The following is a 144179-nucleotide window of genomic DNA, read 5'->3' as shown; positions in this document are numbered from 1 at the left end:
AGTTATATTTTATATTCCTAGATTCAGATCCAAGAATGATACATTCATACAAATAGAATTAATACACTCAATAGATTATAAGCTTTGTAATGTTACCTTACAAGAGACCTTTTGCATGAAGCATATTCCAGTTACATTATATCCACACTCATTAGCATATTTTCATAAAATCATATGGCGTGCAACATCACAGGGGGGGTTGACAAGATACTATGACATAGAGGGGGCTGGTGGTACGCAGGGAGCTCTTGTGGGGATGCAAAGAGCCCTGGCATGTGCAATGAGCTTGGCTGACAGAAGCAATAAAGTGTGAGGCCGCATGGCCTATAGCCAGTTACAGAGGTGGTTGAAGCTCTGGCTCTGTTATCCAGATGCCCGGATTCTCTGTGTCCTCCATTTCCGCCTTTCTGTTTTTTCTGACGTTCACCAAAATCAACAGGGTTCTGGCCACTGCAGTCTAGAACATTCCCTGACATTTTGGATGTGGCGTTCAAGTTGTGTTACAGACAGGCAGACAGACAACTGCCATGGGGCTAAGTGTAAGGCCTCACTTCACTTGACCAATTACATACATTACGGTAGCAGCCAGAGGCTCCAGCCAGGCTCAGGGCCTCATTGCACTAGGTGCTGTACAGGTGCACCAGGAGATTGTCCCTACCCTGAAGAGCTCAGAGTCTCGTTTAAGACAATGGGGAGTAACAAGCAGTGTGAAGGACCAGAGAGGATGGAGGAGGCTGATGGTGCTTTCTGTGGCTCGGGGGATAACATGCACCCTTCTCTGTACCATGGTCCTCCACTGATGGAAATCGGCACTAACTCCAGTGGACTTGCACCAGCTGAGAAGCTGGCCTTGCCTGCTTATTCTCTCTCGATACCTTTCCAGTGCTATGGTCCTCAGCAGTGTAGATCGGTTCCATCTGGCGGCACTGTGATTCCTGGCAGTTTCAAAGAATCGTGAATGGTATACATGGCCGTCGGGTCTGAGAGCTATCATTAACAATCACTTGACTAGATAACTAATAACTATTAGTCTGTCTGGTCCTAAAATCAGGCACTGTCAGCCTGTTCCTCCTCCATGGCAACCAAAATCACAGCTAAACACTGCTGTACCTTTTCCAAACTCTAGACAATGAGGGATCAACATCCATAGCCCCACAGGTGAGACACCCTGTCTCAGAAGCTCCAGATGACAGAGGCTGGAGCCACTGTTCCTCCAGGAATGGGAAAAGGGTACTTAGGAAAACGCTCCAAGCTACTGTTGCTTCCTTAGGCAGGACCTTTCAGGATTTTCATGTGATCAGAGCTGCCTTGCCCACCCCCGGGGGCTGGCAAACAAAGAGTAACGCCTTGTTTTTCTGTGCAGTGTGCACCACTGGGCTGTTGTGTCCTGGGAAGGTATTAAGTGCCAGAGATGGGGGAAGGGGAATGGTGAGTCTGATAAACTGTTTAGGAATAGCTTGCTGTGAGACCCAGAAAACTACGCTTTACACAGATCAAACCTCCTGATACCACAAGAAGCCCCATACAGCTTTCACCCCAAATTAGAAACGATTTGCATGCCTTATGACCCAGATACACATCTCTCTGTATGCGGATAACAGTACTGCCAATGTCAAGAGACCAAAAAGCATGAGTCAGACCCCCCCAAATCCCGACATTTTTAAAAGAGATGACGTTGCGTTTTTTGGCCAGTCTCTTGATGTTTGAGCTCCCCTGGCCCATCCCCAGGGTGTGGGCATGTGACATTAGTGTCGCCCACTCTGCCACATGTACTGGGTAAGGGGATTTTGGCCCCTCCTGCAGGAGCTCTCACCCCCACATCTCCCCATCTCCTGCCCAGCAATTCATCCTGTCCCCCATCAGTTCTGACCCCACCCAACCCCTCTCAATTCAGACCCCCTCAGTTCAACTCACCTACCCCGTCGACCAACACTGCTCTCAGTTCACCCTCCCAGCACTCAGCCCATCTCCTCAGCACCCACCACCCATACAGCTCCCCCACCCCCCGCAATTCAGACCCCCTGACACTCCTAGGCCATAGTTCCCTCCCAGTCTCACCTCTACTCCTTAGGGTTCTTCACCCTCCACAGACCTGGGGGGGGCTGCAGATTGAGTTAAACCCACCCTAGAATAGCCCAGTAGTTAGGGCGTTCATTGTAGATGTGGGAGACCTAAATACAAATCCCTTCTCCAAACCAGGCAGAGTGGGGTCTTGAACCCACAGCACAACATCCCAGGAGTTCCCTACCACACAGACTATACGGTCGGGGTGGGGCGGGGCAGACACTACCTTTTCCTTGAATGGCGCATAAGTCCCCTTGTGAATGGAGTCCTGAAAGGAAAAAAATTGCCCAACACTATTCACAAATTCATGTCGAATTTGCCATTTCAGCTAACCCAAAACTGATGTCCAAAAACATTAATTATTTGTTCAAAAAATTGCCCTCCACTAATTAAATAGAAGAAGAAATCTTGGGGATTTGTGTCACTTCTGGTATAACTGCTTGGCCTCAATGCTGTTTATGTCCCTCACTTGCAATACAGTCTGTTGTATTCAGCACATGCCAAGAACCTCTGATATCAAAATTGAATCTATAAAACTATTGATTATAAAACTATTGATTATAGATTATTATGTCGTTCCTGGTGAAATAACAGACTGGTGATTGGCTAAGAACAACTAAGTGTGCTGATGTGAAAAGTACCGTCCAAGGTCAAAGTAGACTCAAAAAGAACCTAGAGTTCAAATTAGTGAACTAACGCTGCCTGAACTCAGTAAAAGGGGTTGGGTTATTCAATTCCAGTCAAATATCACCTGGAACGTTTATCACCTGGGCATGTCCAGGGTGTGAGATTTCAGCTTTTAAAGCTAACTGGAACCTTGGCAAATTCAGACAATTGCCCCCTTCACACTGACATGGGGGCACAGTTACCCACATGCCTCACCTCATTCCCACCTGGGTCTGCAGCATGGACACCAGCCAACCCGTGAGGTCAGAATTAGCAGTGCTGCGGGCTTCAAGAATCACTGCTGTGTCGGATAGCAAAGGGATGTCTGGGGGGTAGGGAGTGGCACAACAGGAGGGAGGGGAGCCACCCCCACCCCCTGCAGCCATGACAGAAGCTAAAAATTTTGGCCCAGCTGCCCCTGGGCCCCCACCTCAGCAGTCCTTCTGGTGGCCATGGGCACCGGGCACCCTCAGCCCCTGAGGAGAAGTGGAGCAGGGGACACCAGTGACTCCCAGTCCCCAGGAGGGTGGGAGGGCTGGATCCAGGCTTTTTGTGCTTCCTGGGGAAGCAGAGACACAGAAAGAAGACAGGGCCTGAGGCTCGCAGAACTTCCCGGCCCCTGGTGGGGACAATGCTCCTCAGCCTGACCACCTCGCTGGGTCTGAACTCAGAACTGGGTATGGGGGAGCAGCAAGGGGAGAAGTCAGACTGGGTGTGGGGGTAGCGTGTGGGGCCAGGTGCAGGGGAGGGGCAGGCCCCCTCCTGAGGAACATTCTGATTGGGCCCCTGCAGGAAGCTGCATAGGCTCAGCTGACGACATGCATCATCCCCTTGCTGAGACATGAGCTGCAGCCTCAAAGTTCAGAACCAGAGACTGTGAGTGTCTGTGATGGGTCCAGGACTTGGGTTCAGCACGGCCCGACCCCTGAGATTCCAGAACAAAGGCTTTCCTTTTCACGAAAGAAGACACCAAGCAGAGTGGAGAGCACATGCAGCCGTTAACCAGCTTCTAGGAGAAGTTCCACAGCACGTTCTTTTCTCAGCAGCTCTGCAGACATTCCTGGACTATTTTAACAAACACAGGTGCAAGCTAGAGTGCCCGTTGCAACAATAGGTTGTGTTTGAGTGTCCCCAGGCTCCTCTAGACAATAGAACAGCAGTAGCTGTCATCTACCTATAACATAAGATATATTGTCTAAGACAAGTGCTGGGATTGTCCCTGTCTTCCACGCCCCTCTGTATCTCCTATGGCCTAGTTACAATCTAGCTCCTGTAGTGTCTGTAGTTCAGGGGTTCTCAAACTGGGGGTCAGGACCCCTCAGGGGGTCATGAGGTTATTACATGGGGGGTCATGAGCTGTCAGCCTCCACCCCACTTTGCCTCCAGTATTTATCATGGTGTTAAATATATAAAAAAGTGTTTTTAATTTATAAGGGGGGGGGTCACACTCAGAGCCTTGCTATGTGAAAGGGGTCCCCGGTACAAAAGTTTGAGAACCACTGCTCTAGTTTATCCTAAAATAAAATCTCTGTTTATCATGTTTTCTGGCATTCTTTTGCTCCCTCGGGTTCAGCGAAACTGAGAATCCTGCACTTGTGCTTGAGTGGGAATACCGTGCAGATGGGAAATCATAAAGGACTTCAGTGTGTTGCTGTTTGGCTGAAATGCGGGCTTGCTTGAACTTTTGGCTTTCATCTCTGATTTCTTTACTGTAATCTTGAAAGATCATTATTTTCCTCTTTGTACTTTCCGGCTATCAATCCCCTCTGTCTCTGGCTGGCTGCAGGATATGTTCTTTGGTTGTGTATTTAAGTAGTCTCACTCTAAAGGGCCATGATCTTTGGTTGAAGAGGTTTGTTTTGATATCCTGGAACAGTGCTCTCTCGTGGTCTCCAAAGTAAAATCAGGTAGTTTGAGAGCTTTCTCAATGCTAGTGCTTACATCTCCGAGTCATCGGAAAAACCTACACATTTAACCACATCAGTGCTGCCTAAGAGGCCAGGGGCAGACAAATGTGCCATTCCTTTAAATGTGTATCAGGAAAGTACATAAGCAGCATGGGGGCTGGGAGAGAATCCAGGCAGAATCTCTGCAGTATAGCAGAGTAGGTCAGTGACAATATTTTCTGGCCCAGATCCTAAACTGGCTTGAGATGGACCTACACTGATTTACAGCTGCTGAGCATCTGCTTTCCCTATTCTGATACAACTCCTTGTTCAACATTAGAAGAAAGCAGCTCTTTCTGGAATCCCCAAGCATCTGTCGCATGATGGGGACAGACAGGACCTGCTTTCTATAAGAGCCCTGCACCCCCTGACTTCCTCAGGATTCGCGGGTGCTCAGCACCTCTGAAAAACAGAGCCATGCAGAATTGGACGTACTGTACCACTTACAAGATCACCAGCAAATTTGAGTCCCAAGTGTCTTCACTTGGGTTTGGCAGTGAATGGGTTAATAATGTTTGCAGATCCGAAGTGTTCCTGTATCTGGCTGGTCTTATCCTTGATTGCTTTTCATCCTCCCCACATGCTGATCCTGCGCTGCTAGGATTTTTCCGCCTCCTCCTCCTGTTGCTGTGATGGGAGGTTTTGCAAGGGTTCCGTCACTTCATGGGGCACCTCACCTCACATCTCCAGCGGCTGGTTAATCTAATTCATCAGGGTGTCACCAGTGAGCTTCTCTGTTGTGGACCCAGCAGCTAGAGATGGAATCCGCCTGCCTCCTCCTTGCCTGGGGAGAGGGAGATGAGAGCAGCCTGCTTGGCGGACAGCCTTTGGAAAATCCCTGGAGACTGCTGCAAGAGAGAGCAAAGACAGACAGAGCACACCCAGTGGCTTGCCTCTCTCTTCAGGATAATGAACACACCTGCACATTTCAGCAGCTCAGTAATAAGAGGGGCTAAGGGGTTTCAGGTTCTCCCAGCCATTTGCTCTCTCCTGTCCTGAGTTTCCTGCACTGTCTAGCTTTGAAAGACCAGGCTGGGTGCAACCTGTCCACCAAAGCTGCAGTTCATTACTAGACTAACAAGGTATCCCAAGACAAAGGGTGAAATTCTGACTTGTGCAAGGCCTAAGCATCACTACTGTCCTTTGGCATAAGCTGGAGGCCTTGCACTAGCCCTGAATTTTACCCAAAGTGCTTCTGGCCCTCATCCCTACGGTGCCTGAGTGCCACACAGTGACTGGCAGATTTTGTCCTCCCAGCACGGCGACATTGCAGCTAGAGGTGGAATTCCCAGCACAGACAGATGGGAGTGGACTAGCTCTGATTACGCAGCCACACACACTAGCCCTCAAGATCCTAGATGTGTCGTGGCCATGGCCACACTGCTGTTTTTAGCACACTAGCTTGATGACAGCCTGCACGTTTCAGAGTAACAGCCGTGTTAGTCTGTATTCGCAAAAAGAAAAGGAGTACTTGTGGCACCTTAGAGACTAACCAATTTATTTGAGCATGAGCTTTCGTGAGCTACAGCTCACTTCATCGGATGCATACTGTGGAAAATACAGAAGATGTTTTTATACACACAAACCATGAAAAAATGGGTGTTTATCACGTGTATGTCTGCCCGAGCCGGGAAGTGCATGTTCCAGCTGTATCTTAGATTTACCCTCCACCAAAGCTAGCTTGAGTAACACCATATTGAAGCCATGGCAGCATGGGCTAGCCCCAGCCACTGAGGACCATGGGTACAGCATGAGACAACCATGCTGCCCCGGCTTCTCTGCTGTCATTACCTGAGCTAGCTCTGATCTAGCTAGATGTGGTTCGTCCGCTCATGCTGCCATCACACCCCGGCTGCAGTGCAGACCAGTCCTCAGAGGTAAGGAATCATTGTTGGCATTCTACAGCTGGAGGACTGAAGCCAAGCGTGGATTCAGTGACTTGCCCAGAGGATGTCTATAGCCGAGGTGGGACTCAAACCTCAGTCTAAGTGCCACATCATACCCACTATCCCAGTGATTCTCACCCTGATCACCTGGGCACCTCCTCATTCTAAGACAAAAATGTTCATTTCTCCCTCCACCTTACAGTTACTAGAAAAGTAAAATGCTGCCTTGGTAGGGTTGCCAGGTGTCTGGTTTTCGACTGGAACGCCCGTTCAAAAAGGGACCGTGGCGGCTCCAGTCAGCTCCACCGACTGGGCCATTAAAAGTCCTGTCGGTGGTGCTGCGGGGCTAAGGCAGGCTAGTCCCTACCCATCCTGGCACCACGCTGTGCCCTGGAAGCAGCCAGCAGGTCCGGCTCCTAGGCAGGGCGGCCATGGGGCTGTGCGCGCTGTCCCCGCCCCATGCACTGGCTCTGCACTCCCATTGGCCGGGAACCATAGCCAATGGGAGTTGGCGGGTCAGTGCCTGGGGGTGAGGGCAGTGCTTGGAGCCTCCTGGCCTCCCCGCCTATGAACCAGATCTGCTTGCTGCTTCCAGGGCGCAGCGCGGTGCCAGGACAGGCAGGGAACCTACCTTAGCCCCGCTCTGCCACTGACCGGGAGCTACCCAAGGTAAGCCCGCTCTCCAACCCCGGGCCCCAGCCCTGAGCCCCCCCAAACCCAGAGCCCCCTCCTGCACCCCCAAAACCCTCATCCCCAGACCCACCCCAGAGCCTGCACCCCCAGCGGGAGCCCACAAACCTCCCACACAAACCCCAAACTCCTGCCCCAGGCCGAAGTCCCCTCCCACACTCCAAACCCCTCAGCCACAGTACGGAGCACCCTCCTGCACCCCAAATCCCTCATCCCCAGCCCCACACCAGAGCCCGCACCCACAGCCAGAGGCCTCAGCCCCCAACCTCCTACCCCAGCCTGGAGCCCCCTCCCAAACCCTGGACCCCTCATTTTTGGCCCCACCCCAGAAACCACACCCCCATCCCAGAGCTCACACCGTCTCCCACACCCCAACCCCCTGCCTCAGCCTAGAGCCCCCTCCCATACTCTGAACCCCTCGGCTTCACCCCCCAGCCCGGAGCCCCCTCCTGCACCCCAAACCCCTCATCATGGACTATAAGGTGGATAGAAAGCTGGCTAGATCATTGGGCTCAACGGGTAGTGATCAATGGCTCCATGTCAAGTTGGCAGCTGGTATCCAGTGGAGTGCCCCAACGGTCGGTCCTGGGGCTGGTTTTGTTCAATATCTTCATTAATGATCTGGAGGATGGTGTGGATTGCACCCTCAGCAAGTTCGCAGATGACACTAAACTGGGAGGAGTGGTAGATACGCTGGAGGGTAGGGATAGGATACAGAGGGCCCTGGACAAATTAGAGGATTGGGCCTAAAGGAATCTGATGAGATTCAGCAAGGACAAGTGCAGAGTCCTGCACTTAGGACAGAAGAATCCCATGCACTGCTACAGACTAGGGCCGAGTGGCTAGGCAGCAATTCTGCAGAAAAGGACCGATGGGTTACAGTGGACGAGAAGCTGGATATGAGTCAACAGTGTGCCCTTGTTGCCGAGAAGGCTAACAGCATTTTGGGCTGTATAAGTAGGAGCATTGCCAGCACATCAAGAGATGTGATCGTTCCCCTCTATTTGGCATTGGTGAGGCCTCATCTGGAGTACTGTGTCCAGTTTTGGGCCCCACACTACAAGAAGGATGTGGAAAAATTGGAAAGAGTCCAGCAGAGGACAACAAAAATTATTAGCGGGCTGGAGCACATGATTTATGAGGAGAGGTTGAGGGAACTGGGACAATTTAGTCTGCAGAAGAGAAGAATGAGGGGGGATTTGATAACTGCTTCCAACTACCTGAAAGGGGGTTCCAAAGAGGATGGCTCTAGACTGTTTTTCTGTGGAAAAGGACCTAGGGGTGACAGTGGATGAGAAGTGGATGGATATGAGTCGGCAGTGCGCCCTTGTTGCCAAGAAGGCCAATGGCATTATGGGATGTATAAGTAGGGGCATAGCGAGTAGATCGAGGGACGTGATCATTCCCCTCTATTCGACATTGGTGAGGCCTCATCTGGAGTACTGTGTCCAGTTTTGGGCCCCACACTACAAGAAGGATGTGGATAAATTGGAGAGAGTCCAGCGAAGGGCAACAAAAATGATTAGGGGTCTAGAACACATGACTTATGAGGAGAGGCTGAGGGAACTGGGATTGTTTAGTCTGCGGAAGAGAAGAATGAGGGGGGATTTGATAGCTGCTTTCAACTACCTGAAAGGGGGTTCCAAAGAGGATGGCTCTAGAATGTTCTCAATGGTAGCAGATGACAGAACGAGGAGTAATGGTCTCAAGTTGCAGTGGGGGAGGTTTAGATTGGATATTAGGAAAAACTTTTTCACTAAGAGGGTGGTGAAACACTGGAATGCGTTACCTAGGGAGGTGGTAGAATCTCCTTCCTTAGAGGTTTTTAAGGTCAGGCTTGACAAAGCCCTGGCTGGGATGATTTAACTGGGAATTGGTCCTGCTTCGAGCAGGGGGTTGGACTAGATGACTTTCTGGGGTCCCTTCCAACCCTGATATTCTATGATTCTATGATTCTATGTTCTCAGTGGTAGCAGATGACAGAACAAGGAGTAATGGTCTCAAGTTGCAGTGGGGGAGGTTTAGGCCGGATATTAGGAAAAACTTTTTCACTAGGAGGGTGGTGAAGCACTGGAATGTGTTACCGGGGGTGGGGGGGGGGGTGGAATCTCCTTCCTCTGAGGTTTTTAAGGTCAGGCTTAACAAAGCCCTGGCTGGGATGATTTAGTTGGGGTTGGTCCTGCTTTGAATCATAGAATCATAGCATATCAGGGTTGGAAGGGACCTCAGGAGGTCATCTAGTCCAACCCCCTGCTCAAAAGCAGGACCCATCCCCAATTTGAGCAGGGGGTTGGACTAGATGACCTCCTGAGGTCCCTTCCAACCCTGATATGCTATGATTTTAAGGCTCTAGTGTCCTTGACCTTGTGGCTATGCGGGGAGCCCTCTACAGCTCCACTCACTCACCAGCCAGGAATGTGGGGGTGACCCCCAGGCAGAAACTGTTCAGCTGTGGGGTGGCCTTCCCTGCGGTAGAGAGCTTGTCCTCCTCCTTGCGGTCCTAGCTGGGGGGGTCTCTGCTCTGCCAGGCCAGGATCGCAGCCTCCTGTACAGTTTGTGTCCAGGCCTCTTGGGCCCCTTGGTGCCAGGAACCCCTGGCAACCCTGGAAAACTTGCTTTTCAGTGCAACTAAAGCACCTCCGTCTATTTACCTACATGGGGAGTAGGTTTCTGATCTGAGCAGGCTCTTTAATCTAGCAGACCGAAGCAGACTTGAGACCCAGTGGGTGGAAGCTGAAGCTAGGTAAACTCAGACTGGAAATAAAGTGCACATTTTTAACAGTGAGGTCAATTAACCATCTGAACTATTTACCAAGGGATTAATGTGTCTGGCAGGAGTGGCGGGAAGCCCATGGGGCTGTCAGTTTGTTGCAAGAGATCTGTTTGGGCTAAGGGCTCGGAAGCTCTGTGAGCCCTTTGCACCAGGAACAGGTCTGAGGCCAAGGGGGTCTGTATGAGGTCAGTAACCAGAGGATGGTGTGAGGCCTTGATGGTGTCTGTGATGTCATCGCCTCAAGCAGGAACGGTGTCATACTTTGAGTGTCTCTAGGAGGCCCTTGCGTCAGACTGGGTTTGTGTGAGGCCGTAGTGTCCCCATGGGGGGTCGCTGCCTTGGGCAGTGGTCCTGGTGCTCTCCGTGGGGTCGCTGCCTGAGGGAAAGGTATTGTGAGTCCTTAGTAGTCTCTGTTAGGAACCTGCCCCAAGCAGAGTCTGTGGTAAGCTCAGGGTTCTCAGTGAGGTTGAGGCTGTGGAAGTTGGTCTGAGGCTCAGGGGTCTCTGTTAGTTCAGCGTTTAGCAGCAGTGAGGCCATGGAGATCACTTTGAGGTAATTGCCTCCATGTGGTGTCTAAGGGACTCTGTGGCGATCCTGCTGCTGAACAGTGGAACAAGTTACCCAGGGACACAGTGGATTCTCTGGTTTCAGAGTAACAGCCGTGTTAGTCTATATTCGCAAAAAGAAAAGGAGTACTTGTGGCACCTTAGAGACTAACCAATTTATTTGAGCATGAGCTTTCGTGCTCACGAAAGCTCATGCTCAAATAAATTGGTTAGTCTCTAAGGTGCCACAAGTACTCCTTTTCTTTTTAGTGGATTCTCTATTGCTTGGGATCATTGAAGCACGACTGGATGCCTCCTTCTCAGAAACATGCTGTGGTTCAGGTGTGGGCTGTGGGCAGGAATCTCTGGGTGAGGTTCTGGCCTGTGTTCTGCCGGGCAGACTAGATAAGCATAAATGTCCCATCTGGCCTTAACGTTTGCTTTGCTCACCCAAGGGGAAGGCCTGCCTCCATGGAGCTCTGGCAATCCTGAAACAAGGCCGCACCTTTTCAGAGCAAGCCTGGGAGTGTGCATGCAGGGAACCAGCCCCTGCTATGGATCCCTCTCTAGCACCTTTCCAGGAGGCTGCAGCAGCAACACAGCCCAAGGGTCCGTAGCTTTTATTTCTCATTTCTGGCCAGCTAGGAGTTTAGCTCAGTGCTGTTGGAGGGGAGCACGGAGCCAGGGGAGAGTGCTGCTAATTAGCTGGCTCTGCACAGGTGAGCATCATCGCTGTCACGTTGGTGCTTGATCTGCATTCAGTGCCTTGTAGTAAACGTAACAGGCTTTATCAAACGATCAGCAGGAAATATATAACTAAAGCACAGTAACAAAGGGAAGCCGGCTGGTGGTTTTCACGATAAGATCACAGTGAATCATGTCTCTATTTACCCCCATCCCAAAACCACTGCTTTGGACAATAGGTCTGATCCTCGGTCAAGCCATGTTGCGCTCAGCACAGGACCTGAGGGGTTGGGGCAAAGACACCTTTCTGTTCTCCTGATCCCTGGAGGTCAGACTAGATTATCACAACGAGCCCTATCTGTGAGTAAGTTAGAGCAGCCTCAAGGTGTTCTGTGTCCCTTGTGTGCTGACTGGTCATGAAGGCAGCTAGGATATTTTATATGGGATGCTGGGTACAGAATTCCCCAAGCCCATCACCAGAGCCCTGAACCTCACCACACAGCCTTTGCAGGTAGGCCTGGGCATCCACATGCAGTTTCTACACACTGTTCAGTGTGTGTTATGTCCCCCAGTGCAGATGGGTCTGTCACTGCTCTCAGCTTGTGATCCTGGCTGTAGAGACTGCTGTGTTTAGCCCTGCAGGTCCCACAGAGTTGCCAACTCTTTTGCTTTTTATTTAATGAGGTAAAACTGCACTTGCAAGTCTCATGTATCTGCTGTTCTCCATGGAGCCCCAGCTCCTGGAGTCATAGGACTATGTGAGAACCTCAGCTGGCATTTAAAAAAAGTAAGTTTCTAGTGCTACTTGCAGAGTAGAGCTGGAAAAAATGACTCCTGCAGACTCCAAAACCAGATAACCTCCAAAACCAATAAACACAACCCCAAACCTATTGAGTTTTAAAGCCAGTCTCAGATTTTTGAGCACTTCGGGTTGGCCACACTGAAGTTACCTCCCCTGCCACTGCATTACTGGAGTTTGATCCCTGGGGTCAAAGATGGCAGCCATCAGAGTGACGTGGTGTCATTGACTGGCAGTGACCAATAGTAAATGGAATGTTTCGTATGAGAGGAAACCCTTGGTGACAGAGCAGGGTGCTGGGAGAGAGAGAGACGGAAACCTTTCACCTGAGCCCTGGCATGGAGGAGGTTAAAAGCACTGGACAAGGAGCTGACTGCACCCTTCATAGCCAGAACCACACCCATAACTGCAGAGAGGAAATTCAGTGTAAAACTCTGCACCCAGCCAATGAAGCACAGTCACCAGTCTCCAATCTAGGGAGATTGGTGGATGGGGCCTGGCTACCTCAGAAAGGAAAAGATTTAAGCTTTTCTGAAATGCCCTAATCCTGCAGCACACGGAGCCTCCCTGGCCTAGGGGTCACAGGGACCTGGAGGCCACTTCCAGAAGCCACGCATAGCCGCGACAGGCAGGAAGCCTGCCTTAGCCCCGGGCCCCCACTGCGCTGCCAACCGGACTCTTAACAGCCCAGTTAGCAGTGCCGACCGGAGCCACCAGGGTCCCTTTTGGACTTGAAGTTCCAGTAAAAAACAGGTTTCAGAGTAGCAGCCGTGTTAGTCTGTATCGCAAAAAGAACAGGAGTACTTGTGGCACCTTAGAGACTAACCAATTTATTTGAGCATAAGCTTTTGTGAGCTACAGCAGGATGCCTGGCAACCCTACCAACCTTTGGAGGTCACGAGCGGTCAGCCTCCACCCCCATACCCCACTTTGCGTCCAGCATTTGTAATAATGTTAAATATAAAAAATGTGTTTTTAAATTATAGGGGGGGGGTTGCACTCAGAGGCTTGCTGTGTCAAAGGGGTCTCCAGTACCAAAGTTTGAGAACCACTGGGTTAGAACATGGCTGCGCAGAGTCAAGTGAGCTCACACTCTACTGACCATGACTTGGGGGTCAGCAGAGACCAGCCTGAGTCACATCCAGCTGCAGGTCAACTACCCACAGCAACCCCCCACTGGGACCAAGGAGAGCCATGACTGGAGAGTGATGCCTGGTAATCACAGCAAGTACTTGGAAGGAGTCTTGGGTCCTATTCCTCTGCCACAGAAACGCTAGCTTTCCTGATTGTTGGGAGAGTCGATTGATTCATGTTGGTAAGCACTGTAAGATACTACACGGTCATTACCATGATGGCCCAAGACAAGTTGCCTCTAGAGGTTCTCTTATTTGTGTTCAGTCTCGAATGTGCAGGCCTGATTCTTACCTCATGCCAGTTTCACAGTGCCGTAATCCCACCAACATCAGCAGAGGTGCTGCTGGTTCACACCAGTATACATGAGCTCTGAATGAGACCGCACTGCTCACTGAGTTGTACTCCGCAGTGCTTTGGGGGCCTAAGTGTTTGAAGGACAGGATGGGGAAGTGCCAGAGAATAAGTCACTTCACTTCCTTTGGAGTAATACTTATGGGTCATTATCCTCTTCTCTTGGTCCCACTGGGAGTACACAGCCCCGAGACTGAAGTCCAGAGTTTCATAACAAACATGCAGGCAAATGTGTAATTATTGTCTAGAGAATTACATGATTATATTACAAAATGGAGATCTCCTTGTCATTAGCAAATCTCTCCATAGGCATTCCTTTTACGGGGAAGCTTTGAAACTATTAGCATAATAAGCTGTTCCTTAAATCCTGATTGCTAATTAAAGCCATATATTATTGTCAGCTCCCCTATTGGTATGTAAGTGCAGTTCTACCTCATTATATTGTAATAAATGTCTTTATTTTTTACTTAGCAAAAGCCAAAAGTTGCAGGAAAACTTTTTATGAAATAAGTCTGGACATCCCATACCTCATCTCTTCCTCCCCACACCCCACCCCGGGGCCCATTCCACACTCAGTTACATAGCAGCTTTGGCATATTTTCACAACTGAAGTCCTTTCACTCAGCATGGAGGTTATTTAAACACCTGGAAAAGAGTCCCAGAAGGAATGGGTATTCCTGAACTATAAAGGCAGCAGGAGGGGAAAAGGTGGACCAGTGCTAAATGGCAAGATTCAAAAGCTTATTTAAGCCTAACAGGTGTCCTTCAGAGACTGGAAGTCCAGCCCCAGTGCGGTCAATAGAAAGGAGAGTGAACTACAGCAGGTGAAAAGTGAGATGGCTGAGAGGAGGCTAAGAGAGAAGCTGAAGAGCAAGACATCAAAAACCTTAAAACAAATCAGAAGAAATTCTTTAAGCAGCTTCTCAGAAGTAGGAAGCCTGCAAGAGAATCCACTTTGCTGTTGAAATAAGGAGGAGAAGGAGATGAGAGAATCTGAAAGGAAATGAACTTCCCCTGCGTACCTACAAATGGCGCACGCAGCATGTCAGTGCAAAAGCATGCTCATGTTACTGCTAGTCTGGCCTACGTCCTTGTGTGCTTCGCCCACTTGTATCTTGTCTTCAGCGGTGACTCTAAGCTCTTTGGGGAAGGCCCATCTTTTGCTGTCTGAACAGGATGTGCTAGGGATCAGAGCCTCTAGCTCAGACCTGGACACTGGGCCTGATTCTGTGCTCTCATACCCTGGTGTAAATCTGAACTAGCTGCTGTGAATCCAGTGGTGTTACACTGGCATATAACTTGTGTTGAGAAGAGAATCAGGTCTTTCATTCTTAGTTGCAATGTGCTACCCACACACTTCCCTGCCCCTGGCACTGCTGCTCACAGGAGTTCCTTTGAGGTATGGAACCTTCCCACGGCCTTGACAAAAGAACTTTTTTAAACCATTTCAGGACCCCTGAGAGAACTATCCAAGGGCAAGGAGGGTTGTACCCTTATGTTATTCAGTATTGATAGGACCCATATGATAACCACAACGCAGCTCCCAACAAGTCCCAAGCATCACCTTTGCTACAGAACTGATCTCCCAAACATCATTGCTGCTTGTGATTGGGAGCCTATTCTGCAAGAAAGTGAGAAACCCAAGGAAGTACTCAATATGCATCACCTAAAACCATTTCATCTATCTGCCTCATCGAAAACCACCAGCTCATTTGGTGCAGCTTTAACTGAAGAGAAGAGAAGCTGAGAAATCACCATTAAAGCCATCTGGAAAGCAGTGAAAGTCCTTGTGCTTCCACCATGACTTTGCCACAAGATCCGTGGATCCATACAGCAGGCAAAGCTGTGCAGTTTTCTGCCAGTGACATGATTTAACTTCAGCTCATCCCAGCACTAATTAACATTCATGGTTCCCAGACACACATTTTCATTTGATTTGAATGCAGACATTTTTCAGGCCTCTGTTATTCTACTAAATAACCTTGTCTGAGGTTGGAAAATGAAACGCCACCGATGGATGTTATGATCCCTGCCCAGAAAGACACATCGACAAGCCTTTGCCAGTGGAGAGGCCCGAAGGGAACCTGTAACTTACAAATCCAATAGAACTTGTAGCCGTGGCAAAACAAAGCTTGTACCAGATTTTGACACCTTTTTGAGACCCCAGATAAATATCAGTTGGGGGGGGAAATACAGTTAAATCTTACACAGGGGGAAATGGAAACGCTCCTGCAGGTGACTGGAAAGGTTCTGTATACAGGGGAAAACACGTTCCCTCTTAATTGAAACAGATTTCAATCCAGGGCCCTTCTCAGGGAGACTGTTCATTGACACAGCAGCAGAGGAAGGTTCTTTGAAATAGTCTCCAAGGGCTGAATGCACAGGGCTGGTCTACACTGAAAACCGACAGCAGCATAGCCACACCCCTGAAAGATGTAGTTAAGCCGACCTATCCCCCAAGGTGGACAGAGCTAGGCTGACAGAAGAATTCATCCATTGACCTAGCTACCGTCTCTTGGGGCGGTAGATTAATTACAGCGCTAGGACCCCTGCTGTCACTGTAGTGCATGTCTACACTGAAGTGCTACAGCAGCACAGCGGTAGCATTTTACGTGTAGACACAGCCTCATGAAATAGGGCCAGACCGGTCTGTGGCTCTGCTAACTTCCCTGCCGCGAGCGGCAGGGCTGAACCTGACAGCCCTCACATTACTGGTAATGACAGCACTCACACCTGGTAGATCAGATGAAGGCAAATACCACCTTGCCTTGGTTGCCATGCCCCTGCTTGTCATCTCCAATGACCAGCTTAGACGCGGACCTCCTCCTTTCTCCCACTGGGAAATCCCAGTGCTGACAGAGGCCCTGAGTATGACTGTTAAAGCATCAACCACTCCAGTCAAAGCTCTGGGGCATTACAGCTTGAAGGGAGGAGTCACTCTGCTCCCGTGGCTACTCCTTCTCTTCTCAGCGCTGGGCGGGGGCACTGCTCCACTAGTCACACTCGTCAATGCAGCGCAGGCCACGTTAGCTCCCTCTATGAACTGGGTGGGACAGCCCCAGTCTTCAGACACAACACTCACCAGTAGGGCCACCTCGAGGTCTGCGGGCCCCATGCTGGGATCGCCGCCCCATCACTGCATGAGGCTATTCAGATTTGATCCTGTAAAATGGCCTAGTGTGCTGGATCTCAGCTCCCCCCTTCTGCTGCTGCTGCCTCCTATGGTCCCGGCACTAGAAGATCATCGTACTAGAAGGGTCCCTGGGGGATCTCTGCCCCTTCTCCCTTGGGCTGCAAGGAGTGTGTGGCTGGTGCTGCTCTCTCCTTGTGGCAGATCTCAAAGAGTAAAGCCAGGCAACTGAGCATAGGCTCTACATGCCCCCCCATCTTTAATAATTTGGGGTTTAACATATGGCCGTTTTTCGATACTCATTTATTTCCGTTTAGCAAGTTTAGTGCTGCTGAGAGGCATTTGCCTGAAAGTCCTGCTGAGCAAGGGCCCCTAACCACAGCCCAGCTCCCACCGCACCCCTCATCCCACCCACTAATAGGGCAACAGGAAAATGAAGTCTCCATGGTCCACTTGTCTGTTGTCTCTCCTCTCAAACTCCCAGTGAGGGATGGGGGCTTCCTGCTGCCAATACCTGGCCACAGACCCACTCCCTTATTTCAACAGGCCAGCTGGTCACCATCAGGGTAAGAACTTTCAGCCACTACAGGACACAAGCTGGATTCAAGCTCATGACTGAGCTAGCGGTGCAGGGTTTCATGCTGTCGTGGGAAAATTAACCACGTGTTGTGTTTAGATCAGAACAAACCTGAGGTTCCTTTATTCAAGCATGCGCATACAGGGAGAGTCAGCTGGAGCTGCTCTGCCGTAAACAGAAATATAGGATCTTATATTGCTGAAAACCACAATTTGTCAAACCCACTTCCTTCAACAGCATTTTCCTTATTTGGCATATAGTGCAAGCTTTAACAGTAGCTTTGCCTTACTTGGAGTTTCGTAAAAACAAGGTTTGCCTGTTATTGACAGGTGTTTCCTTTGTGGTTTTCATAAATATAAAGGGAAGGGTAAACCCCTTTGAAATTCCTCCTGGCCAGGGGAAAGCTCCTCTCACCTGTAAAGGGTTAAGAAGCTAAAGGTAACCTCGCTGGCACCTGACCAAAATGACCAATGAGGAGTCAAGATACTTTCAAAAGCTGGGAGGAGGGAGAGAAACAAAGGGTCTGTGAGTCTGTCTATATTCTGTCTTTGTCAGGGATAGACCAGGAATGGAGTCTTAGAACTTTTAGTAAGTAATCTAGCTAGGTACGTGTTAGATTATGATTTCTTTAAATGGCTGAGAAAAGAACTGTGCTGAATAGAATAACTATTTCTGTCTGTGTATCTTTTTTGTAACTTAAGGTTTTGCCTAGAGGGGTTCTCTATGTTTTTGAGTCTAATTACCCTGTAAGGTATCTACCATCCTGATTTTACAGGGGGGGGATTTCTTTATTTCTATTTACTTCTAATTTTTATTAAAAGTCTTCTTGTAAGAAAATGAATGCTTTTTCATTGTTCTCAGATCCAAGGGTTTGGGTCTGTGGTCACCTATGCAAATTGGTGAGGCTTTTTTATCCAACATTTCCCAGGAAAGGGGGGGTGCAAGTGTTGGGAGGATTGTTCATTGTTCTTAAGATCCAAGGGTCTGGGTCTGTAGTCACCTAAGCAAATTGGTGAGGCTTTTTACCAAACCTTGTCCAGGAAGTGGGGTGCAAGGTTTTGGGAAGTATTTTGGGGTGAAAGACACATCCAAACAGCTCTTCCCCAGTAACCAGTATTAGTTTGGTGGTGGTAGTGGCCAATCCAAGGACAAAGGGTGGAATATTTTGTACCTTGGGGAAGTTTTGACGTAAGCTGGTAAAGATAAGCTTAGGAGGTTTTTCATGCAGGTCCCCACATCTGTACCCTAAAGTTCAGCGTGGGGGGGGAACCTTGACAGTGATTAATGTTTTTTTCTAACTTCTGGCAGTTATGGTTACATTTCTTAAGCTGTGCTGTTTTGCAATTGCCCTCAATGGAATTTTCCACACTTTCTTCTTATGCTTTATATACACAGTTAGCTTGACCAAAGTTTTAGGCCTAGAAGTTCAGGCCTACTAGATTTTCCCTCACATTCCCTCCTTTGGTGCCTTTTTTGGCACCACTAATTGTGCCTAAACTCCTATAGCCATGAGCCTGTTAATTTTCTCCTTTTCATCCTCCAGTCCTTCTGCCCAAACTGTTACACATTTCATTTACAATCATTAGTGCCACCTGCTTCCTTGCACCGAGGTTGGCAGGTCTAGGGCTGGACAGGCAATGATAAATACATCTATTACAGCAACAATAACATAACCCTATGCTAGACAGCAGTAAAAGCAACAACATTCCCATGGTAATAATACGATGTGGTTGGGGTTGGTGTATAGCTTTAGTCACAAAGCACAATACATTAGTCTGGGTACACAAACTAGACATTCTATAGGCAGTATAAAAGGCATTCTTTTTCTCTTGATTTATATTTTGGAGCATGTCAATTTGTTCCGGTAATTCGGAAATTTTTGAAACTTTGGTAGGATTGAAAGCAAATTTTGGAATCGGTTAGGTACTAAAGCAGTCCAGTTAAAGGGTATCTGGAACCTAAGAGCTAATTGTAGAGTTTTATCTGCAGGCCAATAAATGATATAATTGCCCATGGCTGTGGTGAGATTAAAATGTACATCATTTAAGGTAGTGGTCTTAACATGCACACAGCTATTATTAGCTTGGAAAAGTAGATGTCCTGTCAGGGTAGTCCTGTGTCCCATACCCTCCCAACAAATGTTGTCATGAACAGTGACAATCTCTTCTGGTTTTAGTTTATGTACACACTGAAGTTGAGGGGGTTCTAACAGCGAGAGTATCCATTGGCTTTCAATCCCTACCCAAATGTTGGGTGTTATTGCAGGAGCACTGACTACAAATTGGTTGGGCATACCAGGTAGTTCAGGTTCCTAAATGTCTCAGTGAATTATCTAATTCCACATGCATCTTCCCCACGGACCCGGCAGGATTCGGTAGGTGGGAGCCCATACCCCTCCGACCAGCCCATCTGCTTGGAAGGAGCACTGTGAATGTCTGCATCTCCATTCAGAAAATCTCCAAGCATGTCTTCATGGCCACAGATTAGATGGAACTTTTGAGGTATTTGTAAGGGCAGTAGGCCACGCCTGATGTTCAAGATCCCTCTGAATGGCCGTGAGCTGGTCATTCAGAAAATCCTGAACCTCTGAACAAGCCTGATCCCACTGCAATACCTTTTCAGCATTGGTGATACCCAGTACCATCTCTGTTAAGAGCTTTTGGGTCATTGAACTAAGAGCAGAGATAACATATAATTCACCAACACCAGCCTGAACCTGGGCTAGCTGTGCTCCAGCAATAAGGCCCATGGCTTTTTCCAACTGTCCCAATTTTTTCTCATGTTGCTGACCTTTATAGATATTCCAGATTGCAGTACACTATTTGCACCATCCCACAGATTTCCAGCCAAGTCTCTCTTCATTCTAGGGGAAACCCAGGTCCGTTGCTGTGCCAACCTAATGGCAGCTCCCTTTGAACAATTAGGATATATAGAGGTAATCTGAAAACTAGATAATGATAGTGTAAATTTTACAGTTCCTAGTGTAGCATTAATTATAGTCCATTGAAACTTCAACCCATCTTTTTTTGATGAAGTATTATACCACATTTGATGGCTGAACACCCTTATATACTTTTGAGAGGCTTCAACATCAATGTCATAGGACGGGGTGTACTGCAGTATGGTGCAGTTTAAATTATTTGTTATTGGGACGTTTTCAGTACAGGTAATTTTTTCAGCAGCAGAACAAACCTTTTGGGTATTTGTTTGATTATTTACCAGTTGGGTGACCAAATAACAATAAGGGCCTTCTTTATCTATCATGCTACAAACTTTGGGAATGGCCATTATATCTGTCCCCCTATGGGCCGCATTAATTTCAATTTTTGACTCTTGGGGCTCAGTAGCAGTGATATCATATATTTCTATTTTTACCAACTCATTTGTTTTTTACTTTATCATTTGCTTATATGAATGGTCCTGAACCTTAAAAAATAATTTTTTCGAGCAAAATTTTCATAAATCACTTAAATGTGAAGGTTTTGGCCATTGGGTTTTATTTGAATATAGGATATCGTCTATATTTGGGTAGGTTGTGGGGGTGGTGGTGAGGTTAATGAAGGAAGGGACGGTGGAGTAAATGGTTGTGGTAGCAAGGCATTCTGGATATTCATTGTCTGAAAGCCAATTAGGGAGAGCAGTACATCCCCAGGGTATTTGCCCAATGGCGCATTCTGCCACCCCCGGGAGAAACCCCAAATACCAAGTGTGCCACATTCCCAAGCAAAGTGTCCACAACTTCCTTCCTGCCAGTAAACAATACTTTGTCTTTTCCACCAGGGCCAATTTTTAATGTCTTTTGTAGTCAGGAATTCCTGGACTTTGGTGTTTCAGCAGACGGAGTGTTCCTTTTTCTTTCTTGGAACAGCCATGGTTTAGCATTATGCAGGGGAGAGGTTACTAGCACATCACCCTGTAATGGTTTGCTTCTTCTAGCAAAGTCCAAATGCATAGTAGTTCTGTCAGTGGATAAGGGAGAGGTTACCGGCTTTTCACCGTGTCCTTCACTCCTGCTGTCCAGAAGGAGCAACAATGCCAGAAGGAAAGATAGAAAAGCTGGACAAGCTCAAGTCCATGGAGCCGGATGCGCTGCATCCAAGAGTGCTAACGGAGTTGGCAGATGTGACTGCAGAGCCATTGGCCATTATCTTTGAAAACTCATGGCGATCGGGGGAAGTCCCGAACAACTGGAAAAATGCTTATGTAGTGCCCATCTTTAAAAAAGGGGAAAAGGAGGATCCTGGGAACTACAGGCCAGTCAGCCTCACCTAAGTCCCTGGAAAAATCATGGAGCAAGTCCTCAAGGAATCAATTCTGAAGCACTTAGAGGAGAGGAAAGTGATCAGGAACAGTCAGCAGGGATTCACCAAGGGCAAGTCATGCCTGACTAATCTAATTGCCTTCTATGATGAGATAACTGGCCCTGTGGATGAAGGGAAAGCAGTGGATGTGTTGTTCCTTGACTTTAGCAAAGCTTTTGACACAGTCTCCCACAGTATTCTTGCCAGCAAGTTAAAGAAGTATGGGCTGGATGAATGGACTATAAGGTGGATAGAAAGCTGGCTAGATTGTCAGGCTCAAATGGTAGTGATCAATGGCTCCATGTCTAATTGGCAGCCAGTATCAAGTGGAGTGACCCAAGGGTCGGTCCTGGGGCCAGTTTTGTTCAATATCTTCATAAATGATCTGGAGGATGGTGTGGATTGCACCCTCAGAAAGTTTGCAGATGACACTAAACTGGGAGGAGAGGTAGATACGCTGGAGGGTAGGGATAGGATACAGAGGGCCCTAGACAAATTGGAGGATTGGGCCAAAAGAAATCTGATGAGGTTCAACAAGGACAAGTGCAGAGTCCTGCACTTAGGACAGAAGAATCCCAGGCACCGCTACAGACTAGGGACCGAATGGCTCAGCAGCAGTTCTGCAGAAAAGAACCTAGGGGTGACAGTGGACGAGAAGCTGGATATGAGTCAACAGTGTGCCCTTGTTGCCAAGAAGGCCAATGGCATTTTGGGATGTATAAGTAGGGGCATTGCCAGCAGATCGAGGGACGTGATCGTTCCCCTCTATTTGACATTGGTGAGGCCTCATCTGGAGTACTGTGCCCAGTTTTGGGACCCACACTACAAGAAAGATGTGGAAAAATTGGAAAGAGTCCAGCGGAGGGCAACAAAAATTATTAGGGGACTGGGACACATGACTTATGAGGAGAAGCTGAGGGAACTGGGATTGTTTAGTCTGCGGAAGAGAAGAATGAGGGGGGATTTGATAGCTGCTTTCAACTACCTGAAAGGGGGTTCCAAAGAGGATGGATCTAGACTGTTCTCAGTGGTAGCAGATGACAGAACAAGGAGTAATGGTCTCAAGTTGCAGTGGGGGAGGTTTAGGTTGGATATTAGGAAAAAAGGTTTTTCACTAGGAGGGTGGTGAAACACTGGAATGCGTTACCTAGGGAGGTGGTGGAATCTCCTTCCTTAGAAGTTTTTAAGGTCAGACTTGACAAAGCCCTGGCTGGGATGATTTAGTTGGGGATTGGTCCTGCTTTGAGCAGGGGGTTGGACTAGATGACCTCCTGAGGTCCCTTCCAACCCTGATGTTCTATGATTCTATGATAGACCGATCATCAGTCGGAAAGCCATTACAGTGAGAAACATGGGCACGTAGTCAATTCTTGGCACTTCACAGCGGTGTTGATAATTAACAGGACTTGATAAGCGTCTTTCAGCATGGGACCAGGGCGGTTCCTTGCTGATGGACCTCTATGTAGATCCAGTCTTCTGGTTTCAGCAAGTGGCAGGGCTGCTGTATATAAAAAGACCTAACACATTTTGTTAGTGCCTGACAATAATTAAGCATTATGTCATCCATTAAATGACTGTCCATCTGAGCCAGGGCCAGTGGGGGTGCAGCCAGTAGTCGCAGCGGGTGCCCTGTTAGAATTTCATGAGGGCTGAGTCCAGTCTTTCAATTGGGTGTGGCCCTCATATTCATTAATGCTAATGGGAGGGCATTTGGCCACTTTAAATTTGTTTTAGCACAGATTTTGGCCAGTTTTATTTTTCAAAATCCCATTTTGACATTTTACTGTCCAGCAGACTGCGGGTGGTGGGGGCAGTGGAAATTGTGTGGGATCTGTAAAGCTGCACATAACTTGTTATAATTTGTCCAATAACATTAGGTCCACTATCACTGTTGCTACTCACAGGTATGCCAAATTGTGGTACAAAATCCTCAAACAAAGTTTTACAACAGTTTTGGCATCTGCCTTTTTACAGGGAAAGGCCTCAACCCAATTGGAAAATACGTCAACTAAAACTAACACACTTATAATTACAACATTTAGACATTTAAATAACATCAAACTGAATATTTACAAAAGATCCCCAGGAAGGGGATGTGCTGCCTGCCTAACCTTGACAGCTTTACCAACACTATGTTGCGGGCAGATTACACAGTGTTGGCACTATTGCTTAATATATATATTTACAAATACTCTTGCTGATTGTAGACAAAACTGAGGAATTACTCCCCATATTTCCCTGTATTTGTTTTATAGACAGATTAGGTTTCAATGGCTTCTATTTTTATTTTTTAGGTGATTTGCATTAACACAGACATCCTTGGCTTGCTTTTGAATTCAAAGTTATCAGCTGCTTAAAGACTTTCGTCTCAAAAAGACGCAATGAACTTCTAACTTTTAACTTCTGCTTTTAAACACGCATTGATTTGAAAAGGAAAACACGACCCATTTTGGCTCCCCTTTGGCAAAGCGACCGTTGATTACACGGAGCCACCTTAACACTTAGTGTGGGGCACTGACTACAGCTTTTATCTGCCATTTGTTACCAAAACAGATTTAAAATCTTTTTCCATTTTCCTGCCCTGCTGCAGCCACAACTTTGGTCTTGATTTAAAAACATTTTAAATCTTGTAAAGCATTAAGTCACCTTAAGGATTAAATGCTAATACCAAAATTAAACAACACTAGTTTCTTTTCTTTGGCAAAAGTATTTTTTTTTTTGGTTTTACAATTTTAAAACAACACCAATTTATTTTAAACTTATAAAACAAAGATTGTACACACCAGGAGTGTTTTTTAGCTAATTTGCCTAACTGGTTCATAGTTAAATGATATTACTTAAATAACCTTTTGCCTGGATTATTTATAGAAATTCTTCCAGAGAAATGCACCCTTTCTCCAAAGGAATGGCTGCAAAGAAACCAAGAATTGTCTTTTCATAACACCTTCTTTTAACATTTGTACAAAGTTTCGCTGCTTAATTTCCTCCAGTAACGACAGAGTTAACCTCTCACTTTTTTTTTTTTTTAACTTCCTCAAACTGTGGTTGCCTGCTTGTCTGGGCCCAATCCTTTCCCCCCCATTATTTCTTTCCATGGGCACAGGCATTGTTTCACTACCAATTTAACAAGGAGGATGGGCTTTTTGACTAACCCCCCTTTTATTTATTTATACACACCTATTTACATACACAGACATTCATTCCTCATATCTAGATGTATTTTATTTAACAATAACCTTAATCCTTTATGTCCGGACTTAATACAACCTTTCCCTTATTTGAGGCAGTAACAACCCCTCAGCACCGGTGCTTTGTAGGAAAGAATAGCAGCAGGGCTAGGGACAACGGGAAAGGTAGGGAGTACAGCAGCATTAACAGCATCATAAAATGGGGGAGTTAGGAATAATGACACCTGGCTGAATGCAGGAGGTAAGAACAGGCTGGATTTTCCCTTGGCCTGTTTTGATAGAGGGTACTGTTGCACCTCGGGAAGGGGTCTTGCTGGGTTTAGGGAAATCTTAACAGATTGGACAGACCCAATGCACGCATCCTGGTTGGCATGATCGGCTCACAAGGCTTACAAGGAGGGAGAGACCTGAGCCAGCAGTTTCTGTTGCAACGAGGAAGGGCTGGGGTCGGTCTTCTCCTGTAAATTGCCAGGACCTCATTGTGAGCGGGATCAGGCATGTCCAGATACACACCATTTGGGGTACAGCAGATTATACAATTTAATTTACACAGCAAATCTTTTCCCAAAAGGTTAGCAGGTGAACAAGGGCTTAGGAGGAAAGCATGACGGTCAAACAAAGGACCGATAGAAACAGACAGAGGTGAAGAGATGGGGTGGGGAATAAGAGTATTGCCCACCCCTACCACTTTTGGATCAATCAGGGTGGTAGGGACATTTCCTGTATCCAATGGCCCATTTGCTTGCAATAGTAACACGTGCCATCACTGGGTCCCTAGGGGAGGTGGACGGTGGGGACCTTGGTTTGGCTTTCCCCTTCTCCCCTCGCAATGGGCAGCTATTACGGGGTCCCTGTATGTTCTGGAGCCGGAAGGTCATTAACATAGTTTTAATGTGGCAGTGAGAGTATTTGGGTTTTATTTAAATTCTTATTTTTACTTTGTTTACAGGTGCTAATTTTTGCTCCAGTAACCTTTCTCTGGGCAGACTGTGAGAATTTTATTTAACAGCTTCTTCCTCATTTTATTTAACTTTTTCTGGTTATGACCTGGATTTTGCTTGGGCCACTGAGCTTCTTCACAAAGGCAACTCAGTGTTTCCCTAGGCATGACCCCTCGTAGAAGCTGGTTTAAATCTGCCCATGTAGGGTTATAATAGTTTATAACAATTTGCAATTCCTCTTTGAATTTAACTGGATCCTCTCTTATTTTTTGGAAAATTTTTAAGTAAATTATACAATTCCATGGGAGACCAAGATGCATGTGCAGACACCGAGGTCTCATGACCCGAAGCACCAATGCCCGGGAATTGGCGCAAGGGGAACATTTCCTCAGTACGGGGAGACACTGTCTGAGGGGTGAACGTAAGGGGCTTCTGTTGCTTAATATTTCTTGCTGGCTTAGTTGGATTTAAATTCTTTGCCAATTTTCTTTTTATCTCTTTTAATTGTGTTGTAAGTTTCTCCTAGGAGTCCTTGAGACTCCTTACTTGAGATTCAGGGTGCTGGTTTTTTTTCCCCCTTCTGATTCTTCATGCCAGTAGAAATATGCCTCACACTGACATTGGCCAGAAGCACACTTCTGAGGTACACAGTCTTGTCAAGGTCGAAGCTTTCCCTCTAAGGGAAACCATAACTTTAAATTATTCCTATCCCTGGTATACCAATTCCAATTTTTCCAGAAACTTGCAAGTGAACTAGTGTGCCTTTTGGTGAGACAGTGATCCTTCTTGACTCACCGGACCACATTTTTTACCAAAGAGGAAATCCTCTTGGACCCTCCGGCCCCCAGTGCCCAACTCAATTCACTTGTCACACTCACAGTGGCCTACAGACCTTCACTTTCACACTGGCACATGGAACCAGGTCTATCCACGACCTGCCCAGCCACCCTCAGTGGCTCTTCCCGGGGAAACCAAACCTGGATGGGACTTTGACCCACCCCAAGGGTGTCAGGCATGTCTGGCAGCAAAAGTCTGAATAGAGCATGCAACTCACCCGAACCCAGAGCCTACAGGCGGTCCTCCACCAGAAACCCAATATAGAGATTTCAAAAGGTCTCTTACCTTTTTGGATTGGCCTGAGGTCTGGTAGGGAACAGCTCGCGGTCCTCTGGCTCTCGGGGCCTATCTGAGTCACAGCACCAAGATTGTTGTGGAAAAATTAACCATGCATTGTGTTTGGATCAGAACAAACCTGAGGTTCCTTTATTCAAGCATGCGCATACAGGGAGAGTCAGCCAGAGCTGCTCTGCCGTAAACAGAAATACAGGATCTTATATTGCTGAAAACCACAATCTCTCAAACCCAACAGCATTTTCCTTATTTGCATATAGTGCAAGCTTTAACAGTAGCTTTGCCTTACTTGGAGTTTCGCAAAAACAAGGTTTTCCAGTTATTGACAGGTGTTTCCTTTGCAGTTAATGTTTTTTTCTAACTTCTAGCAGTTATGGTTACATTTCTTAAACTGTGCTGTTTTGCATTTGCCCCTCAATGGAATTTTCCACACTCTCTTCTTATGCTTCATATACACAGTTAGCTTGACCAAAGTTTTAGGCCTAGAAGTTTAGGCCTACCAGATTTTCCCTCACAATGCCATCCTGCTAGCCTCCCTGCAGTGTTGTATTCCTCCGTCTTTTAGCATCTTATCTGCAGTGTCGTCCAAAATCCAGTAGAATACTGACTGGAACTGGATATGAATACCAGTAGCCACAAGATAAGCATGTTAGCACAGACTGAGGGATGCTACATCCACTTCATTCTTAGGGTCAGGCTCCAGGCATTTCCATCCACAACTGCTTGTGCCCAGCTGACAAGTCTTTTGAATGCACCAGAGGTCAAAGAGATCAACAACCAGAGCTTTGTACCCCACCTTGTTCAGCCAGAGCCCTTCAGGCACTTTGGAGAGCTGCAGGCCCTGGTAGAAAAGAAACCTGATGTAGCAAGCACTAGAGTAGTTCAATACGCACAATAGGGAGTGTAACGAAGGGTGGCATAGTAACTAGTGCTGGGACTGGTCTATGCTAAAAAGCTCGGTCAACCCAGCTACGTCACTCAGGAGGGTGAAAAATCCACATCCCTGAGCCTACCTAACCCCCAGTTAGATAGCACTAGGTCAATAGAAGAATTCATCCTTTGACCTAGCTACCACCTCAGGGGGAGGTGGATTCCCTACGCTGACGGGAGAACCCCTCCCGTCGACGTTGGCAGTGTCTACATTGAAGCGCTGCAGCTGTGCCACTGTAACATTTCGAGTGTGGATAAGCTCTTTCTTAGGACTCAGAAGCTGTAGGTTGAATTTCCTCCTCCGTCCCAAACTACTTGTCTGGCATTGGGTTAGTCACTTAGGGTATGTCCACATGCTTGAAGCTGCAGTGTGTCTCAGAGCCCGGGTCTACAGCCTCAAGTTTGGACTACAGCGGGGAAGATGCTCCAGCGTCAGCTCTGAAACCCATGCTCTGTGGGCATTTGTTGCCCATCTGCAAGCAAAGCCCCAGTTCACAGGAGGGTGATGAAGCTAAAGACTGTGAGATACTCAGAAAGTAACGGAATAGGGGCTAGCTAGGTCTATAACTGTATGTAAGTTAAGACAAAGACACCCCCTTACCCTCAGAAATCTTAACAATGCTCCATGTTTTTCATTTCACTCAGAATCAAAGAATTATAGAAGATTAGGGTTGAAATAGACCTCAGGAGATCATCTAGTCAAATCCCCTGCTCAAAGCAGGGCAAACCCCAACTAAATCATCCTAGCCAAAGCTTTGTCAAGCCGGGCCTTAAAAACCTCTAAGGATGGAGATTCCACCACCTCCCTAGGGAACCCATTTCAGTGTTTCACCACCCTCCTAGTGAAAAAGTTGTTCCTAATATCCAACCTAAACCTTCCCCACTGCAACTTGAGACCATTACTCCTTGTTCTGTCATCTGCCACCGCTGAGAACAGCAAAGCTCCATCCTCTTTGGAACCCCCCTTCAGGTAGTTGAAGGCTGCTATCAAATCCACCCTCACTCTTCTCTTCTGCAGACTAAACAAGCCCAGTTCCCTCAGAGCCTCCTCATAAGTCATGTGCCCCAGCCCCCTAATCATTTTTGTTGCTCTCCACTGGACGTTTTCCAATTTTCCACATCCTTCTTGTAGTGTGGGGCCCAAAACTGGACACAGTACTCCAGATGAGGCCTCACCAATGCCGAATAGAGGGGCATAATCACTTCCCTCGATCTGCTGGCAATGGTCCTACTAATACAGCCCAATATGCCATTGGCCTTCTTGGCAACAAGGGCACACTGCTGACTCATATCCAGCATCTCATTCACTGTAATCCCCAGGTCCTTTTCTGCAGAACTGCTGCTTAGCCAGTCGGTCCCTAGTCTGTAGTGGAGCATGGGATTCTTCCGTCCTAAGTGCAGGACTCTGCACTTGTCCTTGTTGAACCTCATCAGATTTCTTTTGGCCCAATCCTCCAATTTGTCTAGGTCACTCTGGACCCTATCCCTACCCTCCAATGTGTCTCTCTCTCCCCCCAGCTTAGTGTCATCTGCGAACTTCCTGAGGGTGCAATCTATTCCATCATCCAGATCATTAATAAAAATGTTGAACAAAATCGGCCCCAGGACCGACCCCTGGGGCACTCTGCTTGATATCAGCTGCCAACTAGACATCGAGCCGTTGATCACTACCCATTGAGCCCGACAATCTAGCTAGTTTTCTATCCACCTTATAGTCCATTCCTCCAATCCATACTTTTTTAACTTGCTGACAAGAATGCTGTGGGAGACCGTACCAAAAAATTTGCTAAAGTCAAGATATATCATGTCCGCTTTCCCTATATCCATAGAGCCAGTTATCTCATCATAAAAGGCTTCCTCACTGCACCTAAATTACATTAGTTAAAATGCACTGTGAAGTTATTAATCATTAACCAATTATTATCTAATTAATAGTGCATTGATTAATGGATAAATTAATAATTCTAATAATTGTTAACATATAAGCTGTTATTTATAATACCTAATAAATGCAAATTAAATAGAAGGAATTGATTCAATCAAAGTTCTCTCTATGGAGCTAAGAACGAATGTTGATTTGAAAGGGAGAAGAAGACAAGGTGGGTGAGGTAATATCATTTATCTGACCAACTTCTGTTGGTGAAAGAGACAGGTCTGGTCTACACTAGAAAATTAGGTTGGTTTAACTACATTGGTCAGGGGTATGAAAAACCCACCCTCGTGAATGGTGTAGTTAAGCTGACCTAAGTCCCCATGTAGACAACGCTAGGTTGATGGAAGAATTTTTCAGTCAGCCTAGCTACCGACGCTTGGGGACATGGGTACCTATGCTGACAGGAGAATCCCTCCAGTCAGTGTTGGCAGTGTCTACACTGAAGCACTACAGTGCCACAGTGTAGACAAGCCCACAAGCTTTTGCGCTACTCAGAGCTCTTCTTCAGGTCTGAGAAAGGTACTCACAGCATCACAGCTAAATAGAAGGTGGAACAGCTGGCTTAGCATAAGTAGTTACCACATATTCAAAGGGCTTGTCTACACTTCAAACACTACAGTGGCACTGGTGTAGCACTTCAGCATAGACACTACCTATGCCAACTGGAAGGGTTCTCCCATAGGCACCCACCTCCCTGAGAGATGGTACCTAGGTCAACAGAAGAATTCTTCCATTAACCTAGTGCTGTTTTTCACACCAATGACCGACATAGTTAAACCGACCTAATTTTCTAGTGGGGACCAGGTCTTAGGCACCAGTCAAGGTGAAGTGGCCAGTTACCACCCCTGCAACCATAGAACAAAAAAGGGGGATTAGTAGGTTAAAGATTGTTGTAATAAGCCATAAATCTAGTCTCTTTATTAAGTCCATGAGTTTTAGTGTCCCTGACAGTTATGAATTTAAGCTCCCAGGCTCCTCTTTTGAAGGTGTTGTGCAGGTTTCCTTTGAGGATGAGGTCAGATCTGGAGTGATAGCTTTAGGAAAAGTGTTTGCCCACAGATGACAGTGGGTTTGTGTCCTTGTCATAAATATAAAGGGAAGGGTAAACCCCTTTAAAATCCCTCCTGGCCAGAGGAAAAATCCTCCCAACCCTTGCACCCCACTTCCTGGGAAAGGTTTGGTAAAAATCCTCACCAATTTGCATAGGTGACCACAGACCCAAACCCTTGGATCTGAGAACAATGAAAAAGCATTCAGTTTTCTTACAAGAAGATTTTTAATAGAAGTAAATAGAAGTAAAGAAATCACCTCTGTAAAATCAGGATGGTAGATACCTTACAGGGTAATTAGATTCAAAACATAGAGAATCCTTCTAGGCAAAACCTTAAGTTACAAAAAAGACACACAGACAGAAATAGTCATTCTATTCAGCACAATTCTTTTCTCAGCCATTTAAAGAAATCATAATCTAACACATACCTAGCTAGATTACTTACTAAAAGTTCTAAGACTCCATTCCTGGTTTATCCCCGGCAAAAGCAGCATACCGACAGACACAGACCCTTTGTTTCTCTCCCTCCTCCTAGCTTTTGAAAGTATCTTGTCTCCCCATTGGTCATTTTAGTCAGGTGCCAGCGAGGTTACCTTTAGCTTCTTAACCCTTTACAGGTGAGAGGATTTTTCCTCTGGCCAGGAGGGATTTCAAAGGGGTTTACCCTTCCCTTTATATTTATGACACGCCCCCCAAATCTCAGCTAGGGTGAAACACTGGCTGGGATTTCTTCCTGGAGCTCTAGGAAAAACAGAGTTAATAAGACACATGCATCTCTAAATATACTACCAAGTACATAAAGACTAACAATATTTTCCACATCTCAAGGACGATTTTAACCAGTTGATTCTGGGAAACTTTCATGGGAGAGTGCATCAGCCACTTTGTTAGAAGCTCCTGAGATGTGTTGGATGTCGAAATCAAAATCTTGGAGAGCTAAACTCTACCAAAGAAGTTTTTTGTTATTTTCTTTGATAATGTGAAGCCACTTCAGTGCAGCATGGTCGGTTTGCAGGTGGAAACGCCGTCCCCAAACATATGGGCGTAGCTTTTCCAGAGCGTAGACAATGGCGTAACATTCTTTTTCACTGACTGACCAATTGCTTTCCCTCTCAGACAGTTTTTTGCTGAGAAACACTACAGGGTGGAATTGTTGATCAGGTCCTTTCTGCATTAAAACTGCTCCCACACATCTCGGGCTGTATGAATTTAATGTACTCCCTTTCAGGCTGCGAAATACACCCGCCACCTTCCAAAGACTTGTAGATGGTCTCCTAGCAGGATTAAGAGAATATGCAGTCGCCTACCTTGACGATGTGGCCATATTTTCGGATTCCTGGGCAGACCACCTGGAACATCTACAAAAAGTCCTTGAGCGCCTAAGGGAGGCAGGACTAACTGTTAAGGCTAAGAAGTGTCGAATAGGCCTAAACAGAGTGACTTACCTGGGACACCTGGTGACTTACCTGGGATGTGACGGAGAGACTGCCGAGACTCATCAAGCCCTCGGATCGCTACCCCTTCCTGCTTCTCCACGTGGGCACCAATGATACTGCCAAGAATGACCTTGAGCGGATCACTGCGGACTATGTGGCTCTAGGAAGAAGAATAAAGGAGTTGGAGGCGCAAGTGGTGTTCTCGTCCATCCTCCCCGTGGAAGGAAAAGGCCTAGGTAGGGAGCGTCGAATCGTGGAAGTCAACGAATGGCTACGCAGGTGGTGTTGGAGAGAAGGCTTTGGTTTCTTTGACCATGGGATGGTGTTCCATGAAGGAGGAGTGCTGGGCAGAGACGGGCTCCATCTTACGAAGAGAGGGAAGAGCATCTTTGCCAGCAGGCTGGCTAACCTAGTGAGGAGGGCTTTAAACTAGGTTCACCGGGGGAAGGAGACCAAAGCCCTGAGGTAAGTGGGAAAGCGGGATACCGGGAGGAAGCACAGGCAGGAATGTCTGTGAGGGGAGGGCTCCTGCCTCATACTGGCAATGAGGGGCGATCAACAGGTTATCTCAAGTGCTTATATACAAATGCACAAAGCCTTGGAAACAAGCAGGGAGAACTGGAGGTCCTGGTGATGTCAAGGAACTATGACGTGATCGGAATAACAGAGACTTGGTGGGATAACTCACATGACTGGAGTACTGTCATGGATGGTTATAAACTGTTCAGGAAGGACAGGCAGGGCAGAAAAGGTGGGGGAGTAGCACTGTATGTAAGGGAGCAGTATGACTGCTCAGAGCTCCGGTACGAAACTGCAGAAAAACCTGAGTGTCTCTGGATTAAGTTTAGAAGTGTGTGCAACAAGAGTGATGTAGTGGTGGGAGTCTGCTATAGACCACCGGACCAGGGGGATGAGGTGGATGAGGCTTTCTTCCGGCAGCTCACGGAAGCTACTAGATCGCATGCCCTGATTCTCATGGGTGACTTTAATTTTCCTGATATCTGCTGGGAGAGCAATACAGCGGTGCATAGACAATCCAGGAAGTTTTTGGAAAGCGTAGGGGACAATTTCCTGGCGCAAGTGCTAGAGGAGCCAACTAGGGGGGGCGCTTTTCTTGACCTGCTGCTCACAAACCGGGTAGAATTAGTGGGGGAAGCAAAAGTGGATGGGAATCTGGGAGGCAGTGACCATGAGTTGGTTGAGTTCAGGATCCTGACGCAGGGAAGAAAGGTAAGCAGCAGGATACGGACCCTGGACTTCAGGAAAGCAGACTTCGACTCCCTCAGGGAACGGATGGCCAGGATCCCCTGGGGGACTAACTTGAAGGGGAAAGGAGTCCAGGAGAGCTGGCTGTATTTCAAGGAATCCCTGTTGAGGTTACAGGGACAAACCATCCCGATGAGTCGAAAGAATAGTAAATATGGCAGGCGACCAGCTTGGCTTAATGGTGAAATCCTAGTGGATCTTAAACATAAAAAAGAAGCTTACAGGAAGTGGAAGGTTGGACATATGAACAGGGAAGAGTATAAAAATATTGCTCGGGCATGTAGGAATGTTATCAGGAGGGCCAAATCGCACCTGGAGCTGCAGCTAGCCAGAGATGTCAAGAGTAACAAGAAGGGTTTCTTCAGGTATGTTGGCAACAAGAAGAAAGCCAAGGAATGTGTGGGCCCCTTACTGAATGAGGGAGGCAACCTAGTGACAGAGGATGTGGAAAAAGCTAATGTACTCAATGCTTTTTTTGCCTCTGTTTTCACTAACAAGGTCAGCTCCCAGACTGCTGCGCTGGGCATCACAAAATGCGGAAGAGATGGCCAGCCCTCTGTGGAGATAGAGGCGGTTAGGGACTATTTAGAAAAGCTGGACGTGCACAAGTCCATGGGGCCGGACGAGTTGCATCCGAGAGTGCTGAAGGAATTGGCGGCTGTGATTGCAGAGCCACTGGCCATTATCTTTGAAAACTCGTGGCGAATCGGGGAAGTCCCGGATGACTGGAAAAAGGCTAATGTAGTGCCAATCTTTAAAAAAGGGAAGAAGGAAGATCCTGAGAACTACAGGCCAGTCAGCCTCACCTCAGTCCCTGGAAAAATCATGGAGCAGGTCCTCAAAGAATCAATCCTGAAGCACTTGCATGAGAGGAAAGTGATCAGGAACAGCCAGCATGGATTCACCAAGGGAAGGTCATGCCTGACTAATCTAATCGCCTTTTATGATGAGATTACTGGTTCTGTGGATGAAGGGAAAGCAGTGGATGTATTGTTTCTTGACTTTAGCAAAGCTTTTGACACGGTCTCCCATAGTATTCTTGTCAGCAAGTTAAGGAAGTATGGGCTGGATGAATGCACTATAAGGTGGGTAGAAAGCTTGCTAGATTGTCGGGCTCAACGGGTAGTGATCAATGGCTCCATGTCTAGTTGGCAGCCGGTATCAAGTGGAGTGCCCCAAGGGTCGGTCCTGGGGCCGGTTTTATTCAATATCTTCATAAATGATCTGGAGGATGGTGTGGATTGCACTCTCAGCAAATTTGCGGATGATACTAAACTGGGAGGAGTGGTAGATACGCTGGAGGGGAGGGATAGGATACAGAAGGACCTAGACCAATTGGAAGATTGGGCCAAAAGGAATCTGATGAGGTTCAATAAGGATAAGTGCAGGGTCCTGCACTTAGGACGGAAGAACCCAATGCACAGCTACAGACTAGGGACCGAATGGCTAGGCAGCAGTTCTGCGGAAAAGGACCTAGGGGTGACAGTGGACGAGAAGCTGGATATGAGTCAGCAGTGTGCCCTTGTTGCCAAGAAGGCCAATGGCATTTTGGGATGTATAAGTAGGGGCATAGCGAGCAGATCGAGGGACGTGATCGTTCCCCTCTATTCGACATTGGTGAGGCCTCATCTGGAGTACTGTGTCCAGTTTTGGGCCCCACACTTCAAGAAGGATGTGGATAAATTGGAGAGAGTCCAGCGAAGGGCAACAAAAATGATTAGGGGACTGGAACACATGACTTATGAGGAGAGGCTGAGGGAGCTGGGATTGTTTAGCCTGCAGAAGAGAAGAATGAGGGGGGATTTGATAGCTGCTTTCAACTACCTGAAAGGGGGTTCCAAAGAGGATGGCTCTAGACTGTTCTCAATGGTAGCAGATGACAGAACGAGGAGTAATGGTCTCAAGTTGCAGTGGGGGAGGTTTAGATTGGATATTAGGAAAAACTTTTTCACTAAGAGGGTGGTGAAACACTGGAATGCGTTACCTAGGGAGGTGGTAGAATCTCCTTCCTTAGAGGTTTTTAAGGTCAGGCTTGACAAAGCCCTGGCTGGGATGATTTAACTGGGAATTGGTCCTGCCTTGAGCAGGGGGTTGGACTAGATGACCTTCTGGGGTCCCTTCCAACCCTGATATTCTATGATTCTATGACACCAGGTGAGTCAAGGAACTATCAACCCCCTACAGGCCAAAGTGGATGCTATCCAAAAGTGGTCTGTCCCAAAGTCCAAGAAACAGGTTCAATCTTCCTTAGGCTTGGCCGGTTATTACAGACGATTTGTACCGCACTACAGCCAAATCGCCGCCCCACTGACAGACCTAACCAAAAAGAAACAGCCAAATGCCGTTCAGTGGACCGAAAAGTGTTAGAAGGCCTTTAACAAGCTCAAAGCGACACTCATGTCTGACCCTGTACTAAGGGCCCCAGACTTTGACAAACCGTTCCTAGTAACCACAGATGCGTCCGAGCGTGGTGTGGGAGCAGTTTTAATGCAGAAAGGACCTGATCAAGAAATGCAAGTTAAGGTTTGTGGAGAAAAAATTCAGTGAACCCAAGTAGGCCTAAACTTCCCAAACAGGCCTAAAACTTTGGTCAAGCTAATGTGTATATGAAGCATAAGAAGAGAGTAAGGAAAATTCCATTAAGGGGCAATTGCAAACAGCACAGCTTAAAAAATATAACCATAACCGCTAAAAGTTAAAAAAAACATTAACCGCAAAGGAAACACCTGTCAATAACAGAAAAAGCTTGTTTTTGCGAAACTCCAAGTAAGGCAAAGCTACTGTTAAAGCTTGCACTATATGCCAAATAAGGAAAATGCTGATGAAGGAAGTGGGTTTGGCAAATTGTGGTTTTCAGCAATATAAGCTTCTGTATTTCTGTTTACGCCAGAATAGCTCTGGCTGACTCTCCCTGTATGCGCATGCTTGAATAAAGGAGCCTCAGGCTTTGTTCTGATCCAAACACAATGCATGGTTAATTTTTCCACGACAGGTTGAAAGTCCAAGCCTCTCTCTGCTCTCTTGCACTTAGTCCTTAAAACGTGGTCTGTGTTTGCATTAGCATAATTTATTTGTTAAATACCAACATGTGCTAGAACAGTAACCAGAGTTTCTTATACAACAAACCCTACATAGAGTAAGTCATAGCAATGTACATACAGGGGCACATTCTCCATTGGCTTTGCCTTGCACCATTACTCACACCAGTGAAAACTGAGTGCAAATTGCTCCCACTTTGCTGTAGCTTTCTACTCTACTTTTCACTGGTGTCTGTGACTACCCAAGATGCATGGGGCTGAGAATCAGGCCTAAATTCTTCAAGCTTGGTTTGATTTTCAAGTCTCAGTGAGACCTACAAAACAAGCCAAGTTTGAAGCGAGTTGGCTCAGTAGTTTGAAAGATGCCAATGATTAAAGTGAAAAGGCACAAGTTCTGAGATGGTCCCAACATTCATATTTAATAGGTATTACTAAACATATGTGAGTGGTCACAAGTGACAGCGTATCATAGTGCAGGCCCAGTGGACTGGAATTTACAAACATCTCCAAACCTATACCTGGCAAATCCTAAAGAGATCATCCTTGTTCTCTAATCAGTTGCATACATCCTCCAGGAAGAATCAGGCAGCTCCAGGGCTCAGGTGAACCTCTTGCTGCAGACTGTCGCAGAATGCAAGTTCTTGACCTGTATTTCATTTTCCTGAAGCAGTGAGGCTGTGTTCAAAATATACTGTACACTTCCAGTGAGGCTAGGCACTCAATAGCCCTTTCCGAGATGGTGCAAAGGCCAGGTGTTGTGATCACTGCTCTCCCAGACACAGCAGGAAGAGGAGAAAGGCTGGGTGCAAGCACAGCAGTTGTTTATTACATCATCTGGCAGAGCTGAGATCTCCAGCCAGCCGAGAGAAGAAGAGAGAGATAAAAAAACGAAAGATGCCATGCAACAGCAATTTCAGAACCACTACACTTCCCCGTCAATGGGCAGGCACCAAACACAATGGAGTGGGACAATTTGGATTCCAGATCCCGCATGCCCTGTAGCAAGATGGGAGGAATGTGTTTATCCACCTCAAGAAGAAAATGAAGCCCTGCTGGCATCATGAAAAGGGATCATTCATCTTGTGCTGCAATAGTTCAAGGAAATCAGTGGTACCTTAATTACCTCTTTGGATTATATCAGAAAATGTGGATCACTAAAGAGAAAACAGGGCCCCAGGAAAGGTTACTGGAGAGTAATTTTTGTCAGTCACAGTTATTTCTGATAATAGTAGGAAGTTCAGCAGTATTCATAGCACAGCCCAGGTGCCCATTGATTTTGTTAAAGTTCAGACTAACACTTCAAACCTGTGCCTGTGGCAGTTTTCCCTAGGACTTTCACCACTGCTCAGTGAGCATTCCAGCCACGTAACTAAGGAGACAGCAGGTCGGAACTGTCTGCTGTGAAGACACATTGAATCTGCAACAGCCGGAGTTTGTCTCCAGATTGTGAGGTATTTACTTGTCAGTAATTACAACTTTACATTCGAAGTGGTGATCTATGGTGATAATATCATGTGTCAGGGAGAGGTCTTGTGGCCATAGGGGGACAAGGGAGAGGGTATGGCAAAGGAATTAGATTACCAGGAAAATGAAGGCAGTGCAGTAAAAATGAAAAATGAATGGCTACTTGACCAGTGGAGCATGGCTGACTTAACCTGCCAGCCTGTCAAAGCCAGAATATACTTGCAGCCTGTCCATCTCCTATTTACCCACTGAAATATGAGTTCATGCAAGCTCCAGCCTAAGCCACCACAAAATCTGAATGGATCTCATCGGCATAAGGGATTTATACATTCCAGGGGATGTACACTGAATATCGAGCTTGTGGAGACAGTCTTCAGATCTTCCCCTGTGTGGAACACTGAAAGCAGATGACACAGCAAACCCACTTGTGTTCAGGAACAGGGTGGGAGGGTGGATGCCTTCTAGCCCTAGACACTTAACTAGTGAGTACTGAACATTGTCTACAGCAGCCAGCATGGCTCTCAGGATTGCAAGAAGCTGTCCACTGTTATAAGCTGGGGACACATCAAGTGGAAGTAATGGAGGAGGAGAAGAACCCTGGAGTATTGGTTGACCACAGGGTGACTATGAGCTGCCAATGTGATATGGCCGTGAAAAAAGCTAATGTGGTCTTGGGATGCATTAGGTGAGGTATTTCCAGAAGAGATAAGGAGGGGTTAGTACCGTTATACAAGGCACTGGTGAGACCTCACCTGGAATACTGTGTGCAGTTCTGGTCTCCCATGTTTAAGAAGGATGAATTCAAACTGGAACAGGTACAGAGAAGGGCTACTAGGATGATCCGAGGAATGGAAAACCTGTCTTATGAAAGGAGACTCAAGGAGTTTGGCTTGTTTAGCCTAACCAAAAGAAGGTTGAGGGGAGATATGATTGCTCTCTATAAATATATCAGAGGGATAAATACTGGAGAGGGAGAGGAATTCTTTAAGCTCAGTACCAGTGTGGACACAAGAACAAATGGATATAAACTGGCCATCAGGAAGTTTAGACTTGAAATTAGATGAAGGAGGAGTGAAGTTCTGGAACAGCCTTCTAAGGGAAGCAGTGGGGGCAAAAGACCTATCTGGCTTCAAGATTAAACTCGATAAGTTTATGGAGGAGATAGTATGATGGAATAACATGATTTTGGCAATTAATTGATCTTTAACTATTCATGGTAAATAGGCCCAATGGCCTGTGATGGGATGTTAGATGGGGTGGGATCTGAGTTACTACAGAGAATTCTTTCCTGGGTATCTGGCTGGTGAATCTTGCCCACATGCTCAGGGTTCAGCTGATCGCCATATTTGGGGTCGGGAAGGAATTTTCCTCCAAAGCAGATTGGAAGAGACCCTGGGGGGTTTTCACCTTCCTCTGCAGCTTGGGGCATGGGTCACTTGCTGGAGGATTCTCTGCACATTGAAGTCTTTAAACCATGATTTGAGGACTTCAATAGATCAGACATAGGTGAGAGGTTTATTGCAGGAGTGGGTGGGTGAGATTCTGTGGCCTGCGTTGTGCAGGAGGTCAGACTAGATGATCATAATGGTCCCTTCTGACCTTAATGTGTATGAGTCTATGAGGTCCTACGTGTAGCTCCAGCCCATAGCAGCTAGGACCCCCACACCTTCATAAAGTGGCCTAATAGTACTTTGACACCTGCTGAACCTCTAAAACTAGGTATCTCAGAACTAAGTCACCCCAAACTCAGAGGACTGCTTGGAAAAGTTGGATCTAATTACTTTTGCTGTCAGTAGATTCAGGGTTTTTTTATTCGTTATTTATTCAGTAGCACCTACAGTCCCTAATCAGGGCTTAGGACTGCATTGGGCTAGGTGCTGCAAGCACAACAGAAAGCCAGTCCCTGCCCCAAAGCATTCATAATCTATCTAACCACGACTCATCTCCAAAGCCTTGCAGGGATAGACTCTCAACATTCCTCTCTGATAAATCCTGAGAGTTACGAAGGTCAGCTCTCCTTATTCCCCAAGGCATTCGCCAGTGGAGTACCACAGGGCTCTGGCCTATTGCTCACCATGGAGGTCACTTTCCAAAAGTGACTAATGATTTGGGGAGTCTCAGCTTCTGCATTTCCAACTTGACACCCTAAAGGAGCCTGATTTGAAGAAAGTGCTGAGCACCCCCTCTGATCATCAGGCCCTTTAAAGGCATCTCAATTTGGACTCCCAAAATCACTCATAGGACCTCATGTTTAGTATCTTGCTTCTCCAATGGCAGAGGCAAGATGTCCCAAGCGACTAGGAGGAGGAGTTTTTCTCCTAGTCCCCCCAGAGCTGTAGGGTATAAGTGGTGCATTTCTAACCCAGGTCATTCCCTTCCAGCACCTGTGCCACTCTGTATCTTACAGCACCTCCACTGAGCAGCTCACCATGTATGTCATGAATATTCTGTCCCTTCAACCATTATATCAGTTAACTTTGTGTAACCCAGGCTTATACCATGTGGCTATGCAGTAGTGGTATGTGTTCAGCAGAATTCGCTGACTTAGAGAATGTGATGGGAACGCAACATGAAGGCTCCTGCTATCACCAAGGACATCAAAATGCACATCAGCCTTGCCAAATGGCTTCCCACAGGTGAAGAGAAGGATTGGTTGACCTGGAGATGTTTAAATTGCTGCCAAACAAGACTTGGCAGCTCAAAAGTCAATATAGAATCATAGAATTGGAAGGGACTTCAAGAGGTCATCTAGTCCAGTCCGCTGCACTCATGGCAGGACTAAGTATTATCTAGGCCATCCCTGACAGGTGTTTGTCTAACCTGCTCTTAAAATCTGCAATGATGGAGATTTCACAACCTCCCTAGGCAATTTCTTCCAGTGTTTAACCACCCTGCCAGTTAGGAAGTTTTTCCTAATGTCCAACCTAAACCTCCCATGCTGCAATTTAAGCCCATTGCTTCTTGTCCTGTCCTCAGAGGTTAAGAAAGACCATTTGTCTTCCTCCTTCTTGTAACAACCTTTTACATACTTGAAAACTGTTATGTCCCCTCTCAGTCTTCTCTTTTCCAAACTAAACAAACACAATTTTTTCAATCTTCCCTCATAGGTCATGTTTCTAGACCTTTAATCATTTTTGTTGCTCTTCTCTGGACTCTCTCCAATTTGTCTACAACCTTCCTGAAATGTGGCGCCCAGAACTGGACACAATACTCCAGTTGAGGCCTAATCAGAGCGGAGTAGAGTGGAAGAATTACTTCTTGTGTCTTGCTTACAACACTCCTGCTAATACAACCCAGAATGTTGTTTGCTTTTTTTGCAACAGTGGTACACTGTTGACTCATTTAGCTTGTGATCCACTATGACCCCAGATCCCTTTCCACAGTACTCCTTCCTAGGCAGTCATTTCCCATTTTGTATGTGTGCACAACTGATTGTTCCCTCCTAAAAGGAGTACTTTGCATTTGTCCTTATTGAATTTCACCCTATTTACTTCAGACCATTTCTCCAGATCATTTTGAATTTTAATCCTATCTTCCAAAGCACTTGCAACCCCTCCCAGTTTGGTATGGTCCGCATACTTTATAAGTGTACTCTCTATGCCATTATCTAAATCATTATTGAAGATATTGAACAGAATTGCATGCAGAAGTTTATGCCCTTCCAGCATGACTGTGAGCCACTGATAACTACTCTCTGGGAACGGTTTTCCAACCAGTTTTGCACCCACCTTATAGTAACTCCATCTAGGTTGCATTTCCCTAGTTTGTTTATGAGAAGGTCATGCAAGACAGTATCAAAAGCTTTACTAAAGTCAAGATACCACATCTACTGTTTCCCCCCTATCCACAAGGCTTGTTACCCTGTCAAAGAAAGCTATCAGGTTGGTTTGACACAACTTGTTTTTAACAATTCCATGCTGACTGTTACTTATCACCTTATTATCTTCTAGATGTTTGCAAATTGATTACTTAATTATTTGCTCCATTATCTTTCTGGGTACAGAAGTTAAGCTTACTGGTCTGTAATTCCCTGGGTTGTCCTTATTTCCCTTTTTATAGATGGGCACTATATTTGCCCTTTTCCAGTCTTCTGGAATCTCTCCAGTCTTCCATGACTTCTCAAAGATAATCAATAATGGCGCAGATATCTCCTCAATCAGTTTCTTGAGTATATGCGGAGTTAGGCTATTCCAATGACCCAGGCATGTGTGACTGCAGTGAAATACAAACCATAGAACATGTGTTTGTCTGCCAGCTCCTGGAGGAACCATGCACCATGGAAGATCTCACCAGGGCTACAGACTCGGCCATAGCATGTGCTCAACACTGGAAAAATCTAGAATTGTAGCAGAAGGACATGAGAAGAACACAATGCTGTTCTCTGTCCCACTCTAGTGGCTGCACCACAAAGATCTTGTGTCTGCTACCACCTTTGAGATGAGTCTTTTAGCTCAGGCAGCAAAGGGTTATGCTTTTAGATCCAGCGGTTCCCAGGTTCAGTCCTCACTGCTGACAACTTAATTGGGAGAGGTGCTGGGTGTTTGAATTACATTTGTTAATTTGAAAAAGGACTTTTACTGGGAGAGTGGGGGAGTCCACGCTACAAGGAGACGGCAGAGAGGTGTCTTTTCCTTTAAGGATACTACAAGAAAGGTGGGTTTGATGCTCAGTCATTGACCTCCTCCCAGTGACATCGTCAACATGAAGTGCCTGCTGGGAGCTTACCCAGCAGAGATGCCTCCTGGAGGAGCCCTAGGGACCACAATGGTCTGCTCCCATGAGGAGAGGGAACTGGTCCCTTAAGCTCAGCAGAAGGATCATCAGGGCTAATTTGGGCTTGAGAGAGAGAGACAATAGCAATGAATGATTTCTATTGAGGCGGCCTAGGCCATCCCATTCATTTCACACTCCAGAAGGATGTTCAATCTTAGTTAAAAATAAATAAGTTCAATTATTGGAAAGGAAAAAAATAGCAGTGTATTTATTGCAAGTAAATCGAAAGTAATTACTCTGGGAAAAGTTCTATTTTGGGCCTGAAAGTGCAATACATTAGCTGTCATGATTCTGAAAGTAACTGGCGAAGAGAATTTCAATAAGTCATTCTCTGCAAGCCAGGACAAGACACAAAGTAGTCTGCTGGGGCCTGATTCAGTTACACCTTGGACTACAGCTGACTTACTCTTAATTCCCAACAGTGTGAGTAACAAAATGATCCATTGTCTTGCTCTAGCCCCTATCCCTCCATTCATCTAGACCTTCCTCCCCCCTCCCCTCCCAAGTCCCACCCTCAGGGTTGGCATAAGAGGAAAACATCTAAAGCCCAATCCTTGAGTTCTCTCAGTCCAGACTGTCTTTGGAGTCAGTGGGAGTTTTGCCTACATAAGCATGGAGGGTAAAACTTTCAAAAGCACCTAAGTGACTTTGGAACCTAGGTCTCATTGAAAGTCCATGGATGCCTAAGTCACTTTAAAAATGAAATACAGGCTGCTAGTGTTACCCGAGTGAAAACTGTATAAGGACTTAAAGCATTTGAGATCTACAATAAATGGAATCACGAACTCTGGGATTTTGTAGGGAACATATTAGATTTGCAGATGTATTATTGTTTATATACTACAGCAATGCTTGAAGGCCAGGGTCTCATTATGTCAGGCAGTGCCTGCAATGGAACAATGTATATTGTGTACTGTAAGCCTCACACTGTAGCCTATTTGCATACTAAGCCAGGTACGAATTAAGCAAAGAGAAGAAACTTACAAGATAAACATAGATAGGACTGTCCTGTTTATGAATAAAGACAAATGAATGGTCTGGTATTTCTTGGAGTGCAAAGAGACCCACTGAATCCTTCACCGAGGCAGCAAATTGACAGCATGCATGTCTCATGAAAGAAGGGTCACAGCCTACCTGGTTATAAAACATTGCAGGGATTTTAGATGAGCAATACTTTATTAGACATGTGAGCATCTTGTTAATTACATCTCAGCTCTAGAATACCTGTCATGATTTTATGTATAGCCACTTGTTTCCAGCATTTATACTTGCTACTATTTGGATCCCTTTGCTTTGTTAAATAAATGTATCCTTGATTTCACTATTAACATACTTAAGTGCTGTGCTGCTTTGAGGTAGAACTGGTATGCTAGGGTGTATTATTTCTCTGGAAGCAGGGATCAGTGAATTCTGCAAGTGTCCAGTGACCCAGGGCTGGACACTCCAGTGAATGCTTGGAGGGCTTGAGGGTGACTATTGCAACCCCTGAAGTGACAGCTGGGCTTGTGAAGCCTGGAGGGCCATACTTGAGTTGACAGTGGAGTCAGGGAGCTGACCCAGGGCAGGCACAGACAAGGCTTCCTCACACTAATGGCAGGTGAGAGCGAGGGGCTCTACAACTCCTGGTAGCCCCAGAAAGCACCACAGGGACCAGCATCTTCATTAATGATGTGGAAGAAATTCCCCAGTGAGATAATGGGAACACTATTGAGGCCAGAGAAATAAACCAAAGGGGAGAAGGAGAGGTTAGGACAGGCAGAGAAGAATGAAATGAGATCCAGTTTGGAATCGGTCTAGTAGAGCTTGAGAACCATAATGCAGAGCATACAGTATGAGACTTCTCCATGAAAATAAGGAACCTTAAAAGCTGTAACAATGAAAGAGGCCTAGGAGAAGTGTCAATAAATGAAATGTGAGCTTGCAATGCAGTGTGGCAGCTACAAGGCCAGGGTGACTTTGGACTGTTACTTCCATGCTGTGTGATGTGATCACTCTCATTGCTCTTAGGCCTTGTTAGCCAGAGGCTACTGAGAACCAGAAGGACCCCTGACAAAAAGCAACAGAAATGTTTAGGGGGCTGGCGGGACTGACTGTAAGGAAATAAGTATAGGTTGGTGGAGCTGCAGCTAAGGGGGTACTGAAAAGAGCCTGTGAATCTTTGAAAGAAGGTAAGAACCAAGAATTGAAAGGAAGCATTTAGCGTGAGATAACTGGGAGCAATGAAATGTACAATTGTACAATGTCTAGTTGGCAGCTGGTATCAAGTGGAGTAGCCCAGGGGTTGATCCTGAGGCCGGTTTTGTTCAACATCTTTATTAATGATCTGGATGATGGAATGGATTTCACCCTCAGCAAATTCTCAGATGACACTAAGCTGGGGGAGAGAGAGATATGCTGGAGGGTAGGGATAGGGTCCAGAGTGACCTAGACAAATTGGAGGATTGGGCCAACAGAAATCTGATGAGGTTCAATAAGGATGAGTGCAGAGTCCTGCACTTAGGATGGAAGAATCTCATGTACTGCTACAGGCTGGGGACCGACTGGCTAGACAGCAGTTCTGCAGAAAAGGACCTGGGGATTACAGTGGATGAGAAGCTGGATATGAGTCAGCAGTGTGCCCATGTTGCCAAGAAGGTTAACAACATTGTCCTAAATATAGAGAAGGGTAGGATAAACTCCCTCCTTGCCAGCTGTAATGAATCACCTTACCTGTAAGGGATTAAGCAGGTCAAATAACCTAGCTAGCACCTGACCAGAAGGACCAATGAGGAAAGATGATACTTTGAAATGCGGGGGGAGGTTTTGTTTGTTACATCTCCAGATGGAGGGAGAGACCGAGCACTTACAACATCTCCTGAAAATATACCTGCAATGATCCATGTAAAAGCACAGAAATTGTAAGTAGAGCAAGGAAATGCATTAGGTTCTCTTGTTTTGGCTTGTGAATTTTCCTATGCTACAAAGGTAGTTTTATTCCTGTTTTTGTTACTGTGAAGCTAAGTCCAGAGGGTAGTCCTCCGGGTTTTAAATCTTATTGGCCTGTAAAGTTAGAGCTGCAAAATCAGGATGGAAGGTGATTCTTTTATTTTTTTCTTTATTATAAAGTTCTTTTAAGAACCTGATTGATTTTAGTGTCCTGAAGATAAAGGGTCTGGTCTGTACTCACATTGCTAAGGCAATTAGTTAGTATATTATTCTCAAGCCTCCCCAGGAAAAGGGAGTGAAGGGACTTGGGGGAGGGAATAGGAATTCCAAGTGACCCTTCCCTGAATTTTTGTGTAAAATCACTTGGTGGTAGCAGCAATTCCATCCAAGGATAAGGAAAGGAATGTGTGCTTTGGGGACATTATAACCTAAATTGGTAGAATATAAGCTTAGGGGATCTTTTATGTGGGTCTCCACATCTGTACCCCAGAGTTCAGGTGGGGGGGGACCCTGCCAGGCATCTTGGGCTGCATTAGTAGGAGCATTGCCAGCAGATTGAGGGAAGTGATTATTCCCCTCTATTCAGCACTGGTGAGGTCACATCTAGAGAACTGCATCCAGTTTTGCCCCCCCCTCCACCCCCAGACAGGATGTGGACAAATTGGAGAGAGTCCAGCTGAGGGCAATGAAAATGATCAGGGGGCTGGAGCACATGACTTACAGGGAGAAGTTGAGGGAACTGGGCTTGTTTAGTCTGCAGAAGAAAAGATTGAGGGTGGAATTTCATAGACTTCCACTATCTGAAGGGGAGGTTCCAAAGAGGATGGAGCTTGGCTGTTCACAGCAGTGGCAGATGACAGAACAAGGAGTAATGGTCTCAAGTTGCAGTGAGGGAGGTTTAGGTTGGCTTTTAGGAAACACTATTTCACTAAGAGGGTGAAGCACTGGAATGGGTTACCTAGGGAGGTGGTGGAATCTTCATCTTTAGAGGTTTTTAAGGCCTGGCTTGACGAAGCCCTGGCTGGGATGATTTAGTTAGTGTTGGACTAGATGACCTCCTGAGGTCTCTTCCAACCCTAGTCTTCTATGAATTGAGAAAGGGAAAAACCTCTGGCCATGAAATGTATCCAAGTAGGGGAAGGTCTCCCCAAGAAAGGGATGGAAGTGTCATATCTGGGATAGAGCCTGCTCCAGAGCACTTTGAAATCCATGGAATGATTTCTACTGATTTCAATGGGCTTTGATCAGGCCCACACTATATAAAGCTGGACTGGACAATATGCCAGTGAACTTACAGTAGGGAGCAATCTTGCACTGACAGAAGAATGAACTGGATGCACCAACAGGTCTTTTCTGTCTCCATTGCCTGTGTCGGCAGCTCCCAGTAGCTGAGACCTCTGCCCTATATCTCTGCCTTACTCATTCAGGCAAGGACTAGGCAGGGATACATGCATCCTGGAGATGAATGCATGGCTGCACTGATGGTGTCAACAGGAGAGCTTTGGTTTCCTCAACCATGGCATGCTGTTCTGGGAAAGTCTGCTGGGAAGAGCTGGGGTCCACCACACCAAGAAGATGACCATCTTTGTACATTGAGCCTAGGTTGAGTCAAAGGGGGCAAGTGAAAAAAGCCCACAGGTAAGTATAAAAAGGTGACCTTAGAGATTTCAATGTTGGGGAGGATGTGGAAAATTACAAAAGGGTCATAGGAGCAACAAGTGCAAAAAAAAGTGGTGCAATCTAGTGAGCATCTTAGGTAACTGTACACAAACAGAAGAAGTATGTGAGGATTAGCCCATGAGCTAAATTATGACTTAATTGGCATCAGAGACCTGGTGAGATAAGTCTTATGACTAGATTATTGGTCTAGAGAGGTATAGCTCATTCAGGAAGGACAGGTAGGGTGAAAAGGGAGGAGGTGTTGCATTATACATCAAGATACGCACATGTTTGAGGTCTAGAAGGAGGCGAGAGGCAGACTAGTTGAGAGTCTCTGGGTAAAGATAAAAGGGGTAAAATGTAGCAGTGATGTCCTATAGACCATCAAAGCAGGAAGGGAGGTGGTGGTTGAGGCATTTCTAGACCAAAGAACAGAAATATCCATAACAGGACCAGACAGTTAAAATCTCCCATTACTATCTAGACATCTCTTGGAAAAGAGACAGCAAAACACAAAATTTCCAAGAAGTTCTTGGAATGCATTGGGGACAACTTTTTATTCTAGAAAGAGGAGGAAGTAACCAGGGGACAGCCATTTTAGACCTGATTCTGACCAACAGGGAGGAATCAGTAGCAAATCTGAAGGCCATCAATTTTGGTGAAAGCAATCATAAAATAGATTTCATGACTCAAAAGAAAGGAAGGAGTGAGAGCAGCAGAATAAGGACAATGGATTCAGAAAAGCAGACTAACAAATTCAGAGAACTGGTAGGAGAAGAAAATCTAAGGGGAAAAAGGAGGTGGCAGTTTCTCAAGGAGACAATAGTAAAGACAACTGCAAATTATCCCAATGGAAAGAAGAGTCCAATGACTATCAGGGACTAATGACCTGAAAAATCAAAAAAGAATTGTACAAAATAAGAATATATGAACAAATTGCTAAGGAGGAGCACAAAAGAATAGCACAAGCCTGTAGGAACAAAATCAGAAGGGCTAAGGCACAGTCATTTACACTGAGCAAGAGACAAAACACAAAGAGGTTCTTTAAATACACTAAAAGAAAGAGAAAGGTGGGAGAAAGTGTCCGTCCTCTACTTAGTAGGGAAGGAGCAGTAACTGATGACATCAAGAAGGCTAAGGTGTTTAATGGCTAGTTTGCTTCAGTCTTCAATAAAAAAGGTTAGTGGTGACTGTACATGCCACACAATATTAACAAGGGGGAAGGAATTCAAGCCAAAATAGGGAAAGATCAGGTTAAAGAATATTTAGATAAATTAGATGTATTCAAGTCAGTAGGACTTGATGAAATTCATCCAAGAGTATTTAAAGAACTAGCTGAAGAAATCTCAGCTAGTAAACTCATTAACAATTATCTTTGAGAATTCCTGGAGGACAGGTGAGGTCCCAGAAGACTGGAGAAGGACAAACATAGTGCCTATTTTAATAGGCAGAACAAAGAGGACCTGGGGAATTATAGGCCAGACAAGCCCAACTACAATACCTGAAAAGATACTGGAACAAATTTAAAAATCAGTTTTTAAGAACTTGGTGGATAATAGGGTTATAACAGGGTGGGCAAACTACAGTCTGGGGCCACATCTGGCCCTCCAGCTGGTTTAAACTGGTCCTCGAGCTCCTACTGGGGAGTGGGGTCTGGGGTTTGCCCTGCTCCTGCACTCTAGCCAGGGAGTGGGGTCAATGGTCATTCTGCATGCATGTGCTGAGGCTCCTGGAAGAAGAAGCAGCAGCAGCAGCAGCAGCATGTCCCCCCCTCTGACTCCTACTTTTAGGGGCAGCCAGGGGGTGCCGCACAGCCCCCATCCCAAGCACCACCCCCACAGCTCCCATTGGCTGGGAACTGTGGCTAATGGGAGCTGCAGGGGTGGGGTAGTGCACAGAGCCACCTGGGTGCACCTCTGCATAGGAGCCTGGGAGGGAACATGCCGCTGCTTCAGGTAAGCGCCACCTGAAGCCTGCACCCCTGACCTTGTCCTGTGCCTCAACCCCCTACCCCAGCCCAGAGCCTATTTGGGGGGGCCTTATAGGGACAGGCTGGGGTGGGGGGGTAAAGGTGCAGGAAGGAGGGGGGAGGACTCCAGCTGGAGGTGCAGGGGGCCTCCTAGGGACAGATGCACCCACCACATTGGGAAACATAATGCAGCTTAATGATCTTTAACCCTCTGAGCCTCCTGCTTTCACCAGGCCCCTTTTCCCCAGTCCTACGCCACACAAGTCAGGCAGCCCAGCCACCAGCACTTTTGGGTCCAGTAGCCATTTTCAATGCACACGTCCCTCTGGAGACCATGAGGCAAACTGTGGCGGGTGCTGTGCAATGATGGGGCAAGGGATCTCTCCTTAAAAGGTCTCTCTGGGGATATGGGAGGAATCTGTAGGAGGGAGACAGACTTGCTTTGGTTAATTGTGAATCCACTCAAACATTGCACTGAAACGCTCAGCTTGACCATTGCTGGGTTCACATGCAGTGTGGGAAAGAGGAGCACAGGAAGGCAGGGAGAGAATCCAGGTGAGGTGAAAATGGAGCCGAGAGCAGCGAAAATAGATCAGACCAGAAGAATAGAATGGGAGAGAGAACGGTCCTCAGACTGGTCAAATAATGTTCCCCAGGACATGCTTTCACATCACTTTCCCTCATCGATTTTCGAATAAGTCATTTGCAAATACATGTGTTCTGCCAGCTCTGCAGAGAGCCGGATAACACTCCAAACTCTTCTCAATCTTTCCCATCCAGTGTGGAGTATGTTGTCTGAGAATTGTTTTTCCCCACATTCAACCAGCTCTAGGTTCTCACAAGCTGCTTCAGAAACAGGCTATTTTAAAAAAAAAAAAAAAGTGTTTGAAAAGGTAAGTGTTGCAGGGCCACTGCTGGGCCCTCCTTGTTTGTTCCTACTGTGCCCACAAACCAGTCAGAGGCCTCTGCATTGGTGCAATCACCAGTGGTCTTTATTTACAGTATACTTTCCCACCACCTTCTAGGTGCAAACAGCTTCAGTATCACAGACCCCTGGTCTGCTCGCTCCTGCGGCCAGCAGAGACAAGCTCTCTGGCTTCTCCCCCTTGGCTTCCTTCTTGCCAGCCTTTATGTAGCCCCTGGCTAACAAGACCAGCAGCTGTTCCCCATTTGCCACTCAGGCCTGGGCTGACTCAGCCAGCTCCAATTCACTTTTCTTGATTGGGAGTGGTGTGACAGTGGCCTGGCTCAGAGTTCCTTAGCCAGCATCCTGTCACAGTAAGTATCACGCCTTCCACCAGCCCCTTCCCCACATGCCAAAAAGCAGTTATCCCTGAGTGGACCAGAACTCTGCATCACCCAACAAGCACCTGGGTATCTCCCGTGGAAATGAATGGCCAAGCTCTCACTGGCTCCATGATGAGACCCCCAGTTTGTCTTAGCTGTTCTTGTTGTATCTTCAGTGTGGAATAAGTTAGAGCCATATTCACTATAGAAAAGGTGTTCAAGTTCAGGCCAAAGGAAGATTCAGGTTTTTAAAGCCAGAAGGGACAGTTGTAATCATGTAGACTGACCTCCTGGACTCCAAATCTGAGTTTCTCCATTAAGGAAACTCTGTAAGTGTTCCTAGCCTGCAGTTTACAGCACTGGGCTGGAAAATGAGATAATCAGAGCAAAGTCTAAGGCAGCGTTTTTCATCCCAGATTCAAACATTTTAAGGCCAGCAGGGACCATTATGATCATCTAGTTTGACCTCCTACCTAACACAGGCCAGAGAACTTCCCAGAATTAATTCCTGCTTCGAGTCCAATAGACTCGGTAGAATGAGAGCATCTTTAGAAAAAGACCCAATCTTCTTTAAAATTGCCAGGGATGGATAGTCTACCACAAGCCCTTGATAACTTGTTCCAATGGTTAATTATGCTCACGGTTAAAAATTTGTGCTGCATTTCTAGTCTGAATTTATCTAGCTTCAATGTCCAGCTGCTGGATCTTATTTTACCTAGGTCTGCTAGTTTGAAGAGCCCTCTATTATCAAAATTTCTGTCTTGTAGGTTCTTATAGACTGATCAAATTACCCCTTAACCTTCTCTTTGAAGAATCAAATAGATTAAGCTCCTTGAGTCTATCACTATAAGGCAGGTTTTCCAATCCTTTAATCATTCTAATGGCCTTTCTCTGAACCTTCTCTAATTTATCTACATCTTTCATGAAGTACGGGCAGCAAAATGATACATAGTATTCCAACAGTGGTCGCACCACTGCCAAATGCAGAGGTAACGGAACCTATCTACTCCTACACAAGACTCCGCTTGCCCTTTTGGCCAGTGTCACACTAGGAACTCATGCTAATTATCCACCAGGGCCCCCCCAAGTCTTCTTCAGCATCGCTGCTTCCCATGATAGAGTCTCCAGGCGGCACTTACCTCAAGCTGCTCCCGGAAGCAGTGGCATGTCCCGCTCCAACTCCTACGTGGAGGTGCAGCCAGGCAGCTCGATGCACTGCCCCGTCTGCAGGTGTTTCCCCTGCAGCTCCCGTTGGCCATGATTCCTGGCCAATGGGAGCTGCGAAGGTGGTGCTTGGGGCAGGGCCAGCGTGCAGAGCCCCCTGGCTGCCCTACGCCTAGAACCTGGAGGAGGGACATGCTGCTGCTTCCGGGAGCTGTGCGGAGCCGCAGCATGTGCAGAGCAGGGCAAGCCCTGTTCTCTGATCCCTGGCAGGAACTCGAGGGCCAAATTAAAATGTCTGAAGGGCCGGATGCAGCCCCTGGCCATAGATTTCCCACCTCTGCTCTATATCAAAGAAGCTTTCTTGGGGCACCTAGAACTCAAACTTTAAGGCAAGAAGGAACGATCATGATTATCTAGTCTGACCTGCACATCGCAGGCCACAGAACCTCACCCACCCACTCCTGTAATAGGCCCATAACCTCTGGCTGAGGGTAGGTTTATGCTGCAGGGCTCAGTCGACCTAAGTTACACAACTCCAGCTACATGAATAACATAGCTGGAGTCAATGTACTTTAGGTTGACCTTTTGCTGTGTCTACACAGCGCTGGGTCGATGGGAGAAACTCACAGACTTACTTTATGCTTCTCATTCCGATGGAGTACTGGGCTTCACTAGACCTGCTAAATTGACCCCTGGTGGATTGATTGCCATGCGTTAATCCCCCAGTAAGTGGAGACAAGCCCTGATTTATGGAAGTCCTCAAATCAGGATTTAAAACTCCAAGTTACAGCGAATCTACCATTTACTCCAGTTCAAACCTGCAAGTGACCCCTGCCCCATGCTGCAGAGGAAAGCAAAAACCACTAGGGTCTGCCAATCTGACTCAATCTCACCTCCAGCTGTTGAAGATATTTGCTAATAGCAGCCATGGATGGGCCATATACCATTGTAGGCAACCTCATTATGCCATCCCCTCCATAAGCTTATCAAGCTCAGTCTTAAAACAAGTTAAATTTTCAGTCACTTCCCATGGAAGGCTGTTCCAGAACTTCACTCCTCTGATGGTTAGAAACCGCCATCTAATTTCAAGCCAAAACTCTTTGATGGCCAGTTTCTCTCAATTTGTTCTTGTGCCAACATTGGAGGGATAAACACCAGGGAGGGAGAGACATTAAGTTAAGGGCCAATGTATTTACAGAGACCAATCACATCTCCCCTCATCCTTGTTTGGTTCGGCTAAACAAGCCAAGCTCCTTGACTCTCCTATCATAGGGTAGGTTCTCTATTCCTCTGATCATCCTAGTAGCCCTTCTCTGCTTCTTAAACCCTGTAGTTGCCTTAACAGAAGAGGGATTTTTTTTGTGCTAAGCTATGTGATAGCTCCCTACCACCCCAGTCTGCTAGCCAGTCAGCCAAATTCCTTAGCACTCTGTCAGCCCTTACCCGAGAGGCAAACACACAGTACACAGAGACTAACCAATTTGAGCATAAGCTTTCGTGAGCTAGAGCTCACTTCATTGGATGCATACTGTGGAAAGTACAGAAGACTTTTTTATACACACAAACCATGAAAAAATGGGTGATCACCACTACAAAAGGTTCTCTCCCCCCACCCCACTCTCCTGCTGGTAATAGCTTATGTAAAGTGATCACTCTTCTTACAATGTGTAAGATAGTCAAGGTGGGCCATTTTCAGCACAAATCCAGGGTTTAACAAGAAACCTGGGGGGTAGGGAAAAACAAGGGGAAATAGGCTTGAATAGAGACTAGGAGCGGCTAAGTCATTATGCAAGGTAACCTAAGTTAATTGTACCCAATTTGCAAATTAATTCCAATTCAGCAGTAGAGTAGGGGTGTTAGAACAACGCTTCCTCAGCTCTCGTCCCCTAATGCCCCTACTCTACTTGTGCTATATTGATGACATCATCTGGACCCATGGAAAAGAAGCCCTTGAGGAATTCCACCATGACTTCAACAACTTCCATCCCACCATCAACCTCAGCCTGGTCCAGTCCACACAAGAGATCCACTTCCTGGACACTACAGAACTAAAACGATGGTCACAAACACCACCCTATACCGGAAACCTACTGACCACTATTCCTACCTACATGCCTCCAGCTTTCACCCTGACCACACCACACGATCCATCGTCTACAGCCAAGCTCTGTGATACAACCGCATTTGCTCCAACCCCTCAGACAGAGACAAACACCTACAAGATCTCTGTCAAGCTCTCTTACAACTACAATACCCACCTGCAGAAATGAAGAAAGATTGCTAGAGCCAGAAGAGTTCCCAGAAGTCACCTACTACAGGACAGGCCCAACAAAGAAAACAGAACACCACTAGCCATCACCTTCAGCCCCCAACTAAAACCCCTCCAACACATTATCAAGGATCTACAACCTATCCTGAAGGATGACCCAACACTCACAAATCTTGTGAGACAGGCCAGTCCTTGCCTACAGACAGCCCCGCAACCTGAAGCAAATACTCACCAGAAACCACATACCACACAACAGAACCTCTAACCCAGGAACCTATCCTTGCAACAAAGCCTGTTGCCAACTGTGCCCACATATCTATTCAGGGGACACCATCACAGGGCCTAATAACATCAGCCACACTATCAGAGGCTCGTTCACCTGCACATCTACCAGTGTGATATGTGCCAGCAATGCCCCTCTGCCATGTACATTGGTCAAACTGGACAGTCTCTACGTAAAAGAATAAATGGACACAAATCAGATGTCAAGAATTATAGCATTCATAAACCAGACGGAGAACACTTCAATCTCTCTGGTCACATGATTACAGACATGAAAGTTGCGATATTACAACAGAAAAACTTCAAATCCAGACTCCAGTGAGAGACTGCTGAATTGGAATTCATTTGCAAATTGGATACAATTAACTTAGGCTTGAATAGAGACTGGGAGTGGCTAAGTCATTATGCAAGATAACCTATTTCCCCTTGTTTTTTTCCTAGGCCGCCCCCCCAAAGACGTTCTTGTTAAACCCTGGATTTGTGCTGGAAATGGCCCACCTTGATTATCACACACATTGTAAGGAGAGTGATCACTTTACATAAGCTATTACCAGCAGGAGAGTGAGGTGGGGGGAGAGAAAACCTTTTGTAGTGATAATCACCCATTTTTTCCATGGTTTGTGTGTATAAAAACGTCTTCTGTACTTTCCATAGTATGCATCTGATGAAGTGAGCTGTAGCTCACAAAAGCTTATGCTCAAATAAATTGGTTAGTCTCTAGGGTGCCACAAGTACTCCTTTTTTGCAAATACAAATGGCTGTTACTCTGAAACACAGTACCCAGTTCCTGAACCCCCTGGCAGAACATTCCTCTGCAATATCTACTGGACGCTCACAGAAATTACCTCTGTCTCCAAAGAGACAGAATACACACCAGCCTGTTGGCTCAGCTGAGGATGCATACCTCAATTTAATGGATCACCACTGGGAAGAGCTTAGAATAAAGCAAGAGTAAGTTTATTTAAAAAGAACAGATTGAAGTGATACTAAGCAGAGAAGATAAAAACAGAAAAAGGTTACAAATAAAACTGAAGTATAATCAAGCTCTAGTCACTAACACTTAACTCCAGAAGCTGCAATTCTTACCTAAGGTTGTTCCGTCCTACATCACCTGGCTGGGGATCCACCGTTCATGGATGCATCGAACGCTTAGCTCTTTGCTCCCTCCATGATGGATAACCAGAATGTCTTTTGCTTCTCTTTGTATGCCCCACATGTTTTGTCTGTGTCACCAGAGTCAGGATGTCACCAGACTCCAGCCTCTTCCCATGCTGATGGCCTCCTGTTTACCTCCAGTACAAATGAACTACCCATTGTTTCTGGTGTCACCATGCTCAATTTACATTAGAGACATGGAGATTTCCTCCAGACAAGAGGGAGGATAAGAAGTTTCTCCCTATGGTTACAGCAATGGTCCATAACCTTTTAAGGGTCATGCCCCGCCTTACCCCATCTGCTCTCCCTTTACCCCTCCCTCCCCCCAAAGCCAGGCCACAACTTGGGGGCAGGGCAGGGGACATGGACAGAGGTAAGGGGGCCAAGGCTGGGGCCACAGATGGGCATGGGTCTTGGGCCAGGAGTGGGGTCAGGGACAGAGCCATAGCCAGGGGCTGAGGCTGGGTGCAAGGGCGGGAGCAGAGCAGCAGCTGGGCTATGGTGGGGGCCCATGGCCAGGTGCAACACTGCTCCAGGCCCTGGCCCCACCCCTAGCCTTTCAGGGGCAACCTCTGGCCTCCTGGTCCCAAAGCACCTTTCCCATCCCTGGCCCTTACTACACCTCTTACTTCTCTCCATGGCGAGGACAGGGGCAGGGCCAGAAGCGGAGCTGCACCAAGCCTTGGGCTGGGGCCAGGTGTGGGGCCAGGAAGGAAGCAGGAATGGGTGGCACTCCCCATCAGGGCTGGCCCAGCCCTGCCACACCACCTCCTCAACTTTTCTCCATCACCCCCTAGTTAAGGCTGTTAGCGAGCCAGGGTTTAATCCATTTCATGTGTGCCATGTTGATTTTGTATCAGTCTAGTTTCTTAATCAAAGCATCATGTGGTATCAAGTCAAATGCCCGATAGAAGTATATTACATTACCAGTATTACCTTTATCAAACTTGTAATCTTATCAAAAATGAGATCAAGTTAGTTTGACTAGATGAAGTTTCCATAAACCCATATTGATTGGCATTAATTACATGACCCTCCTTTAATTCTTTATTAACCAAGTCCCATATCAGACACTCCATTATCTTGCCTAGGATCAATGTCAGACTGACAAGCCTATAATTACTTGGTCATCACTGTCACACTGCCTGGGGTGGTTCATGACTGTGACTGCCAACCTCATGGCAGATTGTCAAGAAGCAGGGTGGAGCCCCCAAACTGGTTGTATGCTCTATAATTAGATTTCATTAAGCCAGTAACAAGTGTGAACTCCAAGGTAACAGCCTTACCATGAAGTCCCAGACAGTCCCCGTGGGTGTTCCAGTCTCTTGCCACCCAGGCAAGCTGGACTTATTGATAGATGGTTGCTTGTAGCAATATGAGACTCACCCAGCAGCACCTCCTGCTGGTCGTCCAGGGAATTAGCTCACCAGCCTCCAGAGCGCCCTCTGTCGGCCGGTGTCTTGCCTGTTGCTGGCTCTCCAGGTCCCTCTTGGACCCTGGTGCCCCTTTCTCTTGGGTCCTGCCCCCAGCAGTACCTCCAGTCTCTGGGTCTCCCCTCCGCAGGGAACCCCCAACCCCCTATCCCCACCTCAGTATATGGCAACTGCCAGTCACCACCTAGCCCCCGTTCACTGGAGCAGACTGCAGCATACAAGCCACTCACTGCAGGCCAGGGAGGTTTGGACCTGCTGCCTCCGCCTACCCTTCGGCTGCCCTCTTGCAACCCCAGTACTCGGTCTTAGGCCATCTGCCAGGACTGCAGCTTGGGGCTTTTCCAGCCTGGAGCCTCCCAGCTCCTCTGGCCTTCCCCAGCCCTGCTTCACCTCAGGCACCCCAGCTGTGCTTACTTCTCCATTCAGCCTGGGAGCTGCTTGCCCCCAGCCATAGCCCTATCCTGAGCTGTTCTAAGCCCCTCCATGCAGGAGCGGGTGACCACCCTGCTACATAGCTATACACCAAAGATCACAAAATATTCAGATTGCTTCCAGTCCCAAGAGACCAGTTGCTTATCATGGGTCAATATGTACCTTAGGTCTCAAAGAGAATGCTTGTAGACAATCCTATAGTAAACCATCTAAGAATTTATTAACTAAGAGAGGAGAGGAGAATATCACAGGGTTAAAGCAGGCAAACATAAATACACAAATAAGTTGCAGTCTATGGTTTCAAAAGTTGAGAGTTGTAGCAGTCTGTCAGCTCTGAATGACTTTTAGGGCTCTCTGCTTCTATTTCATAGCTCTGGCCCTGTGAGAGTCCAAACAGCAAAAGAAACAAGTTTTCTTGTCAGCTATTTTTATTTCCTTCTTCCAGAATTCAAGCTGATGGGATGAGCCCTTTTGCACTTGCCCCTTCATAGCCATGAAGAGCGCACCCCATCACACACCTTCCCACTCAAGACTGCAACCCAAGGGTGGGCAGGTATTCTTCTACTCTAAGTCACCTACCCTACACCTGCTGGAGCTGGCCTCTCAGGTCACCCCTTTCCTGTCTGAGGCCCCTGACCATGAGCTGCAGCCTGTCCTGTTCCTCCAGAGCCCCTCAGAGTTCCTCCCACTGGAACTCCAGGTCCTCTGCAGCCCCCTTCCAGGCCAGGGCCACAGTTGACAGCTTCTCTGTCAGCTGGTCAACCTGCTCCACCAAGTCCTCCAGCACCCAGGCTCCCAGAGTCTGAGTCCCCATTGGTGTGTGGCTTATCTCGGTGTTAGCCCTGCATTAATTACTTTCCTCCCTGGGGGTCTCTCGTCCCCCCAACTTTCGCCTCCCATGGGTCTCCACCATTCTTATGGGCTCCTTACAGGCCCTAGGCTCTTCCTTTCCCTCTTGCCTCAGACCCTGGTCCTTTCCCTGACTCTCTGACTTTGGCCTGTGGGGCAATGCCTCGTTATAGGGCCCTTCTCCCCACTCTGAGAGCAGGTCCTCTTCCAACCAAGTCGCTTATTGGGTGGGGTTCTCTGGGCCCTCGCCTTAGTCCTGGCCACCTCGTACGGCTCTTTCCTTCCCTCCAAACAGGCGCAACCCCTCTCCAGGTGCCCCTGCTCCCACAGACATAGCACTTTCAGGGGCAACCTCTGGCCTCCTGGTCCCAAAGCACCTTTCCCATCCCTGGCCCTCACTACGCCTCTTACTTCTCTCCTGCAGGACTCTGTCCAACTGCTGCTGTTCACCAGCCACCCACACTAGACAGCCTTGGAAAAACACTTCAGCTTCCCACAGTCTCTGCTGATTCTCTAATATCTGTCTCCACATGGCAGGGACCCACCCCGGCTGCTTCTCACTCCTCTGTGGGAGCAGCAATTCCAGCATCCCCTTTAGTAGGGTACAACTTCCCTCAGCAAGGAAAGCCTATGCTGTGGCATTTCCACCTTTGCCTTCCCTTAGGGGCTTGGTCTCTGTTATGGCCCTTTCGGGCACTTTACAGTCCCTCCCTGCCCTCACCTTGGGGTTCTTGTCAGGCCCAGTCTGGAACAGACCCCTTTTATCAGAGGCAACTGTCCTGACCAGATTCTCCACCAAGTGTGACAGGTTGCTGTACTCACCGCCGGACAGCACCACCTCCTGGCAGTTCTGGGGAGTAGCTTGGTCAGATAGACACCCCTTCTGATGGTTATGCCCCTTTAGTTTCTCCTCTGCAGCCCCTCTCCTGCTCCAGGAGCCCCAGCATTCTCTTTGTGACTCAGCCAGGTCACTAGTGGGGTTTCCCCTTCCAAGAGGGAAGTATCAGAATTCCTGCTCTCCAGCAGCTTCAGGCAGTCTTTCGCTTCACTGACTCACAGTGCCACTCCCACAGTGGCTGGCAGGGGAACCTGGGCCCACCCTCTACTCCAGGTTCTGGCTTAGGGACCCCCTAAACAGCAGCCAAGGTTGTTCCCTGCACCTTGCTGCCTTTCCCTGAGCTGCTTCCATACCTCCTAGCCCTCCCCACTCCTCTGGGTTTGCCAGTCTCCTCACTCTCTTCTCCCAGGGAGTAACTGCAGGCTATATGTCTCTGCAACCTCCAAACACCCTTCCCTCTTCTCCAGGAGTGACTGCAGCTTTCCCCAGCAGCCTCCTTTGTTTCCAATTTCCAGTCTTTTTGTAGAAGACGCCACCTGTTCCTCACAGGTGAGCTTCTCTCTAATTAGCTGTCTCGAGCCTGAAGCTCCCCCCACTCCCATTTACAGTCTAATCAGCTCAGTGGACCCACCTGGCCTAATTCAGTTCTTGCAGGGCTAATGTGGGGAGCACACCCTATCACAGGGCAATTAACAAAGTCTTTGTATTGTGATGGCCCATGATGGCCCATTTTAGTTTTGATAGTCTTCTTGATAAGTAGGAGATGATTCCTCCTGACAGGTTCACATTTTTAGAGCAAACATTTCTTACAGTTATAAAGCAAAACTTAAATGTTACCTTACAGTATGTGATAAAGATATTACCAGTGAGATTAATGCATGCAGAAACTTACAAGCATTCCATACAGTCTAAACACTAAACACATTGTAAGAAGTCCAATACCCATCTCAACCATCCTAACACACAGGTGTAACAGACTGGTTTCCCAGCCATTAATTTTTCAGTGCTCAGCTGAAGCCTAAAGCCTTGGCAAGAGCTGGCACCTGGTTTGCCAGCATCACAGTCTTGTTTACCCTTTTAAATATTGGCATAACATTATCTTTCTTCCAGTCTTCTGGAATTTCTCCAGTGTTATGAGACTTACTGAAAATCAACATTATTGTTTCAGAGCTCTCCTTAGCCACCTCTTTTAGAACTCTTGGATGCAAATTATCAGGACTTGCTGGTTTAAAAATGTCTAACTTTAGTAGCTGTTGTTCAACATCTGCCTCAGTACAGCTGCACCGCTGTAGCACTTTAGTGAAGATGTTCCTACACCAACAGCAAAGTTCCTGAGAAGCAGTATCTCTGTCAACGAAAGAAGTGCTCCTGTCAACACAGCACTATCCACATGGGTGGGGGGTAGGTCAGTATAACTACGTCACCCAGAGCTGTGGATTTCACCCTGAGCCATGTTGTTATACCGATATAGGCCTGTAGTGTGGACCTGGCCTCAGTTACTGTTGGAATGGAAAGTATTTAATCATCATCAGATCATGGAGATCAGCTGCCTTTTTTCCGTATACAGAACAGAAATATTTATTGAACTTTTTTGCATTATTATTGATAATTCTACCATTTCCATCTAGGAATGGACCATTACCATTGTTAAGGTTCATTTTGTTCCTGACACTTAAAAACACTTCTTTTCGAATCGCAGGACTGAGACCCTGCAAAGCCTATTGTTAAAATCCAAGTGAGAACCATCTCCTTTAACCTCAACTGCAGATTGATCTCTTACTGCACAGATACAATGATACAGAATTGCAATGAGCTGCTCTTCCCCTATGGCTCATGTGTCATTCCCTTGTTCTCCTCTACACCCCCAGCTCACCTCTCAACAACAGCTATGAACCCATAAAGACCAATGTTTCCTTGATGGCTGTATATCACTCCCCTGCCAAACACTCTGACACAAAGTTCTGAAACAGTGAAAGCTAACGTGTCCCCCGATGGCTGTACCTCACTCCCCAGCCATGCATACACACAGCGGTGCAAAGCCATGAAGACCTACACCTGTCACATATCACTCTCCTGCCACACACATACACCCAGAGCTATGAAACGATCAAGGCTTTTCCCAAAGGCCCCATCACTCCCTTCCATCAACACACAAAATAGTTGAAGAGCATTAAAACACCACCTCCGCATCTTTCTGGAGCCTGCACATCCATCCCCCATCACACAACACAATACCCCTCCCCACAGCTCCCTGAAACAAGTAAGACCCTATTCTTCCCCATCCACCACCTGTTCCCCACTATACACACATGGCTTCATGGGTCTGTGAGGACCTTCCGCTGCTTTGCGGCTCTTCTCCCCAATCATACTCAGTAATGTGATGCCACAAAGACCAAATCTCCCCGGTTTAACTCTCCATGGTATTTATCTTCCTCTCATCACTGTATTATCTGAACTTGTCACAGTATTTAGTGTATTTATCACCACAACTCCCATGTGAGGTAGGGCAGGCCTTTTATCCCCATTACACAGATGGGGTCTAAGTAGAACCTAGCCATCAGGATATCTCAAAGCACTTTGCAAAGCAAGACAATGTCATTATCCTCATTTTATAGATGGGTAAACTGAGGCATGGAGCGGTGAAGTGAATTGCCCAAGGTCACCCAGCCAGCCAGTGGCCAGAGTAGAAGCTAAGTCTCCTGAGTCCTAGCCCAGTGCTCTAGCCACCAGGCCACAAGAAGTCTATGGTAGAGCAGGAATTGACCGCAGATCTCTCAAGTCCCAGGCTCATGTCCTAACCACTGGGCCATCCTTCCTTCCAGCTACAGTGCCTGGCCAAGTTTCTTCATCTAGCTGAGGAATCCCACAGGAACTCCCCTGGGGCAGTGTGTCATGCGTGTCTTCTTCAAAGGCACTCCTACCGTTAGCTCCCGTTTGTTCCAAGAGGTTAAATACAGGAGTAAGGGGGTGAAATGATACAAAGGAATTAGACTGACTATTAGGAAAATCTGATGGGCCCCTCAGGGCTATGGTAGGACCCGCACCACTAGAGTCATTGAAATCTGCACAGGACAAAGCGCTGAGAGCACACTGCAGGGGTCCTGCCTTGCATCCCAGGGGCCAAACAGGACTTTCAGCTCCGATTTTGATTTCTTTTCTCCAAGTATTTGCTTTTTACTTTAGAGTAAATCCCTTCCTTGTGGATAGGGTTAGTCACAGAGCCAGAACCTGCTCGGCACAGGAATTTCTGCCAGAGTGAATATACAGAGGCTGCCAGCTACTCTACTGGGGGCTACTCCTTTCACAGGCAGGGGCTCCTTTCCTGAGCTGCACAGCCCCCTTGTTTCTGGTCTGCGGAGAAGTAGCAGTACATGCCAATTAAGAGAACGTCTCATTGTGCCGCCGAGCCTCTCGTTAGCAATGATGAGTCCCGCTGACTCACCGCAGCATTCTCTCAGGCGCGGATTCCATGCAGGCGGCGAGACACGTTGTGTGAGTCATGGCCCCGTCATCCCCACTCGGAGCAGTGTGTGACGCCAGGGGCCCATTAGCTCCTCAGCTGCTCCTCAGCGACGGACAGAGGCATGTTTTTAGCAAAATGCTTTTAGCAAGTGCCATAAAGCAGAGGCGTGCGCCTGTGACGAGAGAGCCTCAGAGGAGTGTAACTCTTGCGTGTCGGGCTTTGTCCGAAGAGGCAGATTTCCAGTTTACAAGCGCAGTGTTGCCCAAGGTGGCTGCAGGCCAGGGGGAAAAGAGGCCGTCATACCTCCCAACCCTGGACTCTGAAATGAGGGACAATGGGGGATATCCATTTTTTTACTCTTTTTTATGAACTAGATACGCACAAGCATGCAAATAGCCTGGACCTTACTACCATGAAACTAAACCATGATTCTGTGTCCCGAATGCCTGCTTCAGATGCTGCAGTGAAAATTACGCAAACTCTTGCTACTTTAGAGACTGGGACTTTGCTGTAGCTCTTTACCTTCAACCATGACAGCCACAGGTTTGGCAAGAGCAAACCATTGAAGCAATTCGTGGTTTAAAAAAAAATAATGCAATAAAATAATAAATAAATAAATAATAATGTTAGGATGAACCAGGGCAGTTGGGATTAAGCTCTGCTGTGAAGTGAGGTGACCAGACCTGGGGTGGTGCTCTGTCCCCCGCTGCAGGGGAGAGCACAAGCAGAAGTCTCCCTGCCATCCTTGCGGCTGGGGGTGGTCTTCCCAAAGCAGCGCTGGAAATGTGCCTCCTGGAGAAGCCCAGCCAGCCCAGCTCCAGCATGGGCAGCTACATGTTCCACTGCTCAGGGATGTAGGTGACTAAGGTCTGGCCCACACTACCGTGTAAGTCAATGCACCTTACATCGCTCAGGGGTGTGAAAAAGACATCCCACTGAGCGACATAAGTTACATCAACTTAAGCACTGTCCATGCCACACTATGCTGATGGGAGACGCTCTCTGGCCAATCTGGCTTCCGCCTACCGCGGAGGTGGAGTAATTATGCCAATGGGAGAGCGCTCTCCCGTCACCACAGCACGGCTTCACCAGACGTGCTACAGCGGCAGAGCTGCACCTGCACCGATATCGTGCAGTGGTGTCGACTTGCCCTAAGGAGCAGTCCAGTGAGTCGCTGAGTGATTGCTTGGTGACCCCTTCCTTGGCACCAGGCGGCAGCATGACTGTGAGGGGCCTTCTCCCAGCACAGGAAGCCCGGAAAGTGCCCCTTATTCCACTTGCTTGCAGGGTGGTTGCGATCATGAGATGTGATGCCACCATGCACCGAGACATACAGCTCATAACCAGGAAAACTTGCTGAGCAAAGAATTGTGATGTTGCAATGGCGATGTGGGGCCACAGGGCAACTTTACAAATCGGGACAAATGCGGGATGTCCCCGAAAAGTTTTGTGTTTCAAGGGGGAAATTTTCTCTTTTGGCAAAACAATCATTTTCTCTTCCTGCGAACACTGATAGACAACCACAAAAATCAATTATTTATTGTTATTGTGATTATGATGAATGCGTATCACCATGACAGCGAGCCACTTAGTCACAAATATTAACCAACCAGAAATTACAGTTCCTTGTAATTAGTTCTCAATGAACCACTGGAATTAGAAAAAGAAAAGGAGGACTTGTGGCACCTTAGAGACTAACCAATTTATTTGAGCATGAGCTTTCGTGAGCTACAGCTCACTTCATCGGATGCATGCCGTGGAAACTGCAGCAGACTTTATATACACACAGAGAATATGAAACAATACCTCCTCCCACCCCACTGTCCTGCTGGTAATAGCTTATCTAAAGTGATCATCAGGTTGGGCCATTTCCAGCACAAATCCAGGTTTTCTCACCCTCCACCCCCCCACACACAAACTCACTCTCCTGCTGGTAATAGCTCATCCAAACTGACCACTCTCCAAGTTTAAATCCAAGTTAAACCAGAACATCTGGGGGGGGGGGTTAGGAAAAAACAAGGGGAAATAGGCTACCTTGCATAATGACTTAGCCACTCCCAGTCTCTATTTAAGCCTAAATTAATAGTATCCAATTTGCAAATGAATTCCAATTCAGCAGTTTCTCGCTGGAGTCTGGATTTGAAGTTTTTTTTGTTTTAAGATAGCGACTTTCATGTCTGTGATTGCGTGACCAGAGAGATTGAAGTGTTCTCCGACTGGTTTATGAATGTTATAATTCTTGACATCTGATTTGTGTCCATTTATTCTTTTACGTAGAGACTGTCCAGTTTGGCCAATGTATATGGCAGAGGGGCATTGCTGGCACATGATGGCGTATATCACATTGGTGGATGTGCAGGTGAACGAGCCTCTGATAGTGTGGCTGATGTTATTAGGCCCTGTGATGGTGTCCCCTGAATAGATATGTGGGCACAATTGGCAACGGGCTTTGTTGCAAGGATAAGTTCCTGGGTTAGTGGTTCTGTTGTGTGGTATGTGGTTGTTGGTGAGTATTTGCTTCAGGTTGCGGGGCTGTCTGTAGGCAAGGACTGGCCTGTCTCCCAAGATGGGGGTGGGGGGGGGGGTGAGAAAACCTGGATTTGTGCTGGAAATGGCCCACCTTGATTATCATGCACATTGTAGGGAGAGTGGTCACTTTGGATGAGCTATTACCAGCAGGATAGTGAGTTTGTGTGTGTGGTTTTTGGGAGGGAGGTGAGGGGGTGAGAGAACCTGGATTTGTGCAGGAAATGGCCCAACTTGATTATCATGCACATTGTGTAAAGAGTTGTCACTTTGGATGGGCTATCACCAGCAGGAGAGTGAATTTGTGTGGGGGGGTGGAGGGTGAGAAAACCTGGATTTGTGCTGGAAATGGCCCAGCCTGATGATCACTTTAGATAAGCTATTACCAGCAGGACAGTGGGGTGGGAGGAGGTATTGTTTCATATTCTCTGTGTGTATATAAAGTCTGCTGCAGTTTCCACGGCATGCATCCGATGAAGTGAGCTGTAGCTCACGAAAGCTCATGCTCAAATAAATTGGTTAGTCTCTAAGGTGCCACAAGTACTCCTGTTCTTTTTGCGAATACAGACTAACACGGCTGTTACTCTGAAACCTGGAATTAGAAAGCAGAACTGGGTGTTACCCAACATTCTAAACATTCCCCCTGGGCAGTGCCCACAACTTTATTGGGTTCATTTCCTGTGAACATCCAACCAACCCCAATTTCTGCTAAAGGAGGCTGAAATTAACCCTTTGTGCTGGGGATCCACATAGGTACCACTTTGGGCTTGTCTACACTGAAGCTGCACCGTTGAAACCCATATAGTTACAGAGGCACAACGCCCTCCACTCGTGTGGACATAGTAATAGCAGTGTAAAGGGAAGGGGAATATGCTGTATCAGTATAAAGCATCTTTATACTGCTAGAACTGCATCCACGGTAGGTATTGTACTGTTGTAACTGTTTCAGCAGGAAATCATACCCTTAAACAACACAGTGAAATTGGTGTGTGGTGTGAACGCAAGTGTGGGAATGCCACTTCTGGTGCGTGCACACACATGCGCAAGGTACAACTCACTCTCAATGCACACTTGAGTAACGTGAGCTTCACTCTCACTTTTGGAGGGAAATCCTCTCCCCCCCCCAGTACAAAGGGCCAGCACATGGAGTCGCCAACTCCCACCAACGCACTGAAGTCAGCAATTTCAGCCTCTGCAGGAGCCAGTCTGCCATTGACCACAGAAGCTTCAGCCTACATGCAACTTTTGGACTACCCAGAGAAAAACCCTCTCTGACTGGCTGCCTTCTTCTCTTCATAGAATCATAGAATCATAGAATACCAGGGTTGGAAGGAACCTCAAGAGGTCATCTAGTCCAACCCCCTGCTCAAAGCAGGACCGATCCCCAATTAAATCATCGCAGCCAGGGCTTTGTCAAGCCTGACCTTAAAAACTTCTAAGGAAGGAGATTCCACCACCTCCCTAGGTAACGCATTCCAGTGTTTCACCACCCTCTTAGTGAAAAAGTTTTTCCTAATATCCAACCTAAATCTCCCCCACTGCAACTTGAGACCATTACTCCTTGTTCTGTCATCTGCTACCACTGAGAACAGTCTAGAGCCATCCTCTTTGGAACCCCATTTCAGGTAGTTGAAAGCAGCTATCAAATCCCTCCTCATTCTTCTCTTCCGTAGACTAAACATCCCCAGTTCCCTCAGCCTCTCCTCATAACTCATGTGTTCCAGTCCCCTAATCATTTTTGTTGCCCTCCGCTGGACTCTTTCCAATTTTTCCACATCCTTCTTGTAGTGTGGGGCCCAAAACTGGACACAGTACTCCAGATGAGGCCTCACCAATGTCGAATAGAGGGGAACGATCACGTCCCTCGATCTGCTAGCAATGCCCCTACTTATACATCCCAAAATGCCATTGGCCTTCTGGGGAAGAACAGCCAATCAGAGTAGCTGCAGGAGGTATGCAGAGCTCTCTTCTCTCTCTTCCAGATCTGTGGGACTAGAACTGGGTCTGCAGAGCCTGGGATGGCTGACAGTCCCACACTGCCTGGAGAAGAAAGAGCCCTGCAGCCCTGCGCCAACTCCTCCTCCCCTCCTGCCCTGCAACACGAGGCCTGGGAAAGAGGAGAGGTGAGCCCCTTGGTGCTGCCCTCGCAGGGTGTAAAGAGCCCCCACAGCTTTAGGAGGAGCAGAGGGAGCTGAGGGGCAAGGGGCAGATGTGGGGTACGGGGGCAGAGTTGATGTGGAGGATAGGGGCGCCCAAAGCTAATTGATGTCAGAGTACAGTGGCCATGGTCACATTTCCCACCAGCGCTGGCTGTCACATGCACATGTGGGCAGGGCAGGGAGAGGCCAAAAATCAGAAGGCAGCTAAAAAAACTTTATTTCATCTTTCAAAGAATAATCCCGTGGTTTTTTCGAGTCTGATTCATTATTCTTTTAATGTTGAGGTTCAGCAATACCCACGGCCTAGGTCCCACTTCAGGACCATTTATCCCCTATGGAATTTGATATTAACTGGGGGCAATACAACCAACACTAAGCATTCAAAATTCATGAATCAGGCCCCCAAAATTCAGGAGATTGGCTTAAAAATCCTTTGGGGTTATTTTTATTTTTGTTCTGGTTTATGAGCCTTTAAGGTTATGCCAAGATCATGTTTTCCAGATTTACTCTGCAACCACCAGTGCTAGAAACTTGCTATTTGTTTTTAAATGACAGCTGAGAGTCTCGTAATGTAATCACAGGAATCCGAGAGATGGGGCTTTAAGAACACCACCAAATCATAGAATCATAGAATATCAGGGTTGGAAGGGACCCCAGAAGGTCATCTAGTCCAACCCCCTGCTCAAAGCAGGACCAATTCCCAGTTAAATCATCCCAGCCAGGGCTTTGTCAAGCCTGACCTTAAAAACCTCTAAGGAAGGAGATTCTACCACCTCCCTAGGTAACGCATTCCAGTGTTTCACCACCCTCTTAGTGAAAAAGTTTTTCCTAATATCCAATCTAAACCTCCCCCACTGCAACTTGAGACCATTACTCCTCGTTCTGTCATCTGCTACCATTGAGAACAGTCTAGAGCCATCCTCTTTGGAACCCCCTTTCAGGTAGTTGAAAGCAGCTATCAAATCCCCCCTCATTCTTCTCTTCTGCAGGCTAAACAATCCCAGCTCCCTCAGCCTCTCCTCATAACTCATGTGTTCCAGTCCCATAATCATTTTTGTTGCCCTTCGCTGGACTCTCTCCAATTTATCCACATCCTTCTTGAAGTGTGGGGCCCAAAACTGGACACAGTACTCCAGATGAGGCCTCACCAATGTCGAATAGAGGGGAACGATCACGTCCCTCGATCTGCTCGCTATGCCCCTACTTATACATCCCAAAATGCCATTGGCCTTCTTGGCAACAAGGGCACACTGCTGACTCATATCCAGCTTCTCGTCCACTGTCACCCCTAGGTCCTTTTCCGCAGAACTGCTGCCTAGCCATTCGGTCCCTAGTCTGTAGCTGTGCATTGGGTTCTTCCGTCCTAAGTGCAGGACCCTGCACTTATCCTTATTGAACCTCATCAGATTCCTTTTGGCCCAATCTTCCAATTGGTCTAGGTCCTTCTGTATCCTATCCCTCCCCTCCAGCGTATCTACCACTCCTCCCAGTTTAGTATCATCCGCAAATTTGCTGAGAGTGCAATCCACACCATCCTCCAGATCATTTATGAAGATATTGAACAAAACCAGCCCCAGGACCGACCCTTGGGGCACTCCACTTGATACCGGCTGCCAACTAGACATGGAGCCATTGATCACTACCCGTTGAGCCCGACAATCTAGCCAGCTTTCTACCCACCTTATAGTGCATTCATCCAGCCCATACTTCCTTAACTTGCTGACAAGAATACTATGGGAGACCGTGTCAAAAGCTTTGCTAAAGTCAAGAAACAATACATCCACTGCTTTCCCTTCATCCACAGAACCAGTAATCTCATCATAAAAGGCGATTAGATTATTGCAAATATTGCAAGACTCATGATAAAATTGTCCAAGTGGCAACACATGGGTGAGGAGGAAATTAAGGTAAAGTACTTCAGAACCCCTCACACTGGATCAGGTTACCCGTCAGCCCATCTCCAGGTCCCAGGGATGTCACAGCCGATTGATAATTGCCATGATGTTTCATTTTGTGCAAAATGCAACTGAGCCACTGTTACTAAATTTTGTTCATTGGGGCCTCTGTACACTCAGCCTGAGGTTAACCACACACCATGCTCTGTAGGAGACCACAAGCTAGTCAGCATACGTGGAGCTATGCACAGAGGCTGGTGACTGGGTGCTGTCTTGGTTAGCTTCACTCCTGTGACTGAGTTCTATGGGGTGGGGGCGGGGAGGGATCTGCTGATTAATTTGTCAGCCCTTGCTCTGAAATAGCTGAAAGGATTAAAAGCCGTTGTCGTGCAGAGCAGACCTCAGGACCATTGGGCCATGCCGTTAAACTAATTGTTACACGTTGGGGGGAGATTGTCCCATCAGAACAAGCAGGAGTGGGGGAGAGCCCCAAGAACTGCTGGAAACAAGAAGTCGGAGTGATTGGGAGACAATAACAGGGACCCCAGTGAAAATGGAGGCAAAACTTTGAGCCAGCTCTCCAGCCTCCCATAATGCCTGGGGGCTGCTGCTGCTGCCTGACCTTACGGAGCCTGCTGGGCCTAGTCTCAGGTAGAGCACTCTGCTTAGCGCACTCTAGCAACTCCTGCACACCGCAGCCATAACCCCACAACGTCGCCTGACCTTGTCATCCTCCACCTGGCGCTGGCCAGGGCGGCCGTCCACCTCACCAGGAGGAGGAACCTGGATGGGGAGGTGCTGTGTGACTGCGGGGCCTGTTTCTGCTCCTCCCTTAGGTCATGAATTCGGGCAGAGTTCCTCAGAGTCCGCTGGTTCCCTGGACACCTTTGAGGAGCAGTGAGCACTGTCCAGAGTTCTCTGCTCGGTGTCCCCCTCTGGCTCCCTACTTTTGACCCTGGGACCCTCACTCAGATCCCTGTTCTATCATTTGCTGTCCTCCAATCTCTTTGGGTGCCTGAGTCCCGTGGATCCTTCCCTTAGGCTGGGGTGGGGCCTTTAGACTCTGGCCATTCAATAGGTGCAGTGCTCCCTGTTGGCCTGCTTGAGCAGTGATGTCCAGTTGCTCCACGCCCTTGTGTTCTTTGGGTGGGGTGAGGAGGACACTCAATGGAGGAGAGCATGAGGGAGGATGTGGGGAGAGGTGCAACTGCAGGGTTTTGAGGGAAGATGGAGAGATCAGGGGCATTCGGCCCTCTCAAGAATAACCTAGCTGAGATCGCCCAAAAGCCGACCCTGGCAAAAGCTATCCAGCAAGGGAAAGGCAGGTTGAAAAGCAACACCATCTCTAAGCAGAGAGGGAGAAGAGAGGAGGGAAGATCAAGAGAACAAACAGCAAATAGGACTTGAAAAGAGCCTCATAAATATCAATGGATAAATGAATCTAATGGGTCTCAAATTAAAAAGAAGTGGTAAAATGGAGAAAAATTATTCCTGGCTATAAATCTTTATAGAGTGTTACTGTGGAAACAAAGTGCAAGGCTATAAATAAGAGAAATTCACTGAGAAAGTGAGCTTGGCTTTTATACATGTGTCTGTCTGTACAGGATAGGTTTTAATACCATGCTCCTCACCATTGTACCTGAACAGAAACTCAGGCACAGGTGTAATGGGTGCGTGACACACAGAAGCACTGGAAAGAATCTGGTCTTGTTTTATTGGCTCCAGTAACATGGCCACGGTTAATAGCCCGTCGCATGGCAGGGGGCAGTTTCCACCAGCTCCAGGGGCTGTTGTTACAGCTCCCACACCACCTCTCTGCCACACCTCCCCCATGCCTTCTATTTCTGTTTTGCAAATCAAATGCAAATACAATGTCATAACAGCCCACATCAGTACCCATAAACTAACACAGCCAGCTAATGAACGGAGGTCAGAGGGTTGGACACATGACGGCAATGGCTGCCTCTGACCCTGGCTGGCTTTCTAAGCCACCAGCCACTTTTCATTCCCCAAACAGCTCCTTATGAAGAGGCCTGTCTAGCTGCTGGGTTGGATCTGCTCCCTGGAGGCTGGGTTTGCTGCGCCTGGTGCTTGCCATTGTCAGCGACTGGGTGTGTGTGTGTCAGATCTCTGGGGATGTGGCACTGTCAGCAGCAGTCTGGATATCCTCAAGGAACAAAGAGTCCGAGGCCACCTTGTCTGTGTTTCGATGTCTTTTGCTCGTCCCGTAGGCCTGGCGCTCGGCTGGCTGTGCTACATGGTGTTGGCAAGGATGGTACAGCTGCTGCCTTAATGGGCATATTCTGTTGGGTCTTACATTCTCCTTCACTGGTGATGTGGGGAACTACCTGGTACTCCTGCCATTGCGTTTCTTCTGCTCTAGTTCTTGTGATACTTTCTGCCAAAACAAGAGTATCCTGGTCAGATTCCAGCTTGGGTCATTGCACCAGGCTTCCCTTCACTTCCCTCAAGGTTTCACTTGGATACAGTATTCTTCTGCACTTCTCATCCTCACTGTAGTGTTGGGCACTTTAAAAGCTGCTACTCTCCACCCAAGGCGTGACTGTATTTCAGTGATGAAATGATTCCCACATGTCCCTAGGGACTACTTAACATCTGGCAGTGTCATAAATATAAAGGGAAGGGTAACCACCTTTCTGTATACAGTGCTATAAAATCCCTCCTGGCCAGAGGCAAAACCCTTTCACCTGTAAAGGTTAAGAAGCTAAGATAAACTTTCAAATCTGGAGGACGGGGGGGTGGGGAACAAAGGATTCTGTCTGTCTGTGGGATGCTTGTGCCGGGAACAGATCAGAAATGCAAGCCTTCCAACTCCTGTTAAGTTAGTAAGTAATCTAGCTAGAAAATGCGTTAGATTTTCTTTTGTTTAATGGCTGATAAAATAAGCTGTGCTGGAGGCAGTGGTGAGCTGGAGCCAGTTCCCACCAGTTCGCTAGAACCGGTTGTTAAATTTAGAAGCCCTTTTAGAACCGGTTGTTCCACAAAGGACAACCGGTTCTAAAAGGGCTTCTAAATTTAACTGGCCAAAAGTGGTGCCTTAGGCGCTGACTCCCTGGGTGCTCCAGGGCTGGAGCACCCAAGGGGAAAATTTGGTGGGTGCAGAGCACCCACCGGCAGCTCCCCGCCCTGTGCCCGACCCCAGCTCACCTCCGCTCCGCCTCCACTTCCACCTCCTCCCCTTAACGCACCGTCCCACTCTGCTTCTCTGCCCCCCGCCACCCGGTTTCCCACGAATCAGCTGTTCGTGTGGGAAGCCGGGGCAGGCTGAGAAGCAGGCCGCGGCTTTGCACTCAGGCCCAGGGAGGTGGAGATGAGCTGGGGCTGGGGGGCATGAGGAGGGCTACCCGTGCCGCAGCAGGTAACCTGAGGGGGGTGGCGCAGGGGAACAGCTCCCCGCCCCAGTTCAGCTCCGCCTCCCTGGGCCTAAGCGCGAAGCTACCGCCTGCTTCTGAGCCCTCCCCAGCTTCCCACGTGAACAGCTGATTCGCAAGAAACCTGGGGCGGGAGGGCGGAGAAGCAGAGCGGGGCGGCGCATTCAGGGGAGGAGGCGGAGGCGGAGTGGAGGTGAGCTGGGGCCGGGCGCAGGACGGGGAGCTGCCAGTGGGGGCTCTGCACCCACCAAATTTTCCCTGTGGGTGCTCCGGGGCTGGAGCACCCACGGAGTCGGCGCCTAAGGCACCACTTTTGATGTGATCAGTGGGGGGAGCGGCTGCTCCCCCTGCTCCCCCCTAGCTATGCTCCCCCACCCCTAGGAGCCAGAGGGACCTGCCGGATGCTTCCTCGGAGCTGCCCCAGGTAAACACCGCCGGGACTCTCCACCTCGCCCCCTGGCAGGTCCCTCTGGCTCTTAGGGGTGGGGTGGGCACCGACTACGGTGGACCATGAGACCCTCCTGCCTGGTTCTGGGGGTAGTCAGGGGACAGGGGAGGGGGGTGGATGGGACAGACGTCCTGGTGGTGGCAACGACCCCCTCATGGGGTGAGGAGGGAACCAGTTGTTAAGATTTTGGCAGCTTATCACTGGCTGCAGGGAATGTATATTCCTGTTTTTGTGTCTTTTTGTAATTTAAAGTTTTGCCTAGAGGGATTCTTTATGTTTTGAATCTGACTACTCTGTAAGGTATTTACCATTCTGATTTTACAGAGGTGATTCTTTTACCTTTTCTTTCATTAAAATTCTTCTTTTAAGAACCTGATTGATTTTTCATTGCTCTTAAGATCCAAAAGTTTGGGTCTGTGTTCACCTGTACCAATTGCTGAGGATTATTATCAAGCCTTCCCCAGGAAAGGGGGTGTAGGGCTTGGAGGGATATTTTAGGGGAAGACATCTCCAAGTGGTCTCTCTCCCTGTTCTTTGTTTAAAACGCTTGGTTGTGGCAGCATACGGTTCAAGGACAAGGCAAAGTTTGTACCTTGGGGAAGTTTTTAACCTAAGCTGGTAAGAATAAGCTTCAGGGGTCTTTCATGCAGGTCCCCACATCTGTACCCTAGAGTTCAGAGTGGGGAAGGAACCTCGACATGGTGGCAGAGCGGTGGGATCATTTTGAACCAGACGCACAGCAGGATTTTAAAAGGTTTTGTAAAAGGTGATTGCAGCTGTAGATTCTGTCTCTCTGCCTGCGGGACAGAGCAGCAGTCATAACAAAAGGATTTTTCTGTAGGCTGAGAACAGCTATCAGAGAAAAGAGTATCAGGTTACAGCACAGCAAAATTTTACAAGCCAGGGTTTTTTTTGTTTTCTTTCTAACTTTCAGGCGTAAAGTTAGTTAAAAACAGAGAGGTTAGGATGACAGAATGCAATGTTCAACAGAAGCTGGAATTAGCCAGATGTGAGGCTGAGGAAAGACAAAAGGCACATGAAAGACGGGTAGAACTCAGACAGATGGAGATGAATGCACAAGCAGCCAAAGAAAAAGAAATGGAGGCTTCCCACCAGAGAGCTATGGAGGCAGCGAAAGAGGCAGAAAAAGCCCAGGAGGCTGCCCAGCAGAGAGCTATGGAGGAGAAGGAAAAAGAAATGGAGAAGAGGGGAAAAGAGAGGAAGCATGCACTGGAGATAGAGAAGGCAAAAGCATCACACAGACAGACAAACCCTTTGTTTCCCCCTCCCCACCCCCCTCCAGATTTGAAAGTATCTTATCCCCTCATTGGTCATTTTGGGTCAGGTGCCAGTGAGGTTATCTTAGCTTCTTAACGCTTTACAAGTGAAAGAGTTTTGCCTCTGACCAGGAGGGATTTTATAGCACTGTATACAGAAAGATGGTTACTCTTTCCTTTATATTTATGACAGGGAGTAACAGGGATTATGGGAGTAGTCCCTTTCACTTCAGTTGGACAACTCCTGGGAGTAGAATTACTCCCTTGGGTGTGTGCTGGATCAGGCCCCAAGCATGTAATAAGTAGGGCTGGGTGAAAATGTTCCCTCAGAACTGAGTTTTGACAGAAAATTGAGTTTTCCACAAAGTGAAATCTTTTGCAAAAGTATCTGTTGCCCAAGGAAATTCTTATTTTTCATCAAAAACAAAACTAAAACTAAAATGTTTTTGTCTGAAAAATCAAAATACTTTGTTTTAGATATGCTGCCATGGTGACTCATGGGAGTACAGTCACCTCATGTCTCCATTCTCTACAGGCTGAGCTTCCCAGCCAACTTCCTCTCCTAGGAAGCATGACAGCCATGGGATTCCCATGGTGCACTGGCTCCTGTCACCTGGTGTAGTGCAGCCACGGAGCCCGGCCCATAGACAAGAATGGAAGCAGGAGGTCCCCATCTATAGCTCCCACAAGGCACTGTGGCAGCATTTCCAAACCCAAATATTACCATTTTGAGCCAAAATATTTAAATTTTCAATTTTTGATGAATAGTCAACATTTTCCATAGTCTTTTGCATCAGTCTTCATGGCTGAGGATGTGAGGGAGATTACCAAACCTGAGCCAGTCTTTTTAGGTTGCAAATCTGAAGAACTGACCCAGACTGAGATGTCATTAGAACAAACTGATAAATTATACATTAATAAGTCACCAGGACCAGATGGTATCACCCATGAGTTCTGAAGGAACTCAAATGTGAAATTGTAGAACTACTAACTGTGGTATGTAACCTATCATTTAAATCAGCTTCTTTACCAGATCACTGGAGGATAGCTAATGTGATGCCAATTTTTAAAAAGGGTTCCAGAGGTGATCCTGGCAATTACAGGCCGATAAGCCTAACTTCAGTACCGGACAAACTGGTTGAAACTATGTAAAGAACAGAATTATCAGACACATAGATGAACATGATTTCATAGAATCATAGAATATCAGGGTTGGAAAGGACCTCAGGAGGTCATCTAGTCCAAACCCCTGCTCAAAAGCAGGTCCCATACCCAATTAAATCATCCCAGCCAGGGCTTTGTCAAGCCTGACCTTAAAAACGTCTAAGGAAGGAGATTCCACCACCTCCCTAGGCAACGCATTCCAGTGTTTCACCACCCTCCTTTGTTTGGGAAGAGTCAACATGGTTTTTGTAAAGGGAAATCATGCCTCACCAATCTACTAGAATTCTTTGAGGAGGTCAACAAGCATGTGGACAAGGTGGATCCAGTGGATACAGTGTACTTAAATTTTCAGAAAGCCTTTGTCAAGGTCCCTCGCCAAAGGCTCTTAAGCAAAGTAAGCTGTCATGGGATAAGAGGGAAGGTCCTCTCATGGATCGGGAACTGGTTAAAAGACAGGAAACAAAGGGTAGGAATATATTGTCAGTTTTCAGAATGGAGAGGGGTAAATAGTGGTGTCCCGAAAAGGGACAGTGATGTGACAAAATTTGCAGATGATACAAAACTACTCAAGATAATTAAGTCCAAAGCAGACTGCGAAGAGTTACAAAGGATCTCACAAAACTGGGTGACTGGGCAACAAAATGACAGGTGAAATTCAATGTTGATAAATGCAAAGTAATGCACATTGGGAAACCTAATCCAACTATACATAAAAAATGATGGGGTCTAAATTAGCTGTTACAACTCAAGAAGGAGATCTTGGAGTCATTTCTGGATAGTTCTCTGAAAACATCCACTCAATGTGCAGCGGCAGTCAAAAAAGCAAACCAAATGTTGGGAATCATCAAGAAAGGGATAGATAATAAGACAGAAAATATCATATTGCCTCTATAAAAATCCATGGTACATCCACATCTTGAATACTGTGTGCAGATGTGTTCGCCCCATCTCAGAAAAGATATATTGGAATTGGAAAAGGTTAAAGAAAGGGTGACAAAAATTATTAGGGGTATGGAACGGCTTCCATGTGAGGAAATATTAATAAGACTGGGACTTTTCAGCTTGGAAAAGAGACAAGTAAGGGGGAATATGATAGAGGTCAATAAAAACATCACAGGTGTGGAGAATGTAAATAAGGAAGTGTTATTTACTCCTCATAACACAAGAACTAGGGGTTACCTAATGAAATTAATAGGCAGCAGGTTTAAAACAAACAAAAGGAAGTATTTCTTCAAACAACGCACAGTCAACCTGTGGAACTCTTTGCCACAGGATGTTGTGAAGGCCAAGACTATAACAGGGCTCAAAAAAAGAACTAGATAAATTCATGGAGGATAGGTACATCAATGGCTATTAACCAGGATGGGCAGGAATGATGTCCCTGGCCTCTGTTACCCAGAAGCTGGGAATGGGCGACATGGGTGGATCACTTGATGATTACCTGTTCTGTTCATTCCCTCTGGGGTACCTGGCCTTGGCCATTGTCAGAAGACAGGATACTGGGCTAGATGGACCTTCAGTATGACCCAGTAGGGCTGTTCTTATATTAAATAAATCTTTTGCCACCCAGCTCTAGTAATAAAGTAATACAGTTTGTTGACTGCTTTTTCACCTTTGGATGAAAGGCTGTACAGTAGAACCTCAGAGTTATGAACCCCATGGGAAAGGAGGTTTTTCGTAACGGACATATTTGTAATTCTAAACAAAAAATGTTCTGGTTGTTCTTTCAAAAGTTTACAGCTGAACATTGCCTTAATACAGCTTTGAAACTTTACTGTGCAGAAGAAAAATGCCGCTTTTAACCATCTTAGTTTAACTGAAACAAGCACAGAAACAGTTTCCTCACTTTGTCAAATCTTTTTTAAATATTTCCCTTTACCTTTTTAGTATTTAACACAGTACTGTACTGTATTTTGCTTTTGTTTTTGTTTTTGTCTCCACTGCTGCCTGATTGTGTACTTCCAGTTCCAAATGAGGTGTGTGGTTGACCGGTCAGTTCGTAGCTCTGGTGAGGTTCTACTGTACATAAAGAATATATTAACAATTGATTATATTATTAAATATATCCCAATGGAGTGAAACCCTGTTGCTTAAAACTAGACAGAGCCCAAATTGGGGAAAAATAATAGCTCCAGTAAGTGATATCCTGACTAACTGCTTACAGTTTGGCCCTTTGACAAATAAAGTTGTTTTGCTCTATGAATCATTTGTACATGAAAAGCAAACAATCAATATGCATGTTTTTCTGGAAGAAAATAATATGTTTACAAATCTATTTTCACTTGAGTGCCTCAGCCTTTCCTTCCCCTCCCCCAGCTCTGCACAGATCCATCATGCCTCAAATGTATGCCGTAGAAAGGAAAGGTTAATATCTCTCTAAATATCCACTAATGTTTCCTGTACAAATTAAAAACAAATCAGCAGATTAAATGTCCACATTTCAGCAGCTGGTCACCCTTCTAATATTAACAGAGTCATGAATCATCAGTGAATTATTTCTAAATAAGAAATTTGCAAACATGGGTAATTAAATTAAAGCTCTTCTAATCAGAATTTAAATCCCATACAAAATATCTACATTATTAAGGTTGCAACATTTATATGAAAGGAAAATATTTTTCAAGCTGTGACTTGAGAACTAAATTGTCAGCCTTTGCCCCAAATGCTCTTAAAATAATCTCACCATATGTAGCACATGTACCGATAATGAGATCCTAATGGAAGACAGCAGGCCTGTGTCGTACGCGATTCAGTGCCCATGGAAATTGGCAAGAAATTCACCCCTTGCAGCAAAATTGTACTCTTGAGTCTCAGCTTTCATTTGCGGAAACTATACTTCAAGCCCTTCTGTTTGTGGAGTTAATCTTTAAACTATGAATTGAGGCATGGTCTTGGGACTACAAAACTATCTCACTCAGAGGTGTGAAAGAATCACACCCCTGAGAGACACAATCAAGCCAACATAGGCCCCAGCATAGACACCACTAGGCCAATGTAAACATTTTTCTGTCAACCTAGATACTGCCTCCTGAGGGGGCAGATTAACTACAGAAATGGAAAAACCTATTCCACTGCTGTAAGAAGTGTCTACACTACTGCACCACTGCGGCACAGCTGCAGCACCGTAGCTATGCCACTGTAGTCTCTGTAGTGTAGCTATACCCTGAGTGTAACTGCTTCAGCCTGCCTGAGTCTGCAAAGAGCCTGAAACAATAAGAGGTGTGAACTGCTCCACTCCTGACATCAGGCCCCAGAGGCTCCCATCAGTTGCAGCCATGGAATTTAGTATTTTTCCAAGTTGCCAAGGAATTCACCAGGTTCTTGCAGCCAGGTGCCTGGCATTTTGTTTCTGTCTCCTAGTCCTGCCAGGACCTTCTTTCTGTGGCCTGGGGCAGTCACTGGATTACATTGCATATTCCCTATACTGTCCCAGTGGCTGGATGGGACAGGGGTTTCAAATAAGAGCACAGCTGATGAGAGTTGTCAAGCTGTCTGCAGTGGCTCAGGGACACAGGTACCAACTTCAGGGCAGACTATCAAGAAGCAGGACACACACCCAAACTGGTCATGAGTTCTGTACTTAGATTTCACCAACCAAGTCTAGAGCGTAAACTCCTCGGGCTCTACAGCAGCCTTAACATGGAGTTACAGACACTCCCCTTGGGTACTCCAATCTGTCGTGCCACCTAGGTGAGCCTACCTGCGTGATAGCTGGTCCCGTACACCATGAATCACAGCAATGTTCAGGTTACTCCCAGTCCCAAAGGTCCAGTCATTTACCCCAGGTCAATTGCACCTCAGATCTCAAACAAAAAGACAACACTTGTAGCCAATCCTATACTAAATTAAGTAAAGATTTATTGGCTAAAAAAAAAGAAATGAGAGTTATTTACAAGGTTAAAACAGGTAAACATACCCACACAAATGAGTTACAGTCTTAGGTTCTAAAAAGTAACAGAAACTTCTATAATAAGCAAGCTCTATATGTCCTTTTGGGCTAACGCAGGTCAAGCACTGGGGATATTTTGCTTATGCTTAGTAATCCTTGCCCCTCAGAGTCTAAACAGCATAGAGAGAACAATTTCTTTTTGACAAGGGTTTTTATTCCCTTCTCCTAGAGTTTAAGCTGATGGACTTGTGCTTGTGTACATCTCCTCTTCATGGGGGTGTGGGGAGCAATCAACAAAGTCTTTTGTCCACTGATGTTCCACAATGGTTCGTCTGGTGTCTATGAGATAACACCTCTTCTGGTAAACTAGTGTTTCACACTTGGTAATGCTTCTCTCCTGACTGTGGGGGTTTACAGTTTTAGACAAACACTTATATAGTTACAGAGAAAGTACTTAAATATTACCTAATCACAGGGGATATAGATATTGTAAGTGAGATTAATGCAGGCAGCACGACTGACAAGCATTTCATAGAGTCTAAACCCTCACCATATTTAAATACATCGAATACCAATTTTATCATTCTAACACACATGAGCGAGACTGTTTCCAGCTATGCCTGTCAATGTTCCGGGAGGTATAGGGGCCTTGGCATGAGCCGGTAGCTGGTCTGCCAGCACCACAAGAGTGACCAAAGGGTGAGCATTCTACGGGAGTGTGAAATCATCATGACAAACCTTCTTCATGAGTGGGCTGAACACAGGTGCCGACTTTCTCATTTCCCCGGGGATGCTTGACCCCTGCTCTGCCCCAGGCCCTGCCCCCACTCCACTTCTTCCATCTGATGAAGTGAGCTGTAGCTCACAAAAGCTTATGCTCAAATAAATTGGATAGTCTCTAAGGTGCCACAAGTACTTCTTTTCTTTTTGCGGATACAGACTAATACGGCTGCTACTCTGAAATATCATACTGATATTTCAGTGTATGGTATATAGAGAAGTATAAGAAGTCATTGTCTGTATGAAATTTTAGTTTGTACTAACTTCACTAGTGCTTTTTATGTAGGCTGTTGTAAAGCTAGGCAAATATGTAGATGAGTTGACGTACCCCCTGGAAGACCCCTGCATACCCCCAGGATACGTGTACCCCTGGTTGAGAACCATTGGTAAAGCACCAGAGTGTTTTCTCTCTTTTTCATTACACTTGATTTGCACTGAATCCAATCAGATACCAAGGTGATAAAGAAGGCTAAGATTTTGTCTTGGATATTTTTAGTAAAAGTGACGGACAGATCACAGGCAAAAAAGAAAAATCCAGGGAAGCCGTGACCTGTCCGTGACTTTTGCAAAAAATGTCCCTGGCAAAACAGGGATCTGTGGATCCCCATACTGCCTGAAGCAGGGCAGCTGCACAGAGGCTAGGAGCCACCTGCAGCAGCTGGGGACTGTGGGGTACCCCTGCTGCCTCAGCTCTGGGGGTTCCCCACTGCCCACAGCAGCCGGGAACTCTGGAGTTCCCCCACTGCCCACAGTGGCCAGGAGCTTGGGGGTTCCCCCTGCTACCTGCTGCTCCAGGGGCCCCCACCACAGATGGCAGACAGGAGCCCGCCGCCCATGGTGGCTTGGAGCTCCGGGGGCTGCCAGAGGTGGCAAAGGTACCCCGCAGCTCCCTGCCCCTGCGGGCAGCGGGGGACCCTGTAGCTCCCGCCCACCGCAGGCTGAAGTCACAGAGGACACTGGAAGTCACGGATTCCATGACTTCCGCAACCTCTGTGACTAAATCGTAGACTTAGTGATAAGCACTAACGGGGGCAGACTTCTACCACCTGTAAAGTCAGTTGTCTTAAGGCTTAGACAACTCACAAAAGTTGGACTTTTTTAACTGTCCCGGTATAGTAAAATCAGTACAACCCCTCCTAGTGCAGATGCACCCATACCAGCATAACCGTGCTCATACTGGTATAGCTGTTCCTGTACACTGGTGCAAAGCACTTTTGTACCACTATAACTATGTCCATCTTAGGGGTTGCACTGGTATCACTATATTGGTAAAAGTCACCCCCTAACTGACATAGTTATACTGGTATAGTGTGTGTATAGCAAGCTTCAGTTGCTATGAATCAAACTGCATATGGCTCAAAGGGAGCCTTTAAAACCCGCTATAATGGCCTAAACTAGATTTTCTAGGCATAAAATTGTCACAATTTTAGGGTCCATTCAAGATTCTGTAGCTAAGGCATCCTCAGGGACTCCCTAGCAACAGTGCACTAGGATTCACGTGGCTTCGTTTCCTAGTGGCTGATGGGGTGGACCCCCTAAGGGTTCTGCTGAGATGAAAGGGACCCGATAGCTGCATGTTACATTTGTGTGAACTCAGAGAAGGGTTTGGCAAAGACCTACTGAGTGGTTGCCAAGTAAGATGTAAAACCAAGTTCCCCGTGCAGCTATGCAGGCAGCTGCGCTGGGGCACTGAAGATGGCTGTCTGTTACCTCACTTCTCAGAGCAGTGCGTGGGGGGCCTGAGGCTATGTCAGCAATGACACAAGTTTCTTTTGCTGAACTTCAGCGCGGGCTCATGAATCCTCCCAGCTCTTGGCAAAGCTGCTGTCTCCTCTCTTTGGTCCTAACTCAGGGAAACACTTAAGCATGAATGGAACTCAAGCATGTGCTCCAGGGCTGTCCTGAATAGTAACGCTTTCCTGGATCAGGGCCTTAGTCTCCTGTCTCATGTTGCCTGTTGTTGTCCAAGAAATATTATAATGGTGGTGATTTGTTTGAAAGAAGTGGGTTTGCTTGTCTAAATTGTGAAACATCACAGCTGTGTGGCCATCCCCTCCTTCCCAGCCAAGAATCAAGGGTTAAACACAGCTTATTTTGATGGGAAAACTACAAGAAGAGATAGGTTCCAGTCTCTCATTTAGTAATCCAACCTATTACCAGGACAGTTCCATAGCACAGCTCAGGGTTTCAGCGGCTCCTGGGCTTTGAGTAGCAACTAAAGCACAGAGTCGAATTGATAAGACATACATCTGAGGAAGTGGTGAACCTGCAAACAACTATCCACATGACTATCTTTATTCATGAGTGGTCCCTCTTGTAGTCAATGCTCATGCCTCACGTTTCTGTTACCCTCGAGAATGTATATAGTGATTCTATTGGATTAGTAGGGATAAAAGTTAGATTTATGGGCCAGTAGTACCTGGTACGACCACTGCTCTTTCCTACTTGGCAAATCAGTTGTACACTAGTTTCCTTCCGGTCTCCCAGTCTACCTCCCCAGCTGTCTTGATACGTAAATACAATTCTGATTGTTGACTAACTCCTTTAATAGCATGAAATCCTGTCCCAAATGGTGGATTCCTGCAAATTCAAATTTCCCGAATATTCCTTTATCTGCTCTTTACAAATTGCTGTTTTTAGAGAGCCTTCCTTAATGCCTAAGCACTCTAACTTCTTTCCTTTATTTTTCTGACAGATTTGAAAAAGGAGTTCCAGATTTCATGTATTTTTCAGCACCCTTTCATTCATTAATGGATGGAGTTTCTCCCCAGTACCCGCATACATTTTCAGAATCCCTGTTTATTCTCCTCAACCCCCTTAACATGTTGGACCAGGTGGCACTTTTCTGTTCCTGAATTTTCTTGTGTTCCTCTGATATCAGTGTTATGCAGCAAGGACCCAATCCCACTCTTTCCATTTATTGTAATGGGAGCTGGATTGGGCCCTCAGACAGCACCCACTTGCTTCTGTGTTCCCACTGCACAAAAGACTTTAGTTAGATTTTCTTCCCTACGAACATGTTCTCTTTACCCTGAAATTGCATCTTCGGTGAGCTAAAGCAATTAAGATTGGAGCAATGTACAATACAATGCCTGCAGGTATTGTTAAAGCTATTGTCATAGTAGCTATAACACACAGTATATTGATATTCCAATAGATCATCTGAAACACATCCTAAATGCTCTCACCACATCTCTGCGATATTTTATAAAAACAAGTGCTCCCTTCCTGGATAGGTCAACCTAGCATGTAATCTTATTTCTCCAGAAACACAACTTGGAAAAGATGCTACAGTTTTCCCAGGCTAGCATCTACCATATGTGAATACAGAGGCAGATTTCCCAGGATGGGTTTAAGGCCTGGACTGGTGCAAGGGACCACAGACTGTACCCACTTTAGAGGATGATGTGCAAGATCTGAACAATAAAGACAACAGCTAAGTGGCATCTTATCAACAGATTTAGAGGAACAGAGGAGTGTTGAATTACTGTGCATTGCAACCTAAAACTCAGTGAATTAACTTTCATTATACTCTTGACTATGGAGGAGTTGTCAGTTATTCCAAGTACAGAATGATCTTTATCATTAAGTGGCAAGAGCCTGGGTGTGCAGCAAAGTTAAAAGAAACAGCCTGCACTGCAGAAATTCACTTTTGTTCTTTCCGTATCAGGTGTAGCAAGATCAAAATATGTGATAAGGATCCAATCAAACTTAATTAGTCAACCAAACAATGTCCTCTTTCCCAAAATGCAGCCTCCTGGAGAGAGATTCTCTTTATAGGCGAGAGTTCAGGGCCCCAGAAGAAAACCTCTCTGGTTCTTTCTCAATTGGCAGCTGTTTAAATGACCCCGAGACATCAGGATTCTGGGGAATTTCAAAAATTGAAAAGTTGAAAATTGAAAACCACTTGAAACTCTGTCAGACTCATCTAAGCTTTTGCATTTAATTGAATTTCACTGACTTGTCCTAAAGTGACACTGAGATGGCATTGTCTTACACGGCTGCAGGGAGATGTGAATCTCCCAGAACAATAGAAATTCCAAACAGCCAGGAAGATGGGCTGGATGAAGATGCATAGAATCATAGAATATCAGGGCTGGAAGGAACCTCAAGAGGTCATCTAGTCCAACCCCCTGCTCAAAGCAGGACCAATTCCCAGTTAAATCATCCCAGCCAGGGCTTTGTAAAGCCTGACCTTAAAAACCTCTAAGGAAGGAGATTCTACCACCTCCCTAGGTAACGCATTCCAGTGTTTCACCACCCTCTTAGTGAAAAAGTTTTTCCTAATATCCAATCTAAACCTCCCCCACTGCAACTTGAGACCATTACTCCTCGTTCTGTCATCTGCTACCATTGAGAACAGTCTAGAGCCATCCTCTTTGGAACCCCCCTTCAGGTAGTTGAAAGCAGCTATCAAATCCCCCCTCATTCTTCTCTTCTGCAGGCTAAACAATCCCAGCTCCCTCAGCCTCTCCTCATAAGTCAAGTGTTCCAGACCCCTAATCATTTTTGTTGCCCTTCGCTGGACTCTCTCCAATTTATCCACATCCTTCTTGTAGTGTGGGGCCCAAAACTGGACACAGTACTCCAGATGAGGCCTCACCAATGTCGAATAGAGGGGAACGATCACGTCCCTTGATCTGCTCGCTATGCCCCTACTTATACATCCCAAAATGCCATTGGCCTTCTTGGCAACAAGGGCACACTGCTGACTCATATCCAGCTTCTCGTCCACTGTCACCCCTAGGTCCTTTTCCGCAGAACTGCTGCCTAGCCATTCGGTCCCTAGTCTGTAGCTGTGCATTGGGTTCTTCCGTCCTAAGTGCAGGACCCTGCACTTATCCTTATTGAACCTCATCAGATTTCTTTTGGCCCAATCCTCCAATTTGTCTAGGTCCTTCTGTATCCTATCCCTCCCCTCCAGCGTATCTACCACTCCTCCCAGTTTAGTATCATCCGCAAATTTGCAGAGAGTGCAATCCACACCATCCTCCAGATCATTTATGAAGATATTGAACAAAACCGGCCCCAGGACCGACCCTTGGGGCACTCCACTTGATACCGGCTGCCAACTAGACATGGAGCCATTGATCACTACCCGTTGAGCCCGACAACCTAGCCAACTTTCTACCCACCTTATAGTGCATTCATCCAGCCCATACTTCCTTAACTTGCTGACAAGAATACTGTGGGAGACTGTGTCAAAAGCTTTGCTAAAGTCAAGAAACAATACATCCACTGCTTTCCCTTCATCCACAGAACCAGTAATTACATCATAGAAGGCGATTAGATTAGTCAGGCATGACCTTCTATGATTCCCTTGGTGAATCCATGCTGGCTGTTCCTGATCACTTTCCTCTCATGCAAGTGCTTCAGGATTGATTCTTTGAGGACCTGCTCCATGATTTTTCCAGGGACTGAGGTGAGGCTGACTGGCCTGTAGTTCCCAGGATCCTCCTTCTTTCCTTTTTTAAAGATTGGCACTACATTAGCCTTTTTCCAGTCATCCGGGACTTCCCCCGTTCGCCACGAGTTTTCAAAGATAATGGCCAATGGCTCTGCAATCACAGCCGCCAATTCCTTCAGCACTCTCGGATGCAACTCGTCCGGCCCCATGGACTTGTGCACGTCCAGCTTTTCTAAATAGTCCCTAACCACCTCTATCTCCACAGAGGGCTGGCCATCTCTTCCCCATTTTGTGATGCCCAGCGCAGCAGTCTGGGAGCTGACCTTGTTAGTGAAAACAGAGGCAAAAAAAGCATTGAGTACATTAGCTTTTTCCACATCCTCTGTCACTAGGTTTCCTCCCTCATTCAGTAAGGGGCCCACACTTTCCTTGGCTTTCTTCTTGTTGCCAACATACCTGAAGAAACCCTTCTTGTTACTCTTAACATCTCTGGCTAGCTGCAGCTCCAGGTGCGATTTGGCCCTCCTGATATCATTCCTACATGCCCGAGCAATATTTTTATACTCTTCCTTGGTCATATGTCCAACCTTCCACTTCTTGTAAGCTTCTTTTTTATGTTTAAGATCCGCTAGGATTTCACCGTTAAGCCAAGCTGGTCGTCTGCCATATTTACTATTCTTTCGACTCATCGGGATGGTTTGTCCCTGTAACCTCAACAGGGATACAGCCAGCTCTCCTGGACTCCTTTCCCCTTCATGTTAGTCCCAGGGGATCCTACCCATCTGTTCCCTGAGGGAGTCGAAGTCTGCTTTTCTGAAGTCCAGGGTCGTATCCTGCTGCTTACCTTCCTTCCCTGCGTCAGGATCCTGAACTTGACCAACTCATGGTCACTGCCTCCCAGATTCCCATCCACTTTTGCTTCCCCCACTAATTCTACCCGGTTTGTGAGCAGCGGGTCAAGAAAAGCGCCCCTCCTAGTTGGCTCCTCTAGCACTTGCACCAGGAAATTGTCCCCTACGCTTTCCAAAAACTTCCTGGATTGTCTCTGCACCGCTGTATTGCTCTCCCAGCAGATATCAGGAAAATTAAAGTCACCCATGAGAACCAGGGTGTGCGATCTAGTAGCTTCTGCGAGTTGCCGGAAGAAAGCCTCATCCACCTCATCCCCCTGGTCCGATGGTCTATAGCAGACTCCCACCACTACATCACTCTTGTTGCACACACTTCTAAACTTAATCCAGAGACACTCAGGTTTTTCTGCAGTTTCGTACCGGAGCTCTGAGCAGTCATACTGCTCCCTTACATTCAGTGCTCCTCCCCCACCTTTTCTGCCCTGCCTGTCCTTACTGAACAGTTTATAACCATCCATGACAGTACTCCAGTCATGTGAGTTATCCCACCAAGTCTCTGTTATTCCGATCACGTCATAGTTCCTTGACATCACCAGGACCTCCAGTTCTCCCTGCTTGTTTCCAAGGCTTTGTGCATTCGTATATAAACACTTGAGATAACTTGTTGATCGCCCCTCATTCCTAGTATGAGGCAGGAGCCCTCCCCTCACAGACATTCCTGCCTGTGCTTCCTCCCGGTATCCCGCTTTCCCACTTACCTCAGGGCTTTGGTTTCCTTCCCCCAGTGAACCTAGTTTAAAGCCCTCCTCACTAGGTTAGCCATCTGTCGTGGTCCCACACTCTCAAGTCGGGAGGGAGGCCACTCCACCTCACTGCATCAGGTCACCAGCCCGCTGTCTGGGGCTGAGCAACAAGCAGTCTACAGCTCGCAGCCGCCTGGCTGGGGCATCAAGGCATGTGCCTTCAGGTGTGGGATGAGTATGTTGCCAATCTCCAGATATAGGATAGCAGCAAAGCAGGTAGGGGAACCTGAGCCACTCTACTCCACCAGGTCCCAGCCCAGAGTCCTGTTAGAAGCAGGTGGTCCCGCCAGTGGGAAAACCAAAATCCACTGTCTTGCTTCCTGGCAGCACAACCTGACCGAAGCCTGGTTCTCCTGGGCTTCTTCCTACCCCATTTAGTTGGTGTTGCTCCATCGAGCTGGGGCTCTGTCTTGCCACCTCACAGCCACCTCACAGCCTCTCCTCAGCCTCTCCTCAGCCTCTCCTCAGGGTCCTCTGTCTCTTTGCTCAGTAGGGAACTGCTCTGCTTGGCTGCTGGTCCAGGGTCCCGCAGAAGGCTTCGCTCCCTAGAAGAGACATCCACCTCCTCCCCTGGTGCAGCCTCAACTGAGTCGCTGGGCCCACACTTTATTCTTCCTTCCCTGCCCTGTACTTCTAGCAAGGGAGGCAGGGTGGGTTTGGCTCCTCCCACTGGGGGAGGGTAGTGGTCCCTCACCCTCAAGTCCAGAGGAAGGCCACTCCGCCTTACTGCAGCATCGTTAAAACTGGGGCTGTCAAGCAATTAAAAAAATTAATCGCGATTAATCACATGATTAAAAAGATTAATCGCAATTAATTTTACGATTAATCACACTGTTAAACAATAATAGACTACCATTTATTTAAATAGTTTTGGATATTTGGATATTTTCTACATTTTCAAATATATTGATTTCAATTACAAGACAGAATACAAAGTGTACAGTGCTCACTTTATATTTATTTTTATTACAAATATTTGCACTATAAAAAACAAAAGTAATAGTATTTTTCAATTCACCTAATACAAGTACTGTCATGCAATCTCTATCATGAAAGTTGAACTTAGAAATGTAGAATTATATACAAAAAATGATTGCATTCAAAAATAAAACAATGTAAAACTTTAGAGCCTACAAGTCCACTCAGTCCTACTTCTTGTTCAGCCAATTGCTCAGACAAACATGTTTGTTTACATTTGCAGGAGATAATGCTGCCCGCTTCTTGTTCACAATGTCACCTGAAAGTGAGAACAGGCATTTGCATGGCATTGTTGTAGTTGGCATTGCAAGATATTTATGTGCCAGATGCACTAAAGTTTGATATGTCCCTTCACGCTTCAACCACCATTCCAGGGCACATGAGTCCATGCTGATAACAGGTTCTGCTCGATAACCATCCAAAGCAGTGCGGACTGACCCATGTTCATTTTCATCATCTGAGTCAGATGCCACCAGCAGAAGGTTGATTTTCTTTTTTGGTGGTTTGGGTTCTGTAGTTTCTGCATCGGAGTATTGCTCTTTTAAAACTTCTGAAAGCATGCTCCAAACCTCATCCCTCTCAGGTTTTGGAAGGCCCTTCAGATTCTTAAACCTTGGATCAAGTGCTGTAGCTATCTTTAGAAATCTCATATTGGTACCTTCTTTGCATTTTGTCAAAACGAACAACATTTGCTGGGTCATTATCCAAGAATGCTATAACATGAAATATAGGGCAGAACACGGGTAAAACAGAGAAGGAGACATACAATTCTCCCCCAAGATGTTCAGCCACAAATTTAATTAATGCATTATTTTTTTAACGAGCATCATCAGCATGGACGCATGTCCTCTGGAATGGTGGCCGGAGTATGAAGGGACATACGAATGTTTAGCATATCTGGCATGTAAATATCTTGCAATGCCGGCTACAAAGGTGCCATGCGAACACCTGTTCTCACTTTCAGGTGACATAAATAAGAAGCAGGCAGCATGATCTCCCGTAAATGTAAACAAACTTGTTTGTCTTAGCAATTGGCTGAACAAGAAGTAGGACTGAGTGGACTTCTAGTCTCTAAAAGTTTTACTCTGCTTTATTTTTGAATGCAGTTATGTAACAAAAAAAATCTACATTTGTAAGTTGCACTTTCACCATAAAGAGATTGCACTACAGTACTAGGATGAGGTGAACTGAAACATATGTAACCCTTCTGCCCGTCAGAGTTGGCAGCAACAAGGGCCGGGTTCAATATCTAGGGGTTCCATTCCAATAACACAATGCAAACCGGCTCGAGCCCCCACCCCGTGAACTGGGACAAATATATACCACCCCCGCTGGGCGCCTCCAAGAGGCAATACTTCCCCTCTCGCAAGCACAGAGTCTGAGTGTAGCAAAAGTCTTTTAATAACAGAGAGAAACAATGTGGCATTATGTTGGGGAAACACCACCAACCGGATTCATAACACAACCCATGAGCAAAAACAACCCCACCCCAGGCAAATTGGGGCATGCCCTTTTCCCTTTGGTTCTTGAGTCCAGCAACCCCAAAAGTCCAATGCCCCAAAAGTCTCTGTCCCTGGTCAGGGCAGCCCCAGAGTTCGAAAGTTTATCGGCGGAGCTTTACCTCCCAACCTGGGTGGAAATGGGACGGGGGTAAGAGGCACCTTACGTGATCTGAAGCTGACCGCCCCATAGCTCCATAGCGGCGCTCCGCTCCGCCAGCCGCCCCACAAAACTCCTTCGCGCAGCTGCACTCCGCTCCACCAGCCGCCCCACGAACTCCTTCGCTCAGCTGCGCTCCGCTCCGCCAGCCGCCCCACGAACTCCTTCGCTCAGCTGTACTCAGCTCCGCCAGCCGCCCCACGAACTCCTTCGCTCAGCTGCGCTCCGCTCCGCCAGCCGCCCCACGAACTCCTTCACTCAGCTCCACGGCCCACAAGCAGCTCCTGCCATCCACACACTGCTCCGTGTCGAACTGCTTCACCAGCCGTCCCGCAAACTGCTCCACAATATATCTTCAGGCTCCCCCACTACTTAACACAACACTCAGTGATTTCAGCTCTTAGGTGAATTCAGCTTATAGTAGGGGAGCCCCAGTGCTGGTGCACTGTCAGCCCAAAGTGAGCTCAGCAGCCTATAACTAGACTTCTAATGAAATCAAAATTAGCTCTGATATTCCACAGTGGAGAGAGGAGGAAGTGCAATTAGCATGTAAGGCCCTCACCAAGGGGCCCATGCCACCAAGTATTAATACTTGTCCCCAGCCTCTCTCCATTCACACAGTTTTGGAACCCATGACCCTTGCCTAGCGAGTGCTACTTAGATGATGGTGAATCCCTCCATCGTAACAAAAGGCCACGTACAGTTCCAAGCACAGTTCCCATAATCAGGGTAATAACAATTTATTCTTCCTGCCCCAATAACAGAGACACTGGGGATCCCACAGCAGCCAAAGTGACCATTTGGGCAGCTATGGTCTCATTCTAGGCGTGGTGGGTGTGCCTATGCAAATGAGATCGGCCCCTGAAGTTCTTTTCCACAACTTGCCACACCTCACCACCAGATGTCAGGGTGGAGCTCATCCTGACACTGCTTACATCCTCCCCCCAGCCGAGACTTTGTCGTCCCGACAAATCACACTCCCTTTATACCAACTCATTGGTTTCCTCCAAAGGGCCTCAGGAAGCCCACTTTAGCTTCCACAAGCCTGTGTGCTAAATGTATTGGCTCCTCACTAGTCACCCCAGGTGCATCATAAGTTAACCGTTTCACTGGTCTTATCACCCTGTCTCGTCTATTGAGAATCTCTGTTGCCGAAGTAAGGGGAACATCCTCTTGAGTGACGGATGGAGAGGCTTCCCTGGAGGGTCCCTCGGCTACTGGCGTAGGCCCCTGCACTCCTAGTTCTAACGCTGGAGGGTCCAAGGTGCCCAGGACATCCTCTACCTGTCTGTCCCCATTGTCCAATAACCTGTGTGTGTCATCACAGGGGGGTCTCATCAGCAGCACCGGGGTATCAGAAAGGGGCCTAAATAGTTCCGCCATTGGGTTTAGGGCGGAAGAGGGAAAACTCTCGTTTGGTTCAGCTGATCGAGACTGAAATCTTGTCTCCATCCCAGGATACACCAGGGTTGTGTCTTCCTCCTCAGACTCACTCTCAGATGTGCAGAATAGGGGTAAGTTAGCTGCAGGGGGCCCACTGTCTGTGTTGGATGGCGGCTTTGGTCTAGCACCTCTGTTCTGCCCGGCGGCCCTGCCGTGGCCCATCTCACAAGGGGTGCTTACCAATTCCCCCACAGGGAGCAAAAGGTTTCTATGCACCGTCTTTATTTGCCCTGGACCGTCTTCAGGTTTGATCTTGTAGACCGGCAGATCTCCCAGCTTTTCCATCACCAGGTAAGGTATTGTCTTCCATCTGTCAGCTATCTTGTGTTTGCCAGCAATACCCAAATTTCGCAGCAGGACTCTGTCCCCCGGCTGGAGCTCCTGCGAACGCACTCTAGCATCATATCGATGTTTGTTGCGGTCTGCGTTCTTCCGAGCCGCAGCGGTAGCTAAGCGATAAGCATCCCGCAGCTTTTCTCTTAGTCGGGATACATATTGCTGATGAGTTTCATAGCTATCTCCATCCTCTGATACACCAAAGCACAAGTCTATGGGTAATCTTGGTTCTCGCCCAAACATCAAGAGATATGGGGTGACTCCCGTAGCATCGTTCTTTGTGGCATTGTAGGCATGCACCAGAAATGCGACATGCTGGCTCCAGGTTGCCTTCTGCTCTGGTCGCAAAGTTCCCAACATATCTAATAGGGTTCGATTGAACCTCTCTGGCTGAGGATCACCTTGGGGGTGATAAGGCGTTGTCCTAGACTTTTTAATTCCTGCTATCTTCAGCACCTCCTTCAGAAGGTGACTCTGAAAATCCCGCCCCTGATCAGAGTGTATCCGAGCCGGGAATCCATAGACTGAGAAATATTTGTCCCACAATACTCGAGCAACGGTGGTGGCCCTCTGATCACGTGTGGGATATGCTTGTGCATACCGTGTAAAATGGTCAGTCACTACTAGAATGTTTCCAACATTCCTCTTGTCTACCTCTACAGAAAAGAAATCAATGCATACCAACTCCAAAGGTTTGTTGCTGGTGATGTTCTTGAGATATGCAGCCCTCGTGGGCAGAGTTTTCCTTTGAACACATCGAGCGCAAGTCTCACATTTCCTGCGAACATCTTCAGCCATTTGGGGCCAATAGAACCTACTACGAATAAGTTCCAGGGTCCTCTCCATCCCTAAATGCCCAAAGTCATCATGCAGGGCCCTCATGGCCAGGGCTCTGTACTTTTTTGGCAGTACTAGTTGTGCTCGTTGTTTTTGTAAAGGGTCAGTGGTCATTCGGTGTAGCACTCCCTGAATCAGTTTTAGTTTGGTCCATTCTCTCAATAGTAGTTTACCCTCCGGGTTAGGTGGGACAACTGCAGTTGGGCTTCGCCCCTCCCTTTTGGCAAGTAGTGTATCACGAATGTCAATATCTTGCCGCTGGGCTTCTTGCCAGTTAGCCGCATTGAGCATGGGCAAAGGAGATTGGTCTAATGCAATATAGTTCACCGAAGTAGAAGGCATGCATTCAGGGGGCAGGCCCAAAGCTTCTGCAACACATCCCTGAAAGTCTTCACGGGCCTCTGGCTCTCGGCGACTCACACTGCAAATAGCTCTCACTCCATCTGTGGGTATCACAGCAACTTCTGGAGCCTGCGGACACCTGGACAATGCATCTGCATCTACATTGCTTCTCCCTGATCGGTACTGAATGCTGAACTCATAGCTAGCCAAGGCGGCCACCCATCTCTGCCCTGTAGCATCCAGCTTAGCACTTGTTAACACATAAGTCAGTGGATTGTTGTCTGTCCACACCTGGAACTGAGCACCATACAAGTAGTCTCGAAATTTCTCAGTGATGGCCCATTTCAAGGCCAAAAACTCCAGCTTGTGGGTGGGATAGCGAGTTTCACTATCAGACAATCCTCGGCTGGCAAAGGCTACAGGTTTACATTTGCCTTCCACTTCCTGGTACAGGACTGCTCCCAGACCCTCCAAACTGGCATCAGTATGCAGGATAAATGGTTTGCTTGGGTCAGCAAAAACTAGGACTGGAGCATGAGTTAGGCAAGTAATGATTTCTTGAAAAGCCCTTTCACATCTCTCATCCCACCGTGGCCCAAATGGTGCAAAGGGGCCATTGTGTCTCTGCACAGGAGGCTTTGGGGACCTCCCCTTATTCTTGGACTTAGATTTGTTCTTGCTGGACTGATGTCCCCTGGTAAGATCATTCAGAGGCTTTACAATCGTAGCATAGTTTTTCACAAATCTGCGGTAGTAGCCACTAAATCCAAGGAAGGTCTTGAGTTCTCTGTAGTTACTTGGACGTGGCCATGTAGTGAGTGCTTCTATTTTATCAGGATCAGTACTCACACCTTCTTGGGACACAATGTGACCCACATACTTCACTGAGGTTCTGCAGAACTGGCATTTGTCAATTGAAAGCTTCAGACCATAATCCTCCAACCTATCAAGCACTTTAAGAAGTCTTTCTTCATGCTCCTCTAAGGTTCTTCCAAACACAATCAGGTCATCCAAATAAACTAACACTTGCAGTAAATTCATGTCTCCCACAACTTTCTCCATGAGACGTTGAAAGGTGGCAGGTGCTCCAGAAATCCCTTGGGGTATGCGTTCGAACTGATAAAACCCTAATGGGCAGATGAAGGCTGTCTTCTCCTTATCTTCTTCTCCCAGAGGGATCTGGTAGTATCCACTTCGAAGATCCAACACAGAGAACCACTGGCTTCCCAGCAAACAGTCTAAGGCATCTTGCACTCGAGGCATAGTGTACTGGTCGACCACCGTACAGCTGTTTAGGGTGCGGTAGTCAATACACATCCGGATTTTCCCATTCTTTTTGCGGACTACCACAATGGGTGAGGCGTATGGGCTGCGGGACTCTGTAATGATGCCATTCGCAGCCAGCTCCTGAAGATGATGTCGCACATCTTCCATCTCAGAGAGAGCAATCTTCCTAGATCTCTCCCTGAAAGGTCGAGAGTCATGTAGTCTGATATTGTGCTCTACTCCTTTTGCACATCCCACATCCCACTCATGCAGTGAGAACACCTTGGATCTTTCACAAAGTTTCTTCCTCAGGCGATCTTTCCAGTCCTCGGACACTGGTGAATCTCCAAAGTCAAACTTTGCTGGGTCTATTGCCGGAACTGGAGTTTCATACTGGGGTTTTACAATCGACTCAGGCTCAAAGAGGTCTGCTATCTTTTGTCCTTGCTTCACAAAAATATCACAACTCGTTTCATTAGCAATCAGTATAGTCACCCTTTCCTGGGCTTCAGCAGGTAGGGTTATGACTCCACTGGGGACCAGCACTCCTTCAGGGAGCTCTCCTCCCATCGGCTGCTCTATCATTGCTAACGTCCCTTTACTGCCTTTCAGACAGGTACTCATGACAAGCACTTCTTGCTCCGTCCTTGCAGGCACTACTAAGGGGGTTGTGCCCGCGTACTTCAGTGCCCCAAGCGGTAGCTCAGATGTGTCCCTTTTAGCGCTCTCAATTTTCCTATAGGCTTCAGCACAAAGCGTATGGATCATCAGGGTATTCAGGTACTGGTCCCCAGCCCGCCTTCTGCAGTAATCCGCGAGTACCTTGAAGAGACTGGAGTTGGTCCCTATCAGCACAGACACATCAGAAGTCCCTTTAGGGTCAGGGCATATTAAGGCAGCTGTGTCTACCTCTTCTCTTACCCCAGCAACCTCCTCTGGGAATTCCAGGTGCACTATGACATACCCTTGATAGGGGTATTCATCCATGCTGAGGCCACATAGGCCAAGGCCAGTCAGTGGCTGTATAGGCAGGTGCCTAAGCATCTGTTGGTAGAATGACTGAAATATAATAGTCACTTGAGATCCAGTGTCAAGCACTGCTTTACACTCCACCCCTTCGATCCTCACCATGACCTCTGCTCGAGGCCCTATCAGTCCTGCAGGGATCCCAGCTGGACAGTCTTTTCTGGGGGAATCTTCAAATCCTGCAGACCTGGGGGGTCCCCGTCCCCAGACCCTCTGGCAGCTACCGGATCTCTCCCAACTGATCCTCAGCTTTCCATACACTAAGGAGGGGTTTTCTTCATTACGGCACTTGGCAGCACTGTGTCCATCCTGACCACATCGGTAGCAGAAGAATTGACTTTTCCCCCTTCGCCTGGGGGGGATGGTGGCTCTAAGTGCGGGCTTCTCAATCGCCACAGTTTGAGGCTTCTTATTCCTAGAAGTCTTAACTCGGTCAACGGTATTTTGCAGCTCAGCTATCCGTTCCGTCAGGACCTGCATTTGTTGGGCAAGTTCCTCTCTGGTGCTCACCATCAGTACACTGGCCATTTGCAGTGGTGTTGTGCTGGCTGGCTCCGATGTTTGGGCTTCCCAAAACTCACTGGCAGCCTGCCTTTCTTCCTCCTCTCGGACCTCTTTTATCAGCTGGGAGTAACTTGGGGGATGTTCCCGTCGTTCTCTTAGCCGGAGATGAAGTAGAATCGGGTTCTGACACTGAGTTCCTCTTACAATTTGAGCCAGTCTGGTCTGATCCATCTGCTCAGCAGTCACTGCTCCCCTCATGACAGCTCTCTGAAGCAGTCTCTCCAGTCTCTGTATGTAGGCTGAAGCCTTCTCGCCCTTTTGTTGTCGGGAATTAAGGAACTTACAGTAGCTGTCTTCAGGGCCCTCTACGCTCCCAAAGTGTGTTCAAGGGCCTCTACGCAGTCCTTCACACTGACCCCAGGGTCAATGAGCTTCAGGGTGCGAATCACATCTAATGCTGGGCCGCCAAGGCTCTCTATAAGGCATCTTCGCTTTTCTGCATCTGGTACGGCCCACTCTTGCAGCATTTCAGTGGTATGCTCTAACCAGGGTTCAAACTCCTCCTCCCCAGCAAATAATCTTAACTTACGACAAGAGTCTGACTCAGCATGGGGCAGCACAACCTTTTCCAATATTTGCCCCAGAGCTTTTGTCCAATCATCAGCCGAGGCTGCAGCCTCTGAGCTAGAAGCTGCTGAGCCAGGGCCCAACAAACCTGACATATTAGCCATTATACAAACAGTAATTTCCTCAAAATATAAGCACAAACAAAAAAAAAATATAAATTGTTTCCCAATGTAGTGGATCACTCAACAGGTGCTTGCGAGGGGTACTGACCCAGGCGATCCCGGACGAGCCCCCAAAAATGTAACCCTTCTGCCCGTCAGAGTTGGCAGCAACAAGGGCCGGGTTCAATATCTAGGGGTTCCATTCCAATAACACAATGCAAACCGGCTCGAGCCCCCACCCAGTGACCTGGGACAAATATATACCACGCCCGCTGGGCGCCTCCAAGAGGCGATACTTCCCCTCTCGCAAGCACATAGTCTGAGTGTAGCAAAAGTCTTTTAATAACAGAGAGAAACAATGTGGCATTATGTTGGGGAAACACCACCAACCGGATTCATAACACAACCCATGAGCAAAAACAACCCCACCCCAGGCAAATTGGGGCATGCCCTTTTCCCTTTAGTTCTTGAGTCCAGCAACCCCAAAAGTCCAATGCCCCAAAAGTCTCTGTCCCTGGTCAGGGCAGCCCCAGAGTTCGAAAGTTTATCGGCGGAGCTTTATCTCCCAACCTGGGTGGAAATGGGATGGGGGTAAGAGGCACCTTACGTGATCTGAAGCTGACCGTCCCATAGCTCCATAGCGGCGCTCCGCTCCGCCAGCCGCCCCACAAACTCCTTCGCTCAGCTGCGCTCCGCTCCGCCAGCCGCCCCACGAACTCCTTCGCTCAGCTGCGCTCCGCTCCGCCAGCCGCCCCACGAACTCCTTCACTCAGCTCCACGGCCCACAAGCAGCTCCTGCCATCCACACACTGCTCCGTGTCGAACTGCTTCACCAGCCGTCCCGCAAACTGCTCCACAATATATCTTCAGGCTCCCCCACTACTTAACACAACACTCAGTGATTTCAGCTCTTAGGTGAATTCAGCTTGTAGTAGGGGAGCCCCAGTGCTGGTGCACTGTCAGCCCAAAGTGAGCTCAGCAGCCTAAAACTAGACTTCTAATGAAATCAAAATTAGCTCTGATATTCCACAGTGGAGAGAGGAGGAAGTGCAATTAGCATGTAAGGCCCTCACCAAGAGGCCCATACCACCAAGTATTAATACTTGTCCCCAGCTTCTCTCCATTCACACAGTTTTGGAACCCATGACCCTTGCCTAGCGAGTGCTACTTAGTTGATGGTGAATCCCTCCATCATAACAAAAGGCCACATACAGTTCCAAGCACAGTTCCCATAATCAGGGTAATAACAATTTATTCTTCCTGCCCCAATAACAGAGACACTGGGGATCCCACAGCAGCCAAAGTGACCATTTGGGCAGCTATGGTCTCATTCTAGGCGTGGTGGGTGTGTCTATGCAAATGAGATCGGCCCCTGAAGTTCTTTTCCACAACTTGCCACACCTCACCACCAGATGTCAGGGTGGAGCTCATCCTGACACTGCTTACACATACTATTTCTTTTGTTTGCCATTTTTACAATGCAAATATTTGTAATAAAAAATAACACTATAAAGTGAGCACTCTCTACTTTGTATACTATGTTGTAACTGAAATTAATATATTTGAAAATGTAGAAAAAAATCCAAAAATATTTAATAAATTTCAATTGGTATTCTATTATTTAACAGTGCAATTAAATCGCAATTCATTTTTTTGTTAATCGCATGAGTTAACTGTGATTAATCAACAGCTCTAGTTAAAACCTTGCTGCACTTTGTGATCTATGTGCACTGCTGCAAATGGAAGGGGGTTTGGAACCCATCACCCAGCCCAGATCTCAGCCTAATTGTGCTCACAAAGATGGAATTTAGATACAGTTTCTGCTCAGCAAGAAGGTGATATTCATAGAGGGAAACATGACATTTCTGAACTTTTCTGTGTGATTGGAATGAACATCTGGCAGGCTCCAGTCGAGGATGAGTGCTCTGCATGCTGTGGCAAGGGGCTACGGCTTAGGATTCACACACCTCCATCAGCCTGAAGGTTACTTTATTCATTGATGGCCCCATTTCTCCACCAGGTATTCTGGGTAATGTTAAGAAATTATTTCATCACAGTTGCAGAGCAAATGTTTCCCTTTCAGTTGTGAGCCCTTTGGGAATATTTAATTCAAAAGGCTTGCTATCGATACCGTGTGATACTGTCATTCATTTCCAGCATAGTGATCTGTATTATAGGCAATAACCTACATTTATATATTGTCTTTCATCTCCAAGGAGCCTACCATGTTTTACAGACTGACTATAATAGAATAATAATTCCAGCTCTTTGATGCCGTCTGTTTGTGGATCTCAAAGCTCTGTACAACCATTAATGAATTTAGCCTCACTACAAGTAAGATACAAGTCTCAAGCTAGAGCTTGGCAGCTGGGAGTACAGCGGAATTGAGTAACTTGTGCAAGGTCACACAAGGGATCAGCAGCAGAGGTGGGAATAGAACCCAGGAGTTCTGAATCCCAGTCCCCAAGACTACCAGTAGATCACCTAGTGTCACACAAAGATATGCACAATAACACTGCAAAACAGCTGAGGGCAGGAGGCGCTGAATACTGTATGCTATCAAAAATGCCGGGAGAGATGAGATCAGCCAAAGGTAATCACCAGTTTGTAATTTGTCCAGGACTCCATAGCTAATGCGTCTGCACTAGACCGGACCGGACTAGACTGGGAGGAGTGGTAGATACGCTGGAGGGGAGGGATAGGATACAGAAGGACCTAGACAAATTGGAGGATTGGGCCAAAAGAAATCTGATGAGGTTCAATAAGGATAAGTGCAGGGTCCTGCACTTAGGACGGAAGAACCCAATGCACAGCTACAGACTAGGGACCGAATGGCTAGGCAGCAGTTCTGCGGAAAAGGACCTAGGGGTGACAGTGGACGAGAAGCTGGATATGAGTCAGCAGTGTGCCCTTGTTGCCAAGAAGGCCAATGGCATTTTGGGATGTATAAGTAGGGGCATAGCGAGCAGATCGAGGGACGTGATCGTTCCCCTCTATTCGACATTGGTGAGGCCTCATCTGGAGTACTGTGTCCAGTTTTGGGCCCCACACTTCAAGAAGGATGTGGATAAATTGGAGAGAGTCCAGCGAAGGGCAACAAAAATGATTAGGGGACTGGAACACATGAGTTATGAGGAGAGGCTGAGGGAGCTGGGATTGTTTAGCCTGCAGAAGAGAAGAATGAGGGGGGATTTGATAGCTGCTTTCAACTACCTGAAAGGGGGTTCCCAAGAGGATGGCTCTAGACTGTTCTCAATGGTAGCAGATGACAGAACGAGGAGTAATGGTCTCAAGTTGCAGTGGGGGAGGTTTAGATTGGATATTAGGAAAAACTTTTTCACTAAGAGGGTGGTGAAACACTGGAATGCGTTACCTAGGGAGGTGGTAGAATCTCCTTCCTTAGAGGTTTTTAAGGTCAGGCTTGACAAAGCCCTGGCTGGGATGATTTAACTGGGAATTGGTCCTGCTTTGAGCAGGGGGTTGGACTAGATGACCTTCTGGGGTCCCTTCCAACCCTGATATTCTATGATTCTATGATTCTATGATTCTATGACTCACATTGAGTAAACACAGCCCTGCGTCGTCACTCAAAGCTGGACTGAACCTCAGCGGAGATCGGAGAACATTTGGTTATTTTTTTTCCAGTGTTCTTTTTCATGCTGCTTCTCCACTTCTTTGTTTTAGCTGCAAAGTAATAACAACAACAAAGATCTCCTGGGATATCCCAGCCAGCCAGAGTGAGGGGGCACTGGGCCTCATGTTAGAAAGTCTCTTCCCATCAGATTTCCAGGCCAGAGGCGCTGGGGTAAGTAGAGATACCCTCAACATACATTTTGGATGCTTCTCCAGATTGATCCTCTGACCATTAGAAATATTTCACTACCCTCTGGACACTGGCTAGTTCTGATAAGAGAGTGATGAGGCTTGGGGCAGCACTTAGGAAGGAGATGGGAACTGAGTTAGCTTAGGCCCTGATCCTGCAAACATGCTCAAGGGAAACTTTACGCACATGAGCAGTCCCATCCATGGATAGACACCAGTCATGTACTTATGTGTTTGCCAGACTGGGGCCTTAGATTGCAAGCACTTTGCGTGAGGGATCATCTGCTTTGCAGAGTGCCCTGCACATTTGCAATGCTATACAAATTAATAGAAATAGCACCTAGCTAATGCCTATCAATCAAAGATCTCAACACATTTCAGAAACATTAATTAATAAATCCTCACAGCCCTCCTGTTAATTAGATCTGGTAAGTACTATATAATTAGGTCCATTGTACAGATGAGGAAACTGGGGCACTGGGTGAGTTTAAGGGACTTACCCAAGGTCCCACAGTGAGTCAGTGGCAGACCTAGGAACCTTGAGGTACACTCCGTGGCTCCAATCACTAACCTACATTTTCTTCCCTGTCTCTCTCTCTCTTTCATTTTTACTTCAGACTCTATTATTTGTGCTGCTATTGTATGTGTTTCTCTTGATATTGGAACACCAAGAACTCATGAAATGCAGTTTTAATAACCAGCTCAATTTTTCTAAAAGGACAAAAAAAGTAAGTAAATAATGTGCCCAAAGCTAAATAAAAACATGTTCAAAAATAAATTCTGTGGCATCAGATTCCAGAACACTCATTTTTATGTTTTAAACAAAGCCAGTTTTCAGAGATTGACACATTTTTCTATTTGAAGCTGTATCGCGAAGGATTTTCTTTTTGTTTTTCATTGCATATAAACAAATTGTTTTTCTATTTTGTCCTATTCCAGTACTTCAGATTATCTTGCATTATTTTCTTATCAGACAATTCTCTGAAGCTCATAAGAGGGGTCTTCCCTGGCAGGAATTTAAGTCTGCACCCTCCTAAGAAAATGGTATTTTGAAGTTTCCCCAATTGTCTGAATGGGGGAAAAATAGATTCCTTCATCAGTGAAAAGGCCTGTTCAGTGGGGCCCCAAAGCACACAGGAGCATTTCTAAGTCAAGAATATTTTTAATTGGTTCCATTTCGAAGATCGGACTGCACGGCTTTTGAAAGGTTCTTAATTCTCATTAGTTTTCTCAATAGCAGGCATGGCCTCCCTTTGATGTGCAAATCTGAAACTATTTTTTTTCCACTGGGCACAGATAAAGATCGTTGGGAAATGAATATGATGCCAACCAATGGTTGAGGGAGGGGCGGGAGGAATAGAGCGATGCGGGAGGGAGAGACAGTGACTGTCAGGGGAAAGCAGGAGTCAAAGAGGGATGAGGGAGCCTGCTGGCCAGTTTTGAAATATGTGGAGGATGGCTAAGGAGAGAGCCTGCCTTGGCGTGTGGAATTGCTCCCTGTTGCAGCAGGAGAGGTTACAGAGAGAAAGGAATCGTTCCTCACCCACCAGCAGTGTTCGGTGCTGATTCAGACTGGGCTTAAGCTTTCGGGAGACGAGGAATTTCTTGAATGCAGCATCCAATGAGCAAATATGAACTTTTCCCTTTCCCCCCAGTGAGGGGCAGCTGCACAGAACTAGGCAGAAAGGAAAGGAGGTTGATACACCAAGGGGATGAGCTGCTGTCTGAGTGAGCACCACTGCCCTCTACTGGACGGAATTAGATCTGCTCAGCTATGCTCCGTAGAGCCCATGACTGCTAAGAGCTCATTTTGTTAGGCAATAGGGCCCGGATCCTCGCAGGTATTTGAAGTCAATGGGAGTTAGACATCTAAATAGCTCTGAGGGTCTGCGCCTAAAGCCCTGTTCTGTTGGGGCACAGTTCCTATGGTCATGCCTATGCTGGGAGCAATTTACTGGTCCCGGCCCTACCCCAGAGCCCACACCCCCAGCCAGAGCCCTCACCCCCCCACACACACACCCTAACCCCCTGCCCCAGCCCAAAGCCCCCTCCTGCACCCCAAACCCCTCATCCCTGGCCCCACCCCAGAACCCAGACCCCCAGCCAGAGCCCGCATCCCCTTCCGCACCCCAACCCCCTGCCCCAGCCCGGAGTCCCCTCCCACACCCAAACTCCCTCCCAGAGCCCGCACCCTACTGGTATAGCTTATTCCACCCCTACCCCAAAGAGAAACAAGCTATAACAGCAAAGGCACTGTTCTGCTGGTATAACTGACTCGACACCAGGAGCACCAGGGCCCTAATCTCGGGGGGGCCTCCGCAACATCTGTAACATCTGTGTAAATGAAGTATCACCAGAAAAAAATAAATTTCACTGATGAATACAAGCAAAGAGATGATGAATAAAAGATGGAAGTACAAGCTAAATATAATCAACAAGAACACTGCCAGTCTGTGGTCATAAAGAATACAGTGAAGAAGCTAGAAGAATAAAAGGAGCCTCTGTACAATTTATTTTAAGATTTTCTACTTATACCAGTGTTTTTCTGCCTTTTTTGCAGTAAATGAATCAATAATGTCATTGAAATTGACTAGTCTTGCCAGATCACTTTCAATTGCAAGAGTTGCTAGGCCATTAACTCTTGACTGACTCATAGTTGCACAGTGGTAGTTCTTCACACATCTGAGCACTCTAAATGATTTTTCCGCGCTGGCCACAGGCGCTGGTATTCAGCAAAATATGCCAAGTGCAAAAATCACATTGGGGAAGGAGTTCTGCTGAGAGCCTTCATTCAGCTTATTTAGTAAATGAAACAGCGAGAGTATTTTGGGGGCCTACGGTTTCTTTGTAAATGCATTTGAGAAACTCTAACTCCTCTTTTATATCACCACAGAGGTCAGTGGAATAAAGAGTCAGAAAGCTGATGAGAGCAACTTCATCCTTTTCAAGAAAAATTCATATAAATTCACATTTTTGACAGAGGGCAGGTCTGTTTGCTTGACTCGGCCAGTGACCGTTGGGCATGTGACTACCACAGGGGAAAGGCCAGTTTACTTGACCTCCCAGAGATAGTGGCAATGGGGAAATTTGAAAATTCAAGAAGTAGGGGGCAGCGAATTAGTCAGGGTTGCTAGGCAACCAAGAGAGGGTGGTTGGGTCCATGGGATTCGAGGCACAGAACTTTTCGTTTGCTGGGCAGAAAAAGGTGGAAGAGACCACTTGGCCCTAATCAGAAGGGGAGAGACTTATCCCTTCCTAAAAGGAAAGGACAATTGATACCAGCTGGACTATTGTAGGACATTGCAACTGGAATTTCTGTCAGCAGAAAGACAAAAGACGTTAGTTGTTATTCTGCCTCTTCCCCGTGAAGATGAGTCATGTAAGGAACTCCTCCCGTCAGCTGACCTTTGCAGCCGAAAGCATATGAAAAAGAGAATAAAACCTCTCACAAGAATGAACTGATTATCTCTATGCTACTGGGGCCAGGTCTACATTCAAAAGTTAAGTCGACCCAACTACGACACTCTGGATGTGAGAGATCCATACCCCCAAGTGATGTCATTAAGCCAGCCCAACCCCCAATGTACCCAGCACTAGGTTGGCAGAAGAATTCTTCCATCAACCTAATTACCACCTCTCAGGGAGGTGGAATAACTATGCCAATGGGAGAACCAGCTGTAGCATTTCAGGTGTAGACAAGCACTATGATTTTGGGAGGCGAGGTGTTTCTAGCCATGGGCAAGAGAGCCCCAGCTGCTCAGTCTGGGTTAGCCCCAAAGGACATATAATGCTTGCTGATTATAGAGGATTCTATTACCTTTTGAAACTTAAGATTGTAACTCATTTGTGTATCTGTATTTACGCACTTTAACATTGAAAATTACTCTCATTTCCTTTTCCCAGTTAATAAATGTTTTCGTAGTTTATTTCAGGATTGGCTACATGCTGGTGTGAATGCTGAGCTGCAATTGACCTGGGATAAGTGACTGGTCCTTTGGGACTGGGAGTAACCTGAATATTGCTGGGATTTATGGTGTACGGGACTAGCTATCACAAAGAAAGGCTCACCTGGGCGGCGATACAGATCAGAATACCCAAGGGGGTCTGTCTGTGACTCCATTTTTAAAGCTGAGGAGTTCACACTTGGCAGTTGGTTGGTGAAATCTGAATATAGAACTTACAGCCAATTTGGGGGTTGTGTCCTTGATCTTAACAGTCTGCCCTGAGCTTTGTACTCATGCTCTTGGGTCGCTGCAGGCAGAGTTACAGACATACCCCTAGAGACTCCCACGGCCTCACATGAACTCTGCTTGCTGCAGTGACCTCACAAAGACTCCTAGGGCCACACACTAAGCCTGCCTGAGGCAGGAATCTCCCACTTTAGCCTTGCACGAACTCTGTCTGAGGAAGTCACTTCACATAGATCTCCTAAACCTCAGACCAGTACTTGTTGCAAGCATCAACCTCACAGGTACCCTGCATCTAGGGAATATCCTGCTGTAGGCCTCTAGGCTGACCTGCTGTATAACACAGGCCAGAGAATTCCATCCAGTGATTCCTGCATCGTGCCCATATGTAGTGATTGAGCTGAAGTGGTTTTGGTTTTGAAAGACATCCGTTCTTGATGTAAAGATTTCAAGTGGTGGGGAATCAGTCACATCCTAACTAAGTTGTTTCAAGGGCTAATTACCTCCCTGTTAAAAATGGAGGCCTTATTTCTAATCTGAATTTGTCTAACTTTATTTTCTAGCCATTTAATTTTGTTCTGCCTTTCTCTGCTAAATTGAAGAGCCCTCCAGGGCCAGAAATCTTCTCTCCATGTAGGTACTTACAGAATGTGATCAAATCACCTCACAACCTTCTCTTTGATAAGCTAAATAGTTCAAATTTCCTACATTTTTCACTGTAAGGCAGGTTTTCCAGACCTCAAATCATTCTTGTAGCTTTTTTCTGAAACCTACAGTTTGTCAACATCCTTTCTCAAGTATGAACACCAGAGCTTGACACACTATTGTGGTATGGTCTCACCTAAGCTGTATGTAATACAACCTCCCTACTCATTATTCCTCAATTTATACATCCATTAGTCACATTTGCTCTCTTAGCCCTAGCATTGCACTGGGCGCTTATGTTCAGTTCGTTTCCACCCTTACCCCTCGTCCTTTTCAGAGTCACTGCATTCAATACAGTCCTGCATCTTGTAAAGGTGACTTGTTTTCTTTTTTCCTGGTTGTCTGACCTTGTATTTGGCAGTATTAAAATACATGTTCAACTGAACCAACCTTACCACGTGATCCAGATTGCTCTGTGTAACTAACCTATCCCCATTATTTACCACTGCACCAAACGTTGTGTCATCTACAAACTTCACCTGCAACGATACTATATATTCTTCTAAGTCACCAATAAAGACATTGAAACGTACAGGTTCTCAGAGACCCTCTCAGAAATTCACACTAACCTTGCAGAAATGTATGACCTCACAGAGACACTTCACTTCAGGTAATGATCCAGTACAGAATACAAGGACTTTAACTCAACCCTGCTTGTGGTAAAAATTTCACTGAGACCTTTGGAAACTCACACCAGCCATGCCCTAGGATACAACCTCACAGAGACACTCCAACAATCACCACCTGGGACAATGAGTTCACATTAACACTGCCTGAGGAAACAAAAAGGTAGACACTTCCTCCCCACACCCCGCAGATAAATCATGGCAACCTTGCTTAAGGCACAAACTTTAGACCAAACCTGCCTTAGGAAGCACAGTCGCAGAGACCCTGCTTGAGACAATCAATGGACAGAGAGACCCAGAGCCTCACAGCAGCCCTGCCTGCAGCATTGACCTGAGACCCTTTGAAGATCCACAACCTCTCTGCCTGAGACAGCAACCTCTCAGTTACTCCCATGGCTTCATGTTACCCCTGAAAAAACCGCTTTGCTTTGAAGCAGATACCTCACAGAGACCTCTGGGGTTTGTGACTAACTCCGCATGCCCTTACTGGAAGACATGCGGCACTGGTCACACAGGTCACCTTCATAAGACACTCAGATTTCAGGCTAACCCATCTGAGACAAATCACTCACAGACGTACACTGACTTGACGGGTGCTGTGGGTCCAATTTTAAAGATACTTTGGTGCCTAACGATGTTGAGATGCCTCTAGGAGGATTTTCAAAAGCTCCCAGGTGCCTAACTTCCATTGAGGGCAATGGGGATCTATGGGAGTTAGGTACTTAGGGCTGGGTTCACAAAAGTACTCAGATACCTAACTGCCACTATAGGTGCCTAAATCCCAGAATCTGGCCCTGCTGGGATTCTCACTCAGTGTCTAATTTTTTGTTGTAAAGAGCCTCTGAGTACGCGCACTGCAGTCCCCCACCAGCCAACCGGATACCTAAGCAGCAGAGCAATGCATGAACTGGGGGAAGACAGGAATTCCTGCACCTAACTCCCTGCGGAGCCAATCCAGTAGGCAGGCTCTGATCTCACCTACTGGATCGGGCCCCTATAGAGAAGTTTACACAAAAAACAGGCAGAGGCACTCCCTCATAACTTTAGCCCAGTGGCTAGGCACACACGTGGGAGTCCCCTCTCCACCTGAGGGGAAGAAGGGATTTTAACCACAGCGCTGTAAGTTATGAGGGAGGACATCCTCTTCCTCCTCCCCATGGTGTCTTGCCCCAAGAGGGAGGCTGCAGCTGAGAATCCCAGGAGCAGGGAGGCACCTCCCCACAGCCTGGATTTAGGCGCCTCACTCCAAGAGTCATGGAGTTTAAGGCCAGAACCAGAAGCACACCCAGAGAGGGCCAGGGCAGGGCTTGGCACACACCCCTTGGCTTGGCACCTCCCGAAGAGCTCAACCTCTCCACGCCTAAGTCCCCTCATGCATCTAGCCCCTAAGCCCACAACCCCATGGTACCTATCTGCGTCCTTAGGCACCTAAATACCTGTACAAATCTGGCCCAGTGACAATAGATGTGGCCAGGCTCTCATGCCAGCCCTGCCTCAGACATACCCAGGCCTCACACTAACCCAGTCTGAGGCACCAAGTTTCAGAGAGACCCCCCAGAGCTTCATAGCATCTCTGTCTGAAGAAGATGCATAATAAGAACATAAGAACAGCCACACTGGGTCAGACCAAAGGTCCATCTAGCCCAGTAGCCTGTCTGCTGACAGTGGCCAGTGCCAGGTGCTCCAGAGGGAATGAACAGAACAGGTGATCATCATGGGATCCATCCCCTGTCGCCCATTCCCAGCTTCTGGCTGAGGCGAGGGACATCATCCCTGCCCATCCTGGCTAATAGCCATGAATTTATCTAGTTCTTTTTTGAATGCTGTTATAGTCTTTGACTTCACAACATCCTCTGGCAAGGAGTTCCACAGGTTGATTGTGCGCTGTGTGAACAAACACTTCCTTTTGTTTGCTTTAAACCTGCTGCCTATTCATTTCATCTGGTGAGCCCTAGTTCTAATCTCACAAGTTTGTCTCTCTTATCAACTGAAGTTGGTGCATAAAAGATGTTACTGCACCCTCACCGTGTCTCTCCGCTACAACAACCTAACAGAGCCCCCTGGCTTTTCACTAACTCTGCCCAAGCAATGACCCCACAGAGAGCCGCATTACAAGATCACATTATAACCAGGGCCCTACCAAATTCATGGCCATGAGAAACGCATCAGGGACCATGAAATCTGGTCTCCCACCGCGAAATCTGTTTTTTTGTGGGCTTTTACCCTATACTATACAGATTTCACATGGGAGTCCAGCATTTCTCAAACTGGGGGTTCTGACCCAAAAGGGAGTTGCAGGGGGGGTCACAAGGTTATTTTAGGGGGGTCGTGACTCACGGTATTGCTGCCCTTCCTTCTGCGCTGCCTCAGACCTGGGTGACCGGACAGTGGCGGCTGGTGGCCAGGCCCATACTTCTGTACTGCTGCCTTCAGAGCCCGGCAGCCGGAGAGCGGCGGCTGCTGACTGAGGGCCCAGCTCTGCAGGCAGCAGCGCAGAAGGAAGCGTGGCAATCCCAGGTCAGGCCACGCTTCCTTCTGCCCTGCTGCTGGGGGTGCCTCTGCCTTCAGAGCGGGGCTCCCAGCCAGCAGCCGCTGCTCCCCGGCTCCCCAGCTCTACAGGCAGCAGTGCAGAAGGAAGGGTGGCAATCCCAGACCACGACATCCTTACTTCTGCCCTGCTGCTGGGGGTGCCTCTGCCTTCAGAGCGGGGCTCCTGGCCAGCAGCCGCCGCTCCCCGGCTCCCCAGCTCTGCAGGCAGCAGCGCAGAAGGAAGGGTAGCAGTACCGCAACCCCCCCACAATAACCTTGCCCCCCCCCCCCCCAAACACACACACACACAACTCCTTTTTGGGTCAGGACCCCTACAATTCCAACACTGTGAAATTTCAAATTTAAATAGCTGAAATCATGAAGTTTATGATTTTTAAAATCCTATGACCTTGAAATCGACCAAAATGGATCGTGAATTTGGTAGGGCCCTATTTATAACGTGGTGGTGCCTAGAGACCAACCAGGTCGGGCCTCGTGGTGCTAGATGCTGTGTGGACATAGAGTAAATGAAACCCCAAAGAGTTTCCAGTCGACAAGACCAGACATAGCAGGGGGGTGGGACAAAACAATGGGTCAGGCTGAAAGGCGAGAAAGATAAGGCAGCAAACATAGTAGATAGGCACAATTCTTACCCAGATGGGCAGAGATCACCGCTCAGCCCTCGCTAGCCCTTATCAGGGCAGAGTTATAGAAAGGGAGGTACTTCTAGGTGGATCAGGTGGTGGCTTTACAGATCCTTGCGTTTAAGACCAGCCCTGCCATAGGCAAACACTTCACAGACAGAGACCTCTGGGGCCTCCTCGCACCACCCCTGCTGTCGGCATCCACCTTGCAAACTTCCCCAAAGAGCACAGCAGGAGCCCCGCCTGAGGCAGGCAGCTCATACAGCCCCTTCGTCAGCCAGGCACCGGGAAAGGCAGCTCCAGGTGGGGTCCAATTTCTTTTTCCAGACGCTGCTTTATTCCCAGAAGCAGCAGCTGTGCCTACAGGAGCTGGCCACGAACTAACGAAAGGTACCCAGGTCTGTACAAAAACCAGCTCCTTCCTAGAGGTGCCCTCCAGTGCAAGGGTACCTGTGACCGGGGCAAAGATGCCCATGACATCCGATGGGCATTCAGAGACTGACGCACGTCGTGTTCCTTCACGTGCGATAAATCCTCTCTTTTACTCAGTGAAATTTCCCTGCATTTACCCGGTGGATGTGATGAAACCCAGGGGCTTTGCTTGCATTGCTACACCTGTCTCTGCCAGATCCTCCCAGTGACTGTGACATGCTCTGTGTGTAATTTATTCCCCTGGGCCTGTTTAGCATACAGAGAAAATGTGCAATCATGTCCCGCCAAATGTCTTTAATCGGGGGCTACTGAGGAAAGATAACAGAGTACATTCAATTTCCACCTAGTATCAACTCAACCTGGATTTTTGCAAGTACAGTAACCAGAAGGTGGGTGAACCTATCAGAAGAGGATAATCTCTATAATACCCACAGAAAGAATCAGGTACAACAGCAACTGATAAGGGCAGCAACCACTGATCTCGCACCAAAATACATGGCTATGAAACTCAACTCACTTCTGACATAGTTCAATAGACACCGTGTCACCCGCTGGGAGATGTCAGCCTCCCAGCCATTCTCCCTAGGAACATGATGGCAGGCGGGTCCTGCATTCCTATTGTCCATTACCTGATGTTTGTTTGAGCATGATTCAATAGTGGAAGAACAGCTCAGAGACAGCACAGGGCATTGGTTATTTTTTCTCCTTAGAAATATCAGGAATGTCAAAGAAGAAAGGAATGTGGTTCCCTGTTTTTGCTCAAAGACATGCTGTCAAGGAGAGGATCTTAGGGACGAATCTTTTGTCTTAATAAAAGCAGCAAGAGTGCTGAATATTTAACAAAGACATCCCTTCTCCCAAGAGTGTATTGGACAGTGGAATCGTCACCGTATACCTAGCTCTTATATAGCACTTTTCATCAGCAGATGAAAGCAGTTTTAAGCAGCCTGACTAAGAAGGCCTTCCCCTCTCTCTTGTTCCATTTTCAGTCTCTTGTGTTGCCATAATTCCACATTTTCTTTTGTCACCCTATAGTTCCAAGGCAGACAAGACCTGAATTTCTAATGTAAAAAGCAGACAGGAAAAAGAATCTCTGTTGTTTAACAAAACCATTTTTTTTTCCTTTGCAGGTCACTTTTAAGGCAGATTCTCAGTAAAGCTAGTTTTAAACAGGGAGGTGTGGGAGGCAGAGTTCCAGGCATTGTTCGAGCTAGGATTCCAAGAGAGGTTTGGTGAACTATTTTGCTGCTTGGGGATTTTTAATAATAGCCCAGATGTAAAATCCTACAGCAAGTTGGTGTTTTTGACGCTGTGAACAAAACTGGACCCCACTGAAATCAATGGGAGCTTTGCCATTGACTTAAACAGAGCTAGGATTTCACCTTGTATCATAGAATCATAGAATCATAGAATATCAGGGTTGGAAGGGACCTCAGGACATCATCTAGTCCAACCCCCTGCTCAAAACAGGACCAATCCCCAATTAAATCATCCCAGCTAGGGCTTTGTCAAGCCTGACCTTAAAAACTTCTAAGGAAGGAGATTCCACCACCTCCCTAGATAACGCATTCCAGTGTTTCACCACCCTCCTAGTGAAAAAGTTTTTCCGAATATCCAACCTAAACCTCCCCCACTGCAACTTGAGACCATTACTCCTTGTTCTGTCATCTGCTACCACTGAGAACAGTCTAGATCCATCCTCTTTGGAACCCCCTTTCAGGTAGTTGAAAGCAGCTATCAAATCCCCCCTCATTCTTCTCCTCCGCAGACTAAACAATCGCAGTTCCCTCAGCCTCTCCTCATAAGTCATGTGTTCCAGTCCCCTAATAATTTTTGTTGCCCTCCGCTGGATGTTTTCCAATTTTTCCACATCCTTCTTGTAGTGTGGGGCCCAAAACTGGACACAGTACTCCAGATGAGGCCTCACCAATGTCGAATAGAGGGGAACGATCACATCCCTCAATCTGCTGGCAATGCCCATTGGCCTTCTTGGCAACAAGGGCACACTGTTGACTCATATCCAGCTTCTCGTCCACTGTAACCCCTAGGTCGTTTTCTGCAGAACTGCTGCCAAGCCATTTGGTTCCTCGTCTGTAGCGGTGCATGGGATTCTTCCGTCCTAAGTGCAGGACTCTGCACTTGTCCTTGTTGAACCTCATCAGATTTCTTTTCGCCCAATCCTTTAATTTGTCTAGGGCCCACTGTATCCTATCCCTACCCTCCCGCGTATCTACCTCTCCTCCCAGTTTAGTGTCATCTGCAAACTTGCTGAGGGTGTAATCCACACCATCCTCCAGATCATTAATGAAGATATTGAACAAAACTGACCCGAGGACCGACCCATGGAACACTCCACTTGATACCGGCTGCCAACTGGACATGGAGCCATTGATCACTACCCGTTAAGCCCGACAATCTAGCCAGCTTTCTATCCACCTTATAGTCCATTCATCCAGCCCATACTTCTTTAACTTACTGGCAAGAATACTGGCAAGAATACTGGGGAGACCGTGTCAAAAGCTTTGCTAAAGTCAAGGAACAACACGTCCACTGCTTTCCCCTCATCCACAGAACCAGTTGTCTCATCATAGAAGACAATTAGGTTAGTCAGGCATGACTTGCCCTTGGTGAATCCATGCTGACTGTTCCTGATCACATTCCTCTCCTCTAAGTGCTTCAGAATTGATTCCTTGAGGACCTGCTCCATGATTTTTCCGTGGAATGAGGTGAGGTGACTGGCCTGTAGTTCCCAGGATCCTCCTTCTTCCCTTTTTTAAATCTACCCCTACTCACAGCACATGTGAAAATCACCATCCACCAGGCAGGTGTGCTCCCCATATTGCTGCCACATGGAATAGTTTCACAAAACATGACCAGGCCAATGACCAGAAGGGGCTTTGTAATGCGACAGGAGGAAGAAATGCTTCCCTCCTGAAAGCCACTCCACGTCAGGCAGGTTCAAAGGTGGGTGTGCAAGGACAGAATTGTAAAGGAAATGCACGTCATGAACCAGGGGGCTTCTTCTCTTTAAAAGGCCTATTTGTGGATGCTTTAATGCCCGCCTGGGATGCCACATCAGGGCATTCAGTGCTAACAGCATCTGCATCAGACTCTGGGGAGCCACTTTAGGTTTGCAAATCCAGACTGAATAACTCCACAATTACCCAACTCTTCCAGAATTAGCCCTGTCCAGCGTGAGTCCCTGCTGCAGCCAGCTAGATAAAACCCATTTGGAATTTTGGGGCCAAGCCTACAGATGATACTCCAGTGGAGTGTTGGAATCGCTGTGCTTTTCTGATCCATCTTATCTCACAAACTCCAGCCAATATTTGGGGTGCCCAATCGGACATACCTTAAATGGGCTCAATTTGCAGAAAGTGCTGAGCCACCCACACTCTGAGCATCTAGCCACAGTTTGGGTCCCCAGACACTGAAGCACCCCAAATTATTGTTGCTTTTGAAAATCTTGGCCAGGCCCATCCCATTTTCCAGAAAGCAAGTCCTCTGGCAGAGGAGCAAACATGAAAAAACTGAGGCAGATTGATTGAGTCTGGGCTGCGTTATGAGGTTGTTTAAAATCAGGCTGACAATGGACATGACGTGGTTACAATGGAGACACAATTGTCTCACTGTCATGTGAAAATTTCTATGCAGCTCGGGAATAAATCACGGAAAATGGAGACAATTTTCCCCTAGGGAAGTGGAGGGATCAAAATTTCAAGAGGAAAAAATTCTCTCTGGATTTAGCAAACTCCAGTGCATTCAGAAAAGTTTTTCCTTTAACTGTGCTGCCTCAATGCATTGTGGGAACCCTGTCCTGCTACATGAAACAGTCTGTGAGGTCTGAGCACAGAAGAATGAGGGCAGAGAAAGCTGTAAGCGTAGCGAGGGTCTTGTGGCTAATGGTATAACTAAACCTGAGGTATTTTTGTCTCTAAAACCCATTTCTTGCCTAATGCTTCATTTCTGCCAGCAATGCTGCTCTCTCCCACTGCTGATTGGACTCAGCCCTCTGCAGCGTCCGTTTCATCCAGTAATAGCTCACCAAGTACAGAAAGACTGCAGAGGGATTGCAAATCAGTGCTTCCACCAGGCCCCAGGCGGCAGAGGTGAGGGGTCCCTTTGCAGGATCTCTTTATTGTAAATATTTTATTGAATTTCAGACACATAAGAACAAAATTAACACAAAAGAGAGCCCAGGAAGGCACACGCAGACCCTTCAGCATCTTCCTAGCTCTCTGGTGCTGCTAGCAGATAGCTGTGTGATGGCAATGAATTCTGAGCGTTTGCATGCAATCCAGCACCCTATCACAGTCCATGCAACTTGTGCAGGTTTTTTCTACTGTGTTAATTAAACCCTCTGAAATAAGTATCTTGCTGTGAAGAACTCATTGGCCGTGTGTTTTGCATGGGGCCCTGTCTCTCAGTTGCCCCTGCGCAAATAATAGCAGCTCCTCTGATGCCAGAAGGCTTGGTTTATAGAGAGAATTTGAATGATTGCATAGCTGCAGTTTGGAGCCCTCCTGTGCATGGGGGATGCGGGGGAAGTTACTCTGTCAACTGGCCCCAGGAAAGGGAAGAAGCTTATTTCTAGAACAACTACCACTCTTTGGTTCTCATTCGCCAACAGTATGGCTGGATGAGGGAGACCACAGGGACCTGAGGGCTCAAGGCAGCAGTAGTACACAAGGGGCTAACTGGAAACCCCCTACAGAGATCTGAAAATGAAGTCACATGCTCTGGAAAATACCAGCCAAGCTTTTCCTAACCCAAGAAACTAATGCTTCCACTGACACCTCTCCAGACCTCAGCAAAGCTGGGAGGAGGGGCGGGCACCGAAGGGCCCTGCTCTACAAGCGCTAAATGCAACCTATGCTTCATCTGGAGAGAGAAAGCAAATGGCATATTTCATCCCCCACACTACCCTGGCCTGTTTAAAGAAAGGCATTTCGTTGAGTGGTGAAGGCGGGGGCTGGGGCTCAGAGCCTTGGTGCTGTGCTTGGCTCTGCCACAGCTTCACAGCGACCTCAGGTCAGTCATTTTGCCTTGGCTTCCCCATCTGCGAAGTGGGCTCAGACTCTGGGCCTGCTGCACCAGGGACTGGCGAGAGCTAACTCACTGATGCTTCACAAGAGTTTTGACAGCCATGGATGGAAGACACTGAAAACTTTCCGGCCACAAAGTTGGCGATTTAAGACCCTGACTGAATAGGAGAATATAAAGGCTTGTATTGATTAACCTCTGAGACCCCAGGGACACAGGGCCATAGGCCGTCAGCCTGTTCTTAGCAATTACAAGTCACACATGGAGTCCTGAACCCAGGCAAGCAAAGCAGTGACTGATTTGCACCAACTAGCCAACTATTGATGTATTTGTCATTATTAACTCTCCATGTCTATTCTGTGCCCATTCAGGACCTGACGGTGTTTTGAAGTTTTCCATTTCACCATCAAGCCAAGTCACACTCTCCTGTTACCAGCCGCAGACTGGTACCTCTCATCCAGCAGCGTTGGCAAGGGCATTATCACAGGATGATAAGCACACACCAGGCTTGTATGTCTGAGCCCTGGTCTACACTAGGACTTTAGGTTGAATTTAGCAGCGTTAAATCGATGTAAACCTGCACCCGTCCACACGATGAAACCCTTTATTTCGACTTAAAGGGCTCTTAAAATCAATTTCCGTACTCCACCCCTGACAAGCGGATTAGCGCTTAAATCGGCCTTGCCGGGTCGAATTTGGGGTACTGTGGACACAATTCGACAGTATTGGCCTCCGAGAGCTATCCCAGAGTGCTCCATTGTGACCACTCTGGACAGCACTCTCAACTCAGATGCACTGGCCAGGTAGACAGGAAAAGAACTGCGAACTTTTTAATCTCATTTCCTGTTTGGCCAGAGTGGCAAGCTGCAGGTGACCATGCAGAGTTCATCAGCAGAGGTGACCATGATGCAGTCCCAGAATCGCAAAAGAGCTCCAGCATGGACCGAACAGGAGGTACGGGATCTGATCGCTGTATGGGGAGAGGAATCCGTGCTATCAGAACTCCGTTCCAGTTTTCGAAATGCCAAAACCTTTGTCAAAATCTCCCAGGGCATGAAGGACAGAGGCCATAACAGGGATCCGAAGCAGTGCCACGTGAAACTTAAGGAGCTGAGGCAAGCCTACCAGAAAACCAGAGGGGCGAACGGCCGCTCCAGGTCAGAGCCCCAAACATGCCGCTTCTATGATGAGCTGCATGCCATTTTAGGGGGTTCAGCCACCACTACCCCAGCCGTGTTGTTTGACTCCTTCAATGGAGATGGAGGCAACACGGAAGCAGGTTTTGGGGACGAAGAAGATGATGATGATGATGATGAGGTTGTAGATAGCTCACAGCAAGCAAGCGGAGAAACCGGTTTTCCCGACACCCAGGAACTGTTTCTCACTCTGGACCTGGAGCCAGTACCCCCCGAACCCACCCAAGGCTGCCTCCTGGACCCGGCAGGCACAGAAGGGACCTCCGGTGAGTGTACCTTTTAAAATACTATCCATGATTTAAAAGCAAGCATGTGAAAGGATTAATTTGCCCTGGCATTCGCGGCTCTCCTGGATGTACTCCCAAAGCCCTTGCAAAAGGTTTCTGGGGAGGGCAGCCTTATTCTGTCCTTCATGGTAGGACACTTTACCACTCCAGGCCAGTAACACATACTTGGGAATCATTGTACAACAAAGCATTGCAGTGTATGTTTGCTGGCGTTCAAACAACATCCGTTCTTTATCTCTCTGTGTTATCCTCAGGAGAGTGAGATACCATTCATGGTCACCTGGTTGAAATAGGGTGCTTTTCTTCAGGGGACACTCAGAGGAGCCCGTTCCTGCTGGGCTGTTTGCCTGCGGCTGAACAGAAATGTTCCCCGCTGTTAGCCACAGGGAGGGGGGAGGGTTGAGGGGGTAGCCAGGCAAAATGCAACCTTGTAATGAAAGCACATGTGCTATGTATGTAATGTTAACAGCAAGGTTTACCCTGAAAGAGTGTAGCCACTGTTTTATAAAATGTGACTTTTTAAATACCGCTGTCCCTTTTTTTTTCTCCACCAGCTGCATGTGTTTCAATGATCACAGGATCTTCTCCTTCCCAGAGGCTAGTGAAGATTAGAAAGAAAAAAAAACGCACTCGTGATGAAATGTTCTCTGAGCTCATGCTGTCCTCCCACACTGACAGAGCACAGACGAATGCGTGGAGGCAAATAATGTCAGAGTGCAGGAAAGCACAAAATGACCGGGAGGAGAGGTGGCAGGCTGAAGAGAGTAAGTGGCGGGCTGAAGACAGGGCTGAAGCTCAAATGTGGCGGCAGCGTGATGAGAGGAGGCAGGATTCAATGCTGAGGCTGCTGGAGGATCAAACCAGTATGCTCCAGTGTATGGTTGAGCTGCAGCAAAGGCAGCTGGAGCACAGACCGCCCCTACAGCCCCTGTGTAACCAACCACCCTCCTCCCCGAGTTCCATAGCCTCCACACCCAGACATCCAAGAACGCGGTGGGGGGGCCACCGGCCAACCAGCCACTCCACCACAGAGGATTGCCCAAAAAAAAGAAGGCTGGCATTCAATAAATTTTAAAGTTGTAAACTTTTAAAGTGCTGTGTGGCATTTTCCTTCCCTCCTCCACCACCCCTCCTGGGCTACCTTGGTAGTCATCCCCCTATTTGTGTGATGAATGAATAAAGAATGCATGAATGTGAAGCAACAATGACTTTATTGCCTCTGCAAGCGGTGATAGAAGGGAGGAGGGAAGGGTGGTTAGCTTACAGGGAAGTAGAGTGAACCAAGGCTTTCATCAAGGAGAAACAAAGAGAACTTTCACACCGTAGCCTGGCCAGTCATGAAACTGGTTTTCAAAGCTTCTCTGATGCGCACCCTGCCCTCCTGTGCTCTTCTAACCACCCTGGTGTCTGGCTGTGCGTAACCAGCAGCCAGGCAATTTGCCTCAACCTCCCACCCCGCCATAAACGTCTCCCCCTTACTCTCACAGATATTGTGGAGCACACAACAAGCAGTGGGAATATTGGTTTCGCTGAGGTCTAAGCGAGTCAGTAAACTGCGCCAGCGCGCCTTTAAACGTCCAAATGCACATTCTACCACCATTCTGCACTTGCTCAGCCTGTAGTTGAACAGCTCCTGACTATTGTCCAGGCTGCCTGTGTACGGCTTCATGAACCATGGCATTAAGGGGTAGGCTGGGTCCCCAAGGATAACTATAGGCATTTCAACATCCCCAACAGTTATTTTCTGGTCTGGGAATAAAGTCCCTTCCTGCAGCTTTTGAAACAGACCAGAGTTCCTGAAGATGCGAGCATCATTTACCTTTCCCAGCCATCCCACGTTGATGTTGGTGAAACGTCCCTTGTGATCCACCAGAGCTTGCAGCACTATTGAAAAGTACCCCTTGCGGTTTATGTACTCCCCGGCTTGGTGCTCCGGTGCCACGATAGGGATATGGGTTCCGTCTATGGCCCCACCACAGTTAGGGAATCCCTTTGCAGCAAAGCCATCCACTATGACCTGCACATTTCCCAGGGTCACTACCCTTGATATCAGCAGATCTTTGATTGCGTGGGCTACTTGCATCACAGCAGCCCCAACAGTAGATTTGCCCACTCCAAATTGATTCCCAACTGACCGGTAGCTGTCTGGCGTTGCAAGCTTCCACAGGGCTATCGCCACTCGCTTCTCAACTGTGAGGGCTGCTCTCATCTTGGTATTCATGCGCTTCAGGGCAGGGGAAAGCAAGTCACAAAGTTCCATGAAAGTGCCCTTACGCATGCAAAAGTTTCACAGCCACTGGGAATCGTCCCAGACCTGCAACACTATGTGGTCCCACCAGTCTGTGCTTGTTTCCCGAGCCCAGAATCAGCGTTCCACCGCATGAACCTGCCCCATTAGCACCATGATGCATGCATTGGCAGGGCCCATGCTTTCAGAGAAATCTGTGTCCATGTCCTGATCACTCACGCGACCACGCTGACGTCGCCTCCTCGCCCGGTATCGCTCTGCCAGGTTCTGGTGCTGCATATACTGCTGGATAATGCGTGTGGTGTTTAATGTGCTCCTAATTGCCAAAGTGAGCTGAGCGGCCTCCATGCTTGCCTTGGTATGGCGTCCGCTCAAAAAAAAGGCGCGGAACGATTGTCTGCCTTCGCTCTGACGGAGGGAGGGGCGACTGACGACATGGCTTACAGGGTTGGCTTCAGGGAGCTAAAATCAACAAAGGGGGTGGCTTTACATCAAGGAGTATTTCAGGCAGGACTTCATGGAGGGTTCCAATAAGAAATGGTGCACCTAAGTTATTGTTCTTATTGGAACAAGGAGGTTAGTCTGGCCTCTGATTGATACATGGCTAGATTTCATAGAATCATAGAATCATAGAATATCAGGGTTGGAAGGGACCCCAGAAGGTCATCTAGTCCAACCCCCTGCTCAAAGCAGGACCAATTCCCAGTTAAATCATCCCAGCCAGGGCTTTGTCAAGCCTGACCTTAAAAACCTCTAAGGAAGGAGATTCTACCACCTCCCTAGGTAACGCATTCCAGTGTTTCACCACCCTTTTAGTGAAAAAGTTTTTCCTAATATCCAATCTAAACCTCCCCCACTGCAACTTGAGACCATTACTCCTCGTTCTGTCATCTGCTACCATTGAGAACAGTCTAGAGCCATCCTCTTTGGAACCCCCTTTCAGGTAGTTGAAAGCAGCTATCAAATCCCCCCTCATTCTTCTCTTCTGCAGGCTAAACAATCCCAGCTCCCACAGCCTCTCCTCATAACTCATGTGTTCCAGTCCCCTAATCATTTTTGTTGCCCTTCGCTGGACTCTCTCCAATTTATCCACATCCTTCTTGAAGTGTGGGGCCCAAAACTGGACACAGTACTCCAGATGAGGCCTCACCAATGTCGAATAGAGGGGAACGATCACGTCCCTCGATCTGCTCGCTATGCCCCTACTTATACATCCCAAAATGCCATTGGCCTTCTTGGCAACAAGGGCACACTGCTGACTTATATCCAGCTTCTCGTCCACTGTCACCCCTAGGTCCATTTCCGCAGAACTGCTGCCTAGTCATTTGGTCCCTAGTCTGTAACTGTGCATTGGGTTCTTCCGTCCTAAGTGCAGGACCCTGCACTTATCCTTATTGAACCTCATCAGATTTCTTTTGGCCCAATCCTCCAATTTGTCTAGGTCTTTCTGTATCCTATCCCTCCCCTCCAGCGTATCTACCACTCCTCCCAGTTTAGTATCATCCGCAAATTTGCTGAGAGTGCAATTCACACCATCCTCCAGATCATTTATGAAGATATTGAACAAAACCGGCCCCAGGACCGACCCTTGGGGTACTCCACTTGATACCGACTGCCAACTAGATATGGAGCCATTGATCACTACCCGTTGAGCCCTTGCCCTTTACCTTGCTGCACCTTCTCTGTGAGTGACTTCAGTGTGACCTAGAGGAATGAGTCCCCTAGATGGGGGAGGGGCGGGGGAAGCAAATGAGTACAAAACAAATCTGGTCTAGTTCTTGGTTTGGTACACTCCATCTATCTTTTACATCTTTGGCTGGTAGCAGATGGTGCAGAAGGACTGCATGCAGTCCACATCTCAGGGTTGCTCGGCAGAAGATGGTACAATACGACTGCTAGCCATCCTCATCTCTTGCCTGCTCACCATAAGATGGTTCAATAGGACTGACTGCAGGACTAAAGAGAATGACTTGATCAAGTCACTCCAAATTTAGTCCCTGCGCCCATGTCTGTCCAGGCGCTCCCGGACGACATGGCCAGGAGCATCTCGGACATGACGATGACCAGTCCTATTGCACCGTCTGCTGCCACAAGGCAACAGGTTGCTGCTATTGTGTAGCAATGCAGTACCGCATCTGCCAGCACCCAGGAGACATACGGTGACGGTTACCTGAGCGGGCTCCATGCTTGCCATGGTATGACGTCTGCACAGGTAACTCAGGAAAAAAGGCACAAAATGATCATCTGCCCTTGCTTTCATGGAGGGAGGGAGGGAACGGGGGCCTGACGATATGTACCCAGAACCACCCGCGGCAATGTTTTAGCCCCATCAGGCATTGGGATCTCAACCCAGAATTCCAATGGGCAGCGGAGACTGCGGGAACTGTGGGATAGCTACCCACAGTGCAATGCTCCGGAAGTCGACGCTTGCCTCGGTACTGTGGAAGCACTCCGCCGAGTTAATGCACTTAGAGCATTTTCTGTGGGGAAACACAAACTCGAATATATAAAACCAATTTCTAAAAAAATGACTTCTATAAATTCGACCTTATTTCGTAGTGTAGACATACCCTGAGCGAGTGGGTGATATTGCCATCTAATGGCTGATCCAGAGAGAGGATAAGAAACCTACAACTAGCATCAGCTGAGATGATGGAAAGGGACAAGATGCCACCACTAATCAGATAGGAGGGAGGCTGGGGGACCCTGGTATGAGGGGAGGGGGGACAAAAAGTCACTGGCATGGGCAGAAAGGGGGAATGGGGATGCACACTGCCACTGGCATGGGAGGAGAGGGATGGATGCTGAAATGGGAGGAAGAGAGAACCGGGGGCAGAGAACTCCTGGCAGGGGGTGTTTCAGGGTGTCCCTAAAATCGGGGGCGATGGGAGGGTGGCCCACAGGTTGGAATGGAGAGATGCAAGGATCCGTGAGTGTATGCAATGAGCTCAGCCTACAGAAGACACAACATGTGCAACCCCCTGGTATAGCAGCAATTGCGTGCATGATGCTTCATCTCCAATGCACTGTGCATCATCCAGGAAAGCCCAGGACTGCTCTGAAGATGGTAGCATAGGAGCGGCACCCAGCCAGGCCTGCACACACCAACGTAGGGACTCTGGAATGCCCAGGTTGAGCCCTGAGCCCAGGGATGAGGTGAGGACTGGAAAAGCAGGAGCGTCAGCACGGAATAGAGCTCCCCAGGGTTTCAGAGCTCGAGTCGCAGGAGGTGCTGCTGTCAGAACTGAGGCTCATGGGCTGAGCTGTGTGGGAGCAGGGACTGGACGAGCAGAAAGAGGCCCCGGGGCGGGATGGAGGAGGATCGGTCTCAGAACCTGAATACAAAGTTCAATCAATTATTTTTTATTGGAACAGGTATTTCTGGGCTCTCCCCACCTGTGGCTTTCGTTAGCTGGAGGATTCTCCCAGTGAAAACGTGGAGCACAGAGAAGGAAGGCTAGCAAGTAGAAAGACATGCACAGGAATTAGCTGTGACTTGAAAGGGCTGCCACACAGCCCAGATGGGCTGAATCTCCTGTAACTTAAAAGCAGAGTTTGATCTCTATTTGAATAATTGTAGTGCCGGCGCAATACTGTATCGGCAGCCCATGTGTCACTGATCACATGCTCTGCCCAGCTCAGCAGCTGGGTTTTAACAGAGATATTTTTAGTAGCACAGATGCAGATTCCATCTCTCAAATCTTTAAAGCTTATCAAAGATTTTTCCATTTGCAACCCCATGCATTCTTAACCGCTGAGATCTTCTTATACAGAATAAACACAAGAATGCCTCTCTTCCCAGCTTTGCTGCTAAACCCGAAGATGATTATAAAGCTAAATCCCCAGCATATGGCCCAAATGCCCTTCTTGCAAACTTGTTGCCGTGTCTTGCACAGGATGGTGAGTTAACCCTTGGCTGCTCCTTTGGACAATGCAATGGCTTGGTGAGGAGTCTGCAATGAGCACGTGGGCCGGCTGCACTCAGGTGACAGAGAAAGGAGGAGCCATTGCCTCGCAGAAGGGGCTGAAGTCTGGAGTGGGGGATCCCTTGTGTCTGGAACTTCTGAGACCAAGCCCTGGGGTCAGACTGCCACACCTGTACTCAATCCTTCCTGGGCCGCCTTACGGAAGTCAGTGGAATTATCCAGGGAGTAAGGCACGTCCACACGTGTGCAAGGGAACTGTGATCCAGCTCGTAGGCAACGCCTGAATTTTGTTCTTGAAACAACAGGCAGAATCCTGCCCAGAAAGGCCGGTTGCTCCCGAGAGCAAGGCTGCCCCTGTTGCAGGAGGGAGCCCCACAGCTGGCCCTGTCAGCCTCGCTCCCTCCCAACTGTGGCCAGAGTGGTGCTTGTCATGCATTCAGAGGGTGAGGCTTGGGAGAAGGGGAGCTGTATCTGCGGGGCCACTGCTCCACTCTTCTCCCCGCACTGAATGCCACGAGGACCCTCCTGAACATGCCCCGTAGCAGATCACTCACTTCTTGAGACGAGGACATGTCTGATTACTCCCCTGTGCCTTGATCCAGAAGCTCATTCTCCAGGCAGATCCCCCGCCTGCCCCCTTCTCCCTGGGGAGCACTACTCTCCCTAGCCACTGCCTCTTTCAGAGTGAAACTGCAGGGATGCACAGGATTAGGCCACTCACTCCCCCCATGGAAGTCGGCACTTTCGCACTCTCCGCCCCGTCACCTTGGTTGTCCAAGCTGGTGAGAGGTGCGACCTCTCAGGTCCCTGTACAGCCAGTCCTCAGGGGTCCTGGGTGCTTTGACTGTACCACTATTGCTCGCAGTAAGTGTGCAGGCTGCTCAGGGCTGCCTCGTCTGTGAATTGATCGAGGGAAGACACGTGCGTGGTGGTGGCGTATCCACACTGTCAGGTCTGAACGCAGGGTCACCGTGACACTGAGACACGCGTTATCACAGCGTGGTGCAACATGACGCCATGAAACCAGCCAGGAGCCATGAAGCCAAGCAGGCAAAAAGCAGCAGATGATCCCAAACCACGGCAGGTACCTAGGTACCTTAGGGCCAACTGGATGTTTATAAGGAGCCCATAAGCATCCAAGGAAGCTGAGATTCTTTATATCCTTGTGCATCCCGCATTGGAGCAAGTAGGACGCTAACACTGGGCCCCACCCACATTTGCCCTGTCATAGGCAATGCAACTTTTTATTACAAATTAAACTTTGTAGCTCGGTCCCATCTCTGGCCTGCACCTGCTGGAATCCTTAGTTGTGTCTTCAACCCGTAGCAGCTCTCTCTGGTGGCCCGACTCTGAAGTACCACAGCTAGACGTCATCACTTCTGTCCTTTGTCCCCCCCCACTCCACATCTCCCCAGTCAGCCATCCCTCAGTCCGCTCTCACCAGACTGTCTCATTCTAACCCTCCACCATCTCCACATAGACTGCCCTCTTCACTGGCTGCCTATCCATCCAACCACTCCGACAGCTGAGGGCTTCTTCCGTTGTCAGTCCTCCTGTCTCTGGGAGTCCTACTGACTCATTGCTTCTCCCCAACTGACACAATGGCTGGAGAGACACGGGCTGCTGATTCTGTGTCTGAGCAAGTAGTCATGCCCTTTCCTTTCCCGTGCAGACCTCATCTCGCTCGCACAGACCTTAATACCGCTGCTCCTACCAACCACAACTGGCTGGGAAAGGCTTTTCCTGTCCCATGAACATTTTGCAATTTTGAAATGTTTTCTCATCCTGAATTGGGACAAACAGTCAAACTCTCAACAAGTTTTGTGACCCAAAAAGCCAAATATTTTTCATTTTGGATCCATCAAAATGCTTTCTTTCTATAATTTCAAAAAGTGTAATTTTGATGGACAGCCATTTTAAAAACCTTCTCCCAATTAGCTCAAATTTCAAAAGCAAAAGTCCATTTGAACCAGAAAACTGGAAACTTTTGTGGAGAAAATGTCAAAAATGGGACATTTTGACAATTCTGAACTTCTTTTTTCAAAAAATTTTCAAGGCAGGAAATTCATCAAGATGGCGCAAAAAGCTGCAGTGTGGCCTCATCAGCATTTTTCAATGAAAAAACCCATTTAATCAAACCAGTCCCACGACCAGCCCTGTCCTGACTGACCTTGGAGGTTGCAGCTGCCCTGGATGGGCAGGACGAGTGAAAGCAGACTGCATCTATGTTCTGACCGTGCTCTGCCCGCCAATCCATTGCCAGGTGCTGGGCACTAGCTACAAAGCCAAGGCCAGAGTTACCCAAAGAACCAGCACTCCCTCTCTGACCCGGCCTACTGACCGTGCCCCTCTGCAACACTTGACTCCCCTGCCCCAAGGGGAGATCAGGCACCCCCGGGATTGGCGCAGGACAGATGGGCTGTATGAGAGAGCTGCAGGGTGCAGTCTGGGGAAGCCGGCACTAGGGCAGTCCCATAACAGAACTGTAATTCTCTGCCACCCCCACGGGAAATATGCTGAAGATTGAACTTGGCCTTGCACTGCCAGGATCGTCTCTGAGCCCAGGCAGTGTGCAAACCATGGGCTCTGAATGCCCGGAAGCTGAGCCATCCACCCGACATGCTCTGGTCTCTCTCCTGTGAAGTGCGGGGATCACGGTGCCTGATTGGTGTCGCTTCCTTCGAAACGTTGATGGTCTCCAACAGAAGCTGGGTGCTCAGATGCCATCAGCAGCTTTTAGGCAGAAGCTGATGGGAATTTAGTCAATTGCTGGGAGAAGGGAAGGTGGGGGGTGTATGCCAGGGAGCGGGAGCAGTGTGGGAGTGAGTGGCTGGGAGGGGGATGGGAGAGACAGGGAGTGTGATAGGGAGGGTATCTGGAGTGGTGGAGGCAGGGGCAGGGGGCGAGTAACCAGGCTGCTAGGACACCTGCCTTTCATTGCTCTGCATTCCCAGCCTTGGCTTCCAGTCTCTCCCGCCCTTAGCCTGTGCTGGAGGGGCTCTGTGATGGGTAGGGGGCCGGGGGCCACAATGGGGCCATGCTGTGGGTCTGCTGGCAGGTGGGCCATGGTGGCTCAGAACTGCTTGAGAGAAGAGTAGCTGCTGTCCATGTGCAAAACACAGCCCTGTTCCAGCAGGCCGTGCATGCAGAGCGGGCACAGGGCAGCCCCACAGCAGCGGGCCCCAGTCACGGACCAACCCGCTGTGCTGGGCACTGCACACACCAGAACGAGGAGCTCTGCCCTGAGGAGCTCGCTGTCTGAGGCAGCAGCTGGGCATTCCCAGGCAGACCCTGACCATGTAGCTCCAGAGCCAGGTCACGTTGTCCCTGCTCAGTGAAGGGTCGGAACCATGAACAGGGAAACATAGCTTGGTGCTTCAGACGAGAATAGCAGATCGGGTAACAGTGAGTCCAACAACAGCTGCTGCAGAGAGCCAGGCCGTTCCACCCAGGGAACCTCTCCCCCTTCTAGAGTCAGCCGCTTGTTTGCTGTGCAGCACCAGGGCCCTGGGACACCAAGGCCACCTGTCCCAGCGTGCTAGCCCACAGAGGAGAGGCCACATCACTGAGGAGCTGCAGACACAGCGGAGATTCGTCAGGACAAACCCAGCCCTGAGGCTGGTGACTCTCCCCCCTCCCCACACACACACAGGTTCCTTGCTCCCAATCCCAGTTCACACAGAAATTTGGGACTCATGGAGTTGAGACTCTTGTGACTGGTGGAGGCCAGCTGTAACTGCAGCAGCTGGAAGTTGGGTGCAGGTCTTTTTGCTGACAGAAGGTGTTGCTGGTGAGGCCACATCTGGAGTATTGCGTCCAGTTTTGGGCCCCCCACTTCAGAAAGGATGTGGACAAATTGGAGAGAGTCCAGCAGAGGGCAACAAAGATTATCAGGGGGCTGGGGCACATGACTTACAAGGAGAGGCTGAGGGAACTGGGCTTATTTAGTCTGCAGAAGAGAAGAGTGAGGGGGGATTTGAACTACCTGAAGGGGGGTTCCAAAGAGGATTGAGCTACGCTGTTCTCAGTGGTGGCAGATGACAGAACAAGGAGTAATGGTCTCAAGTTGCAGTGGGGGAGGTTGGATATGAGGAAACACTAGGTTGGATATGAGGAAACACTATGTCACTAGGAGGGTGGTGAAGCCCTGGAATGGGTTCCCCAGGGAGGTGGTGGAATCTCCATCCTTAGAGGTTTTTAAGGCCTGGCTTGACAAAGCCCTGGCTGGGATGATTTAGTTGGGGATTGGTCCTGCTTTGAGCAGGGGGTTAGACTAGATGACCTCCAGTGGTCTCTTCCAACCCTAATCTTCTATGATTCTATACCTCAGCAGCAATGTGAGCAAAAGGCTCAGTGGCTAGGCAGCTGATCTCAGCTACAGGAAACCTGGCTTCAAGCCCCGGCTCTGCTACAGACTGCCTGGGTGATCTTGGGCTAGTCGTTTAGCCCTGCCCTACTGCACATGTGTTAACCAGTGTCAGGTCCTCAGGTGGTGCAGCGATGGAGGATATAGAAGTATGGAAGATAGATTTCCTATAAACAATCAATACAAGCAAAGAGAAGGAATTGTCGTCACACAAATCACCATTTCCCTGTGGTTTGTGTCGCACACTAAACTGGTATAATCCATGTGCAGTGCATTGACATTTAAACCCCATGGCTGCGTATCCACTAGCAGAGTTTGGTGCTTTGCCAAAGAAGCTCTTCAATCAAACAAACGAGAAGACAAATTATCTGAAGCGAACTGAAGCTGGGGTGCCAGCAACAGACTCACATCCTACCTGACAGAGGGACTCCAAATCAGCAAGTGGTCAAGTCAGGAAGTGCTGCCCTTTTCCCCACGTCCCAAGCAAGTGGAGGGTAGCTATTGAGCCTGGCTAAGGGGAATGCATTCCTTCGATCGTACCATCCTCCAGCAGAGGGAGCCGGGGCCTGGTTCCCTGCCCGTTGTTACCGGAGAGACTGACAACTGGAAAAATGAAATTGACTAATAAAAAATACAAAGAAAGGAAATGTTATGACAGAATAATTACCAAGACAAAAGCACATTTGCCTTGGCAATAAAGCACACGCGGCAGCTTGGGCTGCAGTGGGGATTTGATTGTTACCCTAATATGATTCATGGCACAAATAAAGGACAATTTGACTTTACATTAGAGCTTTACAAGAGCCTTAATTTTAGGGGAGCTTCTTAAATGTTGCTTTGGCAGGAAGCCTCCGCTGGCTAATGCAGACTGAAGAGCCCTCGGCCTGCTCCTTATTGCAGCCCATTCGTTTTCCTTTAATGATTTGCCAGCAGCTGAGCATGGCACCATCAGCTGCACTTTAGATCAGGGAGCTCGTGCACCACAACAGGAAGATCAATATTCAGCAACTTGGCTCCGCTGCCTTCCAGCCTGGCAACCCTAATTTCCAAATGTCCCCGCTGCCCCTCATTCGTGGGCAGCCTGAGCTAAATGCCCCGTGGAATGTGGAGGGTCCTTAATGAGCTGACAGGCCTGTGTGCAAAGTACTCCTGGGGGAATTCTGCACCGCTGGGCAAGCACAGAATTAATGTCCTCCACAGATTTTTTTTCCCCTGCAGCGTCTGACGGGGAGGCAAAGAGAAGCTGCCATTACACCTTTTTCCCAACAGGTGGCATGAGAAGAGAGAGCAGCTGGCTCAGGGGCCAGAGCAGCCAGCCACCGAGAGCGAGAGGGAGAGGGAGGTTGCCTTCCTCAGTGTCCTGCTGGTGGGGCCAGGTGAGAAGGCATGGGATGGGGTGGGGCGGACAGCACAGGGCACACAGGGCTGATGGGGGGACTCACAGATTGGGGTTCAGAAGGGCTAGTGGGGGGGAAGAATGGGGCAGGGGCACAGGATGGGGTGACAGCATTGAGCGAGGAGCTGAATGGGAGGGAGGTGCCAGGCCACATGGGGATGGGGACAGTGAGGGTGCAGGGACACAAGGGGACAGGGTCTGATGTACCTGACTGAATAGGAGAGGCTAGGGGTCAGTCAGGGTCTACATGGGGGAGGCACCCCAACTCCCTAACAATCGCTCTACCCCCCAGAAAACTTGTTCCATACTTCTCCCACCCACACCCAACAACCCTCCAAGTTCACCCCCAGGCTCCTTCCCAGCAAGTACTTCCCTCTCCCTGAGCTCCTCTGTTACCCCTGACTCCCCCAAGCCTTTGCGCTGCTTCTGAGGGGTGCAGGAAATACATTTCTGTACTGTAGTTTAAATGAATTATTACTCAGAGTTCTGTATTAATATGCCTAGTAAGGAATCTATTTGTCAAAAAACATTTCCTGAATCTTTTTTGTTTATTGTTACAGGCACACTTGTTGACAGGTATTTTGAAACAGATTACCAAAATAATCAAAAATGGCATGATTATACTGTCTTATTTTGACAAATAAAATATGCAGAATTTTGAAATATTGTGCGCAGAATTGTTAATTTTTTGGTGCAGGATTCCTATCAGACTAGCAAAGCCACAGAGATAACATGGCTGGCTGGATCCTCCACTGTGCTGGAGGGCAGAGCTAATGGGCTGGCTTTGGGGAGGTTCACCAGCTCTCCACTCCCCATCGCTGGTGTGCCGTGACCAGAGTGTTAACAAGTCATGAGTCACAAACACTGACTCAGTGATCCCAGAGAGGGCTCGGGCTTTCTCTCCAGGTGCTGTGCAGCACCAGTTAAATGGATGGACTAGGGCTGCTCCTCCTGAGCTGGATGGTTATTAGCAGTGTCTCTAGCTTGCTGAATCGCTCGCTAACCAAAGAGGGAGGGAAGGTTATTAACTGTACACATGAGTTCCACCTTGCTGGGGAATCATGACCCCGGGTGCACAGCTGCACCACAGAAGTCCAACCTAGCCCAAGGCTGTTGTCCCAGAATCTCAGAACAACCAAGGGCCCATAGCCCGTGAGGTTCAGCCTCACTGAGGACCCATGGCCCTGGGAGCCTGACTGGGCAGACAAACCAGTGACCCTGGAAACTTAGCCACACCAAGTCAAGCAAAACTGCCCCTTTCCCAAGGCCCCACAGAGACAATGGACCGGGCCTGGACCAGCCCTCACTCCGTTGTCATTCACACCAGTGCTAACGGGGTGACATAGCCCCACTCTGACCTTCAGTGGTGGGAGCGTAGCCCAGGCCCAGTACCACAGGGCGACTGGCCCCTCCCAGGAGTTAGGGACCAGCCCTCAGTGCCCCACACAGCTCTGCTCTCCACGGGGGAATGGGGCAGCCACACAACAGGTCACCCCCAGCGATACAAGAGAAGCCTCCCGAGAGCCAGTGGGAGCCAACAGCTTGAAAGATACCCGCCTTGGGGAGAGGACTCTGGGCTCTGGGCATGCTGCCCTCTCCTGGCCCTCGGGGAAGGACAGGATTAAAAGGGGCGAGCTCAGAAAAGCCGACTGAGGGCTGCAGCCAGCCTGTGTTATCAGCCCAGACCCCACTAGGTCCCCGGCAAACAAGGGTTGGACTCAGGGCCTAGGACTAATTTGACATACTGTGAGAAACATAACAAATGGGACCCCGCAGGGGGCATTTCAGGTGAGAGTGTTCCTCTGGCCTGGGTGGCTTCTGGGGAGAGACAGATGGGGGAGCAATGGGCAGTACCCCTGCAAGGCCAGGCTATGCTCCACGGCAATGTCCTGGGGATGGCTCCCTGTCACACCCAGCTCTCTGATGTCTCTGACCATGGTGCTGGGGGCTGGGTGTAGAGGAGGAGTCTGGCTGGCGCCCACCACTAGGCTATTTGTGCACCAGAGTTTCGCTGATTCACACTAACGAGCAGGGGACAGAAAGCCACTCGCACCTCCCCATCCCGCTCAGACGGCAGCAGCAGGCAGACGCAGGGGGGCCTCCTGGGGGCTGTAGTAGGGAGAGGGCCAGAGGGCATCGCTAGTACCCAGAGCATGTCACCCGAGGCCACGTCCCTGGTACTCCACGTGCTCCTCCAGCCCCGAGGCTGCCTGCTGTGTGTGGGGCGGTGAGCGTCCCGCTGACACACAGGTAGGGTAATAACAACACTGCACACTTGGGTAGCGCTTGGCACCTGAACATCTCGCTGTCCCCAGGTGGGCAGCTTCTCGCATCCCCAGCACACTGCTTGTCAGTGCCCACATCACCCTGCGCTGACATCTGCCAACCCGCCTCAGCAGGGGTTTCCAGGCCCTGCTCCAAGCATGCTGGGCAGCTCTGTCAGAGGCCCAGGCAGCCAGTAGCCTTGCAGTCCTGTGGGGCTCAGCCTGGCGCTCCAGGAACTGACAATCTCCATGTGGGGGTTACATCTGTCTGGGGCTTTTGTGCCACGAGGCAGCTAGCCCAGCAGTGGGCTCTGTCATCCCAGACTGAGCATGTGACATCGTTCCTGTTGGAGGTGCTCGTGGAGTGTGAGTGGCTCTTTGCTTGGTGCATGGACACCCGGGGTGACAGTGACACCACCTAGCTCATAGACGGTGCTTTTCAGGAATGGATCTCCAAGTGCTTTAGGAGGGATGTCAGCATTGGTATCCCCAACTGGGCAGGTGGGGAAACTGAGGCACACAGCAGGGCAGTGATTTGCCCAAAAACACTCCGCAGGCCAGCAGCACTTCTGGGGAGAGGAGCCAGGTCTCCTGAGTCCCCTGTGGCACCCTGAGTTCTTCTCAAAGACAGTACCCCAGTGCGTACCCAGGGCGCTCTGCTCTGTCCACTCCCTAGCTCACAGAGCCACAATCTGCCACTAACAGCTCGAATCCAGGTACAGACTCTCCATGTATTCTGGTGACTCTTTGAACCGTTTGGAGGAATTCGTATCTAGCTTTTCCATTACGGACGCTCCCTACGCATCAGACTCCATTCCGGGTGCATTAGCATTCCGCTGGCCAAAGCGCCATATCGTAAAGGTGTCACCACGTTTTTCCCTCCCACCAATCCACAGCAGGAAGCAGCTGCATTTGTCTCCTGTGGGGAGTGTGCTGCAGAGCCAAAAAACAGCAGCTTCGCAAGCCATCCAGTACTATTCATAGTAATTATTATTAATACTCCCAGCTCTTCATGTTTTCTGGGAGGTTGCCAGGCTGCCGGTGTGTCTGGGGGCAGAGAAGCAGCAATGCTCAGCGCGGCAGATTGAGTCTCTCCCTGACACTGTAGAACATTTGTGGTCAGGTTTACAAGCAACAGACAAACACGGTTTGCTGCTAGCACTCTCCCTCCTGGCGGCTCATTCCGACTCCAGACATAAGACTGAGTAAGACAGAGACAATTCTGTCCAGGGAGCAGCGCTTCAGGAGGGCAGAGCGCCAGCAAAGTGACAAGATGAATGCGAAGGAAAGGAACACGCTTTGCTACAAGTAAAACACTCCCTCAGTTCCACTGGAGTGATGCTGGGGGGTTTGCTGGCGTGTGGGAGCCTCATCTCTTTTGCTGCCGACTCTGAGATGCATCCCCATAACCTACTGAATGAGCTAGCCCAGGGGCTAACCCGGACCTTGGGTGACCTGCTCTGCCCCAGGTTCCCCCGGGCAAGTCACTTCGTTTCTGGCCTTCAGGTCTCCTCTGTACAATGGGGATAAAGCTCTGCCCTGGTGCACAGGGTAAAAACACTAGTGAGTGTGAGAGGCTCAGATGCTACGGGGGGGCTGCATAAGGACAGCTAGACAAACGTGGTGTGTGGTGCTGCTCTCTAGCGGCTGGTTCAGTAGAGGATAACAGCCTACTCCTGCTTGCAGCGTTTCTATGTCAGCACAAATGGTAGCAGCTGGTGCTTTAGTGCTGTGTGTTAGGTTCAAGCTCTAACACTTACTAGGGTGGGATGGGGATTGTGGCACTGTCACTGGTGATCTTTGGAGGACACCAGGCCACAGTTCCCACTTTGGCTTCTTATGCTTTTACTCTGGTGGGTTTCCCCCTCTGGAATCCCTGGGAAGCCTGGATTTGTGGGGTTTTAATGTAATCAGCGGGTAAAAGCAGCTGGTGCTCTGGTAACTGCTGATCATTAGGAATAAGAGACTCCGCTGCCCTGTGGGTTCGTTCTGCCAGGACAATCGCCACACAATGAAAGAGCCACCAGTCATCTGCAGGGCTGTCGTCTTGCAACCTGCTGGACACAGCTAAAACTGAGGGCCTGCCTCGCTCCTGGGTGGCTGGAATTGCCACCTGGCCAACGCACAGCTCCCTGGCTTGGCTACCTGGCCAGCTCTGTATACTGTTGCTTCTGCAGCAGAAAATCCTTTAAGTCTCTAAATAAATAGGACCTGCCTGGCCTTTTCCTTGATGCAGTCCCTGCTTTCCAGATGGATTGCACCAATCCAAGCTCCCTGTGTTCTGTCTGGAACAAGTGTGCCATCTAGTGGTTAACTGCATTCATGGAGATAGAATTTGTCCTGCAGATAGCTCAGCATTTCTTATTATAGTCTGGTGATACTCAGACCTCAGAGGTTCAGGAGCCAAATTAGTGATCAACATTACCCGAATGAGCCACAGTCATGTGAATTCATTGTTTCATTTACTATAATGAGAGATATAGAGAGAGAAAATTCGCACAGCAAATAAGTTAATAACTTAGTGCAAGTTGATAACTTAATTGGTTAATAACATAGTAAAGGCATCCTGATTGGTTACTAATTAAATCACACAGGGTTTTCATATATGCTGCAAAGAGCTGCAGGGGATACATCAAAGAGCCACTTGCAGCTCGTGAGCCTCCATCTGAGTATCACTGTTATAGGCATATAACCCCCCAAAGTCATTATGACCAGTAAAAAGACAAGGATGGCATCCCAGAGAGCTTACAATCTCTTGTTCTCTGTTTCTCATGCCCTGATTCCAGTTTTATGACTGCAGCCTAAACTCAAACTCAGAGCCTTAGGAATTTAGGGCCTTTCTTACTGCTATTGTGATTTTTTTTTTAAGTAGGTACAGAACATGATTCTCATTAAAATAAGGGCTCTACAGATTTCAAATGCCCATAACATGTTTCTGCTGCCAAGTAATTGGAATGCAAACCCTCTGTTTTCCTCTGGTGTTTTGCAAATCAATTGAATACAAAAGGTTTGTTTTTCAAACTTATTATGTTCATTTTATTTTTCTGCAACATTAGCTCAGGCCTGGAGCTCACACTCTGTTAAATCCCAGTGAAGGCTCTCTCTCCACACGCTCTCAGTGTGGTGCCCACTGCTGACCTGGGTTTATGGTTTGTTTATTTGCCCTTTGAGAAGAGGCTGCAAAAGCGCTTATAAAATACAGGAGGTGGGAGAGGGAATTTCCATGCTACAATGTATTGCCCTTTGTCACAGACAGCCTGTCAGATAATTCTTCATTAAGAGCTAAATTCTTCTCTCAGATCTGCATAGCAGCAGGCTGGACTAACGTTTTGCTCTCCCTGTGTATGTGGGATCCCAGGGGAAGTCTGATCTCAGATGGAGATGCACAATGCAGGGCTCAGAGCCAATGTGCCCTAACTTTGCCACCGCAGGAGCACTCCCAGGGCCAGGTTCTCAGCTTGCTAACACTGGTGTAAATCCAGAGTAACTCCTGAAGCCCCTGGAGTTAGACACTGGTACAAAGTTGGGGTGAGAGGGGACTCAGCCTGCAATCTCTAACACTATAAATTTGTATTTGCCGGGCTGCTCAGGGCTTGGTAAAACACAGTGGAAGACACAGTCCGTTGCGTTGAAAGCGGGCTTGGATCTCAGGCCCAACAAGGGTCAAGCTGTTAACAGAACTCCTGTTCAGTGTTACAGTGTTAAACAGGTCAGCCCGGTTATCACTGGCAACTCCAACGGTAACCACTACGGTGAAAAGTACACCCTTTGTCATGCTCTGGGTGTCCTGGGATGCAGTGTCAAGCTCTGCACAGCCTGAGGCCACACCTAGCTTCTCACTTAGCAATTTCACCTCCCTCTGCTCCCCTGCTACAAGGACCCCATCCCCAGGAGCGCAGTCCCCCTGGTATGTAGGGTAGGTGTTCTTCCCAACCCACTGCATGAACCCCCAATTCCCCACAGCCCCACTCTGGGCTGAATTAACGCCTATGAGAACGAAGTCTGGTAGCGACCAGTCCAAAGTGCCCCTGGCCCTGCCAGGAGCAGAAAGAGTCAGTTCAGGCTTCCTGTTCATAAACCATGGAGTCTGCTGTTCTCCCAAGCTGGGCTCACCGCCAGCCTCTCAGCAGCCAGGACCTCTCATGTCCACCTCCTTTCTCTCCCCTCCGGCTGGCAAGCCCCCGCACTCCCTCCTCCAACAGTCCTGCTCCCACTGCTGCTGGTCTGGGGTGCCCCCTAGCAACCCAATGGGCCCTTACAGAATTCTTGGGGTTCAAACCACGTTCTCTCTTCCATCCGGATATTTTACCCCTCACATGCATGAAATATCACCCCTGCACATGCCCTGCTGTTCTCCCTGCCTTTTACAAAAGATCCAGGGAAAGCCTTTGGGATGTAAAGCATGAAGGCTTGTATTTTAACCCTCCTCCTGATTCTCTTGGCCTTTAGCTGGCGAGAGTTTTACAGGGAAACCTCCTTGTGTGCCAGTCTTTTAGGTGGCATTACAGCTGGGGGTGGCAGCAGGAACCCAAGTCTCCCTTCCCGAGAGCTGTTCAGGATTCAGCCAAAGCCAGTGGAGGGGACAATGGCCTGTCTGGTTGGGACGTCTCTCAGGCAGGGGTGTCATTTGCTATGGGGCAAGGGGAGCAGACCTTGGTTTGCCCCCCACCTCTGACTTTTCCTAGGTCTACACTCTCCACTATGTTTTCCACTCCCGCACCCCCGACTGTGCAGGATACAACAGAATCCCATCCAATGCTCTCTGTGCTGACACAGCTTTGCCCCCCGCAGCATTTTTCTGAAATGATGCCCCTGTTCTCCAGATGTTATTTATCATTTGAACTGCAGTAGCCCTCAGAGGCTCCAGCCCCAGACTAGGACCCCCGGTGCTCGGCGCTACCCAGACAGAACAAAAAGAAAATCCCCCAAGAGCCCAGGATCAGGGTGACAGGAGATGAAAGGGGGATGTAACCCTGAGGCTGACACTTACTCCTTCCAGCCCATGTCCCCTGCGTGACCCCCAGAGAAAGTGTCCCAGAAGGGGCAGCAGCCTCACTCCACAGACACACCCCAGTTTCACTCTAAACATTGTCTCCTGTTTCTAGACTCTTTCAGCTCATTGCCATGCCAACCCAGGCCCTTCCCAGGAGCCCTGCAGGACCCTTAGCACAGCTCTTTAACTGAAACGCTCTGGCTTGTCCCAGTTTATTTGTCTCCAACTTTTGCTGACTTTTATAAACAACTTTCTCTAACGGGCTGAGCTGGTGGTGGTCAGCTCTGAACACAGGGCTCTGCCCAGAAGCTCCCTGCCCCAAGGAACTCCTGGTCTAGTTAGGACAATCAGCTCAGGACAGAAAATACTGCACTGGGGTAGGAGGGTCCAATCTCAAAGCACTTCAAATCCTTGCACTGGTGCATGGCTGCTGACCGGCTACACAGACCAGTGTGTGCTGAGGAGGGGCAGGACGCAGAGTGCGCAGTGGTTTGGGAGGCAATAAGAGGGTGATTCTCCCAATCAGAGGGGGCAGCTTGAAAAAAGGCCTGGAGACAGGACCCAGGGAGGAGGAGGAGCTCGGTGGCTGTATTAACAGCAGGAGAAGGAGGCTCCTGTGATGATCTGGGAAGAATGGTGGTATGGGACTGTGTTTTCTCCTGGCTGCCCAAGTCACACTCCCAGCATCTTTCATCCGAAGTCTAAGTGCTTCCATATTTCTCCCCACGAGGGCGGTGACTGCTCTGACTCACTGAAGGTTTGCCTCTAGTACAAGTTGGATGAGCTTAACTTGACATTGGTTTGTCAAGCCCTCTTAAATCAATCTACCCCTGCCATATCAAGCTAGCTTCGCTCAGCACAGAATCCATATAATCCAGATTTAAATTGAATTAAGGGCATCCACACAGGGATTTGCACCAGTGAGACCAAATCGGTTTAAACACACTGTTGGTTAAACCAGTGCAACCTGTAACACAGGCAAGGCCTCAGCTGGGGAGGAGAAGGCAGAGAAAGTCGGGACATCCTGAATAGCCTGTTCCAGGGTTGGAGTCCTCAGCTGACACTCTCCTTCCTGAGGGACTGCAGGCGCAAGCAGTGAGCGGCATGCCAGCCCATGCACAGAATCAGTGCATTCAGGACAGGCCCAGCAGCTATCCCACAGTGCAGTGGTCACCAACCAGTTGATCGCGATCTCTGGCGGCACAGCGGGGATGCCGCTAAGACAGGCTCCCTGCCTGCCCCGGCCCCATGCCACTCCTGGCCGCAGCCCTGGGGGTGTGGGGGGCAGGGGTCTCCCTCCACACGCTGCTCCTGCCTGCAAGCACTGCCCCTGCAGCTCCCATTGGCTGGGACTGGGGAGCTGTGACCAATGGGAGCTATGGGGGCAGTGCTTGCAGAGAGGGGCAGTGCACGGAGCCATGTGCCGCCCACCCCCATCCCAGGGGCCACAGGGACGTGTTGGCTCCTTCCAGGAGGGGCGTGGGGCCAGGGTAGGCAGGAGCCTTTCTTAGCAGCAGCCACATTGTGCCACCGACCGGGTGCCGCCGAAGGTAAGTGCTGCCCGGCAGGAGGCCACACCCCAAGCTCCAGCCCTGAGGCCCCTCCTGGAGCCAGCACCCCAAACCCCCTCCTGCACCCCAAGCCCCATCCCTGACTCCCTCCCAGAGCCAGCACCCCCACCCCCTCCTGTACCCCAACACAGTGCCCCAGCCCTGACCCTCCTCCCAGAGCCAGCACCCCATACCCCCTCCTGCACCCCAACACTCTGCCCCAACCTCAGCGGGGTAACATCTATCTCATCAGCAGGGCTCAATGCTTTATGAATGAGGGGGGATTTGATAGCTGCTTTCAACTACCTGAAAGGGGGTTCCAAAGAGGATGGCTCTAGACTGTTCTCAATGGTAGCAGATGACAGAACGAGGAGTAATGGTCTCAAGTTGCAGTGGGGGAGGTTTAGATTGGATATTAGAAAAAACTTTTTCACTAAGAGGGTGGAGAAACACTGGAATGCGTTACCTAGGGAGGTGGTAGAATCTCCTTCCTTAGAGGTTTTTAAGGACAGGCTTGACAAAGCCCTGGCTGGGATGATTTAACTGGGAATTGGTCCTGCTTCGAGCAGGGGGTTGGACTAGATGACCTTCTGGGGTCCCTTCCAACCCTGATATTCTATGATTCTATGATCTCAAGTGCCTATACACAAATGCAAGAAGCCTGGAAGGGAGAACTGGAAGTCCTGGCACAGTCAAGGAATTATGATGTGAATGGCATAACAGAGACTTGGTGGGATAACTCACATGACTGGAGTACTGTCATAGAAACTGTTCTGGAAGGACAGGCAGGGCAGAAAAGGTGGGGGAGTTGCACTGTATGTAAGGGAGCAGTATGACTGCTCAGAGCTCCAGTATGAAACTGCAGAAAAACCTGAGTGTCTCTGGATTAAGTTTAGAAGTGTGAGCAACAAGGGTAATGTCGTGGTGGGAGTCTTCTATAGACCACCGGACCAGGGGGATGAGGTGGACGAGGCTTTCTTCTGGCAACTCACGGAAGGTAGTAGATCGCAGGCCCTGGTTCTCATGGGAGACTTCAATCACCCTGATATCTGCTGGGAGAGCAATACAGCGGGGCACAGACAATCCAGGAAGTTTTTGGAAAGTGTAGGGGACAATTTCCTGGTGCAAGTGCTGGAGGAACCAACTAGAGGTAGAGCTCTTCTTGACCTGCTGCTCACAAACCGGGAAGAATTAGTAGGGGAAGCAAAAGTGGATGGGAACCTGGGAGGCAATGACCATGAGATGGTCAAGCTCAGGATCCTGACACAGGGACGAAAGGAGAGCAGCAGAATGCAGACCCTGGACTTCAGAAAAGCAGACTTGGACTCCCTCAGGAAACTGATGGGCAGGATCCCCTGGGAGAATAACATGAGGGAGCAAGGAGTCCAGGAAAGCTGGCTGTATTTTAAAGAATCCTTATTGAGGTTACAGGGACAGACCATCCCAATGTGAAGAAAGAATAGTAAATATGGCAGGCGACCAGCTTGGCTTAACAGCGAAATCCTTGCTGATCTTAAACACAAAAAAGAAGCTTACAAGAAGTGGAAGATTGGACAAATGACCAGGGAACAGTATAAAAATATTGCTTGGGGATGCAGGAGTGAAATCAGGAAGGCCAAATCACACCTGGAGTTGCAGCTAGCAAGAGATGTTAAGAGTAACAAGAAGGGTTTCTTCAGGTATGTTAGCAGCAAGAAGAAAGTCAAGGAAAGTGTGGGCCCCTTACTGAATGATGTACTCAATGCTTTTTTTGCCTCTATCTTCATGAACAAGGTCAGCTCCCAGACTGCTGCACTGGGCAGCACAGCACGGGGAGGAGGTGACCAGCCCTCTGTGAAGAAAGAAGTGGTTCGGGACTATTTAGAAAAGCTGGATGAGCACTAGTCCATGGGGCCGGATGCGCTGCATCTGAGAGTGCTAAAGGAGTTGGCGGATGTGATTGCAGAGCCATTGGCCATTATCTTTGAAAACTCATGGCGATCAGGGGAGGTCCCGGAAAAAGGCTAATGTAGTGCCCATCTTTAAAAAAGGGAAGAAGGAGGATCCTGGGAACTACAGGCCAGTCAGCCTCACCTCAGTCCCTGGAAAAATCATGGAGCAGGTCCTCAAGGAATCAATTCTGAAGCACTTAGAGGAGGGGAAAGTGATCAGGAACAGTCAGCATGGATTCACCAAGGGTAAGTCATGCCTGACTAATCTAATTGCCTTCTATGACGAGATAACTGCCTCTGTGGATGAGGGGAAAGCAGTGGACGTGTTGTTCCTTGACTTCAGCAAAGCTTTTGACACAGTCTCCCACGGTATTCTTTCCAGCAAGTTAAAGAAGTATGGGCTGGATGAATGGACGATAAGATGGAAAGAAAGCTGGCTAGATTGTCGGGCTCAACGGGTAGTGGTCAATGGCTCCATGTCTAGTTGGCAGCCGGTATCAAGTGGAGTGTCCCAAGGGTTGGTCCTCGGGCTGGTTTTGTTCAATATCTTCATTAATGATCTGGGGGATGGTGTGGATTGCACCCTCAGCAAATTTGCAGATGCCACTAAACTGGGAGGAGAGGTAGATATGCCGGAGGGTAGGGATAGGATACAGAGGGACCTAGACAAATTGGAGGATTGGGCGAAAAGAAATCTGATGAGGTTCAACAAGGACAAGTGCAGAGTCCTGCACTTAGGACAGAAGAATCGAATGCACCGCTACAGACTAGGGTCCGAATGGCTCGGCAGCAGTTCTGCAGAAAAGGACCTAGGGGCTATAGTGGACGAAAAGCTGGATATGAGTCAACAGTGTGCCCTTGTTGCCAAGAAGGCCAATGGCATTTTGGGATGTATAAGTAGGAGCATTGCCAGCAGATCGAGGGACGTGATCGTTCCTCTCTATTCGACATTGGTGAGGCCTCGTCTGGAGTACTGTGTCCAGTTTTGGGCCCCACACTACAAGAAGGATGTGGAAAAATTGGAAAACGTCCAGCGGAGGGCAACAAAAATGATTAGGGGACTGGAACACATGAGTTATGAGGAGAGGCTGAGGGAACTGGGATTGTTTAGTCTGCGGAAGAGAAGAATGAGGGAGAATTTGATAGCTGCTTTCAACTACCTGAAAGGGGGTTCCAAAGAGAATGGATCTAGACTGTTCTCAGTGGTAGCAGATGACAGAACGAGGAGTCATGGTCTCAGGTTGCAGTGGGGAAGGTTTAGGTTGGATATTCGGAAAAACTTTTTCACTAGGAGGGTGGTGAAACACTGGAATGCGTTACCTAGGGAGGTGGTGGAATCTCCTTCCTTAGAAGTTTTTAAGGTCAGGTTTGACAAAGCCCTGGCTGGGATGATTTAGTTGGGGATTGGTCCTGGTTTGAGCAGGGGGTTGGACTAGATGACCTCCTGAGGTCCCTTCCAACCCTGATATTCTATGATTTTATGATTCTATGATTCTAACTGCCCAGATATATGAGGACAGTCTCTGCAGAGGCAGCCCTGTGGGGCTCAAGGACGTCACGGAGGGCAGACCGCTGCAGAGCTCTGACAGGGCAGAGGCCCCCATCTTTGTTAAAACCGTAACTGGCAGGATGTGTGTTGCGATGGCACCCGGGGAATCTGAGGAGGATGTTAACAGAGGAAAACATTCACCAAGGCCAGATCAATTAAATTAGACTGATATTCGATGGCCAAGGGCTGAGAGATGAGCGGAGCCCAAGACACACTGGTATCACTGCGCTCTCTGTAAAGGAATGCTAAACTGTATTACAGAGCTCTCTGCAGCTCCAAACCTTGTCTGTCTCACCAGAAGAGGTTGGTGCAATAAAAGATATTTTAGCTCCTGCACCTTGTCTGTGTATGATACTGTTCAGCCACTAGGTGACTCTGTGGGCCGCTCAATGGCACCCTCACTCTTTATATGGTGCAGGCGCCCATTAAAGGTCTTTGACGGCTGCTGAGCCCAATGTGCAAGAGACAGTCCCGTCCACAGGCAGGGCACACCCATGCACGAGCAACGCTATGAATCCGAGCAGCAGATTCTTTCCTCCTCTGTCGCCAGTCATCACAAAGCTGGATCCAGGCCGCCTCGCGATGCCTCGCTCCATCCACAAGCCGACTCCGCCAGCCAGAGCAGCGCTCTGTACGCCCTTCCAAACCGTCCACAGAGATTCCAAAGGGCACTACGTTGTAACTCTTCTGCCCATTGGAGTTGGGAGCAACAAGGCCTGAGTTCAATATCTAGCGGTTCCTTGTCAACAATACAACACAAAACCAGCTTGCGCCCCCACCCAGGAACCTGGGACAATTACACACCACCCCAGGGCACCTCCGAGAGGCAATACTTCCCCTCTCGCAAGCACAGAGTCGGAGTGTAGAAAAGAAAGTTTTAATAAAAGGAGGGAAGTCACCAGCATTAATTTGGGAAAACACCGCAAGCAGGATCCATAAACATAAAACCATAAACAAAAGCCTCACCCCAGAGTATGTTAGGCAGTGTCCTTTTGCCTCAGGTTCTTAAATCCAGCAACCAAAAATTCCTTTAACGTACCTGTCCCTTCTCCACACCCCACTCACAGTGTTGTCTTTGGTCAGTGCAGACCCAGAGTTCAGAGGTGCATCTGCAGAGTTCACCTCTCACCTGGCTAGAGGAGGGTGAGGCGGGGCAAGGAGGCACCTTGCTTGCTCTGCTGTCCAGGTGCTCACCCACCCTGCTGGCCGCTCGCTGCTCCTCTCCACCGGCCGCTCTCCTCCTCATCAGCCCCTCCAGCAGCTTGCCTTCAAGTTCCACCACTTAACACAGCTCTCAGTGACGCCAGCTGTTAGTGGGGAGCCTCACCGCTGGCGCACACTGGGCAGCCTGTGGCATCCGAGACACTGTCCCAAAGTAGGTCTAATGTTTAGATCTCATCAGCAGCAATTTTAACTCTGTGGTATGTAACAAGACTCTCAATTGACCCTTATTACACAGAGGAGACAGGAAGGGTCAAATACTGTCTAGGACCCTTACACAGGGCCCACACAACCAAATACAAATACCTATCCACCACCTTCTCTCAATTCATTGGGCTTTGGCACCCATGTCCTCTGCCTAGCAAGTGCAGTTTGGTTGAGGGGGAGTCCTTCAACCAGTGCATGACAAGCACAGTTCTGCTGCCTTTGAGTCACACAACAAGGATAACAATCCTTTATTACTCTTGCTCCAATAACAAGGAGACTGGGGGATCCAACGCCAGCCAAAAGTGATCATTTGAGCAAAACAGTCCCATCTTGCTGAGCCCCTAGGCAGGGTGGGTGTGCCCGTGCAAAAGAGATCAGCTCCTGAAGTTCTCTAACACAGCTCACCACTAGATGTCAGGGGTGAGCTCATTCAGACCCTGCCTACAGTTGCAAGCACCCTGAAATCTGCGCAGCGGTCTGCCTCTCTTGCTAGTCCCTGCACAAGCTTCAGAGTCCAGCACGCTTCGGGATCCTGCATTCACTTGACACGGCCAAGCCACCTGAGTCTATTCTTACTAATTACTTTCCCAAGAATGAGATATCAGCACAATTTAACACGTCCACTGTCTTGCCGTCTGATTTATACCTTATTTAAGCCAACCTCAGCCATGCCTGGCAGGGCATTCCAGGGTCTTACAGTGAACACGCGTGGGTGTTTCTAGGAAGGCAGCTCTGTGGCCAGTCCCTGTCTGGTACAGAGACCCGACCTGCTAGCAGCAGGCCTGCACAAGGTGTGCATGACACTGCCTGTTTGGTTCAGCACAGTAAGTGCCGGGCTTTGCAGGGCAAGGATGGGAGGGGGAGCAGGGAGAGGAGTGCAGGAGCCGGGACTGGGTGGGGAGGCCAGAAGCGTGGGTGGTGGGGGAAGGGTGGCTGATGCCTTACGAGGGGCCGGTGGTGGCCTAGAGACTCCAGAGTCCCAGCTCCGTGCAATGGGGCAGAGGGACACAGTTATCTGGGGGCATCGCATGGCACAAAAGGGGTGAGAGCAGGAGCAGGGCTGGGGGAATGGGTAGGAGGGGGATGGTGATGGGGTTACAGGCCCCACGCAAAGGCTAAGGGAGCGATGGAGCAGGACTGGGCCAAGAAGGACACCTCCCCTCCTCCGCAGCTGCAGAGCATGCTCCAAATAGAGGTCCTGCCCCAAAGGGGCCTGAAAGCCAGCGGGGGCAGGGGGAGAAGGAGAGGCTGGCTGCAGGGAGACAGCCCTGGGGCAGCGATCCCAGGAGAAGCGTCTGGACTGTGGGTCCGACCCAGCCAAGCAGGGGCCTGACCCTTTTCCCTCCCCTGCTCCCGGACAAGGGAGACTAGCTGGGCCCTGAGAAGGGAGCTGGCAAGCATCACTGACTCTCTGAGCTGGTGGGAGGCACCGGGAACACCCCGCAGGGGCAGGGCGCTGGGACCATGCCCCAGCTGGAGCGAGAGCGGGGCAAGTAGGAAGGGGCCCTGGGGAGGCTGCTCTGATGTACCAGCAAGAGGAGAATGAGGGCATGGCTACACTTGCAGATGTAGAGCGCTGTGAGTTAAACCCACCTTCGGAGAGCGCAGCAGGGAAAGCACTGCCGTGTGCTCACACTCACAGCTGACAGCGCTCTGGCGTGGCCACATTTGCGGCACTTGCAGTGGCATTGGGAGCGGTGCCTTATGGGCAGCTGTCCCACCGAGCGGCTCTTCCCATTCTGGCGCTGTGGCTTGTGGGAAGGGGGTGGGGAGTGCGGGGCATTCTGGGTCCTGTCCCAACGCCCTGTGATGCATCGGTTCACATCCCAGCAAGCCCTGTGCTTCCATCCACATTTGGCGCCATCTTTCAACTTTTTTGTACTGCGCGCTCTGTCTTCCCTTTCGGTCTGCGGGAATGGAGCCCAAACTGCTGAGGAATACGCTGACGAGTCTCGCCAGCACGTCACGTTTGGCAATCTAGTTCCTCCTTAAGATCCAAACTGACTGTGAGGGTTGCGATGATATCGACTCGAGTAATGCATACGACACGAGGTTGCTTGTGCCATTCACGGACATGCTCACCACCGTGGAACGCCACTTTTGGACTCGGGAAACAAGCATTGAGTGGTGGGATCACATTGTCATGCACATCTGGGATGATGAGCAGTGGCTGCAGAACTTTCGGATGAGGAAAGCCACTTTCATGGGACTGTGTGAGGAGCTCACCCCCACCCTGCGGCGCAAGGACACGAGATTGAGAGTTGCCCTAACGGTGGAGAAGCGCGTGGCAATTGCAATCTGGAAGCTGGCAACTTCAGACAGCTACGGATTGGTCACTAACCAGTTTGGAGTGGGGAAGTCGACCATTGGAATCGTGTTGATGCAAGTTTGCAGGGCCATTAATCTCATCCTGCTGAGAAGAACCATGACTCTGGGTAATGTGCATGACATTGTGGCTGGCTTTGCACAAATGGGTTTCCCTAACTGCAGAGGGGTAATAGATGGCACACATATTCCAATTCTGGCACCAGCCCACGTAGCCTCCGAGTACATTAATCAGAAGGGGTATTTCTCGATAGTTCTCCAGGCGCTTGTGGGTCACCGTGGGCGTTCCATTGACATGAATGCAGGCTGGTCTGGAAAGGTGCATGACGCACGTATCTTTCGGAACACTGCCCTGTTCAGGAAGCTGCAAGACTTTTTTCCCAGAGTGGAAGATCACAATGAGGGAAGTCGAAATGCCCATTGTGATCCTTGGAGACCCTGCTTACCCTTTAATGCCGTGGCTCATGAAACCCTACACAGGGAGCCTTGACAGCAGTAAGGAGTGGTTCAACAACAGGCTGAGCCAGTGCAGAATGACTGTGGAGCGTGCTTTTGGCCGTTTAAAGGGCCGCTGGTGCTCTCTGTATGGAAAGCTGGACC

The sequence above is a fragment of the Lepidochelys kempii genome, chromosome 15, assembly GCF_965140285.1.
Source record: "Lepidochelys kempii isolate rLepKem1 chromosome 15, rLepKem1.hap1, whole genome shotgun sequence".
NCBI lineage: Eukaryota > Metazoa > Chordata > Testudines > Cheloniidae > Lepidochelys > Lepidochelys kempii.
The sequence above is the reverse complement of the archived record's forward strand: the minus strand, read 5'-3'. Positions refer to the sequence as shown.